This window comes from Diadema antillarum, unplaced genomic scaffold, assembly GCF_040938485.1.
Source record: "Diadema antillarum isolate AM-2024a unplaced genomic scaffold, OU_Dant_1.0 seq00001661_RagTag, whole genome shotgun sequence".
Taxonomy (NCBI): domain Eukaryota; kingdom Metazoa; phylum Echinodermata; class Echinoidea; order Diadematoida; family Diadematidae; genus Diadema; species Diadema antillarum.
This window is the reverse complement of record NW_027272361.1, coordinates 69,523-191,093: the sequence shown is the minus strand read 5'-3', so window position 1 is coordinate 191,093 and position 121,571 is coordinate 69,523. Positions and strand designations below refer to the sequence as shown.

The 121,571-nt window shown below is 38.9% G+C and overlaps 2 protein-coding genes and 1 long non-coding RNA gene across 3 annotated transcripts; 1 reads left to right on the top strand and 2 right to left on the bottom strand.

The window, feature by feature from the left end:
• The first annotated feature begins 33,592 nt into the window (after nt 1–33,592).
• On the top strand, nt 33,593–53,997 carry LOC139711486 (delta-1-pyrroline-5-carboxylate synthase-like). The gene is made up of 14 exons (XM_071623364.1): nt 33,593–33,983; nt 37,019–37,153; nt 37,855–37,959; nt 38,984–39,148; nt 41,285–41,500; nt 42,448–42,657; nt 43,320–43,416; nt 44,152–44,372; nt 45,416–45,553; nt 46,408–46,603; nt 47,355–47,476; nt 48,149–48,335; nt 49,050–49,145; nt 53,784–53,997. Exons 1-14 carry the CDS (start codon nt 33,594–33,596, stop codon nt 53,978–53,980), a joined length of 2,475 nt encoding a protein of 824 aa, XP_071479465.1. The 5' UTR covers nt 33,593; the 3' UTR covers nt 53,981–53,997.
• Nucleotides 53,998–65,516: 11,519 nt separating this feature from the next.
• On the bottom strand, nt 65,517–101,047 carry LOC139711489 (uncharacterized). The gene is made up of 2 exons (XM_071623367.1): nt 100,914–101,047; nt 65,517–66,826 (listed from the first exon to the last, which is right to left on the bottom strand). Exons 1-2 carry the CDS (start codon nt 101,044–101,046, stop codon nt 65,517–65,519), a joined length of 1,443 nt encoding a protein of 480 aa, XP_071479468.1. The 5' UTR covers nt 101,047.
• Nucleotides 101,048–115,840: 14,793 nt separating this feature from the next.
• Nucleotides 115,841–117,909, bottom strand: LOC139711487 (uncharacterized). Its single transcript, XR_011709524.1, has 3 exons — nt 117,789–117,909; nt 116,997–117,142; nt 115,841–116,105 (listed from the first exon to the last, which is right to left on the bottom strand). It is a non-coding gene; the product is annotated as an uncharacterized lncRNA (long non-coding RNA).
• Between the last annotated feature and the right edge of the window lie 3,662 nt (nt 117,910–121,571).

Genomic DNA, 121,571 nt, shown 5'->3' with positions numbered 1-121,571 from the left:
AGAAAAATCTTGCAAACGAGAATGAAAGCGATGATTAAAACGAAAATGAAATGGAGACACGGGTGAGATTCGGAGATTTTAAACCTTGAATTTTGGAGGACGCGTCGTGGCAGCAAAGTAAAAGAGACACACTCATACGACATTATATATGACTTAGTCCTTTGTGACTGTCAGTGTTTCTGAGTATGGCCTGATGCCATACAGTATTCCAATAGTTATGATGACAATATTGAAGATTAATGTCTGGCATAATTATTTCCTATATTGTTTTATAACTGCATAACAAGCACTAATATTTCTTTCTTTTTGTGCAAATAATAAATATGATTATGTTGAGACGATGAAGAAGATCGAGAAAAGGAGAAGAAATATGACAATTCAAACAACTGTATTTTTCATCCATTGTATCCTTTTGATGGAAGATAATACTGTTATTGACAATGAATTACAAACCTAGCTATAAGATAATATATTTTTAACAACATTGCACTGGACCCCTAAACGCTTACGAGCTCATCCATTGTTTCCGTTTGTCCGTGTTCATAAAAATATTAAAATATGCTTTCAGTGGGCACGCTTCATCTGCGTGGACTAACGATTCAGTATCACTCACATCAATAACAATATTATGCTTGATACGCAATTAGCCCGTTAATCAACAGCCAGTTAGATTAACTAGGAGACTGCTGAACGCCGCATTTGTTCCCGCTCATCAGTGTCTTAATCTCCCCACACGAGTTTGCGCGCACACGATAAATAGCGCTGGAACTCTGCGTTCGTCAAGTCCCGTAGTCTGGTAGCAAGCCATTACGCTAGCATCAATCACAATATAAGTTTTCGAAATACAGTTTAGTTCTATAGGGAAGTTGAAATAGTTTTAATTACTTTACTGCTTGGATTGATTGTTTTATTGTCTGCTGATCACTTTCGCTTTCAACTGGAAATTAATTTTGGTGACTGTTTGGAAACGGTCGGACTACAATTGATTTTTCTGGCAGGCGAGACTACTGATGAGGAAGAAATTGGCGCGATTAAGGGGGATCAAGTTTATGATAATGCCATCAGCCCTCCGAACTTGTCAAACGTTTATCCTACTTACTCCGAGGAGCAATCATCACTATCGCTAAGCCGGCTAGGAATCCTCATCCTTTGTGGCTTGTTAGCCCTAAAAGAAGCAAAGCGGATCCCAAGAGGTGCGCGCCTTCGCCGAACATCCCCCGGCTCAAATGCGGGATCACGCGCGATTTTGCTGGTATTTCACGTCGTTCCTGCCGTTACTCGGGGAAGCGCTCCCCCACCCAGCTAAAACCCGCTGCCGCCGTTTTAATCGAGGTTTAAGCGGAGGCTGCGATCGTGCGCGCATGCATTCTTTTAACTTCAATTGGGGGAGCACACATAACGTTACTTCCTATTTCGCTCTGTCAAAAGAAATACAGTTGATATACCATATTTAGCACACAACGCATAGACAAGGCGCAACATGTCTGGTTGTTGAATTTTGGAGACCATTTAAGCTCGTCGGATACTGCAAAAATCACGACCCATCAATCTATATAATGTCAGTGACCGGCAAAGACGCGAAGATCATTGATGATCCCGATGACAGATACGGGAGGATGAGAAATGCACTCGAAAAAATTCTGAATGACTACATGGCGTGCCACGATAGAAATACTACCATGGAGGACTATACTTTCAACTATGAGAGTATAAGATAAGAACTGTCCGATATTTTGCTCTCTCGTGGGAGAATTGATTTCGAGTGGGCAAAATCAATGACAGACGCTAGCAAACGGCAAAGAGAATACCCCCCCCCCCAAAAAAAAGAACTTGTATTAAATTAAAAGTCTTTAAAAAACTGTTTAAGAATAAGAATAAAAGGACTTACCTTTTGTCAATAAAATCAAATGTCCCGGTGTCAATTTTTTCACCTCGTAAGTTATTAGAAGGATGATCTATAAATTAAAGAAGATTTCTTGACAAGTCTAAGATATAGATACTGAGTTTACCTTGACTAATCCGTACTATGATCCTTAATGTCAGGAACATGCAGAAAATGTTCCAAATGAAATGGAACATTTTGTAATATGGTTCCCCGGAAAAGAAAGTGTCGCCATCTGCTAATTCTTTGTGAGGAACGTGGGACAGCATATTCTTCTTCTCTGGCAGTATCAAACCCACAAACACTTAAGTATGTGTTATAATATGTCTGTGTTTGTGTGTGTGAGTGTGTGAGTGTGTGTGTGTGTGTGTGTGTGTGTGTGTTTATTTACATCTTAGTTATAAATAGTGTAATGTAAAGACTTTATGATTTTTCTAACAGCAAGCTTTTATATCACTGTTATGTAAGGTATGTATAAACTTTATACTTAATTGTGTTTTATTTCGAGAGGTGTATATATTGTTGAATGTCGTGCCGAACTGTTGAACAGAGAAAAAAAAATCAAAACAAGATAGGCTGAACGTGAGACCATCTAGATTCTTTTTTTTTCGAATTTATTTTACTTACCAAATAACCATTTTTTCTATTTTTAATAACAGTATTTTTCAATATCAAATTCGGCTATTTCAGGGGTTATCAATTATTTCCGGCATGAGAAGTATAGTCGAACCGATTAATACACCACCACCACCACCAACAACAACAACAACAACAACAATACTACTACCTCTACTACTACTATTAATAATAGTAATGTACATTTAATATACATATAATATATACCCTCATGGTTATACCATATGTATAGATAACGAATAACCGCCTATGGTGTAGCATCTGTATGAAAATCAATATTTTTTTTGTTAGTATAATATATAGCCTTTATCTTTTAAACTCTCCGAATGATTTTACGCAATACTTATTTTAAGATTATACAGTGATGCGCTGCCTTGAAGACAACAAAATCTAATTGTAAGTGTGCATGGGGTTGGGAAGGATGAAACATTAGAGGGTCCTACAGTATTTTTTTATTTATTTTTTTCCCCATAATTTCGTAATACGTGCTAAGATTTTACACTATATCCCCCTCTTTAAGGTATGCCCCTCTTAAACAACAATAACAAAAGAAAACGAAATATTGAAGGAAGAAAATATCAAAACAATCTGATTTGAGGGAGCATCGTCTAACTAGCAGTGCATAAATCATACTATTTAGCCGCCGACATAATGCGGGCGAGAAAGATCGAGGGTTTTATATCTTTTTTTGTTCTATCTCTTCTCATGCGTATCGAAATCAATACCCTGGATCAATTAAAGTAAACTTTAGTTTCCTGTCAGTGGCTGTCTGAAAGTCCAAGTTCGTATCGGGGTAATATCCGTACTGTTGAGGTCTACTCGAAACCCTCAACAGAAAATGCGACCTATTTGTCCTACTTATGAAGATTCGAATTTGTAAACACTCCATAGTACTAGCAGATAGTTTAAAAAAAAAGCGAAATGCGATAGAGACGCGCATTATCTAATCGGTCACCGTAACCGCCGAAAAACAATCGAAAGCACAATAAGTTCCGGTTGAATGGCAGAGAGACGCCAATAGCGGAAGTGCTTTATGCGAGATCAAGCTGGAAGAACTTCCGGGGCATGTGTCAAGGCCCCTCTATGACGGTCACGAGTTTTGGCTGTGCCTGCATTCCTCGGTTTTCTGCCAATCTCATAACACACAGTATTAAGAGTGCCAGTCCCAGTCACAAGTACACAAACATAACAAAGATGACATACATAGTTCCAAGAGGAAATATCGCATATAATATTGTGTCATTGAGTGCATGATGATTTGCATTGATATCGATGATGGAAACTGATGACCCAGACTCGCCACAACACTTGCCATGCCAACTTCAAAATTCGTAATGTAATTCGGATGTATTCCCGAACTGTTCTGTCTTAAAGTTTTATCATCAACGAGAAAATGTGAGAATGATAATTATAGCATTCGACTTTACACAGCTTTGTCAGCGTCGACATCAACTATATTTTCTATATCTAAAATTTCCCTTCAAATATAATCTTTATTCACACATTGTTACACTTTCACACTCAACTTCAAACCATTACGTAAGCATAAAACATATGAGACGAGTTTAGCTTTTAATTTTGTCCTATAGTTCATCAGGCAAATCATGATGTGTCTATTTACATAACAAGCCACTGAATGAACCGTGGCAAAGTGTCATGAACAGGCGGCGATCAAAACAACTGTTTGGATCCACAAGACTTAGTATAACCTCAGGCTATAATATGCACGTTTTTACTCGAGCATGCGTGCACACACACACAAACAGACGCACACGTACATCTCACACTCACACACACACGCACCTAAACACAACCTCTCTCATTTCTCAATTAGCACAAGGCCCCTGCATAATGCAACATGTCCACAACAGTTTCATGTAGTGTATGTCGTTGATGATATTCGCTGCATACCACTACAGCTCTCTTGACAACCCCGTGGCACTTTCACTCATATTCAAACTCTAAGGAAAAGACGAAATATAATGGTATGACCAGGGCATCAAAAACAGAGCACATATGGAGAGCCTGCTTCCAAAAGGCGCTAAATCCATCATTTTTTTTCAATGAATTTAGCGCCTTTTGGAAGCAAGCTCTTCATATATAGGCATACAGATTGACTACTACTATTTTCATCGTACATTGCTATTACATTGTGACTTAACGTGTAGCCCGTGTTTGTCTACAAAATGTCATCCGGCAATGTCCGGTACACACTGACACGGATGATCCTAGCAAAACACATCGAAATTGTATCCTTAATTTCCTCGAATTACGCTATCAAAAGCAAACTGTATCAGCTCACAGGAAGCCATTATTTTGTGTCACTGAAAAAAGTGATCTTCTATCTATAAGCTACCATTTACTGCCAGCCATGTTTGTGGCTTCGATGCCTTTCTCCGAGAAAGGATTTCTATCGAGTTTCGACAATCGAGCTCTCTCGATGAGTCTTTATATTTCAATGATACTAGATGCCAATGACTCGTTTAGCGCCTATTAACAAGTTGTTGCCAAGATCATCGCTTGGTCCACGTACTGTGTTTCCTTCTGGGTCATTGTGTTAGCAATTGATCTCTCTTTAAAAAAGAGGAAAAAAAGAAAGTGAGAATCACTGTGTATGACAAACTATTTATATGAAAGCAAAAGTGATTAACGAGAAATAAAGCAACTCGACCGCACGACCGCCTATTGAAGGACTGTCGTGCTTGATTCACATAACCGAGTATAGGAGAAGAATTCTAAGCCCAGTCGCAAGGAGATTTGTGTTACACTGGGTAAGGGAAGCTTGAGCCAATATGGAAATCAATACAAAGAAAATCGTTTCCTTTTGGAATCAAGTCACAATCAGGATAGCTGGTGAAGCGGAACATATGACAAGTATGAAGACCCGAGACCCGTGCCAAACAATTAACACGTCATCGCTCAAGACGATCGACCGAGCCTAACAAGTTGGGAGCAGTAGCCTCCTATTCAGACGACCACACTGTCTTTTTTTCCCCTCCACCATTAAAATGTTACCCAATCCTGGAAAGACGTTCATGAGGGCAATGCTATAGGGACAATCGCTGGTCATTCAGTGCAAATACTTTATAGTAATTATTAGGCCTATGTGACCTGGCGATCATTTTAATAAACAGTGTCTTTGTTAGAGATTATGTGTGAACTCCGTGGTGATAGCTGCATGTGCGAGCGCTTGGAATGAGACTATTGGGAAAACACGTCATCGACGCGAACATGTGTCCGACATCATCTTCGATCAACGCACAACTCGAGAAGGTTGATGCTGGTGCTGTGGCAGGGTTCGATAGAGTTGTAATTGACTTTGACACCAGTCGACCTCTCCGTGGATTAAAGGGAAGTCAGCGAGGATGCACCGTTGTATACCGACAAAAAAAGCATCAAAACGACAATGGCCGAGACTACATACACTACGTTAACATAACATTACACAGTCATTCTTGATAGCTTAAGAAACACTTCACTTCTTCTCTCACTCACGGAGGAAGATTGAAAAGGAGGCTTGACACATCATATTTATTTTCCTGTATGATCAACATTGCATAGACAAAGTGCGTAATATTCAAATCGTAAAGTCATTACAAAACAAATTTTTTTTTTCGGAGGTTACATCATATCTTCAGTTAGGAATCGCTTGACGCTGTCATTTCCGAGAAATACCAACTCGCATTGACTTCATACATGATACATCCCGCTCTTGTAAGCCATTATTTAAGAATAAGCAGTATCCGTGATGGTTAGTATCAATCTGTAATTTCACCTAATGAAAGGCGGAGAACGTTCCAGGGAGTGTATTACTTCAAACTAATTCCAGTCATTTTGACTTTCTCGAACAGAATGGGATATCATAATAAAGATCATGACGGGGTCGTATTCTGATTGTCTGTCAAATTCTTGCCAGCAGCGCCCTTTAAAGGAATAGGTACCTTGCATTACTCACATAACCTTTTCAACTGTCAGGCGCTACCCTCAAAGTAGACCGAGCCTTTAAGGCAATTGCTCCGGCTGTGCGGCTTGTCATTTACTCATCCCGCTTTTTATATTACGCACACCGCAGAATGCCAGCTAAATTTCGCCGGTGCGCCGTAGAGGGACCGTAAACAGAGAGCTCTGGTTGTATCGCTAAACTGGATGAGACGGGAGTTCACCCCGTGGAAATCCTTACTAGACGACACGGGCACGAAAGTGCCCCGTTTCCTAAATCTTCGCTGAAACGAAATCGGAACAAAGAAGGACGGTAAATGTCGGTCAGAGCGTCTATTATCTTTGCTTACAGAAGACGAAAGGGAGATGACGTGATTTAAAATAAAGTTATCTTCCCCTTGAAATTTAGAGTTGAAGAGAAACACACAACTAGATTTCGCCGGGAAAACCCAGGTAATAAGATCAGTGCATTATTATGTAAAGATAAGAAAGACGGAATTATGGAGAGATTGCCTCAAAACTAGAAGCAACATTTATATCTGATGATCTGAAGATCCTTCGTTAACTTAAGATTTTCATCCCCGCATAATGTCGAACTTAAAGCAAATACGTAGGACAAAAGTACGAAAAGTACTTAAAGATTAAAGGGATAGTACAGTTTTGGTGGAGATGAGAATTGGGTTTTTAACTTTTTGCGAGATACCAAGAAAACACTTATGATATAGTACAGAACATACCATTTTAAGAGGAATTCAAAGTTTATTTGATGAAGATCGGGTTTGGAATGACTGAAACATCAAAAAACAAAGTAAAACAAAGCGATCGTAATAAAGTGTGGGTCCCACACTTTATTAGAATCGCTCTTTTTTGATATCTGAGCCATTTCAAAACCAATTTTCATCAAATAAACGTTGAATTCCTCATAGAATTACATGCTCTTTCACATTTTATAAGAGGTTTCTCATTATCTCACCAAAAAAATGTTAGAAACCTGAAATTAGGTCTCAACCATAACTGTACAATCCCTTTAAGGAAGGAAGACATAAGATAGATTGATAGATAGAGGAAGGGAGAAAACAGATAGAAAGACAAAGAGAGAAGTCGGGAGGGTAAAGCAGTATTGTTGTTTGTAGGCAACCCGACGGCCACCGACGCCTTTTTATATGACTCTTTATAACTTATTTGGTAACTCGCATAAAATGTCTACTCCAATGCTTAAAACTGATGCTACAATCTTGTCATGACAATTTGATGATACCAAAACACCGAGCTCAAGATGAAATAATAATGCAGTTATTGTAGGCAATGAAATCGATTGTTTAAACTATATTGACGATCATCAAAGCATAAACACCAAAGCTCTTACAACCCTTTCATCGCAAATGACGATGTTAAAAAACAACAACTAACAAGAATGATGATTTTGCACGTCATAAAAAATTAATTGACTCACAACAAATAATGCAAGTTGGCCTATATACTCGAGGTAACGGTATGCGAATCAACTGATACGTGGCACGTCAGAGAATTGGTTTGTGTTTCGGTTAAAAACAACCCTCGTTGGCGCTTGAATAGCAGAAAGAAAAAAATAGAGGAAATTTGAGAACCACTTTCTCCCGCTCATTCCTAAACTAGGAAACGCTTTTACTCTCATAACATGCGGCCTTAAGCGGATGCATCATGAGCAGTTCAAGGAAATAAGAAGAGCTTCCAACTTGAGACTGAGGAAACATGGATCCGAAAGGACAAAACATACAAGAGGAAACGATAGTCGTTCTGATTGGGTCAACTCAATCCAGGACTTGAGTGGATCAATTGACGTAGAGATTTTTCAAAATATTGATCCCCCTCCCCCGTTTCCACTTTGAGTGGTCCTGTTTATCTACAATGACAAATCAATCTAAGAGAGACCTCAGTGTTGGTCATTTTCATGCAGTCCTTATGAATTCGACACCTCAATCTGATGACGAACGTATCAACAAAATAAACTTCTCTCAGAAAGGTTGAGCAAAATAGAGTTATTTACGTCATTCGATATAACGTCAAACAGAGGGGGAAATGCTGGGGGAAAATTGGACATTTCCCACTGTTTTGATAAATAATGTTTTCTTAATAAAAATTACTGTAATGTGTGTAAAATTGATAATATATTAAACAAGAATTCTCTTGAAAAGAGCATATGGTCAAGGAATACTAAACAGGAGATGATCAGACATTTATTTTGAAGTATGCGGATGTGCCTTTAAAGACTTGGAATAAGACGATTTTGAGGGATTTTTTCCACTGATCATCGATAGATATGAACATTGCATCATTGGATAGTGCTGATAGATTCTCGCTCTGGTTCCCATTTCTGAAAGCACCTTGAAATTGCAACGTACCATTATTGCACTTGCCATGGTAGTAATGAGCAAGCAACCAGTCACTTAAAAAGAAAATAACAATAACCTTCAACATGATTATTACAAACTCTGATGATATATTGATGTGCAATCAGTTCAACACAATCATCTCATTTTGCAAGTTTTTATGTAACATCTTTTAAAAACATGTAAAACTCCAAAATTCCATGACGTTCTTATGCGAGATCTGATTTCGGTGAAGCTTCTACCATACCTGATAAATTATTCTCCGGAATCTACTCTATTTATTCAAGTCAACTTGACTGTGTCGTGCAACTCCATTTTAATCAATATATTTGTCGAGTATAGTGACAGGACTATGCCTGACAAGTTTAAACAGATGTGATGCAGCCAGCACAGCCTTTTCTTTTTGCGTCGCGAAGGGAAAATGACAACAAAACGAGCAAGGCGCAACACGTGGTTTACCTATGCAATAAATTCAACGCCGTGCGGAAAAGCCCCAGCGAGAGCGCTTCGCATCTTGATGTTCACGTGATGTCACGGTAGACGCGCTTCTCGCTCATGGCGCCGCTAATGTGGCGCCATTGGAAATGCCGGCGCCGTAGAGAAGCTTTACGTTTTTTGTGAACGTACTAATATTTTACTTCGTTTAGTCTCACCTGAGGCAAGGTTTGACAAAAACAACCTGAATCGATACTGTTTCTTAGGGAATTTCACTTCGACGCGCTCCCGCATTCTTTGTGCACACCTTGATGTCATTCCATTGTCATTCAATTGTGAACACTTCTACAACGCAGCAGTCCAATGATCCAAAAAGATACTCATGGCTTTAAGGAAAAGAACGAAAAGGAAAGAAATGTATGTTAACTTATTTCTTTTATAGCACATTAAAATATATGTTTTTATAGACATTTTAAATGACTCTATTGAGGATGACTGCCGTATATTGACGACGAGATCTTTTCAGCCTGTGGTCCCACATGTGAAGTGGAGCAAGTTCCCCAATGAGTGATTGACTTAAGACGCATGAAATGTAAGAAAATTGAATGACCGAAGCCGGCAGAGAGGGTTATAGCAATGAAAACATGATAAAGAATTTTTAAGATATTCAGGAGCAGTTGGTTGGAATACACATACAAAAAAACAAAACAAGAAGAGCAATTTTGAAAATAATGTTTGGTTGTTTTGTGTGTTTGTTTTTTCAACGGGAAGCCCTTTGAGAGAGCGTAACATCGGTGTTGGTCAGCAATCTTGCCGCAGAGTTTTGAAGATGTTGTAAAATGTGGATTTGTTGTTGTGAAATACCAAAGAACTAAGAATTATAGTAATCAATACGAGAAGAAAATATGAGGGCACGCGTGAGCTGTTCGGCTCCTGTTTGAGTGAGATTTTTACGAATGAAACTTAGATTACGTAAGTGGAATCTACAGATTGCGACACGATAGTTCAAAGACATAGTACTATCGAATACAACACTAAGATTGTGTGCCTTTTCAGAAGAGTTCAAAACACTGTTACCAGTTCTTACCTGACACTTAATGTTAGACTTTGTTAGCATTGCTTTGAGCCATGTATACCAATAACTCTGACGTGTGAATTCTCTTCAGTTTTTCTCCCTCTACAAATGAAATTTGTATACGATCGCAACTGCTGATCTATAATTTAACAAACATGCCGGAAAAAAGGAACCACGGGACTTGAACCTGTCATCTACTGCTTTCCGGGCAGCGACACTACCACCAGGCTAACCCTGGTTGCCAGCAGTGACACGATGAACATGAAAAGATACCCAAGCTCCGAAATTCCGACATTGTTATCTTAGGTAGTCCAAGGCGGACAGTACATTAATGAAGAAAATATTAAGCAGACTGGTGAAGGTTGAGAAGTGAATTTTCTTCAATTATATTTGTCTCCCTCTACAAATGAAATTTGTAAGATCGCGACTGCTGATCCATTATTTTACAAACATGTTCATCCAAGCTTCATGTGGTACCAGGAAAGATCTAACAAGGACTGCGGGGAACATAGGAAGAAGAAATGACTGGAAAGTGGTGAGGGAATTAGTATTCATTTGCAGACCACCCGTAGCGTTGAGAAAACTCCGCTCATTCTTCTCCACAGTTCTTATCAGAACACTTTACTCAACTAATTCTTCTCTCTCCCTCTCTCTTTCTCTCTATATCTCTTTCTCTCTCTGTATGTAAATATATATATATATATATATATATATATATATATATATATATACACGTATATATATATATATATATTATCTTTAATCTTTTTAAGTAAATCGTTGTCCAAGTGTTGGCCAAATAATGTTATTATACAAATGATGCACAGGATAGAGTGCGTTAGTGGAGATGTAGCGCACTCGAGGGTATCTACAATTGTGAAACATGCACGAGGCGAAGCCGAGTGCATGTTGCACTACATTGTAAATACCCGAGAGTGTGCTGCATCTCCACTAACGCCACGAAATAATCATGTGCATCATTTGTTTTATAAAATGGGTCGAAAACTAACAGCATTTTTCACTTACCTTTGTGGGTCAATACCAGTCAGCTACATGTAGCACTCGCTCAAGAATCAAGATGTCCGAAGATGTTTGTCCCAAACATTTACGCACGTCGCACTCGGAAATCCCGCACATAGTACGGTACGTATAAGAGTATACGTACGCCACACATGTTATGCACAAGAAAGGCCGGCCGGCAGCCCGAACTAGAAGTTGTTTACAGGATTGACAGCGCGTATATTAGCGCGCGACGCACTTGTAACAACTGATTGAGTGCGCAACGCTAGTGTAAACATTGTGACGTCAGGCCGTTAATGTTAGTGAGAAATTAATGCACGCACACGTGACTCATTTCAGCGTTTCCAATTGGCTACATTCTTGAACCCATCTTATAACAATAATTATCAATAATCAATCAAGTTTCTTCGAATAAACTGTTGGTATTGTCAGCATGTATGGTACATGCCCATTTCTGGAGTTCTGTTCTATTATTGATGATATATATGACGGTCCCTGTGTTACTTCACAAAACCCCCCTCATGTTTTTGGCATATGAATTTAATCTTCTATTTTAACTGATCTACACATTTATCCCCTTTAATTGCTGATAGTCCTTGCACAGACTATTACCACACGGTGAAACCACAAACCTCAACATCCAGAACACATCACGGAAAGCTCCAGCAGTATTAGATATATCAAGATAAAGATGATTGACCTATGTTCATTCTGCTTTCTTTTTACATCTTCCGTGGTTGGTTTTCCTTTCCAGACATTCCCCAGTTATACTAGACACAAAACATAAAATATGAATACTGGCTAAATATGGACTAAATGATATTTCATGCATGGACAGAAAAGGGTGATTCATTATTATCTTTTTTTTTTCTGCATATGTTATTAGTTTCTTCTTGTTGCATGATGATTTGATTCGACTTTCCTCTCTCCTAAATCTCTTCTGATCTATATTTCACTCTGTGCGTACGTGAGTTTTGTTAAGTCCTAGATGGATGGGCCCATCAGTGCACAGCTCTCATGCGAAGTGGTTTTCTGGAAAAATTTTCGCCTGTCTCGAAATATTGAAGCGACAGGGGGAGGGGGCAGGATGGGAAGAATGAGTTGGACGAGATCCAGCGACATTTTCCTGACGTTCCACGGGATTAGATCGGGTGATTAACAATTGTTTCCTTCTCCTTTTCTCGGCGTTGCGGGCGAAAAATGTTTGGAATGACATTTATTGGGAAAGACGCGGGCTATCGGGGTTAAAGAACTATAGAACTATACCCAGAAAGGAACGGCCTTTTTACCTCAGTCGGTGTGGCATTGTAATACGTAATATACATCGATTTGCAGGGCGGTAAGGGTGCGTGATGACAAAAACAACAACAGAGGAGCATTTCGCGTTATTGAATCAGAGCGAAATATGTTACGCTTGCTTGAGATTCCGGACCGTTAACAACTACAACGTGTGGACATTGTGAAGTGCTTCAGTCTTTCCCCCCGTTCCATCGGATCGGTCTGCTGTTGGTCGGAAGTTGACATTTTACCACACATTTCGAGAGCACCTCCTCAATTCGCCAGCGTCACGAGTGATTTACACAACATTTGACAACCGTGATTGCGACGGGAATTTCTTATAAATGCCACATTTTCCGAGGGAAACACAATAAAAATTTCTGATGACAAATCGATGACCGTCGTTTTCTTGGCAAGAGTCCTCGTCTCTTAGTCAGCGCTAGTATTATGTCATCTCTTCTCACAATGTTTTGTAGCAATCCAAGTCACGCTTTTATATTTTGGGCCTAGTCGAGGTCTCATTAACAAAAGAGAACAGATTCTAATACACAAACGAGACGCATCTCTTGAGAAATATCACAATTTACAAAAGTTCCACAGTTATCAACGTTTGTTGTTGTTTGTCTTTTTTCAAGGACAGATGAACCGCTTTGGTAATTCTTCTGAACATTTTTTACGATCATATAAAATTATTATGTTATATTGATGTCTACCGACAAAGATATTCAAGCCTCAACTGCAGTAAGAAGTTAAAATGATGACGCTTGGCTTGATTATGTTAGGGAGGAAAGCTACTATGTGTGTAGTAAACTCTCTCCTGTCTGTTTTGTAAAGGCGCAATGGAAGCTTAATCCACGAATAACAACATTATATCCCTGGAAACCTCGCAATACAATGAACAATTGTCGTTGATATTGTTTTCTTCATCAGTTTTATTATTATTATTATGATTATCATTATTATTATGATTATCATTATTATTATTATTATTATTATTATTATCATTATTATTATTATCATTATCATTATTATCATTGTTGTTATTATTATTATTATCATTATTATCATTGTTGTTATTATTATTATCATCATGATTATCATCATCATCAGCAGCAGCAGCAGCAGCAGCATTAGTAATGGTAGCAGTAGTAGTAGTAGTAGTAGTAGTATAGTAGTAAATTTCTAGCAGTTGTAGTACTTGATTCCGTTCATTGCTACACACAATTCATGTCCTGCGTTGTGATAGTGTTGGTGGATTGGGCTTTCAACTTTTTGCAAGATACCAAGAAACCACTTATGATACAGTACAGAGCCTACCATTCTAAAAGGAATTCAAAGTTTTTTCGATGGAAATCGGTTTCGGAATGGCTGAGACATCCAAAAACATAGTAAAACAAAGCAATCGTAATAAAAGGTGGGTCCCACCTTTTATTATAAGATTGCTCTGTTTTGGTTATCTCAGCCATTTCATGACCAATTTTCATAAAATAAACGTTGAATTCCTCTTGGAATTACATGCTCTTTCATACTTCCCAAGATGTTTCTCATTATCTCACCCAAAAATGTTAGCAACCTGAAAAGTTAGGTCTCTACCAAAACTATACGATCCCTTGTTTGTATAGTATATTCTTTGTCTTACAGATCCTCTCCATCGTATTATCCGTCATACTGTTTTCCCTTGTATTGAATTATGGTACCAATATTTTACAAATTATGTTAAAAAGAATCATACCAAATAAATCATTATAATTGATATCTACCAAAGAAAATGTGTTAGAGGATGGATTACTATCACACTCAATAATAGGCATAAATAATGATGATAATAATAATAAAGAATGACTTAAAATTTAAACATTCTGTTCATGGCTTGATAACCATGTCTTGTGTATTAATACTTCTTTTATAATTGGTTAAATACGAAAGACCGCACATCTTTTTTTGAAAAATGTATAGTTACTTTCCATCTATGGGCTAGATATGGCCTTCAGTAAGTTCCACAGAGCATCCTAACGTTCTGTGCAGCTTGCAAAATGTTATTTTTGGGAGGAATATAATTTGACTCCAGCGATTGATCACTTTCCTCTACAGGGGGAAGTCATTAATGCCACGTGATGTTTTGATAACAGCGCACTGGTTGTCATTAGAATCAGCATAATGATTTCCTGAAGGATTATACACACACACACACAGTTCTCGTACATATATATATAGTAGGATGTGTGTGTGGTGGCATAAATAGTCACAACATTATAGACTCCAGACTTCCCCTTGTACAGTTAACTTATATCATGCTATTTGAATAACCTGGTTTCATAGTTTTCCTAGAGAGCTAATCGTTTTCCTTTCAGTATGATGTTTCTGATGCGTGTGCATCAGAATGAGTTGAGTAAAAAAAAACCAAATAAACAAGATCGCATGTGGGAACTTCCACCTTTAAGAACTACTAGTCACATGGAAGAATCTTATGCAACATCGAGCAACGCAGTGAAATATACAACACGCACACACCGATAGATAAATATACACACAAATAGATGTATACTTACATACACACATACATAATTATATACACACATACACACATACATACGTTCATACATACATACATACATACGTACATACATACATACATACATACATGCATACATACGTACATGCATATAAACATACACACATGCTTACACACACATACACTCATACATACGCACATTCATAACAATAGTAGGCCCTACATAGATTAATAGCTGGATGGATGATAGAAAGATGGCTAGATAAACTGATTTGACTAATCTATAGATTGCCTGATCGATAGATTTATATAGAGAAGTAAAAACAGTGGAAAACAATGTGTAATACACCATAAGACTCTCAAAACAGGTCATAACCAAAACGTAGTAGTGAAATATAAAGAAAATACAGCGTTTGGCTAGCCACACCTCATCATTTCTGTATGATTATAATGCTGTGTGTGTGTGTGTGTGTGTGTGTGTGTTCCAAACACATTTGATGCTCCGACATCCTTGCCACCAAAAATGCACTTCCAAATCTTTAGAACTTTGCTCATAATGAAGATTATTCATTCATTCATTCATTCATTCATTCATTTATTCATTCATTCATTCATTCATTCATTCATTCATTCATTCATTCATTCATTCATTCATTCATCCATCCATTCATTCATTCATTCATTCATTCATTCATTCATTCATTCATTCATTCATCCATTCATTCATTTCATTTCATTTCATTTATTTCCACAACTTGCACAACTATTAAAAAACAATGAACAACACAGGACATCATGTCAATCATAATAAGCAATAAATAGTGTCTGATCGTCGTTGAATGACTGATGTCAACGACGATGCCGTCAACGATGATGATGACCCGGACGATGATAATGGTAAAAACATGACGATGATAATGACGAAGTCGGTGTTTAACATCACGTATATTTCATTTTAGTTTCAGATCATATTTAAGATCATGTAATGAATAAATTTCGCTAAGAGAAGCACAGAATGGCAGTATCATATCCACACAGTAAAATCAATGACACATTCACCACCTTTTGGCAAAAAAAAAATGCAATATTGAGGGAGGAAACGTTAATGAACTAACCGTAAGATATACTTTAAAAATCATCACTATTATTTGTGGGTAGCAAAGATTCCCCTGTCCACTTGATAATGAAGTGACCAAAGATATTGACCAGTGGTCAATGGGAAAGGTGCTTTTCTGACCCCCCTGGATCTGATGTCTCTTCTCCCATACGATACGAATCAGTTTACCCAAAGACTGCACAAGAGCAACTAAGTATCGGTTATAGATTAATCAAAATTTTGAATCAAAACTGTTTCAAGCTACTACCAGAATGTGAATCTGAACAAAATCAAAATTCGATTTCTCATTTCGAATGAGATTGCTAGTGTAAATTAACCTTATGACATTATTGCTCTACACCAGGCGTCAAAGTAGAAAAAAAAACCAGAAGAAAGATGAGAGATTTCATAGACTATGGACGATTCTCCGCAGACGTCCTTGAACTAAGGCTCATTTATCAAGTCTCGCCCAATGTAAAACTGCGAATTTCTGTGTGTTCACACATCAAACACGGATTCTCATGAACTAATTGGTGGAAAGGACACATAGTCTTAAGCCGATTAAGATTATCTCTGTTATTTGTCCATCCATTCGATTGTCTTTGTGCAAGATAACCTGATCGCAATCACGTCTTAGAGGAATTGAAGGTCTTACATCAACTACAGTCATAATACGAGTTGATACCCTTTATCTTCCCTGTAATTAGATGTACCAATTGAGGTCTCTATTACTTAACAAGTAGTCTGCGAGCGCGGTAAGTTATCTTTGGTAGCCAATGAGATGGATATCAATTTTAAGGATTACAAGTGCTCCTCACTCTGGCGTCATTGTACCGCTGAGTATCTCCATGGCAACCACCTGTTACCATCATTCTGAATGGTAGAACTCTAGAAGATGTTGATGTACATGTGTGTGTGAGTGTGAGTGTGTGTGTTTGCATGTTTGTATTATTTGAATGGATTGGAAATGAATAAATATATACCATAAAAAGTGTGTTTCAGGTGGGGGAGGGGAGAGGGGGGATTGTTTCTTAATCATGATAATGTTGGATAAAATGGTACTTATTCTCATAAACCAATGCCTTAATGTTGGGTAAATGGTGCACATCGGTATTTTGATCAGTGCCTTGTAGGTTTCAGAGTCTGATTGTCAGATGTGTGGAATATTATGTATGTGTGTGCGTGTGTGTGTGGGTCTGTCTGTCTGTCTGTCAGTGTGCTTCAACTCTGTGAATCTAATCTGATGAGCTATAATGATAACAATAGTAAGGACGCAACAATTAATTAGTTGCCGGAGATCAGGAGGTCGTAGGGTCGAATCCTGTTCGATTATGTACGCCCATGATTTTTTTTTTTTTATCATGGCTATCACAAAAAAAAGATGATCTATTCAGTGCTTATATACGTCGATGTAGGGCAATTTGTCAATCAGTTGCAATGACAACATCTCGACAGAAGAATTTCATGAATTTGAATAATTAATTAGTTACTCCAGCAAAGTAGGATGTTCATATCGCCGAAAACGATATTATACATGCCTATAATCTGAAAGAAAAATTAAAAAAAGCAGCTGTAGCACATGACAATTACATATTTGGATGCAATGATAAATCACGATGATTAGTATTCATCTCCTGTTATCTATACTGCACAACTATAGGCCAGTATCTACAGTCCTCTCGCCTGGAACGTTTACCGTTGCAGATCAAACAAACAAATGCATCTGATATTAGCAAGAACACCAACGACATTGCAGAAACTGAGTGGGGGTGTCACACAACCTTACAAAATGTAAGGATGACATCTTGGGCATCACTGTATGATCAAACTGCGACGTTCTGAGTAAAAAGAGAAGTGAACGACTAATAATAATCAAGCCTTTCCAACATTTTCCTCCATGTTTTGTGGTGTTGTTTTTCCTGCTGTCGCGACTCGATCCCTGACCTTATCTGAACTTTTAGTCGTCTATCATGATACGCACTTTGCATGAAAGACAGAGGGAAACAAACAGAGAAACAAACAAAAATAAACAAACAAAACTTGTCGCTACAGAAACTATATTTATGAAGAGATAGAGATAGTGATTATCTATTATAATCAAAGTATTATATGTAGAGAGAGAGGGGGGGGGGGGGAGCAGTCCGTTGGATTCCAGGACTTCAACGAAACATATGAGGACATTGCATTATAAGAAAAGCATAATGTTGTACCCGAGGTGATAATTGTTTGTCTTTTTGCTGGATTTTGTTGACATTTCGTCGACCAAGTATAGATAAAGGGAAGGGTTGAGTGCAGTTAAGATGAGATAAAAGCCGCGTCAACCTGTGTACAGTCAAACACGTCGTTCTTGAAGTGCTCGCACACCCACGTTCACCCTTACGACGCCAGCCCTAGTTTGTGTTTCAATATGCCTAATATCACAAGTACTGATCCCAAATGAACCAACATTTTATATTACTACTTTTTGATCCGTCAAATGTGGATTTCCATCGAACGTTCTCGTTTTTTTTTTTCAATTCGTATGTTTTGAACGCCAAATACAATTTCATTTGTCTACATAGTTTGGGCTTCAAATTAGTTCGTTTCATCTGCCGGTAATCATTGTTTTCAATTCATAATGTTCCTGTGTGTTATACTATCATTGTCGGCACTTTGCTAGTTCACGTTGTACATTGTATAGGCCCTTTATATCAAACCTCATCTTTTTCTTTGTCGTCTTTCACGAATTTCTTTTCTCTTCTCTTTTAAGAAAATAAGTAGCCTCTATCATTGTTTATACCAGATACTGTTTCATTCTTGACAGAGTTGTTACGTCAGGTCAATCTTTAGTCCTAATTTGCACGAAAACGAAAATTACACTTGCAATAATTTGTTTCTTTGGAATAACGGACTATCATTCTGCTCATAATCTACTCACAATATACCGTTCTTGTAATTACTCGATTAGTTTAAGCAATTTTGATCTTCTCAGTATAAAAATATCACATCGAGAACTTGAGAAATGGAAGAAAGCTTGGGTCCTTTAAACCCAATACCTTTGCTTGCTTACAAGCCGACATTTTGCAAATTGCAAGTCCAAGTAAAAAACTTTACACTGCATTTGCATCATATCCTATCAAGTATACGCTATAATTCCCTTTTATAGCTTTATGTGAGCGAATATGGTACATATACAACTCTTCGGCCGTGGAAACAACAAAATGAGTAGAACAACTTCAGCGTATCTACATCATCATCATAATCATTTCATTCTTGACGTTTAGGTGATGATAGCCGAGACATAAGAAATAACCCCGTTGACTAGGAATGGAGAAAACTTTGCCCCCTATCCTGTTATGATTAATGCACTGAAAACACAAGAACGAAAATGGATCGTATTTGACTTGCGTCTGTTCAACCCCGCGACGCGTAAATAAATCGGCGTCTTATCGCGACGGAGGCGCCGCGAATTCTGCGCCGCTATCGCTCAAGTGGGGGGTTGAACTGCCCGACCTAACGCGCCGGACGTGTTAAAGAAGACAATTATTATCGCTTTTGCATTATGCGCACTTCATGGATATCTCACTGTATACTCTTTTGTCTTTTTTGCAACTGATATCGCTATCTTGCCAATTTGTTTGCTCTGGCATAATTAATGAACACACGACACACACTCCCAGAAATACCTTCAAAATGATTTGTAATTTGTTTGACCCAGTGCGAGGGTTTGAGGCGTATATAGACACGGATTTGGCCTTGATACGTGAAGAATGTCCCGCGTGAGTTAATATTCGATTATTTCAGAAAACCTGTGCGATGTTTTCGTTGTTGCCCAAACATTTACGTTGCGAGGCAAACATATCGATATATGGAGTGGCAATTAGAATTCATTTATGAGATTAGCATAAGTTCGTATGGAATCTTATTGACATAATACAGACAGCGGGAACCCATGGGTGGCATTGCTCGCACCAGTCAAAGGTTAACATCAATCTTAGCCTCTGTGGCAACTCGAGAACAATATTTATGTATTTGCTGCTAACACCAAATGTTATCGTATTGGTAATTGTTCTATTTTTCTTTTACTGCGTTTGACTTTTAATCCCCAATCCTACTCAGAGAGTACCATTTACGATTGAAACACGTGTTTAAGAGGCATGTCATTGTAATTTGAGATTTTTCATTTAGTAAAGAGCGAAGTGAAAGCCAAAAACTTATTACAATGTACAATTACAATGTACGACTAGATGAGGATTTCTAGCGATACCAATAAAAAAAAAAATAAAAATGTATAGTTACCAGTGAGAAATCTCCCATAATAGTATTAGATACGTCAGTGTGACGTAACAAGCAGAAAGACCGCCCTCGTTTGTTTGTGTTTTGCATAAGAATTGGTACCGTCTTTTTAAAAAATGAATAGGGAGCTTTAGATTTCTGTCTTGAACGACGATTGCGTTGGCCGTTCTCCTCTCTCCCTGCGTCGTGTTGCAAGGCAAAGTCAGTCTACTATGGACAAGTTAACTTTGCTGACGAGTAAAATGAAACACATAGAAAGGTACAAGTTTTACAAAAATCGAACCTATTTTGTTTTGTTTCCAGACTACTGAAAGGCGGTAAAGACCTTGACCCAACCAGTGAGGCATGTGCCCAATACCCTCGACCACCCACCCGGCCCTCCTGTCCCTCGGCCCTTCCATTTGTATTGGAATACGTATCGGAAGATGGTATTACCAATTATAACTCTTAGATCGGTTTGAACATGGAAAACGAAATACAGAATTGGGGGTCTGTCCGATATTTACAACATGACTGCAATACTCTTAAAAACCATTTTGTCGAGCTTGATTTGATACTACGCAATATGAATCGAAAGACGATGCATTTATCTTTATTTTATAGACACCAAGAAAACGAGACCAAGAGACATAAGTATTGGTCGTGACCAATCTCACCGTTTTTAGAAAACAAGAGAAATTTGACAATCTCATCAGTCTTCTCTTTCCGTTCTCGACTTCGTTGAAATTACTGATATTATTTTTGTTAGAAACGGCTATAGTTATCATACTGCAAATTGAACATGGAATAACATTCCGCTTTCAGATTTCGTTTGGTATGTTTCATATACGCGCCATGAATAAAAATGAATGTGGCTAAGGCTTTATTCGTAAGGACCAACTGCCTGAATTCTCCTGTATTTTATTCCAGCCTATTGCGTCTTTCTGTCGTTCTTTTGCGAAGGCGTTTCATGGCATCAAATGACTACTGTTGCAACTGCAAAGAGACCAAAGGCTACGACTTGTTTCGGAAAAAAAAATCTGTGATGCTACAAAGAGGTATTTAATTTCCAGATAAGCCTGTAATCAGATAGTTTTCTTGAACGTTTTTAACTAAAATTGATACTGCGGTTACTCACTATTCGCTGAATTTTAAAATTACATGTTGTCATATTTTTGCATTTTCAGTACATGTGTTCCGTCTTAAGTCCGCTCTTGTTTTCCCTTTTTCCCTTTTTTCTTATCTATTAAAGAGTGGGAGGGAGCAGACATGATGTAGGCAGGATTCCGAAATATGTTATGTCAATATCGCTGAGGATCCTTGTCAGCGGGCATGATATCTTTCAAAACAACGCAAAATGACAGATGAAGATTTGCCCTTTTTGTGATTGGATGATTGATGATTGGATCCGCCCCACAGCTCGTCTATCATTTACAGCATGTCGACAACTACACTACATTACGATGGCCAGCAGATCGGTAGAATCGCGCCATCGATTTTGATGGGCAACCAAAGAATGAAAAATGGCTAAAAATCAGAGAACTCAAAATACGTCGCTTAAAGCACCAAAATGGCGGCCATCTGAGCACTAGGTGCATGATAATTACGATGAAGTAGTTTCTCTATACCAGTGGAGTAGGCGATTTGGTCCTTCCGTCAGAACTCTCCGGGGAATCAAATCTATTTCAGGATTATCCGTCTTAGGACCACAAGCAGAGACTCCAACTCTCCCGCTTTCGACGGGAGATCTCCCGCTGAAAGGCCATTTTTGCAAAATCTCCCGTTCTTCCGCTTGAGATTTAATTTCTCTAGCCCTGGTTCTATGTCTCTCGCTGTGTCTCGTATGTTGAAAAATAAGCCTTAGACAGCACGAGAGAGCATCTAGAACCCTAAAGCTTCAAGGGCCCTTAAGAGGCCTGGACCCCGGCAGCAAGGAACTTCGCGCACATCAAGTTGGAGTCTCCCGTTGCTAGGGGTTTCAGGAGGGAGAATCTCCAGATCAGAAGGTGCTTGGTCACAAATCCTGATTTGACCTATTTTAGGTCTTTAGATCTTTTTGACTATTCAGGGAAGCGATTTGTGTCCCTTGGACCAAACAGCTGTGAGGGCGCTCTACTCCTTTCCACGCCAGAGTTCTTCTGAGGAAAGGTTCCATGACGAGGGCTCTGCTCCATGCACTCTGATAGAACCCTGCCAATCTCACCTTTGATCAAATCACATGCAACCATTCTTTTGTGGAACATTTGATTATGATAATAACGCTGATGCCGATCATGATAGTGACAATGATGATAATAATACAGTACATGAGTATGGGTATAGTCAGTATACATTGTATAGCAGTGGTATGTGGTGTACATGTATTAGCAATTGTTTTTTGTAATGATAGTCACAGTAAACACACACACACAAACACACACAAAAAAACCCACACACAGACACGTATGATTATATGTATTGAAATCGATTAGATTTATTTATAGATTATATCCATCCAACAAAAGGGCAAATGTAGGCTCTAATTTATGAGACATACATTTCACAAATCATTGTTGTAACAATTAACGGGAGAAAATACGTCTAGTATTAGATCAATCAAGATAAATAATAGAAAATTGTACCAATCAATGGGATAGTATAAGAGAGACATTCATTCATATGCAAAGTTGACAGAGAAGTAAGTAATATATTTCATGATGACGAGAAATGAATTTTCCACTGAAATGCAGAGCTTGTTGTATTTACATCTTTCATTAAGTAACGTATCATATTAAATGTGGTATCTTTAGGCCTTCTCCAAAAAAAAAAAGTGTTTGTTGAAGAAAAAAAAAACATACGTGGGCAGGATTATATTGAGAAATCAAAATGACAAAGACTAATTAGAATTTCCCTCTATCTGTGTAGGGAATTTCCCTATACACTAAAGTCTTATTTGAATTTCCCTATACACTAAAGTCTTATTTGGCACAGCGACAAACAAAACTTGCTTGCAATGTTTTTGAGAATCTTGAGCAAATAATGTCATAAGTACGTCTTGATTGAGCCGAACGATTGCTTATTTACTTTAGAATATAATATGCCACAAGTTATTTTATGATCAGAAACAACACGAATAGTACAACTTGGCAAGCACATTAATTACCACCCACTTGACCGATTGTCTTTCATAAATAATCTATTGTTTGAATAACATTATCATATTTCGACTTGCAACAGTTTTCTTTAATTCGCGCACTCAGTTTGTTACACTTTCACAGGCAGGGGTCATTCTGTACATGCCTATAGCCCCCATTTTTTCGGTAAACAGGCTCAATTTTCTCCAAATCTCACTACCAGGCGTTATTCATCGACAAGGCAAATGACTAATCTAGATCAGGAGTTAAGTCAAATATGGGGGCGCTGTAGAATAGAAGGATAAGACTCCCGAGTTCGATACTCGTCCATATACTTACGTCCGTGGAGAAGATCGTTCTTACCCACCATGTCCCTCTCGACCCAGGTGTATAAATGGGTACCTGGCAAACGCTAGAAATGGGAAAGGGGGGCTCTTCAATTTAAAAAAAAAAATACAAACCGTAAGAATATAATATTAATAATTAAAGTTATTGACGCGGTTAAATCTTTTATTCTTTGTTTTTATTTGAAGATGTCATCAAACACTGATCTATGTACAGTCAAACGTCGTCCAAAGTCATTGATCCCTTCGAAAGATTAAAATCAACAATATTGATGTTCACTAAATTTAAGCAATGTTTCTATCGGGCCACAGTAGATTTCGCAGTTTATTAAGGTGTGAAGATTCGCATTGTTTAAAGAATACGTAGCAAAACGTACTTCGGGGGAAAATGAGAGCCAATTTCTGTCGGGACAGCGGTGGTAGATAGGTCTTTCAGACCAGGGTGGAAGCAAGGGCGTTGACATCGTCAACGTTGGCTCAGTCGGTGCGCGTCTGTCTCACGATCCGAAGGACCCGGGTTCGAACCCGAGTCTGGACTGAGCAATGTCAGTTGTGTATTTACAGTCCTCTCTAGCAAGAGGTAAAACACTCTGTCCCTCGGATAGGACATAAAATGGAGGTCCCGTGTATGAGAGAGTCACAACTCATGCACGTAAAATCCCGCTTCATTCATTCATCGCAAAGAGCAGGGTGTTTAACCCGGTGGAGTGGTCCCACCTCACATCCAACTGGACGCCATGAAAGACCAGCTTAGCGTATAGCTGAATAATGAATATGGGCTATCCAGCCATCTTCTCAGATGGAAATGAACAAACAAACAAACATTGTGACAACGTATTTTCCATTACTGAGTATTTTTGCTGCTCAACAACGTTAATGTTGCCGAAGTAACACGACGGATGCCCTTTCACATCACTAATTCATGGGACAAGGAACACAGATGCCGAAAAACCAGATTGCTCGGAAGTTGGATTATGTGTGATGTAATAATGGCAGCGTTTCTCTTTGCAATAACAATCATACACTCACAATTTCCCTCTTTAGCATTTTTTCACTGTTTACGTGAAAGAACTGCTTTCGCCCAGCCGTTTGGATGACATCATTTATCAGGTTCCAGAAGAGAAATTTCGGGAAAATTTTATGTGGAATGCTGTCATTATCTGTACTTTAAAAAAAAAATATATATATATATTTTTTTCTTGTTATAATTATGGGCCCTACCATAGTTGGAATTTCGTTTATTTTTACGTCACGATGCTGGTCTAATTGCTATCAACGATGACAGCAGAGCTTACGTAAAATAGCTTTTGCAAGGAAATTTGCATTCAGTCCGTTATCTATGCTGATGTGACAGTTGTCGTTATGTCATTGCATGCACTATCACTCATGAAAAGTTGTAAGTCCATGGACAGAAACATGTTCAACAAAACGCAGCGAATTCAGTGATCCACCGGTCTGTATCAAGTTGTGTCGCATCCTGAAAACTGCGTTGACCGCATGGTGGCGCTATTCGCATACCAAGCATGGCATTCATTAGGTCAACTGGCGGCATTTCATGAAGCGTTTCGTCCGACAAACTTGTGGGACAAATTTGCTCTCAGCCAATCACATGTAAGTCAGTAACTTATAACAGTTTGTCAGAAAAAATATCTGACAAAGTGTTTCATGAAATGCCTCCCTGGTTGAGAAACGTGTGAAGCAGTTGTAGTGGGAAAACAGATTCCAATTTAACTTTAATTCAATTCCGATTTCAAATGATTTTCACAAACCATTCACAATGTAAAACTATACAAACCCCTTGTGGGGACACGTACATTGTTTTGTATAATTACAAAATTTGAACCAGTTTGATGTTTAAATGGAATGTTGTGAGGGGCCTTGAAAAAGCACAGCTTGTTAAACAAGGTTCCCAAAAAATGTTACATGCATGCAGATGAGTGAAAATGATATGTAATGTATGTTGCAAAATAAATAAAGGGCTGAGGTGAGAAACAAAAACAGAAGGTGGGGAAGGAAGGGAAGAAAAGAAATAAAAACGGAGAGAGTAGTGACATACGGTACAAGCATGCGTAAATGCACACATTGGTCATTGATTGATATCATCAATCAACATAAGATGCAAGGAGGTGTTTTTTAAATCTTTGCTTGAATACAGATAAGCTGGGGCAGATTTAAATCAATTGGCAAATTGTTCCAAAAGCTTAGAACCAGAAGATATATACTTGAATCTATACAGGGGAAAAGACAGGATGAACTATAAATTTCCTAATGGTCACTATAAAACTGAACCAGTTATTTTGTCTCAAACCCCTTCAAAATATTTACAAAAAAAAATGGGGGCATTCACATAAACTGTTCCATATTATTATAGACGTCACAGAACGCAGTTAGCAGGTAAGTTCTAAAATAGTCATACTAGTCAAATCTGGTCAAGCTTTCTGAGTATGGAGTGATTGCTTCCACTGTGACTTCGATAAGTTTATAGGTTGAGAGCTCCTTCCTTGGTTAAATAGCGCTAATCGACCACTCATCCAGGTAAGTAGGTGAGTAACACCAAGGATCAAGCTTCATGGTAACACAACCAAGGTATTTCTGATGCTTCTTCAGGACACCGCATGACGACATAATAATCTTAATGATATATTATAGATTAAATACTCCCTGTTCATCTGTTTCTATGTCATCAAAATCTGATCATACAATTTGTCGATAGCCTTTTCGGTCAATGGGCTAAATTTGGTTCATTAAAGACAATTTTGTATTGAGTCCTTCAGATGAAACTAGAAACACCATATGCACACAGATCATGATTCATGTTTTGTGTAATTCTATTTTTGGATTTTTACTCCTAGCATCCCACTTTCTTCAGTGATAAAGCATGCATTCGTATTCCTTCTGCCGATCAAATTATAAACCAAAACCATGGGCCTAAATACATACTACGTTTAACCTGATATGACAATGCATGCTAGCCATAATATGGTGGTAGGGGCCTAAGTTCAAAGCGACAAGCTCAGTGCAAAGTTTCATAACATTCTGCAAGGCAAATGCATCGATTAATATTATAATCATTCTGATCGTCACTTATGTGGCCAGAAGAATATCTAATTATATCATCATTATGTTTTATAACAATATTTTAGTCTACTATACATTTTTCTTCAGATTATTTGCTGATATGCCCTTACAAAACAACTTCGCGAGTCCAAACCAATATTCTGCAAGTGACAGGATCTTCAATCATTGCTAAAGTGGATAGTCTAATGTGATTAAGAAAAGATATTGGAATGAGCCTTTCAGATCGAGCATATATAACTTAAAGCATGATCAATTTTCATTGTTTACTTTGCTTTTGTGATGCGTAGTATTGTCAACTTCACGTATTTTTCTTTGTTACTACATTACATTTATGTTGTGTTATTTTGTGTATGAAAATGTTGTTGGAAATGAAATAAATGAAATGAAATGAAATTATGTGTTCCTAACCCCGGCTCGGGGCGCTGTACGTATGTTGGGGTCGCTGCTGCGGTTGATGTGTTCCTTGCATAATACCCATTTGCCACAATGATATTTCTAGTTTGTATGTACAATAATCCACCTGGTGTACACGCTCAATTTGAAATTGTATTATTTTTTTTTCTTTTATGTTCAACTTACTACTCCCTGATGTGCTTCTTTAAGTTGGTTGGAGAGGCCCAAGGGTCATCGTGATTTTGATTGCTTTTTTCCAACCCGGCTCCTTAGGGAAGCTCAACAGGGAAAGCCTGACACTTTGTTTTCTTGTGTTTTGCTTGTTTTATTTGTTTCTCTGTTATCACTTGTATTGTTTTGCAAATGCCGAATAAAATAATAATAATAATAATAATAATAATCATAATAATAATAATAATAATAATAATAATAATAATGATAATAATAATAATAATAATAATAATAATAATAATAATAATAATAATAATAATAATAATAATGATGATGATGATAATGTCTTTTGTTAATGACATCAGTGGTAACATGAGAACATTAAGTTCTTCTTCTTCTTCTGATTAAGTCTGCCTCCTTCAATAGACTGAAGATTCTTGCAGACTGGTGCTATTTACATTATAATACAATTTATTTACAGATATTTACAAGCACATAGAAAATTTGACGAAAATACTAGCCACTGTGATCAACCGTTAGACGGTTTCGAAATGATCCCACAGATGGCGCTGAAACAATTTCTGACGACAGGGAATTCCAGTTCCTTACAGTTCTTGGGAAGAACGAATGGCGATGCGATTCAGTTCTCGAATATGGTACCTGGTAGGAGTGTGGTTGCGAGGCTCTCGTTAACTGAGTAGCCTGTTTGATGATATAGTCCTGTGCTGAAAGAGGAGTGAGATTATTGTGTATTTTGTACATCATAATTAGCCTGTCATTTTCTCTGCGCTGTTCCAGAGTGGTCCAATTAAGTTCTTGTAGCATTTTGGTGACACTCGAGGTGTTATGGTAGCGACTTAAAGTGATTCGCGCAGCTCTTCTCTGGACCATTTCCACTTGGTGGATTAGGTTCTTGGTAGATGGGTCCCAAACTGTGGAAGCATACTCAACAATTGGTCGAACCAACGCACAGTGGGCCAGAATGAGCTCAAAGTGCGCCAAAATTATATCCCATGGTTTCTTTTTACCCAAATTTGGTGTGTAGGGGTAATTTGGGGCGTAGAATTGATTGAACATAATTTCAAACTCATATGACGTCACTGTAATGCTGTTTTTTCATTGGCTACCCAAAATCTGTCTGTGAAGGACGAATAAAGCAATGCAAATCTTAGGCTGTTATTTTTTTCTTTAAAGATGAATTTATCTTTTCACATTCACTGACACTGCCTATATACTACCATTGAATACACGATGCTTGTATGTCATAGAAAGTGTATAAATATTCGGGTTTCGTTAAAAGAATCGAATTTATGCTGAAAGTCCCATATTACACACGTACTGCAAAATGATACTGTTGTCCGTGTAAACTAGTTATAGTATAAGTTTATGATGTACGCTGTACGTTTGGGTGAATTTATTCACTTTATTCTTGCAGGACATGTGCGATATAAAATCAATCTCCGACATAGTTCTTATCTCTCTACTTCATAGATTATATAACCTTAGGCCTATGCCATATCAATTCATACAAGCGCAAAAACCATTTTGTCTCATTTTAATGGAAAGATAACAAATAACATTGTGAAGTCAGTAATCAGGAAAATGAAAGGTTATGACTTAGCAGCTAAGAATGAGTCTGCCGTGTATGAAAGTTTACTTGGAAAAGCTAAAATAAAAAGATTTTTTTTTTTTGTAAATGAAAAATTTATCGGAATCACTATCATATGAAATTATAAATTCATCCACGTTCCACAATGATTTTTTTTTTCTCATCAGTCGTCGGAAGCAAAGTTTGTTTGCTTCTGACAACCCACAAAGTGTATGGGATCACAGTCTGATGAATCCGACTTGTATTGGTCGCCTATCAGGTCAATGTCAGACATGTCAGGCATGATCCCATGAGGAAAGATCGTCCGATGAGGATCACGCGAGCAATGTCTGTAATTGACCTGCAATCGGATTCACAAACTGCGATCCTATACACTTTGCTGAGCGGCCGGAAAGCAAGAGACTTTGCTTCCAACGAGTAATCGATGAGAATAAAATCTCTATGTTTTGGTGTATAACGTTCTATCTGCATATGTCGAGAGTAGGATCGAAGTATTTAGGTGTCCATACAATATGTATCGCAGTGGGAATAGCTATGTTTACAGTAGTGGCTATGACAATTATGGACAATATGGCTGTATGGCCTTGGCTATGTGGAATCATGTACTCTTTTATCTTCTGAGGAGAGTTGTTTTAGGTGCCGTACTAGCCCTATACATGTATTTTATAACTCTGTTTGCCTCTTATTCAGTGTTATTCATGTTTTTGTGCGAGAAAAAAAAAGATAAAAAATGCCGCCCTCATGCGGCCCCGTATGATATAACAGCATTCCTAAGCGGCTGGAAGGTCCAAAATAGACGTAATGTGTCGCGGAAAATCGGCTCTAACACAAAAAGTGGCAAAAGGTGGCAGCCAAATCTGGTATCAGCTTAAAGCTGAGACATCAGGAAATGTGGTGGTAATAGAATTTAGTTGGAAATCCGTGGCAACCTAAACTTTTCATTAGGGTATATTAAAAAGACAAATAATTAGCCTCTTTTCCAGGATATTTAGCGTAAAATATTCATGAACCTTAAGTTTCTTTGCATTTTTACGGCATTCATAACGTAAAATGAACTCTGAGAAATATGTGGGAGAAATTACAAGTTGATATCTCAAAAACTACATGTTGAAATTACTTATTTATTCAAGAGGTTACAATTTGCTCTGAAACTCTTGAAATATTGTATTTTGCTACTTCAGGTAGGAAATATACCCCTTTAATGTACATACCTGATTGAAATATTTTAATGATATATTCTTCAAAGTATTGCCTCTCAAGAGCGCATGTCAAAAATTAAAAAATCCCAAGTGCCCAAAGTGACTTTTGGCGCACTTTGGTATCTCTCTGGCCCACTGTGCAACGTTTTGTAAGCTGTGGCTTTAACATCAGATTTTATGCGAAGATTGCGTTTTAGAAATGCATTATTAAATTATTGTCAGTGTTATGGACAGGATGAAAGACAGACATGCATGAGCGGCGCGAGGTTATTACCCCTCCCCCTGCACTCGGATACAAGTTATGCTTATTCCATCGACAGGTGGATTTTGCCTTATAAATACGTAGGCCCTATATAGTTCCTTTAAAGCGTTTTGACTAGACTGACGTTAAAATCAATTAAAAATGTAATACTTTGTATCCGAGTGCAGGGGGAGGGGTAATAACCTCGCGCCGCTCATGCATGTCTGTCTTTCGTCCTGTCCATAACACTGACAATAATTTAATACTTTGTTTATATTCCGCAACGTCTTCCAAAACGACGCGCAAATTGTGCAAATCAGGATCAGAACACAGCTAATAGTCGGCGGAAGCCATTTCTTCAACTGGAAGTACAATGTAATCGCATCTTTCAGCAAAATCTAATTTTTTTCTCTATTCATACAAACAAATACAATATCACTTCCAGATTTTGCGACCTGCCACGCATGCACATTTGCGATTTCGTCAGAATCGGCGTGATCGATTCCATTCATACATGACTATCGCTTTACGAGCACGCACTACTGGCACGCACATGAAACGTGTATGACATACGAGAAGAACTTGCTTGCATAGCATGCAGTGTTATCTGAAGCATAGCAGCTCTTGTGTGTGCCGGTGTGTGTCACCCGGTACCACGCACATGCACAACGGATAAACTAGGCCTACATCGACTACAAGCAACGCCGGAAAGTCCGCGATGCCGACGTGGGAAAAACCGCTGCTGCCAAAGTGAGCAACCATCACAGGCGCCTCCGACCCAGGTTCTGCTATGTCAGCACGTCGCCGTTGACAGTCATTTGCTGCTATTTAGAGTTACAAAATCTGGCTACATCAACGCATTCAACGTCTAAGAAACAGAGCTGCTGCGCCGAACTGCTGTGACTTTATGAATGTCCTTGAAAACAACGTGCGGTAAATACAGTGGCAGTGCATGCTTCACCGCGTTCGTCGTAACATGTAACAGTTAGATTCTAGAATCTAGTTAGATTCTTGCGGCTACCGTGGTAAGACATTCACCTGTATTCACCTGTACTGGTATTCACCTGTCATGTCGGGCCTCTGGAAAGACAATAATTTAGTCTTACCTAAATACAATGCCCTCCCACTGTCAGCTAGCTTCCTCCGAATGTCAAACTTGAATACCTTGACTCCTTACTTGTACATTTGTAGTTTTGACTGCTAATAATTTGAGAGAAATACTCTGCTATAGTGCTAAGTAAACATCTATTTGAATTTGTTGTCTTTGACAGGAATGCGTCGACTTCTTAACCGACTTGAATCCCAGGCTTGAATCTGTTAACTGTGTCTATTTTTTGCTTCAAGTTCCACAACCTTTTAACGATCACCCGACACTGTACAGGCATGCTAACCTGGAAACATTGAACTGCACATTACTTTAAATTAATATGAGAGAGTCAATGAGACCATTTTGAAGCAAATAATTTTCACGCAACAATAGATATATTGAATAATTTACTCCTAAATGAATCCCACAAGGATTGGAACAATCATCCCCGAGCATTCCCACTGATTCCAACAGATCAGTTACTATAACTAGCCAACACCTTTAACTCTTTTACTATAGTTTCGTCACAAGCCTCATTTTGGGCTGATTGTGCGTGCGTGTGACTCAAGGCACGGCACAGTCAGTACAGCTCTCAGAGACTCCAACTCTCCCGTTTTCAATGGGAGATCTCCCGCCGAAAACCCATTTTTGCAAAACCTCCCATTCTCCCGCTTGAGATTTGATTTCTCCCGCCCTGGCTCTGTGTCTCCTGGTGGAAAGGATTTCTTACTAATTGCTATCGGTCAATTCCACGGAAAGGTTGCATTTTATGAAAATCAAACTATTGCGTATAGATGATTAATGAAGCTTAATTAGATGATCTGGTATTGTTTACTCAAAGCAGCCTTTCACAACGGATATTTTGATACCTCATTTGTGAACATCGGTGAACGTGGAGTGGAGTTATATCCAAAAAACCTTCATTTTTCATGAAAATTGCCAATTTTTGTAAAATTTATATATCATTTCTGATACACTATTATGACCATAATACAGCTTGTGTAATTCTCAGATGGCTTATTTTCTGAATGTTCTTTGGTCATAGATTGGTTTTATGATGTTCTGGAACTTGTTCCGGCATCAGTAAATATTATTCTCTCAATCTCAAAATGTGGTAGTTGATAGCGTCCCATAAGTCACGTTTTTGTGTCCCATCAGTCACACTGGTTTTCCCTATCCTGCTACTGTACCAATGAGTAGATATTCATACCACTTGGCTCAGGGTAAGCACCAACCCTTTGCTACATTCAGGAAAGAAAATATCTTTCCAGAGACTCTGTGTGTAAGAATATTTCAGAACTTACTTTCCAATGTGAAAAACGGTGGTCCTCAAATGTCCCATAAGTCACGACAGCAATTTTTCGTTGCTGTACGTAATGCAATGATACTTTTCAAACTAAGTATGGCGTTTTCATAAACTGTGATATGATGGATCTCACCATGAACTGAGAAAAATGCATTTGATGCAACTATTTTCTCAAAATACTGGTTTGAAATTGCCGAAAATTGTCACTTTGTCCCATAAGTCACAATGGAATTGACCTATCGTATGTTAAAAAGAATAAGCCTTAGATAGCACCAGAGAACATCTAGAACCCTAGGAACTTCGCGCTTCGCACACATCTACTTGGAGTCTCCCGTTTGCTATGGGTTTCGAGCGGGAGAATCTCCAGATCAGAAGGTGATTGGGGTTGGAGTCTCTGTCAGTATGAGATTATTGAGACATGATGGAATTGAGCACATGTTTTCCAACTGATATTATCTTTCCTATTCGCAGGTTTAGAGTCTGGTCTCCTCTAGAAATAAAAGACAACCTTACACTGTGAGCAACAAGGGTATAGATTAGAGGGAACATCACCGCCATGTCATCTGCTGTGCGAAATATCCTCTGCAGTGCTGCTCTGAAGAGAATCGGGTCTAGTGCCAAGACCCCTTTTCTCCATGAGGAATCAAACTGTCTGTATCAGTCACAACTCCTAGCCCGCAAGTTCTCCCACTTGGAATCATCCAACGAATCACACAGATCAGGGTATGGCAACATCCTGTCAGACTGTTCCACTCACAAACTCGTTGCCGGCAGCGTGAGTGCGCTGCGCAGCGTCTCGACGACGTCGCTGGTGAAGAAGCCAGCGGTGTCGCGGGCGGAGCTGAAGCACTGCAAGAGAATCGTCCTGAAGCTTGGGAGTGCCGTGATCACAAGAGGGGACGAGTGTGGGTTGGCACTGGGACGGCTTGCCTCCATTGTAGAACAGGTGCTTTTCAAGTTCTTCTTCTACCTTTCTCTCCTAAGAGTCGGTTATGTTTCATCAAAGAGTCATCAACATATTGCATGAAGTACCGGTACCGATTCAAACGAAGTATTAATTAATGTTGATATCTTAGAGGACTTGGCCAGTAAACCAAAAAGTTAAAATTTGTATGTTTTTTGTTATGTGTAGAGTTTTATTCTTGTCTGTACTCTTATTGTCCCCGCCGAACGAGTTCGAGCAGGGGACTATGAAACGGGCTCCGTACGTGTGTGTGTCCGTGTGTCCGTCCGTCTGTCCGTCCGTCCGTCCGTGTGTCCGTGTGTCCGTGTGTCCGTGTGTGCGTCCGTGTGTGATCAAAATCTTCAATTTGCTACTTCTCTGTCATTTATGAGCCAATTTTGATTCTGTTTGCTTTATATGATAGCACTACATGGGAGCTTTGAAACTTCTACACAGAATTTCAGTCGTGACCTTTGACCTTGACCTTTGACCTATATTGTACATTTTGCTACAAAATGCTACTCCTTCGCCATTTCTAACCCGATTTCGATTCCGTTTGCTTTATGTGATGGCACTAGGTGAGGGCTTCAAAACTTCTACACAGAATTTTGACCTTTGACTTCTTTGACCTTTGACCTTGATTTTTGACCTGTATTGTACATTTTGCTACAAAATGCTACTCCTTCGCCATTTCTAACCCGATTTCGATTCCGTTTGCTTTATGTGATGGCACTAGGTGAGGGCTTCAAAACTTCTACACAGAATTTTGACCTTAGACTTCTTTGACCTTTGACCTTGATTTTTTGACCTATATTGTACATTTTGCTACAAAATGCTACTCCTTCGCCATTTCTAACCCGATTTCGATTCCGTTTGCTTTATGTGATGGCACTAGGTGAGGGCTTCAAAACTTCTACACAGAATTTTGACCTTTGACTTCTTTGACCTTTGACCTTGATTTTTGACCTATATTGTACATTTTGCTACGAAATGCTACTCCTTCGCCATTTTTAACCCGATTTCGATTCCGTTTGCTTTATATGATGGCACTAGTTGAGGGCTTCAAAACTTCTACACAGAATTTTGACCTTTGACTTCTTTGACCTTTGACCTTGATTTTTGACCTATATTGTACATTTTGCTACAGAATGCTACTCCTTCGCCATTTCTAACCCGATTTCGATTCCGTTTGCTTTATGTGATAGCACTAGGTGAGGGCTTCAAAACATCTACACAGAATTTTGACCTTTGTCTTCTTTGACCTTTGACCTTGATTTTTGACCTATATTGTACATTGGCTACAAAATGCTACTCCTTCGCCATTTCTAACCCAATTTCGATTCCATTTGCTTTATGTGATGGCACTAGGTGAGGGCTTCAAAACTTCTACACAGAATTTCGACCTTAGACTTCTTTGACCTTTGACCTTGATTTTTTACCTATATTGCACATTTTGTTACAAAATGCTACTTCCGGCGGGGACATATGTTACGCACCGCGTAATTTCTACTTTTCCTTGTATTCAGTGTAACAGATACATTATATATGTATGACTACCATCACAAAACCAACAAAATTTTGCATGACCCAATGATACACGAGGACCAAAAATAGGTGAAATGGGTCAACTTTGCTTTGTCAATTTTTAGGTTTATATACTTTCTGAAAGAATAATTTTTCTTCTCTGTGATTTTTGAAGTTTGAGATCATAAAACAAAATGGGATACTGTATTGTCTTTTTTTTTTTGCACTTTTTGCTAACACTTTTTCTGTAACTCTTGTGAATTGGTATGTCTTGGAGGTCCTTTTTCATATCTTAAAAACCCTCTTCACACTCTTTCCTTTGTGATTAATATGTGGCATATTGTAGAAACCTTATCTGTTGTTTGCAGATAAATGGTGCAAAAATTCAGTTTATTCTGATAGTCCCTTTATACATGTAGTTGCTATGGAGTTTTTTATCATCTTCTCTGTCCCATTCACTGCATGTAGTACTTGCTGGTTGACAGCACTTGAATAGACCCAAAACTTCAAAGCCTCCTTTCTCAGTAAATACCCTTTCAGAATAGGCTTTTACCGAAAAATTCATGTCTGGCAATTTGGGGGTGGTTTTGTGATGCATGGTTACATATTATTACACTTGTGCCATATTGTGCAATGCTGCTTTATTGTGGGTTATTCTCCAATCCACAACTGCAATAGAAACATTTGAAAGGATGATGCTAAAGCATCGGAAGAACTTTGTAACTAGTCATAAGTAGAATGTACTCGATTAGCATGCAAAATTTTAGTCTAAGCTGATAATCTCTTCATAGTTATTGCTGTGGAGTTTTGTATGCTATTCTTTGTCCCATTCATTGCACACAGCACATTCTGGATGTAATTAAGCACTTGAATAGACCTAAAACTTTAAAGTCTCTAACTTTCTGCAGTAAATGCTCTTTCAGAATGTGCCCTTACCAAAAAAATGCATCAATATCTTGTGACATTTTAATTGTCTTGTCATGCAGGGTAGAATACAATGATTGCGCCATATTGTGGATATGCTGCTTTATTGCGCGTTATTCTCCTATCTTCAACTGTAATTGAACTGTGTGACGCATTCATCAATGTGCATGCAGTTGTTTTGTTTTTTTTGTGGGGGGGGGGGGGGGGAGTTTAAGTGACAGTCTGCATATCCTCTATCCATACTCATTACTCCTTTGTGTGCTTTGGATGCCTATTGGCACTGAAAACCCCATAACATTGTATGGGTCTAGGGCAATTACCCCCTGGGCAATTACCCCCGACCCTTCCCCTGGCCCTAGTCCTAATCCTAATCCTAATCCTGGACCTAATCCTAACCCTAACCCAAACTCCTAACCCTAAACCTAACCCTAGCCCTAATCTTTACTCTCACCTTACCACTAACCAGTGTTAAGCCAGGGGGTAATTACCCTCAGGGGGTTATTGCCCGGATACGCATTGTATGCACTGTCCAAAGTCCCTGGCGCCGAAAGGGTTAATATAGTGGTGTTTTTTTCTCCTCTCTGGCTCAGGTATCAGAACTTCAGTCATCGGGCAGACAGGTCCTTCTTGTGACCAGTGGTGCCGTGGCCTTTGGCAAGCAACGTCTCCATCATGAAGTCATGCTGGCCAAGAGTATCAAGCAAACCCTTGCCCCAAACCTTCGGGTAAGTTCCTCTTTCCCCGCCCTTATACACTTGTCAAGCAAGCTTGGTCTTGGCTTTTGCATTGCAATTAGAAACACTTTGTTTGTTTTTCTTTGTTTTAAAGTGGGAGAAAGTGCCATGCCATGGTAAGGACATTAGCATATATGGCAAAGAAAAATTCCCAAGTAACCACCCACAAAAACAAAGAAAGAAAGAAAAGCAAAACTACAACAACAGAAGTCAAATCAAGACAAAAGCTTGAATGAGCATACAATTTCATCAGTTCCTGAATAGTTTGATTCCATTGTAGTAATGTAATATATGTTTGGATCTTTAGGCATTAATTAGGAAGGCATAGTTTTCAAGAGCGACACTGCATAAATTGTCATGGTATGAAATTATAACATATTGTGACTAAAGAGCAGGCAAAAATCTTGAGGACGAAACTGCTGTATTCATTCAGTTTCCTTGCCGTAATTACACTTGCAAGGCTGTACTGTGGATAGGGATCTTCCTTTCATCAACATTTCCTTTTTGATTATGATTGTCAAATTATTATTGTATAATTGATATCTTTAGTTTATGTGTATTGATAGCTTTGTCCATGAGCACTTGAGGTGAAAATTGTGTGGTACATTGTTTGAAATTGAGTTTCTCGGTGTATGATGGACTGTTCACTGGAAGGTAACTTAACTTGGGTTTCGATTTTTCTCACCATGCAGACAAATCCACTGCTGGATTCCAGAGCCTGTGCTGCGGCCGGTCAGAGCGGCCTGATGTCCCTCTATGAGGCCATGTTTGCTCAGTATGGACTGACCACTGCACAGGTGAGTGGACAACAGATCAGTCTCTGTCCATTACAAATGAAATACCTGTCGTGAACATTTCCTAGTGGTGATGACTGCAGTTCTGTAATGATTCTACTGGTGGTAGTATTTTTTTTTTCTGGTTACCATCATTATAGATTCCCATATGGCTGCTTGTTAACTACTAGTGTGCAACAGTGTAACCCCCTCCCCATGTGCCACATTTCAGACTGCAGTGTTTAAGCACTTTTGGAAAGTCATTCTGTTTTTCAAACTCTTGTAACTTTTTGTAGTTTCAGTGTAGTGTTTCAATGCTAGAAATGCATTACAGCAAAGTCATAGAGAACATTTTTAGGCTTTGCTGTGACGTAAAATCTATGACAAAGCTATGGCTTTGCTTTTTTGGTGTACAATGGCAAATTGAGATTTATTACCATTTGTGAGGATGTGCTTTTGAGCGGAATATGCAAAGATGGCACGCCGTCATCTGAGTTGTGCATGGGAGTGTGGCACACAAAGTCACTTCATTGCTTCCTGACTTGTTGTTCTTCTTTTTTTTGTAACAGTCCGACCTTAATTATCCTGCCATCTCTTATCCAGACATCATTATCATCTAGACATGTTCACGCAGTGAGGACGCGAAATACAATGTAAAAGAAAGAGAAGTGATTTCAAACTTGATTAAAACTCCTACTAAACCCACACAATCTACCTTTGATATTCCCTTCAGAAACATGTAGTGATTTTTACTTTGAATGTTTCAGTATCCAGAGTGTAATTTCAAGTTGGCTAGCATAGATTACACCACTGTTGTGGTGTACACCAGCTACCACAGGGTCGTTCGCTACATTTTACATGTACATTAACATTGTTTCTCCCATATCCAGCCAAATCGCTCAACCAGATGCGGGCCGGTCCTAACATGACCGGATAACAGAGGTTGGACTGTAGATATTTCCCTCACTCTTGGTGGCAAGTCTGTATACATCTCAACCTTTCTGTTTATTTCCTCTCTTGACTATGTAATGCTCACTCAATTTGGCAGGTGCTGGTCACCAAGCCCGACTTCTACCATGACTACACCCGCAGTAACCTGCGCGGCACCATCCAAGAGCTCCTCCGCATGAACATCATCCCTATCATCAACAGCAACGACGCCGTCGTGCCGCCACCCGAGGAAGACAAAGACCTGGCCGGGGTAAGAACGGAGGTAACGAACCCGCCAGAGACCGACCAGTTTCGTTTTTTTTTTGTAGATTCGAGCTGGGCACTGGTCAAGGCACAGATCTCTCTTGACCTTCGATCTAACATTCGTAGAATAGCTTTCATTCGGTTCTGCACAGTCACAATGGAGAGTTGCTTTCAATATTTGGCCCAAACAACAAAACAAAGAAAAAGTAATGGAGAGATCATAATGTCATACTAATTATTGCATTCATAGAGCAGCAGGGATACATATTCTTGCAAATGAAATTGAAACGTCAAGCATCTGGAGATGTCAGATAAGTTGTGTGCGGCCAAAAGACCAGTCATTGGGGACAATGTTGTCGGTTTCCTGTATTTCATCATTCCAGTCACCATTCCATAATAGCATGCCTTAGAACCATTAGAAATACCTGCATATAGATATAATGCATGAAATAGCACTGGCTTTAAAAAAAAGAAAATCTCATTTGAAAGCTATTAGAAACATCCATTTGGAAACCAACTTTTTTATCATGGATGTGTAAGGTCTCTGTCCATCCGATTTCCATGAAATTGTCATTGTTGACTGATCATCACAGAAATATTCCAGAAATATATTAGTTACGTTCAGACCGTGATCCGTAACCTTGAGGATAGCTGTCTTCAAGGATATAAGCTCTGGCCCCCTAACTACGACATGTATTCACACAATGAAGCTTATCCTCAAAGGTAGCTATCCTCGAGGATAGGCTCACTGTCCCCTGTAACTGTGCTTATAAAGTTCCTATCAACAAGTTCTGTGCACACGAGCGGGGATCCCCCTTGGTTTGTTGATAGAGCACTAACCCTGAGATATCTTGTGGATAGCTGTCTTTGAGTTAGCTTCAAGTTGGCTATCAACGAGTGCGTCTACACGATGCTCAACTACAAGCTTATCCTCGAAGATAGCTATCCTCGAGGTTAAAGATCACCGTCTGAACATAACTATTGAAACAATGTTTCTACTGATGTGTAACATTACTGTTAAACCAGATATTTTTGCATGCATTTTAATTTTGCAAGTTTTGCAAGAGCCAAGGTTTGTGAGATGAACATGCATGTGAAAGCTCTTGTCTACACTATAATGTTTTGGATGCCAGTGGCAAGTTGCGAAAATTTCATGCTGCGAAAAAGGCTGTCAGCTCCATTTTGCAAAAATTTCATGCTGCGAACATTACCTGCTTTACAGTACTCTGTCACTCTGAATATTAGGTAGCAGTCAATCAGAGTGAGAGATAAAGACATTATGATTGTTCCTCCTTCTTTACACTGTTTTCCAGATTGCATGATACCACGTCTATTTCTAACACTTCACAGTTCACATATATTTCTTGCACAGCTATAAATTTGATGCTCGATTCTAAAGTTAAGTGTCGTGGGAGTGCTCTTTATTAGACTCTTGTATGGTACTTTGTTCTATCAAATTCCCGAGGCTGTCCTTCAAGGAACTATGCTCAGATGTGCATGTTACGATCCTTTGATTCCATTGTGTCACAAGGAGTGTGTGGTGTTTTTTCTGCACTGTTACACATGTGTGGGTGTGTATAACTAACTTAATGGCCCACTGGGTGAGAAGATGATCAACCACATAATTAATGCCAATAAAAGAGCCAGACAAATTAAGGCTTAGTGCATGTGCAAGAACAATAAAATGCTGCATGCAAATACTAATGTTTAGGCTTACTTAGAATTGACACGCATGATATCAGTGGCAAGTCAGGTGTAATTGCAATTAAAATTAATGGCCCTTTTTGTTTGTTTGTTAATTTAGAATTGACACGCATGACATCAGTGGCTCGTCGGGTGTAATTGCAATTAAAATTAATTGCCTTTTTTGTTTGTTTGTTAATTATTTGTTCAGACAGGATTTTTTGTTCAGACATTGATATTTTTCCCCCAAGTGTGGCAAAGAAACATGTGTGTCATTCCTATACATTGTCTGCATGAGTCTGGTGTCAATCTGGGGGCACCACTGTTTGAATAATTTGAATTGTAATGGGACATTAACCTACAAAAAACAATTTACTGTCTCAATAAGTTGAAGGATGAGATGACACACAACAAAAAAATACACAAACTTGCACACTAGGTAAGAAAGCTGTGAACTTGTTTCCCCTTCAAGGTCATCAGCATCAAAGACAATGACAGCCTGGCGGCCCGCCTGGCAATCGAAGTCAATGCCGATCTCCTTGTACTTCTGTCCGACGTCGATGGCATCTACTCGGCTCCGCCCGGTCTTGAGGGCTCATCCCTTCTGAATACTGTCTACCCAGGGGATACAGCATTCATCACGTTTGGAGGGAAGTCCCGCGTGGGACTGGGGGGCATGGAGTCTAAGGTGAGGATGGTGATTGCTTTTCATGGCCTTCTTCTTTTTCATGTCTTCTTCTACTGCTTCTAATCTACTCTCAAAATCAATTATCTTTTTCTGTCCCTGGTTTTAGAATCCCTAAAAAAAAAAAGGTGAGACATCCTTTTTGGAAATGTCGAAAAGAAAGTTTTTGCATGATTGAAGAACAATGTCTCCCTACATCGTGTATGAAAACTTATGGTAGTACACCTCAAAGTTTGTTTTTTTAAGAAATAAAAAACTAATCCCATATCACTTGAGAATATGCTCCCGTTCTGTACTGAGAAAAGCAGTTGGACAGTTTATGGGGTGTGAATAAATTTACTGAAAACCTTTCGCATTTATTCCCCCGACCATAAAGAAGTTTCAAGTTTCATTATTTTGAGGAAAGGTCTGAATTACCTATCTGTACAATATACCAGCTTTTAAAAGGAATCTAATTTTCTGGGTTGCAAAAGGGACATACAAACTTTAAATTTGATGTATGTGAAATATGGCCTTCTTTCTTTTGCAAGGGCAATGCTCTTTACACAACTGACTCATGTGAAATGCTACTTATTTATGCAATGTTCATGTGGTAGCATCTCTGAATTTAATCTCACCTATCTACTAGATAATGTTAGCATTATTGTAAGTGAACAGATTGTTGCTTTCAGAATCTTTTATCACCATTGCTTTAATACAAATGTGCAAAGCAAACAAATTTTTGTGGTAGTGTTGTGCAACAACTTTCATTTTTGTTTTTCTCTGAAATCTTAGAGGGGTTGGTTTTTATTGCAATTTGAGAATGTAATGTAGAATATGTTCATAAAGAGTTTACAATTTGTCAACTCGTGTAGTCTTCAAAAAAGTAGGCAGTATAATCTTAATGCCAACTGTGAATGGTGTAAAGATGTACATTTTCAACAGCATGGTGTCCTAATTTATGTTTAAAGGTTAAGGCTGCCAACTGGGCTTTAGAACGCGGCTGCAGCGTTGTCATTGGCAACGGGATGAACAGGGATGACATCGTCCTCAACATTGTGAACGGGAGGAAGATCGGGACGTTCTTCACGGAGACAAAGCCCACAGGAGTGACCCCTGAGAACCAAGCTGTCTCAGCCAGAGAGGGGGGCAGAATCCTTCAGGCTCTCGCCCCACAAGAGGTGTGATCTTAAACTCTCCATTAACGATCAATTGTGTCTAAATTGATAAGCCAGTTCACAGTTTAGCAATGGTTGGCAGTGACCGCTGAGTCACAGACTTTTGGAGACATGGATTGATCCTTTCATTAGTTGCAAATTGCCTAGCAGAAAGTGGTGATTTACTTGAAGGTGCTGCATGAATGCTTATGTTCATTATGTACATTCTGATATCCACCTAGTTCATACATAGATAATTGAAGCACAGTTTGCATGAAGACCTGTCCAGTTTTCAAGTACCTCGGATGCTAGTCAGATTCAAGAGAAGGTCTGTAGTGACCTTTATGTGCACATGCTCAGATTGTAACTATGAACGGGCGTATTGTGTAGAGAATGCCAGGCTGGTATGATAAACTACAAGTTGTCAATGAGAAGATGTTGCATAGCATGTTTTTGGATTTTGAGGATGTTGCACAAGAATTTGAGCATGTTTCAGCAACATGCTGAAATCCCTTGTGGACCACCCAGACTCTACAATCAGGCATAATATCAATGGTAATCATACTACTCCATTACTAATCCATTAGACTCTGCATTTGTTGAGTTGCTGGAAGCCTGTTGAAATATTATGGCATTCATGAGACTTTGAACTGGGCAACATTTGTCAATTTGATTTTGTTTGACAGAGAGCTGAAATCATTGAACGACTGGCTGACCTGTTAGTTCAAAGGTCAGAAACCATCCTAGCAGCAAACCAAATGGATATCGACAACGCCCGCAGAAGTGAGTGACACCAACTTCGTAGTGTTTTGTGAGATATTCCTAATTCTCATAGATATTCCTAATTCTCATAGATATTCATAATTCTCATAGATATTCATAATTCTTGTTTGCAACAGCATCTGAAGTTGCCACATATTTTGCTGGAGTATAGCACTTTTGCAGAGGGAATGTAAGAGAGTTTCATAGAATGACTGTGATTACAGCATATGTCCAATTTAGGCATGCTACATGAATATTAAAGTATTAATTTTGCAGTCACAGAAGCTGGAATGTGGTTACGAATGGTAACAAAAATGACCTAATGCAAGCCACAAATTCAGCCCCTGTCCATGAACCACTTGTTATGCAGTACCTGCCCTTACAGGATAATTATCTGACAGACCCAATTTCATCTGAAGTTTTTGCACTCTTTTGCTTTTTAACCCATTGAGAATGAGTCCTGAGTATACTGGGGCAACTGTCTATGGAAATGCTTGTTGTAGCAAAATCAGCTTGTCCTCAACAGGTTGATTAATTTTCTCAATTACCTACATGTGTATACAAGGCTCGAAACTAACCTTTTCTTTTGGTGGCCAGACAGTGAAATTTGGTGACCCAATCAGACCACTAAAAACATATCTTTTCTTGAAAAGTGGTGGCCCAAAACCTATTTCTGACGTCCCCATGCCACTTCTGATGTCGAGCCCTGTTTAATCACATTACAATTGACACCTCAACGATCCCATCTTATCCCAGGTGAAATGACTGGCCCCAATCTGGCCAGGCTCTCGCTGTCTGAGGCAAAGCTGAGGAATCTCGCCGAAGGATTGAAACAGATCGCTGCCTCCTCCTACCGGAACGTCGGCCGAGAGGTGAAGCGGACACTCCTCTCGGATGGCATGCTCCTAAAGCAGGTCACTGTGCCGATTGGCGTTCTCATGGTGATCTTCGAGTCCCGCCCAGACTGTCTTCCACAGGTGAGGGAAATATGATGTGAGATGGAAGGAGTGGAGAGGACGAAGTTGAACCTGTTTTGGTTGTGAAATTTGTGTTGACTTTTGATCTCATTATGTACAATTTACCTCTGGAATTTTTCAGCTGCCAATGCTACAGCCTTTATCAACGAATTGATCCTTCTTCACCATGGCCATGTGACTATTTTGGTTGTCATTGTTGGTTTAATTTTGCTGAATGTCTCTGCTCTCAGTGGACACTCTTTTCCAAACGTGTGACAAGTACAGTATAGTAGGAGCCTGTTTCATGAAGATTGATAGTAAGATTGATCGTATGCTTGATGCGATTCAATAAAGTTATGCTCTATCTGCTATTAAATCTGTGCTTTAGATCAAGCGTAACTACGTTTGTATCTTTATGCTCTTATGCTTGATTCATTCACTAAGTTATATTCAATAAATCAAGCGTAAGATAAATCATAACTCTTTATGAAACAGACCCCAGGTCTTGGGTTTAGAGTGTAAAGTTTGGTGGAGGAAGGGGGGGGGGAGGATTTTGACTTTGCCTCTTTGCCATCATTGGCTAATACCAGATGAGCAACCATTGGTGTGTCCATACATGTAGAGTAGTCCACGCATGGACTGGCATAACACTGGTATTGTGATTGCTGGTGAGAGTGGTGAATACACTTTTCTTCAATAATGAAGCACCTATGGGATCCATTCATCTTGTGGACCACTAGGGATAGTAAAGTAACTGATGATTTGACACAGGGGATATGATCTACTGTGAGAATCTGTTCAGTTCATCTCAAGAAAATGGTGAAATAGTCCATGCCTTAAATGGTAGTGTCTCTTTATCACATTTCTGATATATTCCTCCTCTCTTAACCCATTGAAGATGGGCTGATTTTGCTACAACATGCATTTCCCATAAACATCTGCCCGAGTATACTCATGACTAGTCTCCAACGGGTAAACCCTGTGGAGCAATGGAGATTCACCGTAGAAAACAGTATGCCAGTGATATGTTTCCAATTCTGTTGAATATGTGTATTTTCTGCCAGGTTGCTGCCCTAGCCATCAGCAGTGCCAACGGCCTCCTGCTGAAGGGAGGGAAGGAGGCTACCTACAGCAATGAGGCGCTCTTCTCTCTCGTTGAGGAGGCCCTGGAGACACACGGAGCCAAGAATGCTATCGCACTGGTAGGTTCATCTTCCTAGGCCTTCCCATCAGACTCTGTGGTAGTTTCCCGTCCAAATCATGGCTAGCAATGGTTAAAAGTGTAGTCCTAGGTCTCATCAGTCATTCATATTGACAAGCTTTAGCCATGCTGTATTTGAGAAGATTGAAAGATTGAAAAGATTCATCGCTTTGTAAAAAGTGACAGAAAGCAAGGTAATGTCATAGGAGTATGGTGCTAGTCTGTCTCGGTGCCACAGAATGAACGAAGCTTTCCCTTCCAAGAAGAGCTGAGTGATCATGAGTGCCCATGAACATCTCTGTTCTTTTATTCACTCCTGACACTGGTAATGAAATATTTTGATGGAAAAAAAAAAAGTCTTGTTCGACTGAAAACCTTTTCTATCCCTATTCAGTAAAGTTTTGGTAATGATTTCCTGGATGATCTTGCATGGTATTGTTTTCATATTATCTTACTTCTTAGAATGATCACAATGTCAGTTAATAGGGCAGTGTCTTTGTTTTATCCACATCAAGGTCTAAATATGATTACATCTGTACATATTTGCACATTCAAAAATAATGAAACTATTATTTGGTAGGCTCAAAGCTAGCATGAGCTCACTGTTGTGTTGTTGTGATTTCCAAGTGACCCTACTTTGATTACATGTTTCAAAACACAATCACCACCCAAAATAAAGCTGAAAATCAAACAGAAACAATGACAAACAAGTGTATTATAACTGAGGTTTCGTTGATACCTTTGCCAAAATTGAGACTTGTCTGAACTGGATTGATTTGCTCAGAGAGCTTTATGCTTTCATATGCAATTTCTCTCTTATATGTTAAAGTATGCAATACTTTGGATCCGTTACAGATCAACACAAGAGAGGAAGTAGGCGATCTCCTTAAGATGTCGGAAGACATTGATCTGGTGATTCCACGAGGCTCTAAGGAGATGGTGCAGTTGATCCAGGAACAGAGCGAGGGGATTCCAGTCCTGGGACACAGTGAAGGCATCTGCCATGTCTACATTGATGCTGAAGCAGACCTAGAAATGGCCCTACAAATTGGTGAGGCTCTCTCTATTCAGTTCTCCGTTAAATACTACAGACTTGATAAGATTTGTTTGACCCAGTCATGGTCGCAGTCTTTATGATGTGAATTGTAATTGTTTCATTATGAGATTGACTGACGGACGGACTGACTGACTGAGACCAACCGACTGAATGACTGACCAACTGACCAACCAATTATGTTGATTGTGTGCTTGTAAGTTACATTGTGATGAAGATCATGATGACCGTGATGCCAATGGCGATAGCAATGCATACAGAAGTTATGATTTGAATAGTGATGGTTTTCTCGATAGTGGTGATGGAAATCAAAATGTTGCCTCACACATCGTTTCCTAGCATAAGGTCTAGAAAATTGTGTAATTTGCACTCTCTTTAATAAAAGTATCTGCTCTGGCAGAGATAAAGAATAAACACTGTGTCCCGAATTCACAAAGGTGGTACAATTTTTGTCCACGGTTTAAAACCATGGACAAAGACCGTAGTTTTGTATGGGACGCCAAGTGTCGCATGCCCTATTTCGTTCCGAAATAAGTCACTTGTCATTGCGTTGACGAAATGTTGTCATTTCGTAACGAAATAGGCCATGCGTAACTTGGCACCCCATACAAAACTACAGTCTTTGTCCATGGTTTAAACCATGGACAAAAATTGTACCACCTTCGTGAATTCGGGCCAATATTTTTGAAAATTAGTATTGGACTTCAGCAGTGATGTGAAAGATATTGCATTCATATCCCATATGCAGTGCGAGATTCTAAGTGTGACTACCCAGCAGCGTGTAATGCCATGGAGACACTGCTCATCCACAAGGCACACCGGCATACGCAGGTCTTCGAGGACATCCTAGACATGCTTCGCTCAGAAAATGTATGACCACGGACATTTTTTTTTTTGGGGGGGGGGAGGTGTGGGAGGGCAGTGACATATGTAAGGTCATCACCTGAGAGCCACTGCTCTGTAAAGTCCATAGATGATTTTAAGAGTCTTTTGAAAATGGATCTTTTTAACTTGTCATTGGATTAGGCTTTAGGCTGTATGTCAAAATTGTGCCATTTTTCATCTTACCTTGTTTCCTTCTCTCTCTGTCCAGTCTCTTTCCTTATTTCTATATATTCCTTACTTTAATGTACATGAAGACATTGATTTATTTTCTGTGATAGTTACTCTATGAATAGTTTTTATAATCAGTATTAGAATACCACCTTAATATCAAGTTAACAATCATTTTATTGTATGACTAATAACTGGATACTGTTAGGATGCTATTAGCTGTGGTCTACACCTTCATAGTATTGTGGGAAGTCTTACAGAAAACTGGGACAGCAAAGCTTGTCAATCAGTAGATTATTTAGCATGTGAGCCTTGATAAATGCATTAGCTATCAATCAATTTCAAACCTTACCGGCATACATGTGGAAGCATACGAAGAAAATTAAAAGAAAATCCACAGATTGTCGAAGATTGGTGATGTTCTACCTTTAAGCAGTGAAGCATCATTTGTATGTATCTTTATCTTCCTTTTTTTGCTTTGTACATCAGGTCAAGTTCAACCCAGGACCACGCCTCGCCCGCTCCCTCAAATTTGGTCCCAAGGAGGCGCAGTCCATGAGCATGGAGTACGGCGGCCTGGAGTGCGCCGTTGAGATCGTGGACGATGTCGAAGCTGCCATCAGCCACATCCACCGATACGGCAGCTCGCACACGGATGTGGTGGTCACAGAGAACGGTAAGTGTGGGGGAGAAAATCAAGACAATGCTGCTGTCTGCATTGCAATCTGTCTTCTGTGTGTGAATTTCCCTACTCTCTACAAAATCATGGTGACGAAAAGATTTATTTCATGTATTACACAATTCCTTGAATTTGACTTTGCACGACATGTTTCTAGTCAATATATGTATGCCTGATTGTACAGTTATACTCCAGAGGTCCGAGACAAAAGAAAAGGGCTATTGATCACAAGAATTTGGAAATGTCCAAGAGGCCTACCTTACCTTTGTATCCTAAGTTGATCATCTGTGCTGTTTTGGTGATAGGTTTGGCACAGTGTGTTCACTTGTTTCACTCAGTGGGCAAAGTGCTGTAAAAGTGGAAATTTTTGCAGCGTTGAAATTTTCGTGCATTTCGAGCAACCAGAAACACGCAAGAAAATAAAAGCACACAAATATTTTTGCTTGCCATATGTTCTGGTAGTTGATATCTTGATCCCGCGGAATTAAAAACATGTGATACTCTTCTTACCCGGCTGAGTGCTAAAAATTAGTCGTGCGAAAGTATTCACTTCTACAGGAGATGTTTAAGGAGTGTGAAAATTTTTGAGAAATAAGAAATTATTCTGTGGTGAGGGGGAATGAAGGTGATATGTATAGTATTTTCTGATTTGTGTCTCTGTTGGTTACCAATCTCTTGTTCCTGTTTGTGCACAAACGTTTTGCATCACAGAGGAGACAGCGGAAAGATTCCTCAGCAGCGTGGACAGTGCCTGTGTCTTCCACAATGCCAGCACTCGCTTCTCAGATGGATACCGCTTTGGACTAGGTGAGAATCTTCTGCAGATGTGATGATGGTGATAATGGGGATGATGATGGATGGTCTGTTGATGATGGAGATGGTGATGATGATGATGATGAAGAGGATTGTTATTATGGCAATGATGATAATGATGGTGTTTATAATGATGGTGAGGATGATAGTGATGATGGTGATGATGATGATGATGGTGATGATGGTTATGGTGATAGTGATGATGATGGTGATGATAGTGATGATGGTAATGATGATGATGATGATGGTGATGATGATGATGATGGTGGTGATGGGGTGATGATGGTGATAGTGATGATGATGGTGATGGGGATGATGATGGTGATGATGATGATGATGATGGTGATGATGATGATGATGATGATGATGATAATGATGATGGTGAGAATAACAGTTATGACATCACCATCATTGCCATCATCATCAACCTCATTTCATCATGCCTCCACCCCCAAGGGTGTTGGAGGCATTTTCTTTATTCTGTTACTTTTGTGTAAATGCTGCCATTATTATTCAGTGGTTAGCTGATAAGGCTCTCTGAATGAGACCATATAATAGACTCTCAATCATAAGGTACCTGGTTTGAGCCCTCTGGTAGCAATAGCTGTGCCCCAAGGCAAGACGCTTAATGCTCATTATCTGGTCCTTCAGAGTCCCATGGTGTTCCACTGCTATTAAGCATTCATATCCCACTTTGTGGCCATGTTAGATTAAGTCCAAACACAACACTTTTCTTTTCCATTTTCCCATTTTTATTCATATGTGCCCTGCATATGTGGTCTTATCACTTACTGAAGGATCAAGAAGGAAATTTTCACACATGGTAGGACTGCAATTGTGGTCTTAAAACTTAAAGATCAAAAAATAGATCTTCACAAATGGTAGAACTGATCAAACTGCCATGTTATTTTAGCTGATTTGATAATTACCAGTATGGTCTGCAGAATATATCTGATACCCATTTTGACCTACAACTTTGTGAAATGCCAAACAATACTTATACAGTATTCATCGCATAATCGGGACAGGTTGGGAGTAGCAAACACGGCCCCTTTAAGCGAGGTGCCCGATTTCGCGATGAGCACTCACCATACACTAACGGCATACGACATACATGTAGTGCGCACACACACACACACACACACACACACACACACACACACACACACACACACACATGCATACTGACGTACTGTACATGTACATGAATACACAACCACGCTACCCCTTGGCGCGACCCTCTAGCTCATTTACAATTGAGGAAGATTGTGACGTACACACAGATCACAGTGTATTGAAAGTTGAAACACTCAGAGACGAGAAATTTTGAATTTGCCCTCAAAGTGTATGACTGAGAATAATGTACACTGCCTTAGCTGGGTGAGCGAGGCGTGTTTTTTATTGGATGTGAGTAGGAATTGCAAGCGAGCACACGGCTTTGCTTATGTAGGGGAGAAGAATGTTCACGAAAGCATGTGTTTCGCAATGGCATGGATACTTACCACGGCGCTTTCGTGGCTATGCATGTACGTGTACTGGATGGATGGAGGTCAAAACACACCAGTCCGAAGCTTGCTTTGTAAGTTCGATGTAAACGACAACTGATTGGGAATCTTTGAAATATTGTTGTGGTATTTTGGTAGATTTTTTTGTGTAAAATATCAACAAAATCAAAGATCGCTTGAAGAAAAATTGTCCCTTTTATCAGAGGTCCCCGCCCGATTGTCACATGGGCGGACTTAAATAATACTCAATCACACTCGTGCCATTCACTTTAATGTACAATTTAATAAACCATTTGTAGAATATTTACAAGACTGAAATCAAGGAGTTGTGACCAACATAAAATGCAAAATCAAAATTCTGAGTGAGATAAATTAAATTACAATACTCTTATATTCGACAACCATGTGAACGGGACCCTGTCTTGGTCCGGTTCCACCTGTACTTTTGGCTTGACACGTCTTCAGAATAATTATAACAGCTTCACTATTAATTCGTTATCCCTGACAATACACTATCTGTTATCAAGCGCAACACTATATGGTTCACACCACCGTAGTGCTGATCCTGAGATGACCAGCCTGCACGCACGACGGTTTACCGCGGTTATAACACTTGCCTTCAATTACACTGCTTCCGTTTACATCCGGGTTCTGTGTTAACCCGCAACTCTCATGGAGTGTATAAATACCAACATTCGAATTATGTGCACATCATATTCATCCTTTTACCAATTTAACATGACCTTCACCTCTCTACTTCGGCGACACTTCCTCGTCATAACCAATCATATCAACAGGGTGTCATGCACCCGCCAGGTTCATCGCTCACCTGCGTTGTCCACAGAGTCACCTTAATTGTCAAACTATTCGCTTCCCGAACATAACTGATTCGTGGGTGGAGCGTCCTTGTATGCGAGGTTGCTGTTCCAGCTCCAAAGTCTCGCGAGGGACCCGCGTTCCGTATTCATTGGCGTCAAAAGTTCTCCCTAGCGAGGGGCGGGCACAGTCGCTCTGCTGCGAATGCGTCGGCCTGGGAGTAGATTCGACCTCGGCCTCGGCGCCATCTACAAAATTATTTAAATGCAACATATACCAATGGGGTGTGTTCTAACCACACACACAAAAACATTATCAGCTTAAAATCCTGACATCACAGTGAAAATTTGAGAACTGCATTATTATCCAATTAACATACAAAATTCACATAATGAAATGTTTCAAACATTGGAAATATAACAGTGCATAGCTTATCAAACATCACCGCATCGTTTTCAAAAACTGTACACCATTATAATATACTTTATCACTTATTCACGGGGTTCTCCGGGGCTATATGTGGTGCCCTGAAACACATTCACATCCTTACACACGACAAAGCAGAAATAAAATCGCAATTTAACTTACCAATGACCGGTGTAATATAACCAAAATGCCTCTTCTTCTTGGCTACTGGAAGGCTGCAAAGGCTGTTGGAATACGCCTTCTGGCAGCAAACAAAATCTGAACTCAAATCAGCCAGTATACAGGCTGACGGTAAGGTGGACGGACGGCTCCTGGCCGCAAACGAAATTGGGCTTAGACACAAAATTATCTTGCCAACTGGCGCCTGGGTGTGGCAGGTTGGTTTTCTGCCATCACGGAGCTAACTCAATGTTCTCTCGGTGAAATCAAAATGGTGTCTGCCACGAAAAGATCCAACTCTACTGTTAAATTGCTACTCGACTACGACACTCCTTTTCGAGGCATTTGGAATATTTGATACAACTAAAAGGACTTGAACGAAAACACCTATACCGCACTCTCCCGGAACTGGAGCTATTTCCTGTCTTTTCTTTCTACATTAATTGACATGCAAAAATAAATGAACTCCTCTCGGTCATCGATGGCGCGACTTGTAAAACATTTACACCTGTCCTAGCACTTTCTCTCTCTCACTCTCGCTTTCTCTCTCGCTCACTCACTCGCACTTTTTGTCTCGTTATCCCTACACGTAAACATGTTTGTCTAGTTGAATGACCGATAGGTGTTGTACATGAAACAACCTGGAAATGCATTTTCAATGTGACACCGATTATCCAGTGAAAATAACATGCATTGGAAATGTTTCTGGGAAGCGTATGTCATTTAACCCTAAAAAGACTGGGCTATTTTGGTAGCTCGAAAGACGGGGGGGGGGCCTAAAGGGCCCCCCCTTAAGATCTCGGCCGTGGATCGAGCGATCGCCGCGGAAATTTGCACAATGGTAGTGTGCGATGTAATCTACAAGATCGTATATTTAAATTTTCCAAAATAGTCTTCTTTTATTTTATATTGATTAATTATGCTAATTTATGCGAGAAATCAGACTTTTTTATCTAAATCAGTAAATAAAGCTCCAAAAGTGCTCATTTTTGGTCTAGATATTCTTTGTAGCATTCTTAGCAAATGTACTTGAAAAAAAATTCGGTATCAAAATTAATTTCTTATCTATTTTATTGTTTTATGAATTTCTTATGTATTTCTTTGTTTTTTCGACCTTTTGTTTTTGTTGTTTTTTTCAGCAAAATTTGTGGCAGACCCTTTTTGAAGCATAATACTACTAAAACAAATTGATTTTAGCCATTGAGAGTAAAAATAAGCATATTTATATGAACCATGTGATAAAACTCAGTTTGTACTGACTTTGTACACAAAATCACATTTTTGAGCCATTTTCGGTCTCATGTGCATGTACAAAAAGTTATGTAACTTCAGAACCGTACCCCCGGGCGTCACAAATTTGGTGTCAAAATGTGCGGGAAACTCGAAAGAAAAAAGTCATAGAGCATCGCGGCGAGAGCATTGCGTGTTGCTGAGTAATCGCGCGAAATGTCGAGGGGGGGGCCTTTTAGGCCCCCCCCCCCAGTCTTTTTAGGGTTAAGCGAGGATCCCGATTATCCGATGCCCGATTATGCGATGAATACTGTACAACAAAACTCTTACTCCCTTCTTGTACATTCCCTCCCCTTCATCTCAAAGTATAGTGAAAGGCAAACATAGAGAATAAAAGAAGTATATGAAAAACAAATCAGTAACAAAAATAGTTCTGAAGAACAAGTCAGTGCATATTTGAATGGATTTTGTTCCCCCCCCCCCTTCAATATGTCAGGAGCTGAAGTGGGTATCAGTACCACCCGAATCCACGCCCGTGGACCAGTAGGGGTGGAGGGACTCCTCACCACGAAATGGATCCTGGAGGGGTCGGGGGACACCGTGCAGGAGTATACGGAGGGAGGACCAAAGAGTTTCCTCCACCAAGAGCTGGAGCCAGAGAGCCAAGAAGAGCCAGAGAAGGTGACCGCTTAAATATCTGGAACAACGAAGACAAATCGACCCAAATTTATGAATGTAGTACAAATTTAAACCGTGGTTTATGCAAATTTCTTCAGAGTAGATGCGATTGACAGATTGCGTACGCCGACAGACGTCCAGTAACAAACATGCATTGACATGCATGTCAAAGGTAAGCCTATTTCATGCTTATTTTAGACGATGGTCTAGATTTGTACCGTGGTCTAGGTTTAAACCAGGTTTATACCACCTTTGTGAGTTCAGGCCAAAGAGTTTATGAAATCAAGTGGCCAGTTGTTATATTGCATTTGAATTCTGTTCACTTCTAACTTTTTTCTTTTTCTTACTTGTCTTCACAATATATCACGACATTACTTTAAGGTTCTGACCTTGCTGTAATAATTGAAGGTCGTCTTTTTTGTGATCTCTTTCTGAGTGGGCTTGAAGCGGGAGTTTTATCTGATGTCACTAAAAGTGACTGTATTTAAGATCGCCCCTTGTAGGTTTAAGAAATATTCGATTCTGAATTGAAACTGTTTGTCAAGACTTTAAGCTTCTTTGGATGGTTTCAAGAGTGGAGAAATGTGGTCATAAATCCTTACTCCATATTTCCACTCAAGTGCAGAAAATGGGATTTGTGAGGAGACTTTTATCAATTTATTTTGTTCATTTCAAACATGCTTTGATGACAGAGTTACCCACTTTTTAGTTTTAGAAGACAGTTTGGATAAATGAATCATGATATGGCAAATCTTGCCATGGCATTCAACTGATGGGGTAGACTTCAGGCCAGTTGATAGATTTAGAACACTGAGTTGGTGAGAGAAAAAAAGTCAGTATTGAAATAATATTGAACACAATTTTACAGCTGTATATCACAGTAAGCTACATGTATGGAGGTATTTCATCTCTGAAACTGTAAAGAGCATCTCTATTGATGGCATTCCTTGAAGCATGTAGTTCTACTTTTAAGATGTTTGCTGTGCAGCAATTTGTAAATTGAGTTTGCACATATCAGAAATGGCATATGTTAATGCCTCCACCCTAAAAGGTGTTTGGGACACTTCACATTTTTATTTATGTTTTTTTTTCCTGTCATCAGAAGTACTGATCAGAGTACATTGTATAGTTTGGATCAAAATATTGGCAAAGGTCTACTGTTTTAGACTCTTAAAGACAACTTGCATTAAATGCAAAAGGTGATTGGAAAATTGGTGATGTATAAAGCTACTTAACAAAAATCACAACTTCTTCATTGCTGGATTTTGGTGTGTGTATTTTTCCTCCAATCACAAACCATGTTGTAGTAATGTAGGTTTTCCAATACCTTGAAATATGATGTTCACAGTTCATGCTTTTATTTTATCGTGCTTGCACAGTTGTAGTATTTCTTGCTACTTTTCTTGTTATCCTCATGTATTGAGCATTGCTGATAAGGTTTTTGGTATTCCAAACTCAATCTTTCAGAGAGCTGTTTCTATTAACTTGTGCCATTACCTTTTCATGGGAAGGTGGGCAGGGTTTTTGACATAACTAGCATGACTCCATTCCTTTAAAAAAATGCACTTTGTCTATCTAGAAACATATGCTTCATTGTAATATACTACATTCATTATATTGACTTACTGTAGCACACAGGGTGTTTGTGTATCCAATTTTCTAAGTTTTTCTTCCTTGCAGTGTAATGTATGTATCAAAAATGTTCTATACAGCGTATGAGCCAAGTAAAGCGCAACTTGTTCCTCTGTATCTTTCGTTTTCTTTTTCAGTTTTGGGGACTCTTTAAAATTTTCTATGCCACTTCTGTATTATGCTACAGTGAATAAAATTGCATACCTTGATACTCAAGTGGAAGATTTTGTGGATACAGTATAAGTATTTCATTCTACTATTAACAGCTATGTATTTTAGTAACTTCACCGTTCTTTTTTTTTTTTTGAAGCAATGCATTTGTGTCATCAAACTATAGAAACATACTTGTCATACTCAACAATTAGTACATGTAACAGTTGAATTGGATTTTTCCTCATGCCACAGAATATCTGCTCCCATTGATCTCATGCATTATGTGGATGATATATTTTATATGTTCTACTATCATCTTAGGCTGTTTAATAAAGAGGTGCTGCTTCATACTCAAAGAAGACATGGAGGCCATCGAAATGAAAATGTGCAATAATGTTTGCCGAAACCGACCATCTTGAAAATCTTTGCGCCTGCACGATATCCATATGTTACCTATTTTCCCTTTGAAAATACATATAATCTACCTATGCTTTTCATAGATTTGTCCATGTATTCCCTGATGTTTTGAAGATTTTAACAAGTATGGTTATGGGCATGGAAAATTGTATTATCTAGCAGTAACTAGAACTGATAAGAAGCAGTGTTTGCAACACAAATTTCATTTGTGTAGAAACTCGGAGTGTCAAAGACAAGTGGAGATAGATGCTCTCAGCAGGTGAGGGGAATGAGGGAGGAAGAATCGAAAATTTTCATGTAAAATCTCTTTATTCATTTCATATACAAAGCATAATGTTGAGATAATCATATTTTTGCTGTTGTTGAAAATTTGATTCTTCAGTAAATGAGCAATAATGTGTTTTTGTTTTTTTATGCCTCCGCCACGAAGTGGTGCCGGAGGCATTATGTTTTCGGGTTGTCCGTCCGTCCGTCCTTCCGTCCGTCCGTCCTTCCGTCCGTCCGTCCTTCCGTCCGTCCGTCCTTCCGTCCGTCCGTCCGTCCGTCCTTCCGTCCGTCCGTAATGAATTTTGTGGACAGGGTAACTACCAAAACCTTTTGAGGTATCCTAATGAAACTTGGCATGTATGTGTATTAGGGGGTGAAGTTGTGCCTATCAACTTTTGGGTGCACATGCTCAAGGTCAAAGGTCAAAAGGTCAAGGTCAAATGCTTAAAATTTTACTATTTCCCTCATATCTATGCAATGCCTGAAGATATTTTCTTGAAACTTAGTGTATACATGTACTACCCAATTAAGATTCTCTGGTGAAAGTTTGGGGTCATGAGGTCAAAAGGTCAAAGGTCAAAAGGTCAAGTAAAATGTTAAAATTTTACTTTTTTCTCTGTATCTTGGAAATTGTTCAAGGTATCTTCATGGAACATAGTGTATATGCATCTACTGACTGGCAGTGGTTATCTAGGGAATTTAGGGTTCATGGGGTCAAAGGTCAGGGGTCAAAGGTCAAGGGCAATACTTCAAAATCTTACTATTTTCCTTATATTTATGCAGTGCCAGCAGGATATATATTTTTTTAAACTTGATGTATGCCTGTCTAACCCAATAGAGATTCTCTGGGATTTTTTTTTTTGCCAAGAAGGTCAAAGGTCAAAAGGTCAAAGATCAAGTGAAAGTGCTGAACTTACTTTTTTCTCCATATCTCGGAAGTGGCTCAAGTTATCTTGAAACTTAGCACATGCTGAATTTATGTATGTTCTGCCTGACAGTGCTTCTCTTATAAATCAAAGGCCAGATGAAAATGATAACAATTTACTGTTCAATACAGAAATTGCGCTTTTTCTCCATACCTTGAAAATTACTCAGTGCATAAACTTATGAAATGGTCAAAGTCAAGTTAAAGTTCTTAAATCCCCAAATACATGCTCTCCTATTCATCCAATTAAACATAGGTCAAGGAAGGTAAACATTCAATACATTTGTGACAAACATGTCATTTTAATATTTTGCCAATTTTGTGAAAATGTAATCACACATTGTCCACATGTACTATAGACCTATTAGGAGAATCATGCATTATGGCGGAGGCATACCAGTCGCCATAGCGACATTTCTAGTTAAGGAATGCACTAATTGCCTTCATGTTTGCAAGTTCTTCTGCACCAAGCAAGGGATTCCTGTTCTGCACAAACCATTGAAATAGCTCAAGCTCGTTTCTCAGCTAGGAGTGCTAGCTCTGTTTTGTTATGTGGATGTGCAGGGAGCCATGCTGTCTTCTAGTACTCCGATAAAGTATTATCGATACATCATTGTGAAACTTACGTCGTCTGTGGGTTAAGCATAAAAGCGTTGCTCAGTTTCTGCTGCAGGGTGTAATATGGTGCAGCAGGGTGATGCTTAACCCTTTGAACCACAAGCTTCATCATTTCAAAACCAAAGAATGCAGAGGATAATTGCCAAGTTGGCAGACTATTCTGATATATGTAAACAACTATGATGTAACCGTAGGGTACTTAATGAAAGTTCACCACTATGTGTATCCATTCCGTATTCAATTTTGATGCCGCAAACAAGTTGTGCATGTGGCAAGCATGATGGAAGTGAAGGTAAAACAGCTGGCAGGAAATATTTAGTGATAGAGGCTACTTATTTCTTGCCTTGGTTTTATGCCTCTGCCCGAAGGGTGCCGGAGGCATTTTTTTTTCTTTTTTTTCCCTAGTATCTACAGAGGTGATGTAATTTATGGAAGCCAAATGCATTATGATTTGATGTAGATTTCATTTTAAACAGCAGTTACACCATCCATGTGCTGACTGACAATCTCATTGTGATCTCTATGGTCCTACTCTTCAATCACTTGTTGACTCCTTCATTGATATGGTGGTGACATGTTGTTGTGTTTTAAAGAAAGAAGAAAGAGAGAAAAAATGGGGTCCTATACAACAAATAATGTGTTGACATGGTGACATGGTTTTAAATATTCAGTGTAGAATTTTGAAAGCATTAGCTGTAATTAAGAAAGCCAAGTGTCATTAACGTACATATTCAGTTTATTTCTTCATTGATATTTGTATGGAGGGGTTTGTTAGTAATGCTTGAAAAGGGGAGGGGGGGGGGGGGGAGATGGGAGTAAGCAAATAATCCCTTTGCTATATTTTTGCAATAGTTTTTGTCATAAAGGAATTTGTACTGTGTCTCCCTCCTGCCTTCAGCCCTCATCTTAACACATAATTTAGTTCTCTATACTTTTAACAGCTCCCAATATGAGGGATGATGATTCTGTTTGTCAATATGCATTTATTTGTATATTACATCATGTGCTCTAGCTCCTACACAGATAGAAGTCTTCATGGTCCATCCCTCCCCCCCCCCCCCCCCCCCCCCCCCCTTTTCGCCATAGGTCAGAAATTCAAAATAGCTCAGTTCGGTACCGTTAGTACAGCACATGTGGTTCAGGCAGGAGCAGTTCATGATTTTGTAAGCTTGGGCGAGTTGTGAAGATTTCTGGGGGGTGTTTCATCAAGTTAGTCAGCGCTGACAATTTGTCAGTCTCTGACAATCACCATGGTAACAGTCAGTGACCAGAGCATCTTAACCAATCAAAACCAAGGATTTTGCTGAAATTGTCAGCACTGACAACTTGTCAGCACTGACAACTTGTCAGCACTGACTTAATTGATGAAACACCCCCCTGATGTAGTACAGACTAGTCAGGGGAAATGGAATAGAGCGGGAAAATGCAAAGTTATGTCTTGTGACCTTAGTTGGGGATGGAGATTATGTGAGTAGGGTGCATGATAACTTGGTGTGTTCATTTGTGTGTGTGTGTGTGTGTGTGTGTGTGCATGTGAATATGAGTGGGGGCTGGTACATTGGTATATAGAAAGGTACAGATGGCAGGATGTTGTTCTGAAAGAAGTTCTGAACAAATCCCTACAATTTCATTTCTCTTTATCATTATTGTTGTCATCACCACAAGTACAATGTATCATTTGTTGTGTCAAGTACATGTATATCATGTAATATAAGAGGGAGCAGTGATGATAATCGTCAGATGTTACTTAAGTTTGCACATCGCTGATACATGTACCATGCCAGTAAGAAATGCTCATTTATGAATAAACCATGAAATGATAACACTGAATCTAACACTTATGTGTGATTTATGGACTTTCTGGTCTTAGATTTGTTTTGTTTTATAAATGTACATGTTTTCATATTCTCAGCATCACATTGTGCATTCATCTCCTTCCAGTACATGCATGGATTAAAGAAGTTATTTACTGATAGCAATAGACCAATAATGAGTAAGTCGTGACTACCTGTATCAGTATGGCATATCTTCTGACATACTGTAAAGCTAAAAATTTTCATGTCCTTGAAATTTTCGCAAATTTTGCGAAGAGCCAAAATTCGTGAAATTCAAATACATGTGAGAGTTCTTGTCTACCGTATATGCATTGAATGCCAGTGAAAATCTCAGACTAAAAAAGGCTGTCGGCTCCAATTCACAAAAAATGTCATACCTCGAATATTTCTAGTTGTACAGTAATATTCTCTGTGTAATTCATAGATGCTTAACAGTCCTAGTGACCTCTCTTGCAGAGAACTCCTAATTTAGGGCACAAGTCCCAAGTAAGCTCCAACGTGAATGCACATGTACTGTAAAAAGATGCAGCAATACAGGGCTCACACGTGTAAATAAAATAGAATGTCCCAGACCCCTTCACAAATTCGTACCAAAGATACCAAAATTAATGAAAAAAAAAATTAAAAATCAATAATGCAGTTTGGCAAAAAACTGAATAGCTGCAGATATTGAGTACGAATTCCTCTAAAAACTGCATTTTGTTTGGAAGATGAGAACTTTTCTCATAGAATTTGAAGGGACTATATTTTCATCGGGTGCATGTACAGAAAATAGGTGATTTTTTTGAGTGAAAAGAACTCGTAGTCTGGCTTTGTGGACCCTTGGACAGAGTTTGAGCAGAAGAACCCGCCATGGGAATTTGATGGATGAAAGGGTATATCTCACTTATCCAGGTTTGTGAAGATGAAATACCTCATTTCTCCCTGCTATTTTAGAGAAGTTTTTGAATTTTTACACACGTCTCTATGGGGAATTATTTACCCGTGTGAGCCCTACAATGTATTGTCCCAGACGTACGTCCTAGGGTGAAAGACGTTATCTTTTGTTTTCCTTGAGAAAAACGGTGATATTGATGGTGACATTTTCTATTCAAATCAAATGCCGAGTCACTTGCAAGCGACATTTTAGCCATATCTCTTGGCTTGCTGTTATGTAGTCAAATGATCCTAACTTTCTTTTTGATTTCTCGCACATTTTTGTCGATACTACTGAGTTGTTGCCATTTCACCATCATCCAGGAGAGATCGTGGAAAGATTCTCCTCCCTGATTCCTTCAAGCCAACTGTTCTCATCTAGATAGATTATATGACATCTTCTGCAAGCAGTTGCCCCATTTGTCCATCTGCTCACTTACTTATATTTTATTTACAAATTATTGTAGCCACTTTTTTTTTTGCTAGTTTTCATTTTACCTTTTTCCTGTTAAAATGAATGGAAAAAATGAAACTCATGAATAGGTCTGCTGTACATGTTTTAATTCCACGTTGTTAAGGCAAACATCGTTACATACTTGTATTGATATATTAATTGCTGGTGCACACGCACACACACACACACACACACACACACACACACACACACTGTATATATACACACACACTAGGCACACACACATATACACTGACATCATTTGTACACTTTCTTATTAATCCACTAAGTATCTTTATTTAATGTATCTTTATGTAATATGTCTAAACGAACTCGTGTTAATCGAGCTCCCTCGTGGCGTAATTTAAATGAAGATATTCTTTGATCTGTTTTGAATATATCTTGATCTGTTGTCAGCATCGCCAAGGGCAAATCATTTTCAGTAGGGCCCCATTTATTTTTTTTTTCCATTAACAACATAATGGGTTTTTCACTAATGTGCTTTTTCACGCAATTCAGCAACTCGAGAACAGTACAAAAAGACAATTATAATCTTCATTTCTTTGGCACTTGCTGATTTACTCTTCACAGTTTACAAAATGCACTGTAGTCACGTGATAAATTACAAACCATATGAACATTTTCATGAATGACAGACAACATTGTTTTTGAAAAGATACACAACATGGCACATTCATTAATTGACAGTAAAATTGCGGCTTTGCGATTTACATTGAGGCAAGAATACATTCCCCTGGTTAGAATAGTTGCTAGGTAGTTGGATGAAGGAGCGAATTGATAAAAACGTATGTTAACTAAGTGCATAGAAAAATGAATATATTAGAAGGTTGACTAATTACAAAGAGATTGTTAGATAGGTTGACAGATACATAGATGGACATAAATGGTCACGAAAGTAGACGTACATAGAAAGATGGACAAGATTGTAAATAATTATACAGATAGGTGTGGGTAGAAAATTAGGAGATAGGCATAGATGCACCGTCAGACAGGAGATAAGTGTATTTGGAAAGACAGACTTATTTCGAGCTGTTTCAGTCTTCATTGCTTTTCTCATTTACATTTTCAATCAAAGAGAGAAAGAGATAAAAGATAGATGGGGGATGGGGTTGGAGAGTGCAGATATTATAATCTCTCATAGACTTGAGTCGTTTAGGTGTACATTTCTTGTGACCCTTTTGCAACCCCGAATATTAGATTCCTTCCTTAAAGGGGATGGCTAGTAACTGATCAGTGGGAATGCTGGGGATGATTGTTCCAATCCTTGTGGGATTCATTTAAGAGTAAATTGTATATCTATTGTTGTGTGAAAATTATTTGCTTCAGAATGGTCTCATATTCAAGTAATGTGCAGTTTAATGTTTCCAGGCTAGCGTGCCTGGACAGTGACGGGGCATTAAACTGCACATTACTTGAATATGAGACCGTTCTAAAGCAAATAATTTTCACACAACAATAGATATACAATGTACTCTTAAATGAATCCCACAAGAATTGGAACAATCATCCCCCAGCATTCCCACTGATTCCCACTGATCAGTTACTAGCCATCCCTGGTATACAGAGGTAGGTAATTCAGACCTTTTCTTACCTCAGTAAAGTTTTTCATTTCGGATTAACGAACCTCTGTGCATGGGGACTTTATATTTTGTGCGTTTCGAAATAACGAACCTTCGGATTAACGAACCTTTGATTTCACTTGCGGATTAACGAACCGTCTGAATATTCAAACGAACATCACCCACCCTATAGCTAGGACTGGTACTCATGGGACGCTGTTAGCCGACACTATGAGACAGTGCACCAGTCGTAAATTTCTTGTCTTCCGCCCGACGTTGCTAAAAGTCACTAATCACGTCCTGCATTTTTCCCTTGTCTCTAAGTCTATGAGGGAAAGCCCCGTCCTTTTCCATCAACTTCAACTTCAACATCAACTTGATACTAACATAGTGTTAAGGGAAGTAATTATTCCCCTGCTTTCTGAAAGCGGTTTTTTATGTGGAATTCCCTTTATATTTTCTTTTCCTCATTTTCTGATTTCCTTAAAACCTTCACTGATGTGTTCTACTAATGTTGCGTGCTTTCACTCAATCCAAATTTCTCTTTGGGTTTTGGTTTCCTGTAATTTTGTGTCAGCTTTGGGTTTGTTAGTAGCCCCTAAGCGACAGACTTCCGAACTTTTGCATAAGGCATGCTCTGAAAAATGTGGTGGTGGTAAATTGGGAAAGAAAGCGCTGCGCCGGTGGCGGCGCAGCACAGCGACTAGACTTACCAAAACTTTGGATGAACATGGAATCACAAACTACGCCATCAACGATAACAAACAACAGCCACTTGTTACACAACTTTTACACATGCGCACGATGTAGAGAATGATTTCCATAGCAGACCTCGTTTGAAATCACTGTAAAATCACATTTTTGATCAAGACATTTTTACAAAATTCTGTATTGAGACGATTAAAATCACATCATATATACACAACCCCTGATTTGTTTTCTTACAAAATACGAACATACACTAATAAAGTACATGTAGGCCTATCAGCTCATGTCTACACTATACACATTGCAATCATCATAGAAATGAGATTGTGGTTTCGAAAGGAATTTCGTATTTATCAAACACATATTCTGTAAGCACATGACGTACGTTTATCACCTCTAGAAAAATAACAATTATCCCTTCCACTTTTCTACTTAGAACACTACATAATGCATACTGGTAATCTCAAAATGACTGAACTTTCGCAGCACAGAATACATCCTGTTCTCATTTTACATAGTTTTCGCCCTCAAGCTACTATATACCGTCATTATAAAGGAATGAATCATGAAAAATAGATAAACAAATACTAATCTATTTACTTCTTGCATTAATCTATCGTTTCAGACGCTTAATTGTTCTCTTCTGCAGCAAAATTCGAACTTCTTTCCCCCTTAAGCATAGTTCTGCAAACTCATCCATTCTGTTTTATTTGGTTGGAGAGTATAATTAATTCGAATATTTTGCGAGTTCGACACGCGGTCATAAATTTGATAGTGTAGAATATAGTCTTTTTAGTATTAACTATATAGGATCTGTCTTGATGCGCAGTATACAAGCGTTACTGTAATTACCATGGCTTGTTTTCTCACCAATAGGATCATGGAAAATTCTAATACCTTTTGTACTAGAAGCCCTACAATCATGATGGATGTTTATAGAGATGGTAGTTCAGTTGCGTCTTTAAAAAAAAAAAAAAAAAAAAAAAAAAAACTTATTTTGGAAGACACCTGAAGCATTCATAGGAATTCATAAGACGTATGTCAATCATGTTGCTTTCTCTTTACCAAAATCGTACGCAGTTTTGACAAAGCAGGTAGTAATGTTTTTCAAATCCTGTTCCAATGTCATCAACAGCTGAAATATGGCGGGAAAATAGGAGGGTTTGCTATTAAGGAGGGCCACGAGCTTAAAGGAGAATTACGTTAACAGCAGAGCCGTAAATGGTTTGCGACACTGGTCTATAATGATGGTGGGACTCCCCCATATCGCCTTGAGTGCAACGGAAAAAAAACTCGACCTTTATTTCTGAATCTTGACAATTCCTGTACAAGCTTTCAAACTTCCATCATGAATAGTTTCAAGGTTTAGACTGTGGTCATTAATTGTGTCCTTTGTCAGTGATAACCAGGGGCGGATCCAAGGAGGACCGCAACCGGCGCACGCCCCCCTTTATTTTTTGTTGAAACAAAAGAAATAAAAAGAAAAAAAATGGGGGGAGGGGTGCGTGCGCCCCCTTTAATTTTGTAAACGCGCCCCCTCTTTACGGAATTCCTGGATCCGCCCCTGATAACCGTCATTAGGGTGATGCAGTCAACACTAGCTCAGCCTACGATTAAATGTACAATATCTTCTTCTTTTTTTTTAGATCTTGATCAATAGCGTTGTTGATGTCTTCACTCGTTATTTTGCCACCTTATTGTTAGATTGTATCATATCTTCGGAGTCAATCTGCCATGTATATCACTGACGACGCATGGACAAAAGTCTTTGGTTCTTAACAGAGGCAGAGCATTGTTACGTAATAATTAGTTACGATATTATATCACAAGGCAGTTATCGAGCGTATTTCCTAGCTGAGTTCGACTTACTGTCAATGATATTCATGCTTTTACGCGTTACACGAGAACGTAAATGCTTCCAAACCACAGAACCAAATCATCTGCTGCTCAGTAAAGAAACGTGATTTTTCTTTTTAATCAAAAATTAGATGTATTTTGGCAAGAGTAAGAAACTAACAAGGATAAAGAAATGTTTTCTATCCATGGATCAGCAGGCGTGGTCGACAGATTTCTTTGTGAACCTGAAACTTGAGGTGCTGGATAAGGACCGACTGGACAGCGAGCGCCTCCTGCCGTGGCCGGACGCACAGGACAACACCGACTTGAAGGCAGCTCGAAACTTGGTCGAGATGAGATTGTAGAGGACAGGGTTGATGGCCGAGTTCAGATAGACGAGGACCCTGAATACGACGACGATGTCGAGGATCTGCCGCGTAGTGAGGCGATTGTACTCTTCGGGACTCGCCAGGATGCCCCAGAGGTTGAAGATGCGGATGGGCGTCCAGCAGACGAAGAAGATGGCAACGACGTTCACCAGCATGAGGACGACGCGCTGGTGGCTGCGTCGCGATATGGCACTGGTCGTGTTCGGTGGCGTCACGGAGGCACGCTTGACGGAACTCCGCGGATCCGAGCTCCGGCTCGACTTCGACGAGAGTGACGTCGACGTGTGGTGGCGCTGTATCTTGGATCCATAGATGGACATGACTGGTTTATCCTTCACTGAACGTAGCTTCCACGTCGACGGCGTATCCTGGCGTTGAAGAGGAGGCGATTGTGGTACGTTACTACTGCTGCCCTGACTTTGGAGCGCGCTGATTACGACGCCGCTGTCGTCGCACGAGAAATTTTCCTGTTCAGCGATGACGTGCAGGTCTGTTAACGGCTCTTGCGTCCCGTCGTCGAATTCCTCGTGCTCAGTTTGAGCCTCGGGTTTGCTGCCCCTGCAACACAACAACCTCGACCGGCATACTCGGGCAAGCCGATTCAAAAGGCTACAAACCCGGTGCGCATCTCCCGCGGACGACTTCTGCCTGCCGCTCGACTTGTCGCGAAGTCTGTGGTTCGTCGACTCCGCGTTGGGTTTGGTCCTGACGCTGCCGCTTTCCGACTCGTTCTCGCGCATGTTCGCCATCATCGTCTTATGCATTCTCAGCGTGATACCGATGACACAGTAAATGGTGGTCAGAAAGAAGCATGGCACAATAAAGAGAAGTACCGTGAGGATTGTCTCGTAGATTTTCTCCCACAGATTGTTCATGATTGGACCGCAATAGTTCTTCGTGACGCCATCGTGGACGCAGTACGGGGCGTATTCGATACTTATCACCAAGGGGACGTTCACAAGGGCGGCCACGAGCCAAACCGCCATGCAGATCAGAAGAGTCCGACGAGGTGTGCAGATATAATGTGCCTTGAAAGGGGTGCAGATTACGTAATAGCGTTCGACGGCGATGGCTAGGAGAGTGAGGATGGACGCACTGCTTGCGAGGTTTTCGCTGTAAATCACGAAGTAACCTGTGGAAGAAACATAATTGAAGTAGAAATGAGATTGCCACAAACAAGACCAAGTACATTAGATTGTTGTATAATCAGCTTAGAGGCACAGCCATTGTGCCACTTTGGGGAGGAGTTGACGATGTTTCAACACTGAATATCTTCTCTTCCAGTTCCCTACTTCAACGACCACCGCGCTTACCACCAAAGTCATCATCACCATCGCTACCATCACCAACACTACCACAACAATCCTGGCCATAACCACAACCACTATAACCACTACCATAACCACCAACGGATGATGTTCGTACTTCCGAAATGATATAAGGTTCGTCATTCCGAAGCACACTAGTTCTGCATAGGCCTACCTAGGTTCGTTGAATCGGAAATAAAATAGGGTTTATTAATCCTAACATTTTGTATCGTTATTCCAAGGTTTCGTTATTCCGGAGTCACGATAATCACTATTAACATCACTACCACAGCCATCGTCACCACTGCTATCCTTACCACAGGCAAAAAGAAATAAAAATGTCGTCACTATAACAATCAGCTACGTCGACACACCACACCACCAACATCATCATCATCACCACCACCCATATCATTACCAACAGCACTATCACCACCATTGTCATCACTCTTATAACCATTGCCGTCATCACCTACATCACCAACAACATCATCACTGGAGGTGGAGGTGTCGTGGCCGAGTGGATAAGAGCGCTCGTCTGTGAATGACATGAGCGTGGTATGGTTCGTGGGTTCGAGCCCATGCCAAGCCCGACACGTTTGCCCTTCAGCAAGGCACTTTATCCACATTGCTTGTTGTTGTTATTAGATTTTTCTGGCGTACAATTCGTGTACCGAATATTGACGCCATCTACGTGCGGGTCTCTGTATTTTTTTGGCTTTCGTTGTTGTTACCGTACTTTTCGTGAGGGGTCCCAGGTCCGGCGTCAGTGAAACCTTCCTCTCACTTTATTCGTTTGTGTTCTGGGTTGCATCTTCTGGACAATCCGGCTCTGTACTTTGAGCAGATTTCTCAGCCTCAGGAGGCCTAGTCCCCTCCGATGCGCGAGAGGTGTTTACCGTGCCAGGACCTGTTATTGACGCCTCTAAATCCGATATATCAATAAGTGATAAGTTAAGGGAAAAAAAAGGGAAAAAAAAAAGGGGGGGATCGAGAGGAAAGACACATTGCTGCTCTCCACCCAGGAGTATAAATGGGTACCCGGTAGGATGAGAAAGCTTATGTTGGTTGATCAGCATGTGCGCGCCTGTAAAATGGCTGCGACTGGCTGGAATGCTCCCCAGGGAGTGGAGAATGAGCACTGTTAGTGCTGGTTGGAAATAATGTATGCAGTGACCGGGGTAATAATAGTCTGTAAAGCGCATTGAAACCCTGAAATGTGTGAAATGCGCTATATAAAAACCAGCTATTATTATTATTATTATCATCACTATTGCTACCATCATCACGATCATCATCTTTACAAGTGCCATTACCATTACCATCATTACAACAGACTTTCTCCTCACCGCAATATAAGATCATGCTTAGGATGATGGAATAATGCAAATTACGTTGTATATTTACATTATGAAATTGGAGAGGTGCTACTTTGATATAATGGTTATGGTTGATGAGAGTCGATTATACAATATCTGCCCACTCGCGAAATGGAGATGTTTAGTCATTAGAAAGTTTTTGTCGTGCTTGTTTTGACGAAGATACAGGATGTATGTACAAGTTGACGTAAAGCTTGAGGTTTAGCATAAAATCTTCAAGAGAAATATAATCACAGTACTCGATTTATAAAAAGAACTTCCATTTTCAAGTGAAACCGGTCATATCATGCACAAAGTGTCTTGAATCCGTTTTGAATTTCTCAACATTTTGTGACTGAAAACACACATTTTCCCATAAGGTGTGAGATCGATTTTCATATCCCAAGATATAAACAACATTGCAAATTGCACTCTCACTGTAACTTTCAGTGACCTCAGCAAAATATCAGAGAGATGAGTGGACATTTTATGGCGCAATTAAAGTCGAGATGAAACTCATGATCATTTCTTCAGTACCAGCAAGAAAATTATCCGGTAAAATGTCACTGATTTTAGTGGTATTGAGAGTGGGCTAGGGTTGTAATTATGATGTTCCCATTTCTTGTCGTAAACGCCAGGTGCCCGACATTCATTTTACAGCTATGGTTGCTCCTTATCTGTCACCCCTCGAGGCGAATCGAGTTCAACTCGAGATACAGTCTGTCAGACGAATCATATAAATCATGAACCTATATCAGAAGTGGAATTTCCGCCATGTTTCGAGCTTCTATTTCCCTCTTTTCATGCAATCATTATCCGTGACCGACTGAACTTGGTGGCCGATGTGTCTCATGGCCAGGGTTAGACCTCTTGACATATTATTTATTCAAAATGTTGATAACCTCTACCCGGCTGACCAAGGATTATCTAATGGCAAACAAGCAAGAATAATTCTTCTCTTCCTAGCCTGAGATTATTGTGTTCAGTAAGTACTTTTGAAAATTTTTCATGGATTGATTTATTCTGTCACCCTGCATTTTGTCAAGTAAACAGGCTTCCATTACTTTCATTACTCTACGGGTGAATCCATTTAGGATTTATAGAAGAAACAGGAAAGTGTAGATCAAAGAATCGAGTTTATGAAAGCTGAATCTATTCTGTTGAATATAACACATATATATATATAGTTTCTGGTTTATATGTCTGTCTGTCAGTGTACAATATTCTGTGATGGCAAATCAGGGTCAATATAATGACAGGAATGCATGGAACATGAAAGATAATGACTTTATCTATTTCCCACTGATCTGGAATATTACCCCTTAAGATAAAATGGTGAAAATGTTTAACGCAAAATAGAAATAGGATTGTCTTTACAACATTACCATTCTTGACATAAATATTTAAAGGTATACGTGTGTTTTTTTTGTGTGTGTGTGTGTGTGTGTGTGTGTGCGTGTGTGTGTGTGTTGTGTGTGTTTATGTATGTGTTAAGGTCAATATCACTTCACTTTGGCTAAAATGCTTTTCCCCCTCATAATTTTAGCTAAGAATTCAGTGGTTATACTATCCGATGAGAAAATTAGAAGTGACTAACCAATTAGTTGCCCCAAATGACATGAATGGAATGTCAAAGGTCAGGGTTCAAAGACACCAAAATTGAGTCGAAACATTATTTTCAAGCCATGGATTCTATAAGGAAAGTCCAGTGATAATGCTGTTTGGTGTAAAGGATTGACATAATTGGAAAATATTTCCTTTGTGCGAAGAGGATCGCAGATCAGTCCATGATTAGCGGCCAAGATCAATCACCCAATCAATGAATCAATGAAAGAACGGCCATAATTATACATTGATCATCTACAGCAAGTAATAATAATTGCGTGAGAAGTGCAGACAGCCCAATCGACCGCGTGGCAGTAAAATTGTTCTGGGCTCTGTTGCATGAAAGATGCAATTGAGTATAATAAGTCAGAAAATCAACCATAAGTCAGGTATCAGCCGATCAGAATTGAGCATTCACAGACTTAGATAATAATGTTTGATTTTCTGACTTATGTTTTATCTCAATTTTTGTGCAACAGGGCCATGGATTTCTTTGGACATCCCTTTATAGGGAAATAATATCGTGATGATTAAAGAGGAAATGCACCCCAAAATGATTTAACTGTAGAAGAAAGACACAAATATTCCCTACAGAACGATGCAAAAATAACAAAAATCAGATGAAAAAAATAAGGATGAATAGGCTGTATAAATAAAAAACTTGCCTTGAAACCACCCAAAATGAAAAATAACAAATGTTAAATCTGATATAACATGGTATGTGATCATGCTTTGACTTGTATTAGCTAAGAATAACACATTTTCAGAATTTCCTATATAAAACACAAGAAAAATTGGGAAGGTATGACATCATCAATTCGCTCATTTGACTATTCATAAGGACTGGTCAAGAAATGTTTTCCGAAAAAAAAATGAAATTTCCAAATGTCATATCTTACTTGTTTCTCATCCGATTTTTGTCATTTTTGAATAGTTCTGTAGGGAATATTTTTCTCTTTTCATTTTTTTGGGCGGATTTCCTCTTTAAGGAGGCAGCTTTGTGTCTCCTGATATCCCATTCAAGCAGTACGTCCTTCACTGCTGAGTACACATTTCCCATACTGTCTCCGAAAGATGATATCTGCGGAGGATATATATACATATATATATATAATGATACTTGATGACTCTATTCTCTAATATAATATATAATTACCTATACGAGGTAGTTTTGCGAGGCAATTGCAGTTGGTATTTTGCAGGATCGTGGAGGTCAGCGGGCGACATTAGAGCATATCACGAGCATCCGGGTCTCGCCAATCACTTTACATGTAAATATTCCGGTCGACCACAAAGCGAAGACATTCAAGGACGTCGCTGCGTGTCACCGCAGAAGAACGCCGATAAATCAACTCATACAAGGTCGACCACTTCCAGCAGCAATACGCGTCAAACAATGACTAGTCCATTTGTGCTCAATAACTGCACAGTGACCATCAGTTGTTACAACTCTCCAAATTGAAACACAAGCAAAAATAAACTGTAAAAACGTTCAGATGTTTGAAGTTCGCCTGTTACAACTACATGTGTATCTTGGAAGTTGGAGTTGAATGATATACACTGATGACCAATTTTTTTAATTATTCGACATGTTGGTGATGATCTACAGGTAGTCAAATGTAGTTTGATCTATATCATAGTGTATAGCCGTATTCACACATTTTCCTAATTTACCTAGGGGATAGGTAATAATTATGATATTGACTGGCCTTGAGGGAGATACCAGATAAATATTGCCCGCACTAAAAGAATATTGCCCTCGTCTTCGACTCGGGCAATATTCTTTCAGTATGGGCAATATTTTCTGGTATCTCCCTCGAGGCCAGTCAATATCATATAGATATTGACTACCACTTATATATTATCATATTAGATAATAGAGTCATCTTGTTTACTTTCATAATTGTCATTGTCGACCCTGAGGAATACGTATGTATTCGTCGAAAATTTGGTCTGAATAAACAGCACTGTTGGACTGAAATGCATTACCACCCTACTTCATCATCTTATACATATATATATATATATATATATATATATATAAACATTACATGATTATATATTTTACATACACGTCTAAATTACGACCAGAATCACTTTGTATTATCACCGTGCTCGAATATCGCAACCTGTTCGGAGACTTATTTCATGGTTCCCCCGGTCAAATGACCGTGCACAATCGTCTTGTTTGTACGGATGATATCGATGTCCGGGTGTAAGTTTCAAAACACATTCTCTTTCAGTCATCTAGTGATCGAGTCACACGATTGTGACATTTCCTTGCTATTGAAGAGGCTGACGCATTCTTGTCATCTTCTTTTAATTTGATATTCTCTGCGGAATTCATCTGACACCAGAATTATTTTTATAATGCATTTGCAGTGCAAATATCCGGTCAACTTGCAGTGCAGTATTTGATTACACCCTCCCCCTCCCTCCCTCCCCCCCCCCCCCCCCCCCACACACACAGAGACACCAAGATTTATTTCACCTGTACAGGCGATTTCTCGCTGGTAGATCTCGTACATTATCGGAGTTGCTCAGGATTTTTTTTTACTATGATGACGACTAAGATGACAAAGATTGTGCGTGTGTGTGTGTGTGTGTGTGTATGTGTTTCGTTTTTACATCTTAACGTACATTAAAATTCTTTTGACGAGAGAAGTTTCTTGAAAAGTTTGCGAGCATATTTAGGAGCGATAGAGGCTTGAAGTCAGAGATCTCGACTGCTGAGCATTAGTGTATATTTAAACCAAAATCTTCTCGACGTCATAATGCATCGTCAGTGAATCCGGCGTGTGATAAACATTGACAAGGAATGGCAGAAGTGCTGTCATGGGATGGAACGCATATTTACTCATCGTGATGCGATGTACAGTATAGACTTTCCAAATCGGGTGGTAAGCGCGATATTAATGTCAAATGTCCACCCTTTTCATGATAAAACTAGGTGTTAATAATAGTCGCCCATGATGATATACCGAAAGTATAGCACTATAAAAGACATACACGAAAGGCCTAAGAGCAAGCACTGACGTAGTCTTGTGTAAAATTCTTTAATTAAAGGAAGTCCGTGACCTACTATTGCTCGAGCTAAGCATGATGAAGCTAACTTCAAAACTCTCTTTAATAGGTAAATGGTTGTTACCAAACTGTTACCATGGCAACTGCACTCGCAACTTGCAGTGGGCTTTGTATTTGTTATGGAAGAGAGCGTCAAAGGGCGCGAACATTGGCGTCAGACTACTAAAGGATAGCTCGCTTAGGATACGCCCCCGGAAAAAAAAGAATACAATAAAATAAGTTAAAGGTTTATTAACATTTTCGTAAAGTGTAAGGATAATGCTCTGTGGACACTTCAGCATGAGATACTAGTATGTTAGGTTCGAATCTTGCCAGAACAAGGGACTTCTTAAATCAAGGTGGTTGTATAAAGTATATGTGCGATGATAATATTTACTGACTTTCTTGCTGCTCTAAAGTTTATTGACTATAATGATGTATGCTTTTGACCTTTTTCAGCTTATGTTCAATGCAAACCTCACCTAACTGACCCAAGATGCTTTGTATCCACAATCCCATTATCATACAATATTGTGCCTGAATGTGGAACGTGGTAATGCTTGGTAATAACGCCAGCAGCTAGAGCCCTCTTGGAGAGCAGTACTTACACTTAATAGGATATACTCTGTGTAGATAGAAGCGTGTTCCCTCCATGTCCACCCATTTTGATTTTAATTCGAAATCAACAGAAAGTGATGCGCTGTATTGTTAATTCACAATATTTTTCTTCGTTACTATACAGTACATCGTATCGATATTGTGTCATTATGTGTATGCAAATGTTTTGTATTTTTGGAAATGCAATGAAATAAAATGAAATGAAATGAAATATCATTACTGATGTCTCGAGTGAGCCCCCATCTTCCATAGATACTATTTAAACTACGATGCGAACTGACGATGGTCAGTGGTCACTTATATCTGGACAGCGTGAGTGTGGGTGCATATAGCGTGGGCAGCAAGTAGATAAAGCCAACAGATGGTTCAAACAACGCACTCAAGACATTGCGAGAAGTGAAATCATAAAACGACAAGTCTTGTGCTTCAGTATTAACCCATCTTTTTAAGTAGGTGTCCTACATCAAAGGCTCAGTCAATGACGTCTAGATGGTCAATCGTTAACGAGAGTTCTACTGCTGACTGCGCGTCCATATGGTCAAGTGGGCATAATAAAATTGGACATGTTCAATGTTGGGTGTTTTTTTCTTCCCTATGTATTGCCTCGATTGTTTCACTTTTTGCATCAGAGCTGCCATGCTCTTGCTTGTCCCTTTCCAAAGATGGCATACAAAGTCACGAACTCGACACCAAATAGTCATAGTACAGCCCACGAATCATACAACCCACGAGCTTGACACTATTATGAACAAGGCCCACGGGCTCGACATCAACTAAAATAGGCCCATGTACGACCTTTACGGTCCACGAGCTAATAAGGCAAATAAGGCACATGGGATCGACGCTATAGGTAGACAAGACCCAATGTCGAGCTCGCGGTCCCTATGACTCGTGGGTGTTGAGCTCCTGTGGGATGACCCCCATACACTGACCAATTTCAGGTTAACTATATAGTACGAAATCTGGCAAAGACGCTCACCAGATGATATTCACTGGACGATGATGGTTCAGCCAAAAATGACGAGATTATACCGTATAAAATCGCGAATGGTTGTTTTGTAGACTCTACTAGAATCCTTATCGACGATATCGCCAAAAATGATTTCCACGAGAGGCGGCTTGAAATGTACGCACAATGATGGTGTTGCTACTTCAGTTGGAGAACTATTAATACTACCCACCTCCGAGGCAATAAACACAAACAGTACGACTGGATATAGACAATGCTAGCTAAGCACGTTCTTGCTGATGACTTCAGCTGGTCACACCGAAAAGACACGGAAAGGGAGCGACCCAAGTGACATTATCCTTCCTCGTCTACACTGAAGTAGATACACTAAACCGAACCTTCGTCCTCCACTCTTCAATAATTGTTCTGCATCACCTTCTACCATCACCCATTTCCTCACATCCACCTCGCTTTCCTCCATTCTTTTCCCTCAGCCCCTCCCCTCTTTTTGTCTTCTCTTTCAAAATGCTCTTCCGCTCAACCCTCCCCTATATCCCTTCGCCGCTATCCCCTTTCCCCATCCTCCCTTCAATCGCCACATTTCTTCCCCCATCCCTTCTATTTCCTCTCCAACCTCTCCAATCCCTCTCACTATTGTCTCCATCCCCTCCCTTCTCACCCCACCTCCCTCTCCCCTTCACTCGATCCCCCTCTCTCTTCCAATCCCATCCTCTTTTCCTGCCCCTTTCTTTTCTCAATCCCCTTTCTTCTCTCCTCCCCTTGTCCCCACCCCTATCCCCCTCCCATCAAGAAAAAAAAGGGGGAATAAATTAGTCAGCATTTTGAATGTAATGTACATAAATTCCATCATCTCGCAATTCCGTCACCAGATGGTACACACAAGGACCGTGTATCACGTGAGATGCAATGTCGCCAAGAGACGAAAGTCTAATGAGAGGGCAAACGAATAAAGCAACATGAAGTATGTGATCTAGTAGGTGTGGGGGTCTTCAACATCGATTCCATGGTATTGACTTTCATGTTGATATTAAAGGAGTTGATCAGCTCTGGGGAAATGCAAGAAAAAGTCGGCAGACATATTTGGCTACAGGCAATGATTATAGTATGGGGTAAACAAGGAGCTAAAAATAAAATGATGTATACATTTATTGCCTGGCCGTATTATTCGAAATAATCATTTGTTGTGCAAGAGGAAATTGGTGCTTAGGTATTGATTGAGGGATGACGTTTTTCCACGTTTTCCAAGAAAGTTCACTTTGTCAATTTATGTTTTCCTTTCCACTTCTTCACCACAGCCGACAAGGATGACCTAGTAATACGGAATTGAAATTTCATTACTATTTCTTTCATTGTCGCAACCAACTGTTTCACATTGTTTTTATGACTTTACACCGTCCTCTGATTTCACACTCGTGGAGTTAGGAAGGAGGGAAAAAGTCGGACAAAACAGCAACTAAGCTTTACACACAAGACTAAGCAAATATGAGTTAGTCTGATGAGAAAGAGTAAAATATTACGAGTTCAACGGTAAAATTTTGATCGAAATCGGGTGAAAAATAATGAAGTTATGACATTTTGAAGTTTCGCTAATTTTTGAGCAAACGGTTCTTGAACGGTCAATATGAATATACAAAATTAATGGCAAAGTGGGCATGTCATCCCCTCACAACTTGCCATATAGTTTGTACATAAAATTTTGAAATTTCCAGTTTTTCATCCAAACGCAATTATGCCCGAGGCTCAAATTCTGATGTATCTAACTGATCACTATTCTGAAGTTATTCAACCAGGAATAATATCGTGTTTAAGACTTCAGTGACAGAAACATTGAATTTTTGCCATTTTTGTACACGGTCAAAGGAACATTGTGATGTTATGACATAGTCAGCTCACTCATTTGAAATCATATCCACTGTACAAGAACTGTTTTGCAGAAATTAGCAAAACTTCAAAATATCATAACTTCAAAATATCATAACTCCTTATTTTTCATCCGATTTCAGTCAAATTTTTACCCTCGAACTCGTAAGATTTTACTCTTTTTTATTAGACTAATTCATATTTGGACTTGATTTCCTCTTTTCCGCTTTTATCAAAATATCGTAAAAAATGATTGGAAAAATATTCACAAACACTAGGACAAGTTCCTATGATACATAAAACGTGAACATGCAACATTTCGCTGAGAACAGCTTCGTGGAAGACAAGAAACGTGTGTGTGTGTGTGTGTGTGTGTGTGTGTGTGTGTGTGTTTTGTTGTTGTTGCTTTTTTATGCTGACTGTGCTTCCCTTCCAATTCTCTCTGGTTGATTTTTTTTTACTCTTTTCAGCAAACGTTTCGATGTATATGCCCAAAAACTGATTAATCAAAAAATTAAGAAATTAATGATGCAGATCAGCGAGCATTCTGTCATAAATTAAAGAATATGACGGCAAAAAAAATCAATCACCATTTTCTGAACATTTCCGCGTTGGCTTCAGCCCGATATGCCAGGAGCAAAACTTTCTCACAGGCTGTCTCGACTAATATCCACATTAATCTGTCTCGTTTGACGTGAGCAAACACAATTTGTGCTTTCATGACTGTACAATTCACATTTCGTTTTCTTTTTAAGTTCACAGTTCATTATTGATAAATAGTTGATTTCTAGCTTCAACGCGCCTTATAACTTGGCGCAGAATATCGGTTGACATTTCGGTAAATGTTCGCGAAAGAAATTTTCGTTAATTATTCAAAGTGTGTATCGAGCTCCAAAGTCCTGTTAACACGGCGCATTGCTAAAACAGTCACAGTAAATTAAACGACTGTTATATCGCATACCAATAAGGCAACGTCTGCATTGACTGGCCCTGTTTGATATGTTCTCAATCAAATTACTGACGTATGCTGACGGAAGCTGACCACCGTCAACAATTGAACAATTTCATTGGAAGAGAAATGACATGATGAATATTTGATTCAGTTGTAAGGAATATACTGGAGTTTTTTTTTTTTGAAATAGAAATGAGATAGGGTCATGGGGCGCCGATATATACAGGTCTGTATTACATTATCACTTTTTCCAAACATCATTCCAAACAGAAGACAGAACGCATTGAAAAGTTCTCATCTCCTTGTCTCGATGTAATAAGTAATATATCAGGTCTAATGTGATAATGATGACGACAGATAAAGGCAATTACAACGATAATTATCATTCAATCTATGAAAAAATAAATATAAATATTATAATCAGATTGAGTGATGTATTATTTGGTATAAATATAACATCACCGCCATTCTCTCAAAACTACAATCGCATTGAAATCCTAACCAACATTTCTTTTTTTTTTTTTTTTTTTACACGGAAGTGATAAAGAAACGAATAAAGGAAAAATTTGTGTACGATTAAAAAAAAGGACAATATAGGAAGCTGGCGTGATTTTCTGGAGATGGGAATCGATAACATTTGACAGAGTTAATATCACATTTTCATGAAAGAAAATATAGTTACCATGGGAAGATAAAATTTTCCTTCCCTCTGATTCAGCAAGATAGATTTATTAGTAAGAAGAGAGCTTAAACATAATCCCGAAGAAAAAAAAAGAAGAAATCAAGCTGTACAATAGTGTTGAGAACACCACGGTTTTACACTACGGCATTTGCCGTGGAAGATGATTTAACACGGAAAGGCTTCAGACCTCGTCTATTCCATAAGATCACTGATGTGGAGGGTACAAGAGAAAGAGGAAGAGGAAGCATATGATAAATAAACGAAAATGATTTCGTGTAGATTAAGAGTTATAGGGGACACTTCACTCTTGTTTTATCCTGTGTGTAATTCAATTCCATTACATTACAAAATTAACGTTTTTACCATGTCATGGTTCTATATCTAGGAAGGATCCAAGGTTTGTTGGTGAAATTCACCTGTAAAAGCTGTATTTTTGGTCTCTCTCGGACCTGGATGCTCTTATGGAAAGTCCGTCGTCAATTATTTAGATAACATCCATCATTTCAACGATCGCCTTCGCAAAAATGAAACCTTCGCTGTTAAAAAGAACTGAATGAATACGAGAGTGTGATGGTCCTTCAATATTCAGGTCGAATGAATTCAATCCAGGGCCAAGATTTACTTTTTCAATAATCTTCCTCTCTCTCCCTCTCTTGCTCACCCGCTCGCTCTCTCTCTCTCTTTATATCTTCACCTCTTTCTCTTTCCTTTTGTATTTATGATACCAAACAAGAAACTACAGTTAAGGCGAAACGTGAGTAATTAGACATTCTACTGATTACATTAGATCATGTGACCAGCAGCCATCTTACGTTGAATTTCGTTCAGTTATTTACAAATTGAAATGACACAAATTCAACCACTTTGCTCTTATGGTAGATGGAGATGATTTGCTTGTTTTTATGAACGATGTTAGGATCGTAGCAACTTCTTGTAGCAATTACAACCATTAGCCCAATCACGAAGCAGGATTCTTTAAGGGCATTTGCCACTCATAAGAGTTGCTATCATAGCAACTTGACAAGAAGTGGAACCCTGATTCTATATATATCCAGTACTCTTTTACACAGAACATAGGCAAACACACACATAAACACACACGCACACACACACACTAACAAACACACAAATAAACAAACAAACATACATACGAAAGACTTGACATGTCGAACATTAAAAAAAAAATACCCTTGAGAAATAACAACCGATGACTAGAAACCCGCGTCCACGTGTTTTTTTCTTTTAATATTTGATTGTATTTGATGTTTGTGCGTGTGTGTGTGTGTGAGAGAGAGAGAGAGAGAGAGAGAGGGGGGGGGGAGAGTGTGTGTGAGTGTGTATGTGTGTGTGTTTCTTTAAATCCATTATTCTTAATTATTAAATATCTTCATGACTAAAAACTCTGTCCTAATTCACTGGGCATGACATCTCTGTTTGGGTGTGTGTGTGTGGGGGGGGGGGTGGGAGGGAGTTCGTTAGGAGTTTATTCATATGAATAACTGAAAAATACAGAGGTAACTTCTTTGAAATGCTTTTTGCCTTCGCAAAGAAAGAGAGAGAAAAAAAAAATCTAGGTATAGTAGAGTAAGTGAATATGTACTACATATAGAATCCACTGTGGATTATTTCTGATTTATGACTGTAAAAACAGATCCACGGTGAAGTCTTTTGACATCACTTCACAGTCCAAACCTAAATAAAATCACGTCGTGTTTTTCGTCCAAATTGCTTGTGACTTTTACACTTTGATGACAAAAGTCCTTTTTTCCCTTTCGATATAAAAGATCTATGCCGAGTTCGTGCAGTATTTGCCGTGAGAGGTTTATACGCCATGAATATTTGAACAGTTGTTCATTCACCACAGAATATATATATCAATAGGCTCTACTGCATCAACTTCAGCTGAGATGCGGACCAAAATCATAAACACACACAAATACACACAAATATAATCATATATATCTATACGTATGTATGTATGTATGTATGTATGTATGTATATGAAGTATATATATCTATATAATTTGGTCTTTTACATACTGTTAGTGTATAGTATTGCACTTGTTTTGAATATCTGGATATTCTATATCTATATTTGAATAATCTGGATATCCACATCTCCATTAACTTACCATGAATTTAGATACTGCTATATCCAGGTTAATATATATATATATATATATATATATATATATATATATATTTTTTTTTTTTTTATATTTTCATATACCACCAGAATGTTTCCCGCAACCGGTTACCAACTGATTACCGGCCGACAACCAGCCCAAATGTAAATTATACATCACATCGTACGTATCTATAAATTATATATATAGATATATTTGTTTTTCCTTTCCTGTATCTGTGATTATTGTCAAACATGCACCATCATACACATGTTTCTAATTGAGGATGCTATCTCGTACCCTCCTCTTTTTTGTACCTATCAGTTTATTTATACAAACACTCCTCAATTTAATTACTATATGGTTTTTACTAATTGCCGTTATTATTTATATAATTATATAGATATATATATTATTTGTATAATTACATGTTCACATATATAATTATAATCATAATTATGATATATACTTATATAATTATATGTTAACATGTATATGGAAATATGCATTTGTATATGTGCGTGCATCTCATGTATCTATATATACATGTGCATACGCATGTATTTGGTTATACGTTAATATATGTATTCTTGTTTATGATTGTGTGTATGTATGTATATTATATGATGTATGATTAACGCATTTATGCATTCCTATCAATTTTGTTATTTTCTGTTATATTTACCTCTATCATTATCGTTATTATTTTCATTATTATCTTGATCGTTATTATTTTTTGTATACAATATCTATATCATGTTCTGTATCCATCATCATTATTTCGTCCGATTTCTTTGATCCTCAGTCTTGATAAAGGGCAGGGCCCGAAAGCTTGAGAATAAAAATCAAACTGTGAGGATTCAAGCTACGTCTATCGTCTCATCCTCTACAAAGATGCGACGGCCCAGGGGTTTAACAACTGAAAACACACCTTTCACACACACACACACACACACACACACACACACACTATATATATATATATATATATATATATATATATATATATATATGTGTGTGTGTGTGTGTGTGTGTGTGTGTGTGTGTGTGTGTGTTTTCTAGACTATAGGCGGGAGACAAGTGAATATCGACACGAAGAAATGAGAGTGACAGTGGACTGAATTTCACACGTGGAAGGCCAGGTCGTGAGAGATAAGTTATCGTGTGGAATCAAAACAAACCATACTAGTGATGCTTTAGAGCAGTATTATTAGAGATACATTTGAAAGGAATAGTGTAATCATAAATCAGAGGGTGTCTAGGCGTCTAGAAATTGGGCCATCAATGCCGACTCGACTGCAGAAATAGGGGTCATAAACATTCTATAATACGATCACTTACATGAGTGCAAGAGAAATATATGAAGGGTTCCCCGATAACAATGCTTGAGAATGAACACTGTCATCACCATAGCAACCTGTTCACGCATTATGCCAATGACTGATGGAGATGCTGGTTGTTTGCGGGTTAATTTTCACAATGCCCTAGCGAACCCGGTGAGGCATCATCGTCCTGTTTTTTTTTTTTACGCTTGGCTACATAGATCAAATCCTTCAAGTCTAACAAGAGACTGGAAATGATGCTGACATTTATATTCATTTTCGATTTCATATCGTCACGCGCTCGAGCCGTGTCAAAGACGAGATTATTGTTCCTTTGTTCTCACTTATCTTTTTCATAATTATTGTGCACTTTTTCAGGATGATTTCGTTAGATTAAAAAAGACGGAGGTTGGGAGTCTACACATAATTGTTCCTTTTTAACATGTAACATGTTAGAGAGGAATTGTTTCCGACTAAATCATTGCCTTTCTCAATACACAAATTAGAGCATTCGTTAAATCTTTATGAATAAAGATTCCTTGAGTTAGATCATAAAGATTCGTTCGTACCCCAAAGCGCCCCCAGCAAAAAAAGAAGAAGAAAGGAATGAAGATAAATGAGAACAAAATGAGACAAAAAAAGAAAGAACGCACTCCGAAGAAGTCCTACTTTTCAACAATAAATCACTAAATAGCTTTTCCTTATTTTTTCAAAGCTCATTAAAGTTAAGAGAAGACATCCATGACCTGCATACAGAAATCGAAGTAATCAGTTTCATTGTCTATTTTTTTTTGTAACAGTAGGAAGACTTCATAAAGCTATGTAACTACGGAATAAGACAGTGTCTGAGGGAGGCTATAGCAGATGGTCAAATAGAAACAGACCATTAATGTCATAAGGAGTGTATATTCGTGATGCATGAGATGGAGGAATAAATTATAGAGGAAACGAGACCTAATGAATTCATAGAAATGCTAGTTTGGAGATGCAGAGATATATTACCCGTAACCTTCCTTTACATCTTTGGCAGCTTCACACCATCATCCCTTCTGAGTTTCGTTGTCATGGAAACAACTTTAAAGTACTGTATTCCCGACAACATCGCGATAAAGATATCCTCGTGCAGATCAATTTGTTTTGTCATAAACTCCACAGAATGCTTCGTTCACAACAGTGACATATGCAAGCATCACTGAGGTTGTTGTCGCATGAAGATTATTTATGCGTTTAAACTGCTTTTTTTCCGTCCCAGCCCTTTAAGGTTGATACTTTCACGTTCTCCATATTTCCTTTTTATCTATTTGCGTGTCTAGCCCGGCAGTAAATTCCCTGAATTCGATCGCATCGAAGTTTGACGACTCTATTCGATGACATTTACTGGCGGCAGACAGGCAAGAAGGACACAGGAGAATGTGTGATAAAGTTTAGAATTGGTGGGTAAAAAAGAGAGGGGCATAAATTTAATGAGTGTCATTTTCGGGAACTCTGCGAAGGATCAGCGATGGGTACAGAGATAACCTGACGGGGTTAGATTCAGGGCGAGGGTGTCTCCCCACCCCCATGCCATTTCTTTTCTTCTTCTTCTTCTTCTTCTTCTTCTTCTTCTTCTCCTCCTTCTCCTTCTCCTTCTTCTTCTTCTTCTTCTTCTTCTTCTTCTTCTTCTTCTTCTTCTTCTTCTTCTTCTACTGCATTCAGGGCACGTTGGAGATTTCTTGTACGTGTTCCCCTATCTGGAGGAATTTGTTGACCGACTCAAGTTTGACTGTGGGTCGTAATTCCTTTGCTATTTATTTCACAAGATTGCCAACAATCCAAGTATTTGAACTGATAAACCCTCTATCATCAATACGAGAAAGGCTAATAAGAAATGGGGTACAATCAGTTTGCGGCACTGAACAACGGTTTCACGAATCAAGAAGCACACGATAAACTTTTTTGTAAAACTTGAAAAAAAAGTCATCTCTAATTTATATTCAAAAGGTAAGAGGTCAACGTCAAGAATTACAATACAGACATTTTATCAACTGCGTGGAGAGATTTCAATAGGGCCTACGTACTGTCTTGTTAGCCAAGTCAAACTAAAGCGTAGATATCAAGAAAAAAATAGTTAGGGACAAGAAAGTCAATAAATCTTATTGTCATAAAAGTCATGATAGTGGTAAAGGAAGGAATTTGGTGTGTTGAGGAGACAGCTTCTTCAGTGATTGATTGATTTTGTTGTCGATTAATGGACAAATATAAAGAAGAAATACACGTTGTACACCGTATAGGAAAATAAGAACAGACAAAATTGTTGGCTCTGCAGTAAAGATATATTAAGAAATCAATGCTCTCCGACGGCCGTCTAATTTTGCTTACCCTCACTTCAACAAGGCAAAGACCTCATTATAGCAGCTGGACATGTTTTGGTCGAGAATATATCTACTCTTACTCTTGTTTTTCTCTTTTTCTCTCTTTCTGCCACTACATCACTGCTCTCAGAATAAGAGCCTTAATATAATCATCATAATGGCGGGAAAATAACACCCACGCACTGCACAGAAATCATCTTCAGCTTATCACGTGATCTACGAACGTACGCGTCTGACAGAGTTTCGACGCCAGAGGTTTTATCGCTGAATGCATCATTCAAGCTAATTCTCATGCATGCACGCGGTATCAACGTTCTGATAGGACTCACTATAATCTTCTTGGTGCAGAAAACCACAGCGATGACACGACCATGAATACAAAATCGTACTGTCTTGCTTCGCATAAAATCCCTGCTAGATCACGGCGGAGCTTTTAATGAAGACAATTTTAATCACTTCTACAGCTTTACAAGACCAACAACAAAACAACGATACAAACAGACAAATTCTACTTTTTGGTATGTTTAAACACAAATCTTATATTCAACATTGTGTAATACACTTTTTTTTTGAATTTCTGTTTATGAAGATCATGAATTAGGAAAGTTTCCAAGTATAACAATGATGGGAGATGGGTCAAAACCACTAAAGAATTTTGTTGCAAGACCGGTGTTCCACGGTGTGCATAATGTTGTCGTTTGTTTGAATGCTCGATCTCGTCAAAGGAGATGTTACTAGTACTTTGTCAGTCAAGATGATACCCATATACGAGCAGACAGAAATGACTTAACTACATCTCTTCTCCACGCACGGAGGGGAAAAACAAACACGCGCGTCCGCCATCTTCTGACTCAAATCCTCTCCAGTCAGTACTTACCGTGACTGTTCAACTCTCAAGAGTGCAGACGGAACCGGTTTAAAAAAAGAGGTCAATATCATCGGTAGGAAAACATGTGGGAGAGATGCATTATGCAGTGGACAGTGCGAGCTTACCGGTAGGTAGACTGGGACCACAACTCCCATGACAATGTGGATTTCATGGAATTACTGAGGAGCTGTTGTTGCATAGTTTGATGAAACACGGGCTCTCAGCAGTGAGGTCAATGATTCGAACCCTCTGGCAGTAGCGATGGTGTCCTTTGATAAGCAAGGTACTTTATTCTCATTGAATATAGTCCTTCGAAAGGGACTTAAAGACGTCGATTCCGTGGCACCTTGGTCAAGGACATCCGAGTGTTTTTTTTTTTCGTGGCCATGCACGTTATATAAATCAAAACAAGATCCTATGCCAATCCATCAGGCAGCAGTCTTCCCGTTTTGCATTTTAATATATCTGATATCAAGTTAGAGAAAAGACACATAAGAAACCACTGCTTCATCTCATTTACAATCAGTGTATTGATTTCATTCATCTATAATATGCATTTTTTGTTTTAAGTTATATGAATGACTACCTCCGTCATTTGATCCACGATGCCGAACAAAATGACGAAACTTCAACATCTTCAGTAGATCGGCTAAGTGGTGGCCTGCTGGCATGGACCAGCGTGCTTTTTAAACCCCACTGATTCTCTCACTGCATTCGACAGCTCCTTTCGGTAACATCTATCCCGCTGTAATTTTCCCTCGTTGTCCCCACTTAACATCGCAGGATATGTGGCAACCCGATATTGCCCTTCTTCCTTTCCCGCGGGGAATGAGATTGCGCGCTAAAGAGTCTCCGGCATGGGAGTCGTCTGCCCGGATCGTCTGCCTTTGAATTCAGATCGGTCTGAATGGTGCTCGATGGTGAGCGGACGAGCGAGCCCTCTTCATGCTAACTTAGCTTTGACTACATTCGATCATTATTCCAATAGTTTTGCCTGAACAATAGACACAAGCCACAGGGGTAAGACTCTATACAATGTATTCGCAACAAATAACAAAGTAGGCAGGCATAGAAAGATTTCCACATCATAGAATACTGCTTCAACATGTTAAGGTAAAGACAACAAATTTTAATCAAAGTCATTCCAATGTAAAAGGACGTACCGATAAGAAATATAATATGACTGCGATGGAAAGTTGGCACATCAGGAAGTGAAATACAAAATATCAAGTCGACACTTCTTCGTACTTCTTGTATACACAAGGTGCAGATAATACTGTACAAGAAATAAAACATAAATCAGTGCATTAGAAATTATCATATCACCTTTGGTGTCAATAATAGATTTATACGACAGAGAATGCGACGATTATGACGTGTAGTGAAGTATATAAGCAAGTAGTATCGGATAATTTGCTCGTTTTTCCAGGGGCCTGGATTAGGTTAGTTGGGTACGATATGTCATTCATCACGCGCCATTTCCTGCGAGCGATGACCACTTTAATGGCGACCCACTTCTGATGTGATTTATCGAAGAAAAGAAAATGCTAAGCCCTATCTCTTAGAAGTCCTCGTAAAGAGTACATAGACAGCAGAGGCAGATGTACTGAATCAAAGGGATTGGAGTTATTCTTGATATATTGAGTATCAACATAGGCCCTAATCCAATTTTACGGGCTGGCGGTGTTTTTTGAGAACAAGACAACTCCACTGGCATGTGTTCAAGATGACCTCCGCTATTTTGCAGGTTTTAAAGGGCATATCGTAATCTTGTCCAGGTGCATGTCACAAGTGTTTTTCTGACAGAAACTGCAGTATTATCATAATCAAACAAACAAACGACTCGCATTTTGATCGCATATAAGAACCAAAGTTTCGATGAGATAAAGGCATAATACAATACAAATAGGATGTTGGGTTTATAGTGTCAGTGCGTTTTGTGCTGTCTTAACAGAGTAAAAGATCGCCCTTTGGTATTTGCTTAAAAGTGAAGTGACTAAAACGCCGTTCCTTTTCTATCACTCTGTAAGTTTGTTGTTTTTGTTTTTGTATCAGACGCACACACATACACGTATATGTATATGTAATAATTAATGATGTTAATTCGTTAATTGGTTTGTTATTTTCGTCACAGAGCCTTCAGCTTGCACTAATCCCCCTTGTGCATGGCCGCACCTATTCCGTCCTGAACGCGTATGTGTACCCATTAATGTTCAGTGGTACATGCCAAAGATATGATTTACTCGATTTCGTTGCATATTATCTTACGCGCAATAAAGCAAACTATGATACAGGTCAATGAAGCAACGGTGCATTATTGCTATAGTCTTCCATTTTCCCTTAAAGATTCATAGAGGAAGTTAAGAACGCGGGTTGTCATTGGAAGAATCCAACCACATCCCAACCACTTTACTTTCTCTTTACATCAATTCATTAGTTTCCTAATCTCCCTCTGCCGAGAAATGTAAGTGAGCATGCGCAGTAGAGGACGCAAAAAGAAAGGACATCTACCGTACCACTGCGCCCATGAGTGTGTAGGGATAAGAATATCGGATTACTGAAGAACAGTCCGGCTTTGATGAAATACCTCAGCCATTGCAAATAATGAAAGGTCAATTGGAGACTCGCGGAGATGCTTCACCGCACTTGTTGCTGATTTTCTGCTCTCCGTACAGATTTTAGTCAGGTTTCTTTTTTTTCTGATGGTTAAAATCGCACACCAAGGTAAATCCGCACTCTTGAAAAATACAAAAAAAAAACAAAAAAAAAACAAACAAAACACAGTAAAAACAAAAACAATACAAAGTAAAAAAAAACAAGGTAAAGGCAAAAACAAAATTCAAAACAAAGAAAACATAAAATGCAAACGTGTGCACGTACAGAAAGGCCTGTATTTCAGCACAGTTATCCAATCAGCAAAATTAAATAAAAGCCCCTTTTCAAAATGAAATTATTTACCAGAAATCACAATTGATTTTTGTTTTCAATTTGTATTCTCACGTATTTCATTCAATTCCTTTTCCCCCCACCAGCAAGAATTGACAAGTGCGTATTGATACGTCAATAATCGGGTTAGGCCATATTGATTTGAATATCATGTTGCTCCGTAGGGTCGCAGATACGACGTCCTTTACATTAAAGATGTTCATGTAAATTGTGAATTGCTAATCAAAGGGATTCATTTAAAGCTCCCACACAAAACAGGTGATGAAAATGGCGATTGGGGAAAGTGAGGAGAGAAATAAATTGGGGATATAGAAAGGAAAGGCGGGAAGAAGAAAGAATGAAAAGAAGAGAAAATGAGGAAGAGAAGAAGAGGAGGAGGAAGACGAGGAGGAGGAGGAGGAAGAGGAGGATGAAGGATGAAGAGAGGATAGGCAGAAATGTAGAAGGTTTCTCACTCCTACCGAAAAATCATTTCATTCCGTAGAATCGATTTCAAAGCCAATCTAGCTCGGCCATCAAATTTTCTGACATACAGTTCCTGTGAAAAAAAAAATGATAATCATGAATTCTTTTTGCTCTAGATTGGTGCCCCGATTCATTCTCCCATCTTGATCTGGACTGACAATGACCGTAGATTCTCGTCAGTCTCCCATAGGCATTCCATGACAGATGAATTGCAGTTTCCACTACTTTTTTGTATGGAATTATTCAGTATCCACGCCTCACTAATTGAGGCACCCAATACCTCGGCCTTTCAACTTGGCCTCCTTGTGCAAGCCGGACAACATATCGCTTCACATGCGGTAGACATCTCCAGTGTTTGATTACTGTGAAATAACGAGAACGTGGTAAACAAGAAGGCCATTGTGTGTATACATTTTAAGATATATTTATATCTGTGTGTGTGTGTGTGTGTGTGTGTGTGTGTGTGTGTGTGTGTGTGTGTGTGTGTGTATTGCAAAAACTTGCGATGTGCTCGTCATTATGTCAAAGCAAGCACTCCAAAACATCTACATCAACGATAACAACCAATTTTTGTCCCGGATAGTTCAATGAACTTTGGCAATATGACTCTAGGGAGAGAAACAAAGTTTTTTTTCCGCTAAATTATCACTTTTAAAATGACTACTGTGCCAGCTAATTCACAGTGAGCCGAGTTCCACCACTGCTTCCTGTCATAGATCTGTCAAAAAAAAAAAATAAACGCCTGAAACCTGAGTCACCATCTAATTCGTGCTGAATTCCACAACTGACTTTCTAGCTCTGACGTTATGGTGCGCAAGAGGTCCTTTCTGGGTGTTTTCGTCGCCATTTTCGATGGAGCTGTTTTCCGGATAGTAATTACGCCCCAGATACTTCAGAGTATGGCAAAGGGACGTCATACTCTTGCCACGATAGAATATTCGTATTGTTTTTTTTTCTTAATGCGTATGAGCCGCGTCGTCATGTGAATCAGTCCTTTCATGGATGCACGTCAAGCCCCGTGATGTAATCATATTGATCTCGTGGGCCTTTTTTTGCCTGTTGTCAGACTCATGGGCCTTTTTAGTCTAGTGTCGGACTCATGGACCTTATTTGCCTATAGTGTTGACTCCACAGGTTCTATGACTCGTGGGCTGTATGAGCATATCATGGACCTTTTTTTTTAATGTCGAACTCTTGGGCCGTATGACTCGTATGTGTCAGTCTCGTGGGATAACCCAATTTTTGAACGGTGCTGTCAATGCAGTGAATTCTTACAAGCACATTAAACTGTGAAATTTGAAATATCTAAATAATTTCTTTTTTTTAAAAAATGAAAATAGCTTTGCAAATCGAATTCCAACTTTGTAACTTCTGTTACCACTACTTCTTCAAGTGACATAGACCCTTCGGTAGTCAATTCCGCCACATCGACTTCCCATACATGCCATATGCACTTTTGCAAGAAGATGATGATAACTTGAAATGCGGATCAATAGTTCCCTTTCTTGAACATCCGTTGTCCATTTCCAAACTAGAATGAGAAAATAGAAAGAGATCAGGAATATATATATATATATATATATATATATATATATATATATAACTACCTTCGTAGTTAAACATTTAGAGTCATCCGTTGCCACTTGAGAATGTAAAGTAGAGTCAACTTCAGTAACAAAAATAGTTGGTTGCCAAAATTCAGGTCACCTAGTCAACTCCTTCTCCCTTGGGGACCCCAGACGACATGACTTACTACGTCAAAGGGCTGTCATACCTTTCATTATAGATTCCCGCACTAACTTGTAGCCAAAATCGATGATTTCCCTGCATCGGGAAGGAAGAATTCAATAAAGGCAACCCTGGAAGATGTATAATGTAGATGCTTCCACAAATAGTGTTCGAAATGGATGTATCCATAAATGGCGACGCGCGGAGGCAGGCCCATGCGCTGACACATATTCTCATTGGTGGTGAATAGTCCCGTTGAACTTCTTCTGCCAAGAGTTATTTAATAATTGAGATGTACATACCTTGAAAAGTTTAGAAGACTCAAACTCTGTTGAACGTGCTTTTATGTAGTGACTTCCAACTGCCTGATGTGTGATAAGTTTGTAAACATGAACTTATCGCTGCCTGTGCTTGTCTTTCATGAGTAGTTATAATCTGACTTCCACCAGTTGTATATATTCTTATTCTATGCAGCTGCAGGGGATGATATTTGAGCAGAATGCCAGCGCCTGGTCTGTTTACAAGGAGGGTCCATATGAAAATACTATAAGCGAGGCAGTGACGTATGTGTAAGGAGGAATATACTGGTACAAGGAAGAATATCATCATGAAATTGGTCAATAGCCACTTGATCCGTGATCATAATCCTATTGTCAGTAGCTAAATAGATTATTAGATTAATAGATAAAAAGGTTATAGGTTAGTAGGTATTTTTGTGTTCATTGCGGCAAAATGCTTCTCGTCCTATGACGAAATTGACATGGTGAACAAATCAGAGACAAAGTAAAACATTCAGGACAAAGCAACAACAACAAATGCATACCTGTGGGTGTTTACCACAACAAGTGCAAGTAACAAATGATAGTAGATATGACTTTTTTTTTCTCGGAGAATGTATAACGTATAAGGAGGCATGGTGCAAGGGAAGGGGAAGTATTTGTGTCAAAAATTCATTGAGAGTATATATAATAGGATTTCAACTTGTTTAAAGTACATGCAGTCAAATACAGTCAAAAGCATCGGAAGGGAGCGCAGATCATGCTTTTAAAGGATTACTCGCCGTCCTTCCCTGACCTATATGAATATTCAATTAATTCGGCGTGTTGTGGTGAGTTTGTGAGCCGTTTCCATGGTTACGGGCATGCTGTCAATGAAAATGTTTCATAACAAGTGTTGCCTGTGGTGACGATCTCCTAAGTTTTCAAACTTTACAAAGGGAGGGGAAAGGTCGCTTCGAGGGTGTGTCTCGAAGACAGGACGTTTTCGGAAACCTTAATGGATTACACTCATTAAACTTTGATCAATCTTAGAAGACATGGAAGAAGACTGGATTGATGTCAAACCACAATATTTGGGGGAAAGACTCAACGAGGAGACATCACACACATACACACGCCCACACAAACACTTCTATTTTATGATATTCTTTATTTTTATTTCATTCGATATCAGGTCCATGTTAACAATGAAATTAATATGAATAAATATCAGCTTATATATAGTTGTATTCTTCTCTCTTGTGCTGCTAAATGACACACACTCACACACACGCACACGCATCAATCAAGCTTTTACTGGGTTATCACTGTCTATTTGTCACCCTGTGTCTTTATTCTAGCCGCCAGCTATTCTCTTGCTTTTAAAAAAAAGAAAAAAAAGAAAGATAAGTTTTAGAAATATTCTTTGGCTTGAAGATTGTCACTCCGTCCTACTGAATGTCAAAATCATCAGTTGTCAAGATTTCTGTCATAAGATTGAAGCTTTAGTATATCTTGCCTCAAATTGTGGCGTTTCCAAGGATACCTATACACTTCAAACACAAGTTTCATTAGCAAGAATGCTGCTTTCAAAATTGTGTGATCGAGGATCTTGAATATGAGAATTCTGACGCGGTTGGCACGTGACTATGCACATTTATGATCTGAAAATTCCCATTTATGGACGCATAACGTAAATTGGCGAATCCCCTATATTCAACACACAGTTGGACAAAGAGGAGGAATATGTGTGAGAAAGAGAGAAAGAAAGGGAGGGAGCGTGTTTGTGTGTATGTGTGTGTGCGTGTGTGCGTGTGTGTGTGTGTGTGAGAGAGAGAGAGAGAGAGAGAGAGAAAGGAAAATTGTATTTGTTAACCCAAAGTCACTATTTTAGGAATTGATATGACAAAAACTTTAACAAAATCATCACTTAACGCTCATGATAATTAAATAGCTTTTCTCTATTTTCTTCAGGCAATTCATCACCCCCATCTCAGTTCTTTGCTGATGGGTTTTTTGGACCCTGTCACGTGATTTCCAAGTGACAGGTTCTTAGCTACACCCAAACATCAGCTCTATAAATGTCTGTCCGCCAGTCGTTAAACACGTGGTTCACTCCCTTCGGGGCCGAAGTCCGCAATGAAAGTCAACGTGAGCACGGAAAAGGAGATGGGGAAGAGTGGGGGGGGGGGGGGGGGGGGGGGTCGATGTTTTCTGGGGGAAGCGATGGTAGTGCTCTGGATGCAAAGCGGGATGTGAAATCGGATGCATATCGGAAGACACACAGCAACGAAAATTCTTCCAATCACTAGCGAGTGATTTTATCAACCAGCTTCAACTGTGACTACGTAGCACACCAAATACGAACGCGATAATATGACATGAACTATATTGTGATAACGACGACAATGACACAGGCATTTATCATTGGAATGGACAAATTCCATGTGTAAATGAAATATCAACATGTGCCACAGAAAAGATAATTTTTATAACTATCAACATCATCAGCTCCATCATTATTGATAAAGGGAGTAAGCCCTCTTTATAGCACTTACTTAATTCCACTGCTGATAGTGATCTGACAAGTTTAAAGTCATTGTTTATTTGTTTTGCTTTGTCCTTTCTCTGTTTTGTTTTGTTTGGTAAAATATATTGATTTCTTGTACTTTGTTAAAATTGTTGAAGGGCTTTGCGTCTGTTTAGAAAAAGCGCTATATAAATATTGGTTATTATTATCATTATTATTATGTTAACAAAACTATCGATATTGCAACAGTAATTTAGTTTTATGATCATTTTCTGTTATAGGTTCATCAGGACTTTTGCTGTTTACGCGTGGTTTATTACTCATCATCACTTGTGAACCCACATCAACGTCTGACATCACCAGTTAACTGACATTAGAACCACATTTTGTAAATGTTGTTGCTGTTTCTCAGCACAGGTCTGTCTTTCGTCAAATTCATATGTAATATTTTCCTGTCCTGCAGGAATCTAAAAAAAAAGGTATTAAAAAGGGTATATATACATAATTATATTCACATAGTAATGGAAATGTTCCACCAAGTTTACAGCCGTGACTTCTCATCCGATCGTGAGGTTGCAATGAGCTCTAATCGCATCTATTCTATCACATTTTATCTTTTGCCGCTAGACCATCCTTCCTCCCCCTCTCCCTGGCATGGAAGAAGTCCACCTCAAAGACGTTTAACATGAAGCAATACAGGCAAAGTCGTCAACAAGAAATAAAAGATGGGGCCAGCAGGGTATCACACACAGTCCTCATGCAGCAGCCCAAACTGACTTGTCTCCGATTTGCATGAAAATCCTCTTCGCGTATTATTATGTCACAGTAGCACAGGAAATGGTCGCCTCGGTTCGCATCTCGAAAAGGTTAAAGCCTGACTCACAACGATAATCAGGTCTCGTAGGAATTTCTGTGACCTTAAAAATCGAATAATGAAAATTTCATCGCTTTTTGATGGAAATTAACTTCAAGAATACATTATAGTTTACGATATATTCTGAACACACTCAGGGCCGGATCTTCGCATGGTCAATTATTATTGTCCTGACATAAAATCAGTTGTCTTCTCATGTATTCTTAATACTCGTCTTCAAATATAAATCACGAAGGTGCATGGTCTCTTTACCAAGCATGGCGGAAAGAACGATGTTTTAAAAGTTAGGTCATATTCCAACATCCTAACAATGTTTATGCCCATACAGCGAAATTAGCCTATTCAGTCTTCTCCGATCTGAAGTATATCCTCTTACATTTTTGGATTAAAGGAACATCCTTCCGTTATGGGACAAACGAACCTTTGGAATAGTGAACTCTTGGAATAACGAAAACAACAACAAGAACAACAAGAACAACAACCACAACAACAAGAACAAGAACAACAAGAACAACAACAACAACGAAAAGGAGGTGTAACCCATCTAACAAAGTGTATGCGGTAGATTTGGACCAGAATAAATGTGAAAACAGTGCATTTTTGTTTCTTTGAATAGACATACTCACAAGTGAGAATATAGTTATTATACGAAATAGTACTGCCCAGTCACCTTGGAAATGTGCAAACTTTCAAGCTATGCCGAGTTTAGAAGGTGCGTTCTCATGTCGTTTGTTAATCATAGTAGTAATTGAGAAAAATTTAAAAAAAGAAAAAGCTGAAAAAACATTATTATGATAGACCAGACACGTATATTTACACATTCTTGTGACCAAATAAGTGATGATCAGGGTATTACAAATCAACATAAGTCAAAATTATGTGCATTTGCATTGCATAAATCCAGTACGTCCGGTTTTGATTTGTGGCGTCAGATAGTAGTTCGTAACTGATTTTGGACAGAACCATGCGTCTACACTCTAATCATAGTGCAGGGACTTAAAGGTAGGGGATACCTTTTACAGACCTCCCAAAATGCAGCAAAACATTAAATATGAACCTCAGGGGACTTGTTTAGGCCACTGCTTAGAAATTTGGAAGTCAACAGTTATCTACAATTTGAATAATGCACAAAACTCTTAACTACTCAGTAGTTCTGTGTGTCAGCCACTTAAGCCTTTTTTGCAGTCTTCTGTATTTTTTATCTATAAACACAAATCTAAAAGTATAAGAGCTGATGTAATAACATTTTGTGTGGCAAGAATGTATATAGAAATGTTTGTAAGTTTTGATGAACTTTCTTCACAAAATATACATGATGGACACACATGCAGTGCATGGGTCTGCAATAGCCTAGTAATGTACTGGAATTTACAGTGAGCCAGACCAAAATTCAATTCAGAATCTAATGGTCAATAAAAATGTACTAAATGTTACCTTCCACTTTCAATACTTTATGGGAGTTTTTAAAATGATACTCTCTTCAACATACCACTGTATCCCTACCTTTACGCTCCTCATTAAAAAGTCAACAACTTTTATATTATTTAGATTCAGGAATAACTTAACAATAATTGTTCAAACCATTTTTAAATGTTCATGCTAGTACTCTGTTCTGTCCTATATGCAGGACGTGCTGAGAGCAAATAAAAGTACTGTCTTCTTTTTTTTTTTTTGAATAGTTTTCATCACATGTAGGTCAATAACCCTCTTCGCAGTTGCATACCGTATACAAAAATGCATGCAAGTCAAATTTCGCAGCATTTTCACAGACCACGTAAAATGCATTGCCAGCGGGATGTCAAGTCCGCTAAAAAACCTGAAAAATCCCACGAGATATATATAAAGCATGACGCTTTCCGCAATCCTGTCGTCACAGACACAAGAATGGAGAAAACTTGAGGACCACAGATTATTATAGCAGATATAACAAAGGCTTATAGCAACCTTAACGGAAAGTAATGCATTCTGGAGCCGGAAAATCGTTAAATCTTAATGGGTTTGTCTTCTGCGTATGATGAACAACTTTATGAGGATAGATTAACCCAGAAACAATGAATAGGTATAGTCGGCAGACTAACAGATCAACAATATGGCAAGCAAAACAAAGACCTATATTTGCCATCTTATCGAATGCAAAGCCCAACATTTCCCATAGCCATTACCATTTGTGTGAAAAGTTCCCGAAATGAAGGGGTTTTTTTAAATAGAATTTATCTTCGTCCACTAATCCGCTCTAAAACTTTTAACCAAAGTACTTTTGTGTGTGGACGTGCAAGCGATGTTCCGTCGTCTGAACTTTAACACATTATAACTCCGTAATGAGACAGTGCTATATCTCACGTATGTATGTATGTATGTATACACATACACAACCACACGCATGCACGCACACACACACATTAATGTAAGATACACATGTAAAATAATTGCATCGGGGGCAAGTGTGTGTGTGTGTGTGCGTGTGTGTGTGTGTGTGTATATTCGTGTCTTGTGCGTTACAAGAGAAGACAAGGGCAGGCCAGTAGGTACACACAAAATCGTCAGTTCCTTTCACCTTTTTTACATCAAGTGCTGTTTGCAAGAAATAGTTGGAATTATTATCCTAGTTCTCGGCGTTCCTTTGGGAGTACACCCAGCCAAAAGTGAGATAATTCAATACTTCACGCAATGCCGGAAGCTTTAACACTTACTCCGTTCTATGCTTCTTTCTCGCGCGAGCATCTTCGTATAGGCAACAATGGTATAGGGACGAGGGCACACAACACTCCGTAAAAGGTTTTTTTTCGTCAATATCGTCAGAGACGAGACTATAGCCTATGGATGCATTCGTATTTTTGCAGGGCAGACTTCAATATAACTACTGTGTATGAAATATCAACCCCCATGTTTCGAGGCCTTTTCTACATTGGATCTGGGCAATAGGCCTATTGGTGTTCCCGACAGAGCTTAACTTGCTTCATAGCTTCAATAACGAAGGCATGATGTATATGTCAGATTCATGCCAATCCACCCCTCCCCATTAGACATAATGAAGCCATAGGTTATCAATTAACATCCCTAAACAGCCCTCAATTAAGCCTGATAACGAAGAGGCCTACAAGTGTCAAGTGACACGAAAAGAGAAAAAGTGCATATGTCTCGACGTTAAAGCTCCATCAAATTATGTTGAAAAAAAAAATCATTAAGAGTTGAAGGCAGTTATCATTTAAACACCAACATGCTGAAGAGGGAGCTGCGAGCTCGAAAATTCTGATCTTGAGAACAGCGCTGGTGTCAAATAGAATTTCTTAAGAATAAAGTTTCTAAATAATCCTCTATTATGTGAAATGTATTATATTGGTGTATGTAATCGCTAAGTGGTTCCAACATTCATCTGCATACTAATCCATCTAACCCATTTTAAATTGTCCTCTACAGAAGTAAAAAAGAATACATGATTATTAGAAGACAAGAGTCTTTAATGTTAATCATAAATATTCTGAATATATTCTGAAGTATTCTGAATACTTTCTAACCCCTATACCCCCCCCCCCAAAAAAAACACACACACACATAACTAAAACAAAAATAAAACTTGAGACATTACAGCAGGAGGTCTTTGCTTATCACTGAAATCCAACAACATGAGCTCTTTGAAGGGGAGTCTTATTACCAAGTTATATACGTAGGATAATCAGGAGTTGCTGAAGAAACGAGTATAACGAAACCAAACCAACATAATCATTTTATTCCTTTAAACCAGGCTCTCGACCTTACTCCACGCACTTCAACACGCCGATCTTGAGCGTAAAATATAATCATTTCCACTCAATGTTTGTGTTGGACTTGTGAAAAACGATAAAAAAAAGAGAGACTGAATGACGGAAGCTTTAATAGGATTCTATATTCTCCTAAAGCCCGGCATGGAATAATTCTCTAAACTTCTTTTTCTTTTCCATCAAAAGATATCATAAATCCCATCTAGATCAAGATATTGGAGGATATGGATAACCTTACAAGAATGAATTTTAAGATGATTTGCATATGCCGTACATGTTTATTTGACATGTGCCCTGTTGAAAGAAGTGAAATAAAGTTTAGATTGAATTTCAATTGAATTGAAATGAATGCAGTCAGGCACAGGCGCAGAAAACTGCGCCTGTCGAAAAGCGCCGATTTCTGCTATCATGAATATTATAATGACAATACCCATCATGCCACGCGATGCTCGTAGTGTAAAAGGCATGGAGAAAATTTAGGTGATGAAGACACCTAATCGATATTAATTTCGTACGAAAATTCTAACCTTGACACTTTTCTGATATTTCCTCTGTAGTAAGCCAAATACCTAATCTTGCATAATAATCATTTCTAGGGGAATAAAACCTTGACATCTGGCGTAATTCTGGTCGGAATACATAATTAGGTAAATGTTTTTTGAATGACCACCGGTTTGCCCTCTTTTTAGCCTTGTGCAACAGGTTGGCTAGTGTAACAGAAATGTACTCCTTCCTATCAGACCTTCCTCTCTCCCTTCTCCTCTCTCACCCCCTCTCGTGGCTTCTTTCCCTTTCTCTCCCCCAGCACAGCCACCTTCCATCTCTCAACGCATCATCTCTTTCCCCCTCTCTCTTCTCTGTGGTACTCTCCCCGGCAGGTTGGGTTCTTATCTCTTTTGAGTAAACATAGGGCAGCAGTTTAAAACAAGGAAAGTGTTGTGAAAGTGCGGCCAGGCTCTCTGTGGGGCCTACCTCGTACCTCCCTGGTCTTGAACTGACCATGGGCAAAGCACAAAGGCAGGGGCTATGCGATAGGTATTGCAGTTTTAGATTAGATTCCAGAGAGACAGAGTTATACAAGAGAGCACATAATAAACATGAGTTATCAGAGTTAATTGCAGATGATTCTGCAAAGGAAGCAGAACAGCGTAACATCGTAACAGCAAGGTAATCCCAATGACTCCTACTTCATTCTCAATCTCACTAGCCTATTTCTTGATTTATAAATGAGCTATGGTCAGTGTGGAGAGACCTATATAGCGCATGGTGTTTGTTGGTGAGAGCGTATGGCTCTGGATGTGCCTGATGCATGCTGTATTTCGATATAATTATGGTGATACAGTGCAGTATACACATACATACTATCGTGTTTTGGCAATTTGTCTTGCATACAGTACTTAGTGCACTGCAAATCAGTAAAAAGCAGTAACGGGCGCCTGGTACACAAACGATATCAATGGAACCGACTGTTCGCGAAAACTACGAGAATCGATTGTAGCGGGCACACTTGCTCGGCGCTCGGGCGGATAACCCCAAAGTAGCAGTTTTCTGCGCCTGGCGGGAGGCGCAGTTTTCTGCGCCTGTGCCTGACTGGAATGATGGGGTTTGTGATATAACGCATTAGGGCAATTCCGCGGTTAGTAACGTTACATTTAAACAAATTTAGATATTTATTTTTACTACTAAATCACCATTTATTAATTTCAAGTCAAAATCATGTTAAAAAACATGTTCATCCTTCCCAGGTTTATGATATAGAAAAGAATGAACACGATGAATACAATCCAATAAATATTAGAATTGCTATGGCAACTAAAAGGGCTGGGTAACGTTACGAAAAAAGGACATGACGAAAAAAATCAATGTCTTGTAACAAAAAGTGTGCAAAAATTCAAGTTACTTCAAGCAAAGTGTTGCATTTATTTCGATTATTGCATCATGACAGATGTTCATGCAAATATCTTTAGCAGTTCGACCACTATATTTATTAGCTAGACCCCTAAAAGCATGGTTAGTAACGTTACGGTTAGTAACGTTACATTTGTCCGGAGTAATTCCGCAGGTCATTTCACCCTTTTGTAATTGACAAAATGTCACATGACTTTTAGAGTATTTAAATGTATTCATCTTTTACCCTTTAGCAAAACTTTGAGGAAAATTTTTCAAAGGAATCCACTGTAATTTGCATTTAAGTGAATTTCAGCATCCCCAGTCCCACACGTACATCTTAAATGATGGTTTTAGATCTCGCAAAAGCAATGAATACAAAAAATAAAATCTACTGAACTTGAAAGACCTTAATGATTGGTGAACATCCATGGTATTAGTTGGTACCTAAATTAAAGAGTAAGATAAAGAGGTACATTTCTTTTATCCATGTCATGTCCACCTAACTGCGGAATTGCCCATTAGGGTAACTTGATTATTGCGCAAATGTTGATTTTTATGATAAAACTTCCTTCTCAACCCACGGGAGTGTTGCGAGGTGCTGCTGTCACTACTCAAGTGATTACTAAAAACATCACTCTCATGAAAACCGATGGAACTTCAAAATTTCGAAACTTTGTCATATCATGTCTGACTTCAGTGAAATTTCTAACACTATTTCATTTCATTCTACCTATTCACGTCAATTTGATGCTAAAGTGGCATTAAACACATTTTCTGTCACACTCTTAAAACATCCGAGTCAGAACTGACCCAGAAACTGGGTCCGTTGGGGTCACACACCGTTCCGGGTCAGAATTGACAAGGAATGGGGTCAGATATGACCCATTCAGAGTCATGAATTGGGTCAGGGTGACCCAATTCGGGATCTGCATGACCAAATTCCAAGTCATTTTTGACCCGGAACGGTGTGTGACCCCAACGGACCCAATTCCGGGTCAGTTCTGACTCGGATTTTTCTTTAGAGTGCACCAGATCATTTTTCCTTGTTCAGCAGTATTGTTATTTCAATCAGTCGGTAACTTGATTTCCACGTTAGTTTTCCCATCCCACAACGATGTTTGCTGTGCAGTCTTGAAATAATCTTTTTAAACGCATCATAGGAGTCTTCATTCTAGATGTGTTTGAATTGTTTAATGTTGTTATATTGTTCATTCAGGTAAAGATAAACATGTAAAGATAAACAGCGACCCACCAGCAAAAGAATTACGAAACAGGCATATCTATCATAATCAATCACGTGGATTCACCTACAGCCCTTACCACAGTCACATGGAGTGCACATCATAAATCACCACAAGAGAAAGTTCATATTTTATCAACCACCGTATCACATTCACAATGCTTTAAAGTTACTATCATGTGACTATGGTGAATAAGATGGATCGTAGACGTCGTCTGTTTGAGAAGACCTAAAATGCAGATGCTTGCACATTTTTTGACCCATTACTACCCGGACAAAGAAAACAGCAAGAAAAGAAACTTTTCTGATCATTCAAAAAAAAAAATGCAAGTGTGAAAATTGCAGCGATTCAGACTTCCTGCTTTTATCTCTTTGCTATGGTAGTTTCAGACTGTTAACTTGGTTTACAGTTTATAATATATTTTAGAAATAATGCCGTTTATACTTACACATGAATTTTCCGAGCGGGTAACCATCTATAGGAAAGTAAGCCTCTACCATACCGGCCGGGACACAGATGAGCAGGACCAGCATGTCCGCCACACTGAGATTCAGGAGGAAGTAATTTGTGGAGCTACGCATGTCCTGGTGGCGCCAAATCACCAAGGCAACGAGGATGTTGCCGGTCACGCCCAGGAAGAAGATGGTGGAGTAGGTGATGACGGTGACGGCCAGAGACGCCGGGTCGAGGGACACGGATTCGCAGAGATACAACGACGAGTTCGTGTCGTTGCTCGCGAGGTGCGACAAACTGTCCACATACGACATGCTTGCTCGTTAAAGTTTGACGACAGGATTGAAGTGAGTGGAGCAGGTAGGACGACTTGTCGGTGGATGTAAATAGCACTTTGGAACATTAGAGGTTACGAATTTTGTCATTTTGGGAATGCATCAAAGGAGAACAATGCATTGGTCGCTGTCTCCATGCTGACTATTTATCAAGTTCTCAGATGAAAAGAGAGAAGTTTAACATTCATATACTATTCAAGGTTGATTTTGATGCTTGGATAATAGATCGGAGATTATAAAAACGAAGTGGATAATCAAGAAAGCCAGAAAGTTGCAGTCACTTGAGAGTCAAATGTGACTGTTCCACGTATATAGGGAACCTCACTCAAAATCACGTCACATTAACATTTTGCTTCACGAAACTTTGGACAAATCAATCTGGCACTTGGACAGATATCACAAAAAATTGAATAAGCGTGCTTAGATATTGGGGAAAGGGGATGGCAATGGATGTAATAAAATCTTAAACCTCCTAAAAGAAACGTGCTCTTCTTAAATAATTGTTTTCATAAAGATGGTTTTGACCACACGGCGGGACAAAGTCAATTCAAAAGAATTACTCTCGACAGACTATCAAGTCAACCGTGTTATCATGCCACCACCCGCTGAGAGGGAACGAATATCGAGTTGTACGCGAGAGGGATGTTCCAGAAACTCTTGGTCAGATATATAAATAGAAAAGAGTCTATGCAACCACTACACTGGAGAGTTAAGAAATGGACATTTTCCGGCCACGATCACAACACGATCTGAATAGAAAGTCGGCTAAAATGCCCCGCAGGACGCTCCGGCTTCGCGCTTTTATCTCCAGAAGACGACGTGAACTCGTTCGTTATCTCCCTCACGCACAAGCATTCAGAAGTTAAACACAAGAAATGTTATTGACACTTCCCACACTCGGCATCAATTTCAACCCCCTGAAATCAGATTAGTTTTGCAACAGCTTCCCCTTTTCATCTGTTGGTTTGGAAAGAAGAGGAGGATCCCTGGACTGGCTGAGTAAACGCACTTGACACACTGGCTCTTCGGAGGACTAGACGGTGATGAGAGAAGGAGTAAGAGCGACGTTGCTTCATCGTGTGGTCTCCGTTGCTAGGTTCCCAGTAAATGATTGATTCTTGGCCATCGCTCTCCTCCCGTGCAGCTGAGATGACCATGCGCTGCGTGCACGTTTTTAGTAAACGCTCTATGCGACACACGCGTAAATACTGTTATTTTATACCAGGCCTATAATGTTTTCCAGTCCCATTCACGACTTAGTCCCATGTCACATTCGAGAGCCAAGTCTGCCTGTGTTTTCTAATTGTTAATTTTTATCTCACATCAATCTAACATTTACAGACTCTCAGCAGACGGGTAAAATAATCTGTAAAAAATCTGTAATTATAATCATTCATTTTGAGATTTTTTAATGAGACTTTGACAACATCGATCCTCTTCATGGAAAGCATGCTTTAATTGCTACGATGAAGTTTTATGTCATTTCAAAGCTTGTTAAATACCCTGCAACATGACCCTTTACTTTGACTTACCTCGAGGAAACCAGACTTTCAAACGTTTTGAAAAATCAAAAGGACCGCTCTCTTCCAGAGTTATCAGAATGTTGATTTCAAAGACTTGAAGCTGGACAGAAGTGAGCATTTTATGCCGAAAACGGCTAATGATTATCACTTTTTGCCTGTAAAGTTGTCTGTAAAGACGGGCAATGAAATAAAAAAAATCTTTTGTATTTATTTTTTTTTCTAAAGTCGGGTTTAAAGATTAACGATAGGAATAAAGTCACAATGTAATATCTTCATTTTGATTTTACAGTGTTTTTGTTTGTTTGTTTGTTTGTGTGTTTGCTTGTTGTTCTTTTGCTTCTGATTCTGCAATCTGTATTGCTCGATATTTGTATCGGGTTGCCAAAGGCATCTCTATTTAAAGCAGAAACACATTTTGATTCCGGTGGTGTTTATTAAGGAGGATTTTTGATACATACCTGTCGATTTTGAATTCTCATGTCCTCAACTTTATTTTGACTGTGAGTAATCTTGTGTTGTTGTTTTTTTTTCAATATAAGATCAAAAGCTGGTATTGTTGTTCATCTTACGATTCATGTAACATCATTCCACACGACTACATAACATTCAAATTATATGAATATCTTTGGGAGGGGTGATGTTCCGAAGGTTCTTTAATCCAAAAATGAAATCAGGTTCGTTGTTCCCAAAATTGAAAAAAAAAAATGGCGAAGAATAGCTCATCCCGATGAAGATGTAAAACGGGGAGAAGGGAGGTATATATACTGGAGAAGGAAAAAATAGTTTTATTTCATCAATAACCCAATCATGAATTACGATTGTATTCCAGTTGGTCAATCCAAAAGTATGTATATCGTGTGTGTTGGTGTTAGTTTAGTTTATAATTGTGTGGGTGTGTGTACGTGGTGTTTTTATTTCATTTTCCATTGCGTAATATCCTACTTTTTTCCAATTTTAAAAGTACCATATAGTGTCACGAAATGAAGTTTATTTCATATTCGGATTGACGATCCTTCGGAATATCGAACCATATTTCATTTTTAGATCAACGAACGAACCGTTATTCACTTTTCGGATTAACGAACGAACCGTTATTCACTTTTCGGATTAACGAACCTTCGGAATAACAAACCTTATTCATTGACCTTATTTCATTTTCTGATTAACGAACCTTCGAAATAACGAATCGTCTGAATAACAAACTGTAACCCGTTGGAAGAAAGGTTGTTCCTGACAACCAAAAAGCGTGCCTGGGGCTTACCCGATACATCCTGGATTCAAAGTATAGAATTGCATTGAGTATGTCAAGATGGATGGCAGAACTTGTTACACGGTCAGTTAAATAGATCTATTTACATATTATGTGATTATTTGTTTTCGTATTGTTATGAATAATGTGAGACTGCAGTTCGATAAAATGTTGACACTCATGCAAACACATACACGTGTATGCATAATCTTATACAGAGCTAGTGAGACAGACAGGCACACACAGAGAGAATGTGATGTGTTACATAGTGATCGGTGGGGACAAGTTTATAACTTTTTTGATTGACTTTAATGATGGCAGTTACTTTGAGATGGGATATAACGAAAGGGTCACATCTCCCTTCTAATCACCCAATCTCACACCATTAGTAACAGAAATCAAAGCTAGCACTGTTACTGCCAGTACAGACTTGCTTGTATAGGCTACATGATTCATTCATTTCATTATCATTTCACACATGCATGTTCACATGCATGTTTTTTTTTTTTTCATTTCCAATCAAACACAGGTAATACACTTTGACATGGTTACATATATTGGAACATAATAATACATATTGGTTCTTGAAAGAACTTCATGGAAATGAAAATTGAGGGGCTGCTAAAAAGCGAACTTGTAGATTTTAGTCCCCTCACTTACGTTACATTACTACAATACATTAATTATATATGACACAATACAACGATACATGCACCGTACAAGCTAATCATTGAAAGTATACAGGTTTCATTCAATCGAATCGGATGGTTACATGAAGTATACGCTTTCACATGTATACACACATATATACATTCAAATGACATTTTGAGATGGTGGCGCCAGGAGGGTTAATATTCTAGTGATCGTTGCCGCGTTTGGATTTCTTCAGTGCAGACGACACAATGCTGATACAAATGCTGTGAGTGTGCCGCCAGGAAAAAGAGGAGAGAAAGATGAACTGTCATCCTACCCTTTTTAAAGGAGTTCACCTTGTCTGTTTTGACGCATTGCTGAACGTGCATCTCCCGTGTTGGCCTCGATTAAAGCTGTTTAACTCCAGGCAGCAACCTAAGTACTTCCCTTGACAAACATGTTTTGCGAGATAGTTTGTTTAGCGCTCATGTATCAACGCAGCTTTCAGAGAGGAATTGAAGGGAGAGGGTGATAGAGAGCTTGGGAAAGGGACAGCGAGGAAGGGAGAGAGAGAGAAAGATCATGTCCCACTTGCTACAAGTTTCACAAAATTCTAACTCAGTGACCAAATGCCATGAACTTTTGCTTTTAAAGATATTGATGATTTTGTTTAGGCCGCCAGAGCAGTCGTCTCACGTTTAGATTATTCTAAAATCTTGTTGGAAACTTTTTGCATGCAGCTCTTGAACGTGTAAGACTTGCTTCCTTGTGCTATATCAAGCACAGTCATAATCACATATGCATAAAATGTGTTTGCAAATACACACGTAACCATTCGTACACACACACACACACACACACACACACACACACACATAACCACACTGCATACATACACCACACATTTTTTTAAATTCTTTATTCGAATTTCGTTCAATGCCACAAAACAAATTTTTACAAAGACAAAATGCATTATACACAAACATTGTACAGAAATATGTCAATCTTTCATGATGACTCGTTTTGACCAAAAATGAAATCCACACATACACACGTACACACGTACACACACACAGACACATACAGACAGACAGACAGACAGACACACACACACACACACTTCTATCTGTACAATTAATGGTACCTTGTTCAATGATACTTCAATTCATATATTTTCATTTCAAACAAAAATGAAATTTCAAATAGACATTTGAATACGCATTATTACACAAAAATCGATACAAAATTGTGCTAACAAGTAATCAAGGGAAATACTGTGAACTAAAATACAGTATAGATGTTGCTTTAATGACGAATATACCGAATCTGAAATGTGAAGCGATCAGTGTCGACTGCTATAAAAGCAGAGCAGGTAGTTTGTTGTCTCCTCATAAACAATAGCTAATAACCAGTGATAACTAATTCTGAACTTACAAAGCTAGGGAAAACTGCCTTAAAAAGGCACACACACAAAAAAAAAAACAACAAACAAAAAACAAACAAACAAAAAAACAGGACCAACTCAGCTCTCTTGTGAGAAAAAAAACCGATGAGCGTGGAAGGAATGATAGAAGAGATTAAAGTGGACAGGGAAAGGGGCGAATGAAGTGGAGTTGAAGGGTCAAAACCAACAAACGCGAGGCATGAGATGCATGAGTTCACCGAGGTATATAAAGGAGATTGTATTTAAAGACAATAAACTGCTATGATAAAAAGGACTTGAAATTTGTGCTTACAGATAGAATATAAATCATTCTGCTCATAAAGGAACTTCTAAAAAAAATAAAGTGAAAAGTAAAACTTAAAGCTATACTTTTCTACTGTATACTGTTATCAAGAGAATTCCAAAATCTAGGGCCAAAAAAAAAATAATAATAATAGCAGAAAATAATCAAAGCTAGTTTTTATATAGCGCATTTTACACTTGTTAAGTATATAATATCTTGACAAGCTTTACAGACGTTTACTGTAAGTATTACACCGCAGATAGCGTACATTGCAGATAGCAATAGGCCCTATACGATAAACTGTATCACTTGCTTTTGAGACATTATCAAGGAAGATATAAAGATTCCATGAGATGTGGTGATTTAACCAAAAACCCAATTAATTGAAAATCAGAAATGATTTTATGAACATCTAAAAACTTCTATAGTATTTAGTAAATAGCTTTCTATAATGGTTTCGAAATAAAGATTAGTAGGGATAGTGGTATTATAATGATATTACAAACACTTTTGCCCTTTCCCCTTTTTTATGGATTGGAATTACCTTGGAAACTTTCATAGCATTATTATTCATGTTTACCGGTCACATGACCACAATGTAGCAGGCATAACATGATTGTACCCCCCTCCCGCACACACACACACACACAAAGAAAATCCCCTTCAGTTCTGCTCACAAAGAATTGATTATAGACTTATAGCATAAAAATGAAATGATACATTGAAAATCTAGGAAATCATTCGAGCCCGTTATACATAAGTAGACATAATACCGGATAGCCTTTAGCAGATTTCTGGGATAACAGCTGGCGAGTAGGGCTACATAATATACAATTGAAGGGCATTGCACCTGTTGAAAATCGTTACCTTGTATACACATACAACACATGTTTAAAGCACCTTGTAGAACAAGAATGCCACAATGCAAGAATGATTTTTAGGCGGCCAAGTCAGAAAAGATTATAATTAAAACCTATAATCGGTCCCTGGGTACAACAGTCAGGTCCTTGGGCCTGCCTGTGAAAACAGAATGCCGTTGATTATCGTGAGAAAAGCAAATTGAAATACTTTAGCAGCTTTATGAAAAAAAAAAAATCCCTGTGGCATAAAAGCAATAAGCCTTCTGATACACTTTTAGTGAAAATGCTTTCCTAGATCATTCACGAATACCTAAACAGACATATTCATAAACCAGAGAATGTGGTATTTTCAGCATCCTTATTTTACATGATGTTTAAGCCCCGTTGATTGGAATATTCCTAATATAACAGGCTACCAGACTACAGCTTCTTTTTAAAATATGATTCTCTCAGTCTTTTTTTTTTTAAATTTCACAATGGGGTCTCGGAATCTGGCTGTGAATCTAATTTATGCAATAAAGCCTAATCATAATAAATGAGAGCTGAGAAAGCAAAACGAAAACAGCAGCATAGACAACCAATTTAAAGTATATATACATAATGTATAAAATATATATCATGTATAGAATATATATCATGAAGTTATGATAATGTGCACATGACTGTAGAGTAAAAAATAGGTGAAAAGTAGTCTGCGTCGGTTGGAATACCTTTCACCCAAATCCCGAGAGATAAGAAAATAAAAACTTTTGAGAAAATGTTATTTTTGGAATTTCGGACATGGTTGTTTCTCATGAAATCTGAAAACAAACTTTCAGGAAATTTTGGAAATAATTTTTCTTGTTGGGTATCTTGTGTTGAGATCAATTTTATGTATAATGTTATACATACACAATTAAAGGACAAGTTCACCTTCATAAACATAAGGATTGAGAGAATGCGACAATATTAGTAGAACACATCAGTGCAAGTTTGAGGAAAATTGGACAATCGATGCAAAAGTTATGCATTTTTAAAATTTTTGTGTTGGAACCGCTGGATGAGGAGACTACTACAGCTTGTGAGTCATATGCGTACAACAGTATAAAGAAAATGTAAAGAAAATTCAACATATTTTCACTTTTTTCGCATAATAAAGGAGCACTTGACCTGCCTCTTTCTAAAGGCAGGGGGGATAATATTACCCCTAAGATATGTCGGTAACGAGTCAAGGGAATGTGTACTTTTTTTTCAAAAAGATGACATTTTATGAAATTCTCTTTATATTTTCCTTATATTGTTGTACGCATGTGACATCTAAGTTATTCATACACTGCAGTAGTCTTCTCATCCAGCGGTTACTGCACAAAAACTTCAAAAATTCATAACTTTTGAACGGATTGTCCGATTTTCCTCAAACTTTCAATGATGTGTTCTACTAATATTGCTACATTCTCTCCATCCTTATGTTTATGAAGGTGAACTTGTCCTTTAAAATGCACACTGTCACTCCCTAGATCTGAAAGCTAGTGTCTCTGTTGTCCTCTGATAATGGATGATAAAGGATTATTCTCTCCATACTGTTTCTCTGTCTTTGAATCTATTATCTGTGTCAAGTGTTACCTATATGGGTGTTTACTATTAAATACCTAATAATGATTCGTTTGATAAACATTAATTGAGACTATATTCCAGAACAGTTTCTCGCTGCAATATACCTACGGAATCATGTGATTGTATCAGAGATACAATGCATTTATTAAGTACATATCGTCTGTTGAGAATGAGAAGGGCGCTGATAAGTGGTCATGAACATTATGGGTTTAGTGGCAACTTAACGCCCTTATCATTCTCAGCCGACGATATGTATAATATATGCTTTTTATAACACATAGGTATATAAACGTAAAGTATACAATGTTACCATTTCAAGGGATGTGTGTAATCATATTTCATTTTTATATCTTATGTGCATTTCGGTTACCGAAGTATAATCCGAAATAATCCAGTTTGGCTTCCAAGTCAATTTTCTCCCTAATATGCTGTATGCAGAAGAAAAATTTCGTACCTATGATTATTACATACAGTGTATTTCAATTCTCCGGAAATGATACGGATGTAGGAAATGTCAATTAATTTATTATATCTCCCCCCTTTTTCTGCTCCTTTACAGATCAAAGGAAGGGGAAAGCTAAGGGAAAATCCCTCAACATGAGTACACCGATGCCCGTATGGAACTTTTTTTCTGACTATAAAAAATTGGGGTTAATTCGATTAGTAAGACAAAAACGCCTACGTCCAGGAGTGTAATGAGTGCAAAATGGACCAACGGCATATTCTTGTTCTTTGACGAACATTGTGATTTGCTCGACATGTGCCGCGCACTGCTATTATCAAAATTTCGTTTCCCGCTACGCGTTGCTGGGCAGTCTAGTCTGAATATCATGTGAATGAATAAACTTGCAAATTTTAGATTCACCGGTTGATTGACAAAATATAACACAACTCTCTCATGAAAAAAAAATGTTACCTTACTAACGTTTTGGGAATTGGCAACATTAAGCATTGTAACTAATAGGCGTGCAGTACATCTTGTCAATGTCCGAAGTTGTAAGTTCTAAAATTTTGAAACATGTAGCATGTCACTTTAACGACAATAACCTCAGCATTTAGATTGTGATCAATGATCAGACACCCAGAGATTAGGTCAAGCAGAAAAACGTGAAATTAAACGCTGTCTATTGATGTGTGGCCGAGAACAACTCGCAGGGGAGAGTCAAGGGCACGGAACCATGTCCAAATCCAATCTAGATTCCAAAACGGATGTAATTATAACCATGCAGCATACAACCTGCGTGCGACGCTACTGCTGTAAATTTGGTTAATTGGAGGCTTTTTTCAGGCTGAACTCAGTTGCTGAAATTAATTCCCACAAGGCACATTAGACACATTTGGCACATTCTTTTTGTTTCCTTTTTTTTTAATTCGCTGTAATTTATTTCCCTAAAAATCAAACACGGAAGAGTTCTTCCTCATGGTTAAGATGAGTCAGCCGTGAGTGTGAAAGGAATACTTTTTCGTCTTTTCTCGACTGTCGTTGTGCGATTCAACACTTACTGTTTGGCCACGAATATATATAGGAAATGGATGGTTAACTGTGCTCCATTTGCGTTGTCTCCAACTTCAGTGGATAATAATGGAGCAACTTGAGTTTTAGGAACTCTTTGTTTGGTATGAAGTAAAGATGTTATGGCTATTAGGATCGGAACGAAGGAGCAGATAATCTTATAGAGAGAGACCATGCAACAACTTTAAAAACTTTGGTAAAGAGGGGAAATTTGGAAGAGCAATCTTAAGCAAGGAGCTACGTTTTCTTTTTCTTCCTTCTTTTGTTCAGATATACTTGGCGTGACAACGCCCTCCCCGCCCAGAGATTAGGATCATCAAAAGGCCATCAAGTTTGCTGGTTAAAGGGATCGTATAGTTTTGGTTGAGACCTAATTTCAGGTTTCTAACATTTTTTTTTTTGTGAGATAATGAGAAACCTCTTATGAAATATGAAAGAGCATGTAATTCCATGAAGAATTCAACGTTCATTCGATGAAAATTGGTTTTGAAATGGCTGAGATATCCAAAACAGAGCGATTCTAATAAGTGTGGGACCCACACTTTATTACGATCACTTTGTTTTACTTTGTTTTTGGATGTTTCAGGCTTTCCAAACCAGATTTTCAGCAAATAAACTTTGAATTCCTCTTAAAATGGTGATATGCTCTGTGACTATTTCGTAAGTGTTTTCTTGGTATCTCGTAAAAAGGTAAAAGCCCAATTCTCATCTCCACCAATACTGTTCTATCCCTTTAACACTAAAATGTGCACTTAGTGCCGATTGACATAGCTTTGTCGACAATCATGACTGTCCAACGTCCCTGGCACAGAAAGGGTTTGAGGAGCTCCATTACCCATGTATTAGTGTAAATGATTTGGGGCGACCAAACACGACCACGGACAGCAGTAGACCCTATAATGCATATCTTCCCTTTTAAAAGCACACACAAAAATGACGCATTATTTTGTATAAAGGGTCAGTCCTATCATGACTCAGTTATCATCAGGGCCCAATACCTTTCACGGGATGGTCAGTGGTGCTTGTTAGCTGATGAAACCTGGAAGTGGCAAATACCGGTTAAGGCCCCCCTTTGTTGTTGTTGTTGTTGTTGTTATTGTTGCTTGTCAGCTAATTAAACCCGGAAGTGGCACCAAAAATATATATATATAATTTATGTACACTCTTATTTCTGCGGCGTCAAAAATAACTCGGAAAGTGTGAAATGTGACTCGGAAATGGCGCCAGCTGGGAGTCAACTCCTTCCGAGTGAAAGCTACTCGGACTTCCGAGTCAAATGATTTCACTCGGATTCCGAGTCACTTTCTGAGTAATTTCTGTGGCGTCAAATTAACTCGGAAAGTGTCAAATTTGACTGGGAAATGGGGTCAGTTAGGGTGCATTCCAGCAAAATGACACGGATTTCCGAATCAAAAGATCACAATTTCACTGTGATATGGTGTCGTTTCCCGCATTGTAAGTAACTCATTTTGGTGTAGTAATGACTGGGATTTGGTGTACACTTTTCTAGAGGAATGCGGAATGGAGGAATACATGAGCGTTTTCATCGGTGAGTACTAGCTCGCAACTCAATCACAACACTCATATAAATAATTGCCTGAAACAGGGTCTAAACAGTCAGTTTTATTTAGGGCAAAATGAACTTTCGACACGGACACATTGACTGGTAATGGCGTAGCCGTAGGCGGCCGTACGGTAGCTCGAATTGGCAATCAAGATCGTATGTGTATACTATGCACGTACAGTGGAGGTGTAGCTAGGTAGGGTTACATCTATTGTATATTGGTTCTAACGTATAGCATGTAGCCAAGGGTTACGTACAAAAGGTACGAGCTACCGTGGTACGGCCTCCTACGGCTACGCCATTACCAGTCAATGTGTCCGTGTCGAAAGTTCATTTTGCCCTAAATAAAACTGACTGTTTAGACCATGTTTCAGGCAATTATTTATATGAGTGTTGTGAATGAGGTGGGTACTCACCGATGAAAACTCCTATGTATTCCTCCATTCCGCATTCCTCTAGAAAAGTGCACACGAAATTGTCCATTTTGAAGACAAAAAGTTGCAAGACATCTCGCGGCCACGGCGGATCGTCGAGAAGTGACGCTTTTTTTTTTTTCGCGGAGGTACTACGTCACATAGGACACATGACATGTTTTGTCCAATTGTAGCGCGCGTATGTCATGTACACCGCGCTGGGTATTTCTGATGTGACTCTGCGCAGGTGTAAAAAGTCCGATAACCAAAATGATAATTCGGATATGAGTCAGAAGTACACGGTTGGTGTTAAATTTACACGGATCGGAGTTAAAAATTTTTGACTCGGATTCAGAGTTGAAATTTTGACTCGGCAGAAATAAGAGTGTATATACCCTTACGAAAAAGTCCTGTGGTACTCCTGTGGTAATTACCACAGGACGGTACCACAGGACAGTACCACAGGACAGTACCACAGGAAAGTACCACAGGACAGTACCACAGGAATTGTCCTGTGGTATTTTGGGACATTCCACAGGACAGTACCACAGGAATTCCTGTGGTATTTTGGGACGTACCACAGGGCAGTACCACAGGAAAGTACCACAGGACCGGTAGCACAGAACAGTACCACAGGGCAGTACCACAGGAATTCCTGTGGTATTTTGGGACGTACCACAGGGCAGTACCACAGGAATTCCTGTGGTATTTTGGGACGTACCACAGGGCAGTACCACAGAACAGTACCACAGGAACTGTCCTGTGGTATTTTGGGACAGTACCACAGGACAGTACCACAGGGCAGTACCACACAGCATTTCCATGGTACCACAGGAGAGTACCACACAGGATAGATCGAAAAAAAAAATATTTGAGAATTTTAGCCACATATCAAGGAATATTCCTGATAGGTGAGTGATGAATTTCGACAAACATGGCTCTACTTTATAACCTGTCCTACTCCTAACATGTAACCTCAAACGAGAGTCTAATGGCCAAGTGCCAATCTAGTCCTATAATAGATCTAGAGCCCGTTGCATAAAACTTACCGTTGAATTTCAATGGTAACTACCGTCAAAATTACGCATCATAGCCAATCAGCATCAAGGATTATAAAATTTACCGCTAATTTGAAGACTTACCGCTAGAAAGGAGCGGTAAGTCCAGCGGTAAGGGTTTTATGCAACAGGGCCCAATATTGTCATATTCTATTCCTAGGTAGCCACACACTAAGAAATCAGGGTTCAAAATTGAACCTCTAGGCGTGATGCAATAGCAGCACCCCTTTTCCCTCAAAATTTGAACCCCTGTCTAGGGTTCAATTTTGAACCCCATAAAAATGAACCCTCTGAATTCAAAACTGAACCTCAAGGTTTATTTTTTATGGGGTTCAAAATTGAAAAATTGAAAATTGAAAATTGAAAATTGAAAATCATAAAAATGAACCCTCTGAGTTCAAAACTGAACCTCAAGGTTTATTTTTTGCACCCAGGCAGGTTAAAAATTGAACCTCTGAAGGATACATTGTTCAACCTCAAGGTTGTAAAAAGGTTCATTCTTCCACCCAAAAGGGTTAATTCTTGAACTTTTCAGATATCAAAATTGAACCCTTTGCGGTGCATCTACGCTCCCTGGTTTTTATTTTTCCTCCTTAATGGGTTACATATATACTTTATATATATATATATATATATATATATATATATATATATATATATAAAGTATATATGTAACCCATTAAGGAGGAAAAATAAAAACCAGGGAGCGTAGATGCACCGCAAAGGGTTCAATTTTGAATACATGCATGTATTAAATATATATATATATATATATATATATATATATATCCTGCTGAAATAATGGAGATGTTCAAGCTTAAAGTACAGCAGTGTTCAGAGTTGTTCAATCAAACACATACTCCTTAACAATGCCACCACCAATTCATTGTACATGCTGCTCATACTTCATGTTTGGCACACACTTTGCACAGAGAAATTACAACATATCTGCATCACAGATGATTACATTTCATGTTTGTTTAATAAAGTCTTGGGATGATAAAAAACGAGGAAAATTAAATAAAGAGAAATTCCCCATTTTCGTACATTATCTAAGTACAGTTCATCATTTGGTACATACAAACTTGTCACTTTCATTTGTCAAGATGGATGCATTTCTGCATTCACACAAAAATGCACATGTATTAATTTCATAGGCTAGGTTTTCATCATTCAAAACAAAGAATTAAGTCAAATCAAGTTTTTGCATTATAATGTAATACATGTACAATTAAGAAAGTTAAATACAATACATGTACATAACATATACTCATATAGTAATGGAATACAATGTATATTTAAATTTTGTAAATAAGGGAAAACAATATTCCCTGATGAAAAAAAAATGTATCAAAGATCTGTCATTATATTATCATTACATCATTTCAATTCCCTATAAGAATTTCTTTATGACAAAAAATGAACATAAAAATCTCTCCCAGCAGAAAAAAATGAAACATTTGCAATCCATGTGCGTTGTGCAAAAAGTACACTTTTATCATCTAAAGAAAGCAGAGCTGTTAATTCCAGATGTTGCATTTGCAAGCAGTTACAACACAGTGAATTCAGGTAAAAAAATAAAACAGTTGAATAAAAGGTATACATGTACATTACAAAACCTTCATGGTTAGTTTCCACATGCATAGAAGGAAACAAAATGGCCACAATACTTTCCAGCTACAGGTATATGCAAATGAATGAAAATACTTCATAAATTAAAGATTAATATCTAGAGACCTTCAAAAAAGAGGGATCATTAACAAGTAATCAAAGCACAGTACACAAATATTGGTAGGATTTCCGTGAACACATCTTTACATGGCTAATGTTTACATACTATAATTGTAAAGGTTAGTATCCTCACCTGTTACATAACAGAAGGAAAAGAAGGATACCCAGTTTGCTGAAACTGCAATAAAATAAATAATCAACACCACTAATACACACACACACATGCAAATTGTGACAAGCAAAAAAGGAAAAAGGACCCCCCCCCCTTCCTCTAACAGCATCCAATTAACCCAAAGTATGGGGATATGTCTATTCCATCGATATAGGGATGGCAATTGTAACTAGAATCACACTGTACGAGATATGATAGAAGAGAGAGGAACACTCAGAGATAATAGTAGGATAGCATAGGCAGGATAGGAGAGGCATAAAACAGGAAGGTACAGGAATTGTCCAGCTTTATACAGAAAGCTTGAATGATACCACTGTACTACAGTGTAATTCTCAGTGCTGGCTCAAGGCTAAAATTCATCTTCCACCCAAAACATCAAAATGCAGCTTATATTCATAAGCAAGAATGACAAGAAAACCAAACTACTCTAGCTGCAAGAATTTCTATAACAACCTCGAGGATGATAGTACTGTACAAAGTGTCAGCATGCAAAACAATACATTTTTTGTGTTTTAGTCATTTAGGCAGAGGATGATACACAATGCAAAGCAGATACAAGTATTAACTCATCACGATACAAGTAGCCACAGGGTTGTAACTCTACAGTGATTTCTTTAAAATCATTCGATGAAGTGTTCTTCACAATACAATATTACCTGCCAGTATACTACACTGATTTTATGAAGACTGTTTCAGACTGTAGTTGATTGCCCTGGACAAAGGTTTCATCATGGATGCATCTGTAGAACTGAGTGAAGTTGTAGCGATTCATTCCACGAAGACAGCTGAAGAAGGTGCCTCAGTCATGCAGAATACCTGGGGGAAAACAACAACAACAACAAAAGTGTTACACTCTCCTCTGTATAGTGATGCAAAAATGTACAATATATCATATATTTATTGAGAAGATTAATTTCTGGGAGGAAGGAAAACCCCAAATTGAACATTTCTATGGGTTGCACTTTCCTGACAAATCACAAGTACAACACACTCTACACACCCTCTTAAGCTTAAATTTGATTGTAGGGTACTAGTAACAATCTCAAAACAATGCTATACTACATGTACAATGTAATTCTAGAACTTTAATAGACCATACACTCTACACTGAAAAATTGAAAATGCTCTGCCATCTGGATGAAATATATGCCAATGAAGAACAGGTGAAGTCAAAATTACTTGTGAGGGCCATCAACCCTCTCCATGAAAAAGGTCATATTGATCATGTACCGAGTTTTCCCATTCAATGCAAAAATGCAGATTAACTTTGAACTGGGAACAACTGTTGATTGAGAGAAGAGAGATGACCAGTCCACTCGTATACTAGTACTGGGACAAACGTCTTGTCCAGGATCATCCTCCTTTTATGTTGATGTAGTGACTGCATCAGCAATTCGGTACAGCGTATTTGGCCCAGTATACACTGGACTCCTGTTATAATGAGGTCCTCAGGGCCTACAGTTTTCTTTCGTTTTATCAAAGTTTTGTTGCAACCAAACAAGTAAACAATAAAGCAACAAATGTAGAGCCAATAACATTATGGCCTCAATTTCAATTTTGTTGTAACGTTATTTATCAGAACAGGAGTGCACTGTGTGTATGTATAAAGACTGATGCATTAAAGAGTTCCATAAATAATACATCTGAACATACAATGCAAAAAAAAAAAAAAAAAAATGAGACACAGCAGTCTCGTGATCAACTCACAGTATTGTTCTTTGGCAGATCCAGTACAGGTCAGTTGCAGGTTAGGTGGCAGAGACATATGGCAGCAGACTTTTCCGGACTTTGCGAAATGTTGGCAAGGTTTCTTTCTTCCTTGGCGTTGTAGTGTTGCGATTCCTGCGTTAAATCTATTAAGCACATGTACAAAAGTAAACCGAATACATGGTATGTCATCTTTGATAATCCAACTAAAAAACAACAGTAATGTAGAGCTGTGCAAGAAAGAATTGGATGCTATATACATGGCCACAGGAACCAGGGGGACTCGGGCCCCTAATTTTTCGGCACAATACAAAGGGAAACATTATAATTGTCCCCACTTCGGGTCCCCATTCCCCCCCCCCCCCCAACTTTCTTTACCCGAAAGTGTGTAAGTGGCACTAGAAAGAAATACATGTAGATAAAAACCTGGAAGTGTGAGCACCATAAGGATCTGTTTTTGCGCTGAATACTTTTTTTTTTTTTTTTTTTTTTTTTTTTTGCTTGTAAGCTGAAACCTGGAAGTGTCACCAGAAGTTGCATTCAAGGCCTTTTTTTTTTTTTGCTTGTTAGCTCATGAAACTAGGAAGTGCCCCCCCCCACTTTTGAAAACCTTCCGCCAACAGTGATACAAAGACTCTGCATGGCATACTGCAATTAATCTTACAAGATTAACCATTCGATCTTTGCAACTCTTACAGATAATTAATGCTGCATTTGCAACATTCATAAGAAAACAGTTTTTATATCAAAGGGAGCAAAAGTGCATTTTCCTGGCCTGCAGAGAAAACTCACCTTTGCCTTGGTGTCACAAGTAGAGAAGAAGCTTTGACATCAGGTTTCATACCGAGAATACTCCCAGGGAGTAGGATGCAGTTCAGCGCAGCATAGTCCATAATGAAACAAACAACATCCTTCATTTGCTGCTAGGACAAGGATGCTTCAAACACCTTTGACCTGAAGAAAGAAAGAAAGAAAGGGGAAAAAGAAAGAAACTTGCAATGGTAACACAGAAATTTGAATTTATATTGAACTGTTCATGTGCAGTAGGCCCTATAACAAATCTGCAGGTAACAGTACCGTCAATGCGATACAAAGCATAAGGGTCTGAGTAACGTACATTTGTTGTACCGGTACGGGTACCAATTGTAACCTCAAATTTACCACCACCCACCAGTTTAATATGTAGATGAATGATGTCTGCATAGCGCATGGTGATGTCAATAGGCTATTATATAGATTGCTCACACTTAATACAATGTACTAGTCTGCTACATGACGTACAACGCTGCTGGCAACTTGTATTTTCACTTCGAAATCAGTATAATTATGATCGACTGTTGTTCACCATGTCCATAGATATAAAGTTTGGGCCATAAAGTTTATACATGTACTGTAGATCTACTTGAAATATCTCTTCTTTTTTTTTTCTTTTCTTTTTTTTTTTGATAATCAGTACCGGTATCATCAGCTTCACACCCTTGCCACACTGACACAGCTAAACCTTTTAGTCTAGCTAGTCGGCCACTATATACCGGCGACAAGAAACTTTATTATACCAGTATAGGATTTTACTGTACTCAGTCCGCACTACTGTGGTACTTGGTACTGACTGCGGCACTGTGCAACCAAACCCAAGTAAGAAGGAATTTCTTTCACACTGATGATTACTAGCTGTACCTCCTCTGCCTTAGTACAGTTTGATGCACATTCTCTCATTCAGTGTTTCAATCACCGGTATCCGTATCATGTGTGTCACCGCCGACCGCGACTCTCACACAGCTTATCATGCAGACTGTATCAGGGGCATGCAGATATGACTAGTGACAGTGCGCGATCGAGTCTTAGTCCCATACACAGTTGTACACTGTGGGAGCCCGAACGCTTCGAGTTCGGGCAGGTCGCAGCAGTTAATAGCCTACTGACTCTGTAGACTGTCTCATATAAGCACATGCAATAGTAACTGCGACCAGCCCCAACACGCAGTGTTGGGGCTGCGCCGTGCTCCCATTCAAGATCTTCATGTTGAACAAACGGGTGCCTTTGCGGCGCTATATTTCCTTAATTTTTCAACAGAAACTACTAGGAATACTTACATGGGTCGATGAAACCTAAATGACTATCATCGGCGACTGTTTGATGCATTTCATTGCTTGTGATGCACAAAATGATGTCTTATAAGCAGCTCACCGATGTTCACAGAATTCACAATCACTTGCACAAGCGCACAGAATACTTGAACTGTATTGCTAGCCTTTTGTCAAGGCCCTCTCGCTGTAACGGAAGAGCGAACGGACGAGCGAAGCTAGTCCATCCGAGCGCACAACGCTACCCCACTCGACTGGCTCTCCACACCATACAGCGAGAGGGCCTTGACAAAAGGCTACGTATTACTTGCTACAGACGTAAATATTCATAGATGAATGATACACGCCAAAAAAAAAAAATAACATAACAACAACAACATGCTGCTGGCATTTTTTTCCGTACCCTTAATACGCCGAAGAAATGTGTTCCAGTAATGCTACTTGAATCGCTTACAAAATAATAATAATAATGATAATAATGTCTTGATCTTGCACATCAATTAGGTCTTCACACTGAGTTCATGAATATTCATTTACAATGTTACTAGTATTATGTACATCGACGATGCGGCCGATGGGGGGAAAAAAACAAGGAAAAACTGAAACCCCACCTCTTCCTCTATCTCACTGAAGATGGCATCCATGATGCTGTGATTCAAATCACAATTCTGTCAAACTAGACTGTTAGTAGTTCACCTCAGAATCACCTCAGAACAGGATTCTTCTGCACTACAACAAGATCTAAATGCTTTGCAGCAGTGGGAACAGGATTGGATCATGAAGTTTAATCCCCCAAAGTGTCAGGTTCTCACTGTAACCAAGAAACAGAAGCCTATCACTCAGCCCTACTGCCTCCATGGGCAGACACTTTTGAGGGCAGACACTGCAAAGTACCTCGGAGTCCACCTAACCAAAAACCTCAGCTGGAATCATCATGTTGATACCCTAAGCAAGAAAGCAAACTCAACATCAGCTTTCCTCCGAAGGAACATCAATGCCTGCCCAAGGAAAACAAAAATCCTGTGTTACACAACTCTGTTGCGCCCTATCCTAGAATATGCCTGTACTGTCTGGGACCCCTCTACACAGGAGAACATCACCAAATTAGAGAAAGTCCAGCGACGTTTCGCACGTTTTGTCCTTAGCGACTATCGATGGACAAGTAGTGTTACGCCAATGATTCACCAACTGCATTGGCAAACACTTCAAGAACGCAGAGCCCAGCTGAAGGCAGTAATGATGTACAGGGTCATGAACTCCCTAGTGGACCTCCCACTGACTTATACAGTACCTGCACCATCTCCGTACTTGCATCGTGGACATACCCTGAAACTTGTTGTCCCTCACACAAGAACGTTATGTTACAAATCATCATTCTTCCCAGATGCCATCCGATTGTGGAACAGCCTTCCTCTGGATGCTGTCAACTGCACCTCTCTAGATCTATTCAAAAAGAGGGTGCAGGACATACAACTGCGTTAACAACCAGGGGTGTTTTTAGCTGCACATAGTGACGTTGTAGACATTTTAATGACACTGTATATGCCTGCACCACACCTGCCCACACACTAGTACGCTGATACACATTTTGTGGACTGTACTACACGGAAGAAGAAGAAGAAGTAGTAGTTGTAACTAAGCCAGCCGTGTAATTGTATACAAAATGATACAGTACTGTACTACGTACAGTATTGCAAACATTGAAAATGAACTGTTTGATGCATATTCATTTCACCCTGTAGACGTCTAATTATGCACTGAGTAATTATGCATTATTCATATCCTTGAGCTTCCCTACCGATGACGTCATTATTTAGGCATGCGTAATTGCGTGCAAATGGATACACGTTCAAAATGGCAGCAGGGCTCTCCTCACTGTGGCAGGTCGCTTACTCCTAAAAAATGTGGAAAATTTTGCAGTTTCCAGATGAATTGGTGAGAAGAACCAAGCCAATGAAGTAATCTATACTTCAATTTTGATTGTTACTGCGTTCATTATCGAAATTTAGTTATTGTTTATTTGTGAAGTCGCCGCATGTGGCAATAGGGGAGCTCACATAAGCGAAACTGCGGGGAAGCCGCCAGGACCGCGCCTGGCGGCGCGGTCTCCGGGGCTAATGCAATAGAAGACGAAACAGTATCACAAATCACTATACATTAAACTACCATTAAATTAAACAATGCAAACTGTTTTGCCTTATTTCTTGTCGATAGTCTCACTCAGAATGCGTGAGACTTGGTAACTCTGCTAAATGGCAGTAGCAAGCAGTAGTAACCGTAAAGAGGCCCGTATTACTTCCCATTTATAGGTCATATGATTTTGCATGTACAGTGTATTAATACACGCGTGAACGTGGTAACAAAGAACGGCACGACAAACGATTGAAATTAGGCCTATTACCGAAGAATTGAAGGATCTAGCCGTACAGAAGCAACCCAAATATGTCATGATTTACAAAGTGATCATTTACTCACCTTAGTCTTGTATAAA

Coding starts and splice junctions, on each gene's coding strand:
- LOC139711486 (XM_071623364.1), top strand. CDS start 33,594: ATGTCATCTGCTGTGCGAAATATCCTCTGCAGTGCTGCTCTGAAGAGA. Junction 46,604..47,354: donor AGAAATGGCCCTACAAATTG/GTGAGGCTCTCT, acceptor TCCCATATGCAG/TGCGAGATTCTAAGTGTGAC. Junction 49,146..53,783: donor TGGATACCGCTTTGGACTAG/GTGAGAATCTTC, acceptor TCAATATGTCAG/GAGCTGAAGTGGGTATCAGT.
- LOC139711489 (XM_071623367.1), bottom strand. CDS start 101,046: ATGCGTAGCTCCACAAATTACTTCCTCCTGAATCTCAGTGTGGCGGAC. Junction 66,827..100,913: donor CCCGCTCGGAAAATTCATGT/GTAAGTATAAAC, acceptor TTTCTTCCACAG/GTTACTTCGTGATTTACAGC.